This window comes from Manihot esculenta, chromosome 7 (genome assembly GCF_001659605.2).
Source record: "Manihot esculenta cultivar AM560-2 chromosome 7, M.esculenta_v8, whole genome shotgun sequence".
In the NCBI taxonomy this organism is placed as follows: domain Eukaryota; kingdom Viridiplantae; phylum Streptophyta; class Magnoliopsida; order Malpighiales; family Euphorbiaceae; genus Manihot; species Manihot esculenta.
Window position 1 is genome coordinate 29,605,496 of NC_035167.2, and position 144,179 is coordinate 29,749,674.

At 30.5% G+C, this 144,179-nt stretch overlaps 9 protein-coding genes and 1 non-coding gene across 17 annotated transcripts in view; 5 read left to right on the forward strand and 5 right to left on the reverse strand.

The window, feature by feature from the left end:
* The window catches only part of LOC110607401 (E3 ubiquitin-protein ligase RFWD3), a 12,639-nt gene extending 10,579 nt beyond the window's left edge, over positions 1 to 2,060 (forward strand). For all 3 annotated transcript variants that reach the window (XM_021746507.2, XM_043958278.1, XM_021746508.2), the window contains 3 exons: positions 294 to 484; positions 633 to 1,137; positions 1,695 to 2,060. In XM_021746507.2, coding sequence (XP_021602199.1) covers positions 294 to 484; positions 633 to 1,131 — 690 coding nt within the window. In that variant the 3' untranslated portion in view covers positions 1,132 to 1,137; positions 1,695 to 2,060. The remainder of the gene's footprint in view (positions 1 to 293; positions 485 to 632; positions 1,138 to 1,694) is intronic.
* Positions 2,061 to 7,965: 5,905 nt separating this feature from the next.
* On the reverse strand, positions 7,966 to 13,197 carry LOC110607395 (receptor-like protein 15). Its single transcript, XM_021746499.2, has 4 exons — positions 12,806 to 13,197; positions 12,576 to 12,734; positions 10,316 to 10,465; positions 7,966 to 10,229 (listed from the first exon to the last, which is right to left on the reverse strand). The coding sequence occupies exons 1-4, from the start codon at positions 13,158 to 13,160 to the stop codon at positions 8,122 to 8,124; spliced, it is 2,772 nt and encodes a 923-aa protein (XP_021602191.1). The 5' UTR covers positions 13,161 to 13,197; the 3' UTR covers positions 7,966 to 8,121.
* A 12,700-nt stretch (positions 13,198 to 25,897) lies between these two features.
* Positions 25,898 to 25,981, reverse strand: TRNAY-GUA. The gene is given in 2 exon segments: positions 25,898 to 25,933; positions 25,945 to 25,981. It is a non-coding gene; the product is annotated as a tRNA-Tyr (tRNA).
* Positions 25,982 to 28,080: 2,099 nt separating this feature from the next.
* On the forward strand, positions 28,081 to 33,483 carry LOC110607396. 3 transcript variants are annotated; one of them, XM_043957996.1, is made up of 5 exons: positions 28,081 to 28,369; positions 29,535 to 29,668; positions 31,369 to 31,456; positions 32,690 to 32,756; positions 33,226 to 33,483. In XM_043957996.1, the coding sequence occupies exons 2-5, from the start codon at positions 29,623 to 29,625 to the stop codon at positions 33,277 to 33,279; spliced, it is 255 nt and encodes an 84-aa protein (XP_043813931.1). In that variant the 5' UTR covers positions 28,081 to 28,369; positions 29,535 to 29,622; the 3' UTR covers positions 33,280 to 33,483. The 3 variants fall into 3 exon arrangements, with proteins under 3 accessions (XP_043813931.1, XP_043813932.1, XP_021602192.1); XM_043957997.1 differs by having other exon boundaries at positions 29,559 to 29,668; XM_021746500.2 differs by having other exon boundaries at positions 28,082 to 28,368; positions 29,530 to 29,668.
* A 2,630-nt stretch (positions 33,484 to 36,113) lies between these two features.
* On the forward strand, positions 36,114 to 41,016 carry LOC110607400 (serine carboxypeptidase-like). Its single transcript, XM_021746506.2, has 9 exons — positions 36,114 to 36,599; positions 36,908 to 37,076; positions 38,561 to 38,680; positions 38,913 to 39,056; positions 39,135 to 39,285; positions 39,502 to 39,590; positions 40,162 to 40,420; positions 40,506 to 40,639; positions 40,730 to 41,016. Exons 1-9 carry the CDS (start codon positions 36,238 to 36,240, stop codon positions 40,856 to 40,858), a joined length of 1,557 nt encoding a protein of 518 aa, XP_021602198.1. The 5' UTR covers positions 36,114 to 36,237; the 3' UTR covers positions 40,859 to 41,016.
* A 3,434-nt stretch (positions 41,017 to 44,450) lies between these two features.
* Positions 44,451 to 51,934, forward strand: LOC110607397. The gene is made up of 8 exons (XM_021746502.2): positions 44,451 to 44,808; positions 45,537 to 45,610; positions 45,841 to 45,882; positions 49,695 to 49,736; positions 50,437 to 50,520; positions 51,089 to 51,176; positions 51,479 to 51,576; positions 51,660 to 51,934. The coding sequence occupies exons 1-8, from the start codon at positions 44,616 to 44,618 to the stop codon at positions 51,684 to 51,686; spliced, it is 648 nt and encodes a 215-aa protein (XP_021602194.1). The 5' UTR covers positions 44,451 to 44,615; the 3' UTR covers positions 51,687 to 51,934.
* Positions 51,935 to 52,157: 223 nt separating this feature from the next.
* Positions 52,158 to 57,013, reverse strand: LOC110607393 (U11/U12 small nuclear ribonucleoprotein 31 kDa protein). 3 transcript variants are annotated; one of them, XM_021746495.2, is made up of 2 exons: positions 56,101 to 57,013; positions 52,158 to 52,389 (listed from the first exon to the last, which is right to left on the reverse strand). In XM_021746495.2, the coding sequence occupies exon 1, from the start codon at positions 56,856 to 56,858 to the stop codon at positions 56,124 to 56,126; it is 735 nt and encodes a 244-aa protein (XP_021602187.1). In that variant the 5' UTR covers positions 56,859 to 57,013; the 3' UTR covers positions 52,158 to 52,389; positions 56,101 to 56,123. The 3 variants fall into 3 exon arrangements, with proteins under 3 accessions (XP_021602187.1, XP_021602185.1, XP_021602184.1); XM_021746493.2 differs by lacking the exon at positions 52,158 to 52,389 and adding an exon at positions 52,395 to 52,911 and having other exon boundaries at positions 56,101 to 57,012; XM_021746492.2 differs by lacking the exon at positions 52,158 to 52,389 and adding an exon at positions 52,395 to 52,831 and having other exon boundaries at positions 56,101 to 57,001.
* A 560-nt stretch (positions 57,014 to 57,573) lies between these two features.
* Positions 57,574 to 61,539, forward strand: LOC110607394. 2 transcript variants are annotated; one of them, XM_021746497.2, is made up of 3 exons: positions 57,574 to 57,998; positions 60,244 to 60,352; positions 60,526 to 61,539. In XM_021746497.2, exon 3 carries the CDS (start codon positions 60,526 to 60,528, stop codon positions 61,336 to 61,338), a length of 813 nt encoding a protein of 270 aa, XP_021602189.1. In that variant the 5' UTR covers positions 57,574 to 57,998; positions 60,244 to 60,352; the 3' UTR covers positions 61,339 to 61,539. The 2 variants fall into 2 exon arrangements, with proteins under 2 accessions (XP_021602189.1, XP_021602190.1); XM_021746498.2 differs by lacking the exon at positions 60,244 to 60,352.
* Positions 61,540 to 65,368: 3,829 nt separating this feature from the next.
* Positions 65,369 to 70,543, reverse strand: LOC110607391 (glycerol-3-phosphate dehydrogenase SDP6, mitochondrial). The gene is made up of 7 exons (XM_021746491.2): positions 70,049 to 70,543; positions 68,942 to 69,415; positions 67,530 to 67,861; positions 66,915 to 67,075; positions 66,491 to 66,749; positions 65,799 to 66,096; positions 65,369 to 65,706 (listed from the first exon to the last, which is right to left on the reverse strand). The coding sequence occupies exons 1-6, from the start codon at positions 70,419 to 70,421 to the stop codon at positions 65,800 to 65,802; spliced, it is 1,896 nt and encodes a 631-aa protein (XP_021602183.1). The 5' UTR covers positions 70,422 to 70,543; the 3' UTR covers positions 65,369 to 65,706; position 65,799.
* A 12,460-nt stretch (positions 70,544 to 83,003) lies between these two features.
* On the reverse strand, positions 83,004 to 86,996 carry LOC110607399 (U-box domain-containing protein 14). Its single transcript, XM_021746505.2, has 4 exons — positions 86,011 to 86,996; positions 85,274 to 85,390; positions 84,663 to 85,076; positions 83,004 to 84,577 (listed from the first exon to the last, which is right to left on the reverse strand). The coding sequence occupies exons 1-4, from the start codon at positions 86,287 to 86,289 to the stop codon at positions 83,495 to 83,497; spliced, it is 1,893 nt and encodes a 630-aa protein (XP_021602197.1). The 5' UTR covers positions 86,290 to 86,996; the 3' UTR covers positions 83,004 to 83,494.
* Positions 86,997 to 144,179: the final 57,183 nt, after the last annotated feature.

Below are 144,179 nucleotides of genomic sequence, written 5' to 3' on the forward strand. Positions count from 1 at the left end.
GTTGGAGTCACATATATGGCGTCTTTTACCAATTCCATATCTTCCAATAATGTAGGTGGCTATAGTTCCTTTAGAGTATTAACCAATTTAGTTATCAGGGCTTTTTTTAGAGTTGATATTTATGCCCTTGTGTTTTGCCACTGTAAGGAGACTGTGGGCCTTGCCTTCAGTCTATGTTAGCTCAAACTCTCATTGTTTTAGCCCTTTCCCCTTGTTCTTGCAACTCCAAATTTTTGTTTGACTTAGCACATCAATCTCAAAATCTTGATCTCATTTTAATTTTCCTTTTACAGAATGGTACCATTTTGGTGTTTGATACACGTCTCACTAGACATCCTCTGCAATCTATAGGCGGACTAACTGTGCAGTCTATTCATACTATACACTCATTGGTGCATAACCCAACTCTAGGCCACGATGCTCAAAAACTGCTGGCAGCTTCCTCCTTGGGCCCATGCGTTTGGAGTGCTGGGTCTGGAGAAAGGTTAGCTAATTTCAACTTGCGATCACATTTTTAATTTCAATCCCATCAATGGGTCATGCACAGGTTTACATGTTTTGACTACTGCTACAATAATGTTGCTGAGGAACTTCACCTTTGCAAGTAAGCTGAACCTTGCTTTGTGTTGAAGGCCATTTGCAGTTCCTGGATTGGACAATCAAGGCTTTTGCACGTCACTTGCTTATGGTCCCTTGAGCAATAACATTCTTGTTTCTTATCGTCCTAAATTCAGTCCACCTCCACCCATAGCAACAGCTAATTCATCATCCTCAAATCAAGGTTCATCTAGTGTTCCTGGACAAGGAATACTGGGATCTCAAGTTCTTGTCAAGAGAGTGGCTGGTAGCTTTTATAGTAAATTAGGATCAACATCTGCACATTTAAGTGATGTTCAAATGGTAAAGTCTGCTATTATAGAGATGGAGAATTGCTATCCATTATTAGCTTATGCAGATGGAGTTACCAATGGACTGAGGTTGAGGGAATTGCCAAGTTTAACAGTGAACCAGAATCTTAAACCGCATCACTACCCTATCCTTGATGTGAAGTATGCACATAACCAAGGGATTGGCGTACTTGGTTGTGCAAGTGAGGATAAGCTGCAACTTTTTTCAGCAAAAATATCATAAAAAAAGGTATGCTTAGCACGCCAAACCCATTATATTTGCCTCAATTCTTTTTGTTTGACGTTTATGATTCGTATATATAGATTACAACATTGTAAGCCCAGCTTTTTGTTTGGTAGAGCTCTAGATTATCGATATATTTTCAGCTCAGTTATGTTAATAAAGGACGAATATTTTGGTGGCAATTTTTTTAGATGAATTTATGGTTTACATGCCCTAAGCATATTGTGTGATTGATATTACTAACGTTATCTTCGGTAAGGAGAGAGATACTCCGTCTTTTTATGAAAATTTAGAAAACAATCAACAAAATTTTGAATACTGTTAGTAAAATTTGGAGCACAATTAGCAATAAATGAAACTGTTTCCTACTTTTTTAAAAGAAGACATGGTTACTTATGCTTTTTATAATTTTCCTAGTTTCCTCAAGTCCTAGAAATCCAAAATGCCTTAGTTTCAGGACTGTCATTATCTATTGCCCATTAATCAAATGTTTCTTGTGATGAAGATTCCATTTTGAAAATTTTGTTTACTAAGATCCAAACCTTCTTGGAATCCTCTGGCAGGCAGATGAGCTGAAGATCCTCAGGCAGAAGAGCGCTTACGATATTGGCATGCGTTTTTATCATTGAGCCTGACGCATATTTGAGAGAAAAATGCAATGTATTCAAACATCAAGCTATTTAGGTATGTAAATATAGATGAACATGTCAATTACAGAGATTTATAGAATCAAAGCAATAAGACTAATCTGATAAATGCATTTGGTACTTGACAGGCTCTGTAATAGTTTTATTGCATTTCACTCTGTAAAAATTTTCTGGTGTTTTGTACCCAGAGGAGGGGAAAACAAAGGGGCATTTTAGTCCTTTTGTTATCCATTTGACCAAATATTTTTACATAAATATGCACTCTGTTGTTGTTGTTCTTGATTTTTTTTTTTTTTTTTTTTTTTTTTTTTTTTTTGCCTTGATGCTTAGTTTCAAAGTTTAAACTTTTGTTCTAAGATAGCTCAGAACTTTCAATTTGAACAATCGCAAGATGAATGTTCTGAACTTTTTTTTGGTTAATTAAATACTAAAATGAAAAATTATGCTTATTTTTTAATTAAATTAGTAAATTAAAAATTTTAGCTGGAGAATTTTAATTTTTTGTGTAAATTGAGCTTAAATGGAACTTCTAGGGGTAATTTTGGATGAAAAGTTAAGAAGTTGTATGAAATTGAACATTTTCAACAAGCATAAGGATTGAATAATTTTTAAATTAGTTATTATTAAACCTCAGTTTAGAGTTAAAAATGAAAGCTGTGACTCAGCATTCTTTTTTTTTTTTAAAAAAAAAGCTATGACTGCATTATGAAGTCTAAATCAAATTGAATCTATTTGGTTTGGCTTGTTTCGTTTTTTCAGTATATATTTTTCTTTTTTCAGTTAATTTAGTTGAAATTATAAAAAAAAATAGTTAAAATCACGTACATATTTAGCTGAAAAATATAATTTATTTTTGTTTGCACATGCATCTTATTGCCTTTTAATAAAATAAATTACATTTTAATCCTTTTTTTAGATAAAAAAAAGCATTTGAGTCTTTCAACTATTAAAATTTTTATTTTCTACCCAGAAATTCTCCATTCCTTTTTAATGTTTTGAACCAATCAAATATTAAATCTAACTCATATTCATGCAAATTGAGAGCTTAGGTTTCTGAAATAGTGTCAGAATTTTTCTTCTGGTATAAACGTAGACAACTCCGAATTTATTTATAATAAAAGAAAGAACTATTTAAATGATTTTTTTTTTCTGCTGATAAGTACATTTTAATGTTTTTTAATAATAAAAAAATTTATATTTTAATTTTTTTTGGATAAAAAAGCATTTTAGTCCTTCAACTCTTTTACAACACATAACCTAGTCAAACCCACAACTAATCCAAACCCAAGCTCGACCTCAAAGGATCGATGGACTTTCTCAATTCAGTATTCGGTTCAAATAAAAAAAATTGATCGAATTGAATTAATTTGAAAATTCAGTTTGGTTTTTTATTCAATTCGGTTTGATTCGGTTTTTAATTTCAGAAATTTTAGTTATTTTGGTTTAGTTCAGTTTTGATAAAAAAAATTGAAAAAATCGAACCGAACCGATTAGTGATAATAATATGTTATTTTTAATAATATAGAGAAATTAAATCATATTAAAATTAAAATATTTTAATTAAATTTTAAAATACTAAAAATAAAGTGTAAAACCTAAAAAAATTTATTAAAAATCGAAATCGATCAAATCAAATCGAATCAAATCGAATCAGACCGGTTCGGTTTGGTTTCTAATCAAAATCAGTTTGATTTGATTTTTATAAATACTAAAATTTTAATTTTCGATTTATTCGGTTTGATTTAATTTTAAACTGAACCGATCGAATACTCATCCTTACTCCTGGCTACCGACTACGTCTGTATACCAAAACAATTCAGTCTCTAGAAATGACACAAAGAAATAGTAGCATCATAAAGAAAACAACTCAACCTCTTAATTGAATTGATTTAGTGGAGAAATTGATTTATATTAAATCCATTTGATTTAATTTAATTCAAATGTTTGAACTTTTTAATGGCTAATTTTTTTTTTATATATTTTTTACATCTTATTTTTAATATTTTAAAATTCAATTGAAATATATTAATTTTGATTAGGATTTGATTTTCTTATATTATCAAAACGATATAATATTTTTAATTAATCGATTTGATTTGATTTAACTAAATTTTTTTATGAAATTAAATTAAAGTAATAAAAATTTTAAAAAATTAAAAATTAACATAATTTTTTAAATTAATTATTTAATTTCAAACGAATTTTTATTAAGAAAGTGCTCATCAAAACAATAAAAAATAACTAAAAATTAAAACAAATTAAAAAAAAAAACCATAGTATTTAGTGTAATTTTATTTTACAAAATTATATGAAATTTTTAAGTTTCCATTTTTTTATAAAAAATAACTTGTATTTTTCAATGAGATAATTTATTTTTTATTATTTAATTTTAATTTAAAAAATAAAATTTATAAATAAATTTATATATTGAGTTTTTAATAAAAATCTCAAAATATAAAAAATGACTTTCTTTTTTTAAAAAAATTATTTTTCTTAAAATAATTTATTTTTCTTTTAATTAAAAAAATATGAAAATATTTTATAAATAAAATCTTTTTGAAATAAATTTCATTGTTTGATATAGCACAAATTAAAATATAAAATTTAATTGAATTCCATATAATTCACTTTTTATTTTTTTAAATTACCTTTGAAAGTAAATATAAAAAATAACTCTATTAAAAAATTTTATATTTAATTAACAAAAATATAAATTTATTAAAATTATATTAATAAATTTAAAATAAATTTTAATGATTTGGAAATTTATTTTATAAAATAAATAGTATTACTTGTAAAATAAAATACAGTTAGATATATATATATTATAAAATTAAAAAGATATATTATATAATTGTGTAAATATAATTGATGTTACATCACAACCTCACAACCGCATAAGGTAAATTATGAGTTATTATCACGAGATAAGTTTACATGGTAAGAAATAGGTGAGTAGAAAATGTAGTCCATTCCGTAAGAAGGAGGATCTGGACGCCATAACATCCGGTGCGTCGTCAAAACTTGTCATTTCCTTAAACAGGTGAATTTCAGCACAAAATTATAGTTAACAGGCTCAAATTCAACGTATACTCATTCTGTTGCGGCATAAAATTATTTTTGCAATATCAATAATAATAGTAAATAAATAAAAAAAACTAATTTTACAATTTTCCTTTTATAACCAATAAAGTTTGGGAAAAAAATTATTTAGTATGAGCATTTTAATTCAAAAGATATTTGTGTAAATTTTGTGAAATTCGTTCAAATTCCATCAAATGATAGGAATTGATATTAGTTATAATCAATTTTATAAAATTAAATTCTAGAATTAAATTCTAATTTTTATTCAAATTAAATATATAAAATATAAAATTTAATTAAATTCCAAAAAATTTTAAGCATTAAAATTGAACCATAGTCAGGCAAAACACCTAAGCACAGTGACCAAATTGCAATAAACTGAAACTTCGTAGTCATATTGAAAACTAATAGAAAATTGAGTGATTATCAGAATAATTTAATGACATGATTTATAAATTATAATATTTCATACCGTACGTTGAGGTGTTGACACAATTTTTTGAGAAAAACAAGATTAACTGAATGCTGTTGGGAAAAATTAAAATTTATTATTTAAGATTTCATTATAATTAGAATGTTAGAATTCAAAATTAAATTTGATTTTATATAAAAAAATTTGCAAACTGAAACACTAAAAAAAAATCCAAACTAAGAACTAAAATATCGAAAAACTGAACTGATCAAAATCAAAATATCAAAGAACTGAACCTTCATCCCAATAAGAAATAGCATGTTTCTTCCCAGATGTGATATAATTACAGAGGACGATGATTCAAGTAAGAAAAAAAACAGGTAAAAGATTACACCAGATTCTCTATTTTAAAACTCGATTAATATTTTTAATATTTAAGTACATTCTAATTTTATTTAAATTTATCTTAAAATATCAAATTCATTTAAAATTTAATTATTATTATTAACTTATTTAATTTTACATATTTTAATCAATAATCTATATAAAAATATTTTCATTAATCATTTTTATTTTTAAATATTTAATACTCCTATAAAATATGTAAATTCTATTTTTCAATAAAAATAAAATTATTATTATAAAATATATTTTATATTTAATGAATTATTTATATAAAAATTATTAAATAAAAATTTAAAAAATTACGACTAATTTATATTTATATTCAAAATTTTAAATTTACCATAATTATAATAAAAAAATTAAATTAAATTTAAAAAATTTAACAGTAAATTAAAATATAATCTCGAAAATTTTATTTAACTAATAAAATTGTTCTGAATACATATTTTTATTATAATATTATTATTTATTATTAATCTCATTATTTACTTTCTATTTCTATTTTTATATAATATCATAAATTATTAATAAAAACTTAAAATATGAAGAAAAAAATTTATAATTTAAAACATATAATATTTTATTTTATTTAGAATATTACCGATAGAAAGTAGTTTTTCAAATATAAAAAATATGCACATAATTAAAAACTTAAATATTAAAAAATTTACAATTTAAAACATATAATATTTTATTTTATTTAGAATATTACTAATAAAAAAAATAGTTTTCCAAATATAAAAAATATACACATAATTGATAATAATATTGAGTATAAACATTTAATAAAATATTTTAATATATATTATTTATATTTGATATTTTTTATAATAAAATTTTATTTATAATAAATATTTATTTAATATAATATATTTAATATTACATACAATATATAAAGTATATTTAATTTTAATATATAATTTACATTATATATATTTTATTAATAATATAAAATTTTAATTTTATCATTAATTTTTTTAAATACAATTTAATCTTTTGATTATAATGGTAATAAATTGAAATTATAAATATAAATTAAATGTTCGGGTTCAATAACTCTTTATTAAAGATATTCAAAAAATAAATCTGCACTCAACTCGAGTTTATCACCGTACTAATCTATGAGTCATCCAGAGATTTAATTATGGGAGATTTATAATTTAGTCCCTGAATATTGCCATTATTAACAAGTCAGTTCCTGTATTTTTAAAAATCTATTAAAATGTCCTTATCTTTTTTCTCCGTCAACCAAATAGTCATTCTATCTATTTTTGCCGTTAAAAATATAGTAAAAGGCCAAATTACCCTCTCTTTTTTTCCTCCTCCTCCTCTTACTCCTCCTCCTCCTCCTCCTCCTCCTCCTCCTCCTCCTCCTCCTTCCTTTTCTTCTTCTTGCTTCTTCTACTTCTGCTTTTTCTTCTTCTTCTTTTTCTTCTGCTTCTTCTGCTTCTGCTTCTTCTTCTTCTCCTTCTTCTTCTTCTTCTTCTCCTTCTTCTTCTTCTTCTTCTTCTTCTCCTTCTTCTTCTTCTTCTTCTTCTTCTCCTTCTCCTCCTCCTTCTTCTTCTTCTTCTTCTCCTTCTCCTCCTCCTTCTTCTTCTTCTTCTTCTCCTTCTCCTCCTCCTTCTTCTTCTTCTTATCCTTCTCCTCCTCCTTCTTCTTCTTCTTCTTCTTCCTCTTCTCCTTCTCCTTCTTCTTCTTCTTCTTCTTCTTCTCCTTCTTCTTCTTCTTCTTCTTCTTCTTCTTCTTCTTCTTCTCCTCCTCATCATCATCTTCTTCTTTTTGGAGGAGGAGGAGGAGGAGGAGGAGGAGGAGGGACTATTTTGTTGACGGAAAGAAACAATAAGGACATTTTAATAGATGTGAGAAAAGATAAGGACGTTTTAATAGATTTCTGAAAATGTAGGGACTAACTTGTTAATAATGGCAATATCCAAGGACTAAATAAGAGGTTTTATTTGAGGGTAAAATTGGATTTTAAAATTTTTCTCTCTCCTCCTTTATCTAATTCTAACGGAAGAAAGGACGGAAGGACTATTTTATTCACCGAAAGAAAATATAAGGACGTTTTAATAGGTTTCTAAAAATACAGGGACTGACTTGTTAATAATGACAATACTCAGGGACTAAATTGTAAATCTCCCTTTAATTATATATTATCTAAATTTATATAGGGTTTGACTAGATTGAGTGTTCTGAAAATACTCAGACTTCTTGTCATGCTGACTAAGTATATTATGAATAAGCTAATCTCAACAACACTCTGGTGAGAAACACCTTTTCGTCCAATTGAATTAATCATGCAGCCACTACTATTTTCTATTGAATATATGGGATGCTCACATGAAGCGAATATGATACAACATTGCTAGACTTCATCAGTGTTGAGAAGATGAATAATACAAAATACATTAATCTCTTCATTTTCCAAGAAGAAGGTGGCAGCTATTTATTTCTATGATAGAATAGCTTAGGCATGCAAGAGCTAATGCACACTTCAATTAGACAAAACCATGCACGTCGCCATTGAGGGTTTATGTACAGAACTAAGAAGATTCCCAGTAGCACAAAGGTGTAAGAAACTATGAAACTCACATAGAATATGTACATGTCAAGAAAACCATTTTCTTCATCCATTGCTGAAACTCTAGGCAGAGATGATGATTCAGATGCTGAACTGCAATTTTTTGGCAATGGCAATCCACAAAGGTAAGGATTTCCCTCATAGCTATTTGCATCAAATGTTGCAAATTGTTTACTTCTTTCAGGTGTCATGCCAGATAAGTTGTTGTATGCAACGCGAAAAAAGGACAAAAAGTTTAGCTCAAGAAGCTGAAAAGGGATTTTCCCATTCAAGTTGTTGTAGGAAAGGTCTAAGCTCTCAATTTGCTCTAGGTTTGAAAATGTTGAAGGGATTGGACCTGTGAAGCCATTGTGAGAGAGATTTAGTGCACGGGTCATATTCAAATATCCAAGTTCAGAAGGAATTTTGCCTGTCAGTTTATTGCTTGAGAGATCGATTCCAGACATAAGCCATAGAATTTTCCCCTTGTAAGAGTAGGAATGCTTCTTTGTTGTGAAATTTAAAGACCTTTCTGGTTGAAAGATGCTCCAATTGTTAGAAGATTCAGAAAATTGAAGATCAGGCACTGCCGAAGGTTCAGGTGGAAGACAAGGAGGAATGGGACCGGAAAGGTTGTTATGAGAAAGATCCATCAAGCTTAATTCGTAGAATTGATGACACATATCATATGGGATCTCACCATCAAAATTGTTGTTCTTCAGGAGAAGAAATGACAATGCAGGAAGACCACCAATCCAATTTGGAATTCTACCAGTTATGTGGTTATTGCTAAGATCTAACGTTCTTAAGAATCGACTGTTGGAAAGAGCATTTGTCATAGGCCCTTCTAAACCATTATCAGACAAGTGAACGTGTATTAGTGATGAAGGACTAAAGCAAGATGGTAAAATACCAGAGACATTGTTATTTGCAAGGTCAAGAACTTCAAGATACTGGAGTTGGCAAAATTCCAGTGGAATTGGACCTTCAAGATGATTATTTGACATGATCAAGTCCTTCAAATATGATAAATTTCCTATCCACCCTGGGATCCTTCCAGAGAGATGATTATCACCGAGATCCAGAATTGACAAAGAGCTCTTGGACAAGCAATCAGGGATGCTTCCACTGAAGTTATTTCCCTCCAGTTGCAACCACCACAAGTTTGTCAAGTTAAAATGTTCAGAGAATATGTGACCTTGCAAATTGTTGTTTGACAATATAAGGGTATTCAATGAGAAACAACCAATGGCCAAGAGTTCAGGTATGATGCCTGATAACTGATTGTCTGATAAGTCTAAAATCTCCAAGGAGTTGATATTGCCAAAAGAAGAGGGGATGCTACCATCAAAACCATTTTTGGACATATTTAGAATATTCAATTTTGGGAAATATGATCCAATCTCCAGGGGAATGTGGTTGTGGAAGCTATTATTGGAAATATCTAATACCAATAGATTAACATGAGGATGAAATGGAAGCTCCAGATGTCCTGAAAGAGAATTATTTACCAGATAAAGTGCCTTCAACCCTGTGTTGTTAGTTAACAACCAGTTTGGAAAACTCCCTCTCAGTGTAATATTGGAGAGATCAACCCTTTGCAGGTCATGTTGATGATAGAGGAAGTTGGGAAATGTTCCACAATTTCCACAACCAGAAAGAAGAATGGAATTTAACTGGAATCTGGGGAATGAACCCAACTCTGTTTCCCCATATATGTCATTGTTTTGACCATTGATGTGCTTCAGGTTTGAATGGTGAAAAAATGGACCTAATGAGAATGGTATTTGGAAGTGGTTGTTTGAAAGTTGTAGGTTCACAAGAGAAGTGAGATTCTTAAGGGGAGACTGGGAGATATTTCCAGTAAATTGATTGGAAGAGAGATCTAACAGTTGAAGAGACATCAAATTAACCAAACACCAAGGCAAGGTACCCTGGAGATCATTGTTGCTGACATCCAGCACTTGAAGATCCTTCAATTCACAAAGTCCTGCAGATACATAATTTACAGAAGATGCTTATAAATATACACATGCATGCACATGTGTGTGTGAGAGAGAAAGAGATCAACCTTACCTTGTGCATTTGGCAATAAGCCAGTTAGTCCACAACCAGACAGTGATAAAACCTTTAGAGAAGTCATCACTCTAACCGTTTGAAGAAAGCTACTGTTGAGTGTAATCTTGTCCAAGTACAAATCTTCCAAATTCTCAAAATTGGGCAACTCTAGAAATAGTTGACAAGATTATTAGAAGTGAATATATGACCTGGAACATGCAACTTCATTTAATACAAGCAAATATAACAAAACATATAGGATGCTGATTTTCTCATGCCTTCTTTGACTGTAGCCTCTGTTTGTTTCTCAAAAAATATTTTTCAAACATTACATTTTTCATATTTTTTAGCATTTGGGTATTTAAAAAAATTAGTCAATCAAAAATATTTTTCTAATTAAAAGAAAAATAAATTTTTTAAAGAAAATGACTTTTTTTTTTCAAAAGAAAAGCTATTTTCTTTGCTTTAAAAGTCTTGTTAAAACCTCTTTATTTTTTAAATTAAAAATATACTAAGTATAAAAATGATAAAATATCCATAAACTCAATCATAAAAAAAAAAAAAATGAAAAATAGAGGCAGTAACTTAGAAGTTACTTGAATTGGGTTGAGGAACTCACTTTCTTGCGGAAGTAAACCCCATCTACTTCCCGGAAAGTCATGCACTCATGACAACCAATCTATATATGGGTCAGGGTCATAGGCCCCCATATTTTTTAAGTTACATAGGAAGATTTAAGCAAGTAATTTTCCTTTAATTCAAAGAAAAATTATTATTAAATCCTTTAATTTTTAGAAAATTTATTACTTTATCTCTGTTTGAAAATTACCTAATTAAAAAATCTTTATATTTTATAAAATTAAATTCTTTAGTTTTTATATCAAAAAATTCATTAATTTATTTTGAATTTATATTATTTATAATTTCAGATATTCATGCTATTTAGTTCATTTAGCTAAAATTAAAATAAATTAATTAACTATTTATTTTACCGATAGACTATATAATTTAATTTCATAAAATATAAAAATATTTTAATAGAGTGATTTTAATATAGAAACAACTAATAAATTTTTTAAAAATTTAAAAATTTGATAATAATTCTCTCATAAATAAAACTCAATACTCTGAATATTATTTTTATAGCAACTATCCTCAATCATATATTCCTCTCCATTTTTATTTTTTTGCAATCCAAAAAATTTATTTTTAATATTTAAAATTTCAATTCTAAGTATTTTACTTAATTTTTTTTAAAAAATATGTATAAACTAAGTGGTTGGCTTATTATTTAATTTATTTTTATACAACATATTTATTATTAAAAAATACTTTTTTTTCTAATTATTCTAGTTGAACTTAAATATCAATTTAAAAATTTTACTTTTAGTATGCATCTAAATAGAAAATTTTCTGAAATGATCAGAATTAAAAATATTATTTAAGATAAAACTGAACCTCTGACTTAATTTCTACGTCCGTCACAGCAATCAAACAAACTAAAGGTTTTTAATTAGGGAAATTTACTTTTTAGTCCCTGAGATTTAACGTAATTAATACTTCTATCCCTCTATTTTGGCGACCCAACACTTAAGTCCCTCACTTTCTCTTTCGTTCAAATTCGTAGTCCTTCCGTCCATTTAAACCGTTTGGTCAAAGAGTCAAAGGTGAGATATGATAATTTTTTCTAAAAATACCCTTCTTTCAATGTGAAATTCCAGAAGAAGAAGAAGAAGTTGCAGAAAGGGTAAGAAGAAGAAGAAGAAGCTGCAGAAAGAGTAGGAAGAAAAAGAAGAAGACGGTTAATTTTGTCAATTCACGTGTTCCAAACGGCTATTTTGGACGGAAGGACTACGAAGTTGGACAGAAAAGAAAGTGAGGGACTTAAGTGTTGGATCGCCAAAATAGAAGGACAGAAGTGTTAATTACGTTAAATCTCAGGGACTACAAAGTAATTTTTCCTTTTAATTATTTTTCTAACCTTTTAAATGGTTACTGAATCTATAAAATGCGCCGTAACCGTTACCACATTTGTATGGTCTCAAGAAGCTGATTTTGAGGGTGTCATCTAGCTAGGTGGCTTATTCCACAGGTGGTTCACATTGATAGTAGTAGCGCTAGCCTTATCTAGCAAGATCTAACACTCGGAGTGGTGGTCTGTGCTCATCGAATAGGAACATGGCATACACTGTACCTAGGAGGTTTCCTTCAATAAAATAGAAGACCTCATTCTCTAGCATTTTTGCAAACAGGTTGTGGAAGAGGTATGAATGCTTACCTTGAGGTTGAATCGGTGTTGTAAACTGATTATATCCAAGATTTAGAGATTTGAGAGATGAAAATCCAGTCAAAGATGACAATAAGCTTTCATTAAAGAAATTGTAACTCAAGTCAAGAACCTGCAAATTGTTCAATCTCGACGATAATCTCTCAAATCCTGCAGTTGAAACAAATTTGTAAATACAAGCTACAAGGCAAATAAACACAGATTCAAAGCAAAGCTCTTACCTTCATTCTCAACGCAACCCATTATTGAGTTGCCCTTCAAGAAAAGACTAGTCAATTCTTCAAAAGGAAGAAACAGAGAGGCATTAAGAGACCATATCCCAGAAATCCAATAGGCCCTTGTATCGTTCAAAGAGAGTTGGGTCACTCTCCCTGTTGTTCTGCTGCATTCGACCCTTTCCCATTGACAACAGTCAGAGCTCTCCTCTGCGTCTACCCAGTTTTGCAGAGTGAGAGGACTCTGGAAAAAAGATTTGAGCTGTACGAGAGCAATTCTCTCTTGCTCCAAGCAACCATCACACAGCCACATCTCTGCTAAAATTATTGCAACTCCCATCCACACCCACCTTGACGCCATCTTAGCCAACGTTGATTTAACTTCAATGCAGTAATCTATTAATATATATAAGGGAGATTTACATTTTAGTCTATTGTTATTATTAAATCAGTCCTGTATTTTTAGAAATCTATTAAAATATGTTTTCTTTCCGTTAACGAAATAATCATTCCGTCCTCTTTCCCATTAAAATTAGATAACGGAGGAGAAATAAAATTTTTAAAATTTAATTTTACCGTCAAATAAAATCTTTTATTTAGTTCTTAAATATTGTTATTATTAATAAGTTAATACTTATATTTTCAAAAATCTATTAAAATAATTTTATCTTTTTTCATATCTATTCATATTTATTAAAACGTTTTTATCATTTTTTTTATCAATAAAATAGTCCATATCTTTTCTTATATCTATTAAAATATTCTTATCATTTCTTTCCATCAACGAAATAGTTTTTTTTCATCTTTTCTCATCATTTCTTTTCGTCAACGAAATCGTCACTCCCTAATAGAATGACTTTTTTTATCGTTTCTTTCCAATCGACGAAATAGTCTTTTTTCGTCTTTTCTCATCGTTTCTTTTCGTCAATGCAATCATCTAATTTTTTTATTTTAAATTTTTTTTTAATATTTAATAAAATAAAAAATAATTACAATAATCATTTAAAGATTCATATATAATTAAAAAATGATAAAGATATTTTTTAATTAAGCTTAAAATTATACTAATAAACTAATAAAATCTCAAAAAATTCAGAAATCTGAATTCCCGTAGACTTTTTATCTTTTAAATAAAATTGTAAATTATACATTAAACATAAATAAATAATACTTTAACCAAAAAAAAAAAAAGGTAACTACGCGGTTTGACTCGAGTATTACTGGAATTGAATTACCCGCCGAACCTTACTTTCTTTCCCGTGGAATTGACTGGAAAATATTTTATTAGTCCATTATTATCAATTTATGGAGCAATTCTACCCTTCAATCAACGGTATAATTTTTTTTTTCCAAAAAGATTTAAAAAATTATAGAAATAAATGAGCTTTGAATAGTAATGATTGGTACATGACTTAGTGAGGTTGATTTCTTTAAATAGGACTTTTAGACAAGTCGTTGGAATGACTTATCCAACATCCTTTAGAATTATGATATTGTTAAATGATTAAGAAAAAAAAGGTATATTAGCTCTTAATTTTTTTTGTGTAAATAAACTTTTTTTAATTATTAAAATAAGTTAAATAAAATTTTACATTTTTTTAAATAAGTAAAATATATCTTTATGAGACATATAAACCCTTTAAATTTTAGAATGATTGAATAAATTTTTTATTTTAAAAAATAAATTAGATTATAACTATTTATAATTCAAATCTATCAAAACAATATATAATTTTTTTTAATCATACATATATGCAAATTGACTGAATTGAAATTAAATCATATTCGTATTGAATCGGCTCATTAAAAAGTAAAGTATTTCAACGAGTATTTAATCTATCTATAAAAATCAAATTTTCCATTCACTTGAGGGAGAAAACTGTCGATCCATTCATACTAACACCGATTAGTATCATTAATCATAGTTATTAATTTTATTATAATTTAAAGAAATATGATTTTAATTAATCTATTATAAGGTAAGTAGATAATATAATCGTACAGCCATCATTTTTAAGAGATTATTTGATATAATTTTAAAATTTAAAGGTATTAATTGATTTATTTTAATAATTGAAGGATTTTTTTAAATTTAGAAAAAAAATTAAGGACTAATGTCACTATAAACCTATACTTTAAGGATCAAAATACATCTTTTATCAATAATTAATCCTAAGCTTTGCACAAGATTTGAAGAGAGTTGACTAGCTATTATCCAATTAAAAACGAATATGATACTTAATACCTAAGTGGTAACGCTATGTTTGGATAACTTTAATTAGGAGAAAGAAAATAATTAAGATAAAATATATTTCTTTTCTTTTCTTTTTAATTAGTGTTTGAATAAGTAAAGGATGAAAAAAAAATCAAATTATTTTCTTTTATTTTTAATTATTTAGAAAGAGGAGTGAGAAGAAAATAATTATAATTATCATATTTTTTCACTTTATAAATTATAATCACTTTTTTATTTAATAAAAACAAATAAAAAATAAAATAATATATATAATTTCAAACATTTCAAAGTAAAATCTCTCCATTTTTATTTTTTCAAACTGAAAGAATATAAATAGAATAAAATAATTATTATTTTTCTTTCACCCCTTTATGTTCCTTCTCTCCGTTTGGAAACAAAGAAAATTAAAAATATTTTTTTATTTTATACTGCAAGTTTCCCTTAATCCAAATAAGGGATAAGTAAGCTATTTGAGAACAAACAATAAAGGCAAGGGATCTGATGATCTGAGATCCAATAGAATAGGGTTTTACAAGGGTTTGGTATTACAGATTAAGGCCTTAGCTTTTTGAGGAAGGGACTTCCTCTTTTATACATTGTCTTGCTTGCTGGTGACGTGTAAAGGTCTCTCCAGGATTGGGCCACGCGTCTCTGCCATGCGGATTCGGAGGTACTAGGGAATCGGCTGCCTGCTCCATGCGTAACGGCCTCTGATTCTCCTCGTGCGTACGTTCGAGCGGATCTGCCAGGCTGTTTGGTGAATATTTCTCTGATCCTGGGCTGGGCCGAGAGTTGGGCCAGACGCTAAGCCTAAATGGAGAGGGCTAGACTACGGGGCAAAGGAAATTCGTAGTGGTGGCGGTGGAATATTTTTCGAAATGGCCAGAGGCAGAAGCAATAGCCACAATCACAGCCCGCAAAATGATAGATTTCGTATGGGGGCATATCATCTGCAGATTTGGCATACCAAGAGTACTTATCTCAGATAATGGCAGACAATTCGACTGCAGCACTTTCAGAGCCTTCACGACAAACATGGGCATATGGCATAAGTTCTCCTCCGTGGCTCATCCTCAGACTAATGGCCAAACGGAAGTCACTAATAGAGCTATCCTTCAAGGATTAAAGAAACGGCTGAATGGCGCAAAGGAGAATTGGGCAGAAGAGCTCAATAGCACTCTATGGGCACTCCGAACCACTCCCAGAGCGCCCACTCAAGAAACCCCGTTTGCGCTTGCTTACGGCACAGAGGCTGTAGTCCCAGTTGAATTGCATATCTCCACTCATCGAGTTCAATTCGTTAGTGAGAACGCTAATGGGGACAAATTAAGGAGCAACCTAGATGCTCTCGAAGAAGTTAGGGAAGACGCCCAAGTCCGAACTGCTGCTTACCAACAACGAGCAGCAAGATATTACAATCAAAAGGTCAGAGAAAGAAGCTTGAAAGTGGGAGACCTGACTTTAAGAAACCTGGAAGCTACTGGAAAAAGAGCAGCCGCCGGCAAGCTAGCGCCGACCTGGGAAGGTCCATTCAAGGTGACAAAAGTGGTTAAGCCCGGGGTATACCGAATTGAAGATATGCAAGGAAACCCCGAGCCCCACGCTTGGAACATCCAGCACTTAAAAAGGTATTTTCCTTGAAAAATTTGTAAAGAAAAAACATTGTATTTTGACAAAAATGAATAAATAAAATTTGTTTATACAATGTGATTATCTTTGTGAAAAACATTTTTCCATGATAAAGAAAGAACAGGGCTCAGAAAGATCCCTTGCACACAAGACCTCAGTTAGGCATAAAAACCAGCTGAGATGACGAAGCGACAGTAAGGCCAATGAGTCTGAATTTTGCAAAAACTACCGGCGAGGCCCCGAGGTCGTCCCGGAAATTCAAAGAAAAACAGGATCCCGTAAGATCTCCTGGAAACAAAAACTACCGGCGAGGCCCCGAGGTCATCCCGGAAATTCAAAGAAAAACAGGATCCCGTAAGATCTCCTGGAAACAAAAACTACCGGCGAGGCCCCGAGGTCGTCCCGGAAATTCAAAGAAAAACAGGATCCCGTAAGATCTCCTGGAAACAAAAACTACCGGCGAGGCCCCGAGGTCGTCCCGGAAATTCAAAGAAAAACAGGATCCCGTAAGATCTCCTGGAAACAAAAACTACCGGCGAGGCCCCGAGGTCGTCCCGGAAATTCAAAGAAAAACAGGATCCCGTAAGATCTCCTGGAAACAAAAACTACTGGCGAGGCCCCAAGGTCGTCCCGGAAAAAAAAAAAAAAAAAAGGACCCGAGCTGCCAGCTCGACTAGACTTATATTCTTACGACACTCAAGGTCGAGCTCCCAGCTCGGACTGATGATTTGCAAAGGCCCAAAGACCAAGCTCTCCACTCGGGAAGACTTATATCCTTAAAGGATCCAGATACGACGGCCAAAACGAACGGCCGAGCTCCCTCCATAGCAGTACACATACATATCCTTAGAAGGATAAAAAAGGCTATAATCAAAGCCTAAATCAGCTTATCTGAAACAAATATACGAAGTCACAGCGCAGAAAGCAGGACTAAAAGCCAAAAACTGACATGATAGTTGCCATTAAAAAGGTACGAGACTTGATCTCCCAAAACATCAGCTAAGAGCTGAGCTCACACCTTAAGCTTAATTCAGAGTTTCTGAATGAAAATATATAGTTTACATCACAAATACGAAGCGTAGCGATAAAATGTCAAGAAATATGAAAAACAAGAAAGAAACTAATATTGCATTAATAACTATTACATTTTATTTCTCTGGTGAGGAAGGAGGATAAACAGTCCTTAAAGGACTTATATCAGTAAGTACATCCTCGTCTGCATTATCTCTATTTACTGCCACCCCCGAAGGAAGCTCGGTGTCCCTGGGGCCTGAGCTCTCAACATTGTTAGTGGGGGCAACCTCTGGCCTAGGGTGGAGGCCGTCTTTCTCAGAATCAAGATCATCTTCCTCCGACCCTACCTCGGATTCCTCTGATGAAGACTCAGCTGGCCGGTCTATGTTCCTCCGAGAATCTCCTCGGGGCAAAGGACAATCATCCTCCCCATATAGCACTGACTCGCCATCTGAGTCCACTTCGCGCCTACGAAGCTCGGCCAAAGGAACATCAGGAGCCTGTCTAGCTTCTCTTAAACCGCGATTGTAGCCAGTTACATACATGCGGTAGGCCTTATCAAGGATAGCATTTTTCATCTCACCCGAAGCTTTATACTCATCAAGGTGTTCTTCACAAGCCTCAGCCACAAATTCCTTAAACTCAGAAGAGTCTTTATAGTCCTGGAGATGAGCTTCACAGGCCTGATCAATTTTAACCTTCAGCTCATCAGACTCCTGATACTCCGCTATATACTGTTCACGCTTCAGCTGAGCCTTCCCTTCCGCATACTTTACCACCTCAAGCAGGGCTAAACATTTACGTTCCAAAGACCTAACTTCCTGCTTTAGCTGTTGTTGGCGAAGGTTGAACTCTTCAGCCGATGAAGACAGATCTTTGATACGTTCAGAACTTGTGCCCAATTCCTGCTCAAGGACTTCCACCCGGACTAGGGCACTTTCCTTCTGAGCCTTCACCTCACTCAGGTGAGCTTGAAGCCCCTCAAAATCAGCCTTTAAGGCCTCATGTTGGCGCTGGACCTCGGCTCTTTGGCTTACAGCCTCATCTCTCTCCTGAAGGGCCGTCGTCATAGAGGACAGCTGTTTTACAACCTCTACACAACGAGTCTCCACTTCAGCTGCCCTCTCATCAGACTCCTGGAGAACTCTGCGAGTACGAGACAGCTCTGACTCCAGGGATTTGCTATGCTCTGCCGCCTCCATTGCTTTGTCCTCAGCTCTTTTAGAGGCCTCCTGGGCAGAATGCAACTCCACTCGGAGAGACTGGATCTGCTCCCGGGCGGCCGCCAGGTGGCCCCTCGCGTCACTGGTGGCAGTCAGGTTCTCATCACGACGCGCTTCCTCGATCCGACGGTCCACGGACTCCCGGAGAGAGAGATCACGGGCATCCACCTCCATAACCAGGCCTAACACCTAGGACGGAAGAACAATTGTCAAGAAAAGACACCAAGCAAACTCAAAAGAAAAGTAAAAACATAACTTACCATCAGCAACATTTCTCCAATCGTGGATCCGAGCTCCTCACGAGAGCGAGATTGGAAGGCCACCTGCTCTTTGGTAGAACTAGCCAACTGACCAGTCAGGGCCAGCAGACGAGGATCCGAAGCCTCTGTTATCCCGCTGAACATCCGTTCCCGGAGAAGTGCGGCAACGGCGGAGGCCGGAGACTCCGAGGAAATGCTTGACAGGTCCAGAATGTTGTCAGTAGGGGACAACGAAGGAACAGCAGAAACGCCTTTCCCTTTCCCAATGGGAGGAAGAGGTGAGGAAGGACCCACAGCGGTCCGGGATCTTTTCCGAGCAGGAGATGGGACAGGCGTTCCAGAAGAGGTCGGACGCTTGCCCCCAGTCTTTGAGGGGACACCCTCAGATCCCTCAGGCTCAGTCCTCACAGGGACAGGGGCACCTTCACCAGAAACCTCCGGACTCTGATCCTCTAGGAGGATGATCTCCATCCCTGTCCCAGAGGCCTCCTTATCTTCAACAGGGGACTTAAGTTTCCCCCCTAACACCTCCTCAGTAGAATGGACAGCGCCCTGCCCCACTTGTTCAATAGTTTGGGTCCGCTCCATAACAGCTAGGGAAGTTTCCCTCACGACCTCTGAGGTTGAGCTCGACCCACCTTGGCCAGATGTCCGAGCTGATTTAATGATGCGAGAACTCAGCTTGGCAGAACGAGCAGAGGCTTTGACAAGAGGTCGGCTGATCTTCTTGGAAGAAGCGGCCTGAGCCAGCTCTGCAGCAATCTCAGTTACAGAGCGACCATCCCCAAAGGCATCAAAAATTGCATGCATGTTCTCCCGAGACAGGTCAAAATTTTTGGGGAATTTGATGCCCTCCATTCTAACCTCAGAAGCTGCAAACAAAACAAGAAGTTATAAAGAGTCAGCATCCTTCCTGATATCACAAGCAAAGGAAAAACAAAAACAGAATAACCGGACAAAGCACTATACCCGTGTCTTGGATATCCCTAAGGTTTGACGCAAACATACACTTCTCGACATCATACTTCCTCTCAACGGAAGTCAGTCGAAGCAGCCCAACCTGCTCAATAAGACTCAATTCGGGCAGATCGTTGCAGCCCGGAAAGATCTCCCCCCACCTCAGGTCCACATCCTACGATCGGCAGGACCCTAATTTCAACTCTGCCACAAGGAAATTCTCTACCCATCCCTTTATCGAATCCTTGTAGCCCGTAAGAAGAGACAACCCGTTACGGGGGGAAAAGTAATAGAAGTTTTGTTTTGCCCTAACCAGGCGGAAAAAAGTGACAAACAGACAGGCCGAAGGAGCAAAACCCCAACCCAGACAGATAGACTCGAAACAGGACATGAATAAAATGGAATTTGGGGATAACATTCGAGGAGTTACCCCAAAATATTCAAAAACCTCAACAAAGAAAGGGGTAAAAGGAAGCGGTAGACCAAATTCTCTCTGCTTCAGGAAAAACACTATGCTACGAACCTCTTGGGGATCCACTAAACCAGGTGGGCGAGGGTAAGGAAGCACTATCCTCTCATTTGGAAGAGGTGCTCGAATAAGGTACAACGGAGTATCTAAGAGCCTCCGAGAAATGTGATTAGTTATGTTGGAAGGGGTAATATGCGACTCAAGGTCAAAAACATCAGGAAGCTTTAAACTTGCCATGGAAGAACAAGGAAGCGTACCTGAGAACACGATAGGATGAGAAAAGAGACGTAGAAGGAATTGCAGGAAGACTGAGAGCAACCAAGAACTAGTTCTTCAAAAGACAGAAGGAATTATGAGGCAAGGCATTGATACTGAACAGTTTTGTCTTGGAGCGGCACGATCATTAATTGTTCTCGAAGTTTACCCTCTCGACGGTTAGGAAATAACCGGCGAGACGGTAAAGGGGCCAAAGGACGATCGCTGGGCTTCTCTACATCTATCAAGGGCCAAGCATACGATGACAGTCCCTCATTTAAAAGCCCATTCGCCATCCACATAGTACAGGCCCAACTCATCAGTCAGAGCAACTTAGCGTACTACCTTACCATCCCTATGGTAAATGCCGAGGAAACAGAGGGACAAGTCACGAAAAGACTCAACAGTACAAACAAATAGGAGCATGATAAAGGTCAGACTTGCGCATCACTTAAAAAGTTATAAGATTTGATTTACCGAAGGGTGGGAGATCGGAAAGAGGCGCCAAAAGCACCTCGGAATCATACAAAGCTGAGAGCTTAGAGTTCAACTCATCAGAAGCCGAGCTCAGAGGTCGGATTAGTCCAGCCCAGATAGCATGACTTGAGAGCTCGGCCAGCTAAAGGAAACTCAGAGCTTATCTCACTAAGCAAAGACGTAACCCTCAGGTCGACCAGTTCAGCTCGGACAACATGACCTGAGGACCCGTTCGGATAAAGGAGACTCAAAGCTCAATTCATCGAAGTAAAAACCGAGCTCACAGGTCGGTCAGATAGTCCAGTTCGAAAAACTTGAAAGCCCAGTTGACTAAGTGGATCCGGAGTTCAACTCATCAAAGCTCGCAGATAGGTTAGATTAGCTCGGAAAAAAGCAGGACAGAGCTTAGTTGGCTAAAACTATAAGGCGAGCAATCTAAAGTATTTCACGCATAATAAAAGAAGAACAGCTTAAGCATGAGAGCAGAACAAGAACTTCATTAAAAGAAAAGTACATTACAGCACGTTACAAAGGCCTACACTACGGGATGAAAGACTATCCTTAAAGGATTTACATGACCACATACATCTACGATTACATCGTTATCACCTATCCTACTACTCTGGTCTTCAGCCCGGAGAAATTCTCACAGCTCGGAATGTGAGTTTGGCAGAAAAGGCCAAGATCTGTCCCGCTATTATAGGGGAACTGAACAAGTTGATTCCCATAAGCATTTCTCACTGTCCCCCTGGGCAAACGTTCGGTTACCCGAGTGTGATGCACGGTACATTCGAACTAGCTCAGATATTGTATGTCGGTCGTACACCACACATGAAAAACATAAGTCTTCGAGGCTATGGCCCCGAAGAGATCGCGAAGTACACATTCGAAAAAATTGCTGAAGACCTGACTGAGTGCAGCAGATCCCAGTCTCACGTAATACTGGTACTTCACACCAAAGGGAATAATAATACTGGTACTTCACACCAAAAAGAACAACAAGCTGAACGCCGGCGCCACTCCCGTTTATATCAAAAGAGGACAACAGGGACATCGAGGAAATTCCCTGTTTCTCTGTGGAAAAAGGCGAAGTTGGATCGAACCCCTCAACAGTCCAGAACTTCTCTGGAGCCCGGGCAATAAGCGAAAGAGGAGGCCGGCCAGACGACTTGGGTAAAGCAGTTTCAGCAGCTTGCTGGATGGTCCCGCCTTTCGCCTGCCATACCCTAAGGATCTTCGATACACCATCCAGACGCCTTAGAGGTAACATCAAATTTTCAAGAATTTTGAACTGACCCATTTTTATTTCAGGAACTACAAAAAGTTTCAAAACGGTGACAAGTCAGAAACAGTTCTCCCCTAAGATGATAAGAGCAAAATCACAGCAAACCTCTGGGGCACAAGGCAATCTGCTTGAAGAAGGCGTCGAGTAGACCTGCCACAGATAAAACAAGGATTTTTCATTTCAACAGAAGGTTCAAGAATGAAGAAAAGCTGACGCTGATATATACCCGGAGCCTGAGGATTTAGCACGGGGCAGAGCTACATTAGACTCTAAGTTAATGGTGTCAGATTTCTAAAAGATATTCACAGAAAAGGAAAGAAAGGAGATGTCCAGATAATGATGACAAGAAAGTAAAGGCGGCAGAGGACAAGAAGAATAGAGAAAAGACAGAAAGAGGAAAGAGCAGATAGAATTCAGAAACTGTGCAACGACTGAAAGATGAAAGGATGTTATTAAGGTACCTGAACCCGAACAGACGCGATCATAATAGTTCTTGGTATTCACCCCCTCGGCAGTTGGAGCAATAACTGCCGAGAAGGTGAAGGGGCAATTGATGACCACTGGATTCCTTCATCCCGGACTAGGGGCTTGACCAAGGCCCAAGGCCCATGACGTAGAGGCCCACACACCTGATATACAGAACGAGCCTGGCTCATCCGACCCTCAAGGCCGGGCTCGACCCATCTTCCTCACTCAAGCCGGCCTGGCCCACGCGAAGCAGGCCCTCTCCATTTAGGCTTAGCGTCTGGCCCAACTCTCGGCCCAGCCCAGGATCAGAGAAATATTCACCAAACAGCCTGGCAGATCCGCTCGAACGTACGCACGAGGAGAATCAGAGGCCGTTACGCATGGAGCAGGCAGCCGATTCCCTAGTACCTCCGAATCCGCATGGCAGAGACGCGTGGCCCAATCCTGGAGAGACCTTTACACGTCACCAGCAAGCAAGACAATGTATAAAAGAGGAAGTCCCTTCCTCAAAAAGCTAAGGCCTTAATCTGTAATACCAAACCCTTATAAAACCCTATTCTATTGGATCTCAGATCATCAGGATCCATTTACCTATTTCAAGAGTTTGCAGAAAAATTGTCCCTTATTTAGCTAGGATAACTCAAGAATTTTAAATTCTCAAAAATTGCTAAAATTATATTTATTTGGTTATCATTTTTACTTAACTTTCTGAGAAGTTGAGAGCAGTTCTTCTCTTGATGAAAGGGAAATAAGTTACTTCACCTCACTTAGTTAAGTTATTTCATGCAAAACTTCCCAAATAGTAATCAATTTGAACCAAACGAGACCTCATTTATATTTTTTTATAAATTATATATAAATAAATATGGCATTGACTTATGAATCAACTAAAAAAAACATGTTGTGTGAGCAACTTCTCTTTATCGAAGACAAACATAAGCGATGAAAGGAGAGCGAAAGGGAAGAGGAAGCCGTCATCATGAATCTGAAGGGTTTTGTTCTTTTTTGGAGGCATTTGTTTGTGAGTTTTTTTTTTTTTTGTCTCGGTTTACTTATTTTCCTCTGCCTTTGGGTAAAGAAAAGGTTTGTTTTTTTTTAAAATTTTTCAGGTGATGGTTTCCTCACATCATCAGTCTAGCTTCTTTTGATTTTTATTTTATTTATTTTGTTGTCTTGTTTGATTTTTTTTCTTTTTCTCTTCAACTCCAAACTTGCATATTGAGGGATTATGTTGATATATTATTGTGTTGTTGAAGGCTCTAATTGGCTTGAATGCTTTGTTTCGATGATATAGCATTTGGATACTGTACCACTTCGTCTGGTGAGTGCTGCTCGTGAATGACCAATCTATGGATTAACCTCAGGGCAATATATATGGTTTTTTTTTATTTTGTCCTTCTCTTAGAGTCCACATATTGATACTTTATAGAAGAGAGTTGCCTTGCATGTTTGGATATAGGTGTTGTTTAACTCAAATCGAAAGTTTCTCTTGGACGATTTTTTTTTACACGGGTGAATAGTCTTTTTTCTCTAATTTCTTGGTTTTTTTTTTATTATTATTTTTTTGTGTTGGATTTAGATCTTGTAGGAATGGAGGTGTAGATGTCAGTAATGATTCTTAAGGAATAGGCCCTTTAGGGTTTTTAATTCATTGACCCAAGGCCATATCTGAAGTTTTAATCGCTTTTCTTGTTTTTCTCTCTATTTCACTTGCATGTGTGAGGTTGTTGGGCTCTTTTGCTAGTGAAGACAACTATATATTGCTTGATCAGCTAACTTTTATCTATGTGCTTTTGAGTTTTATCAATTTTCAGAGAAATAACATGCTTTCTGTTGCTTTCTTTTAGCTTAACAATCTCTCCAACTGGAATTCTTGTTTTGGTTCAAAACTTTTCATCCGAAGAATGTAAGCTTCAATATATAACAAATCAATGTTTGGATGTGATGATTTTCAGAGAAATAATGTACTTTTCGATTGTTGTTTTTCTTTTGGCTTAACAATCTCTTCAATTGGAATTCTTATTTTGGTTTAAACTTTTCATTTGAAGGATAGTGAGTTTCAATATGGCAAATAGTTGTTTGGATGTCAGTTAGGGTTATGTTACTTTAGGATTAGGATTAGGATCATGGGCATGTTCCTCGTGTTGGTTTTAGTTTTGAGCCTTAAACTTTTATGTTTTTTAGATTTCAATTGTATTTCTTAGACTTTTAGTGTATTCTTATATTAAACTTCAACTTCTTCCAATGAAGTATTATTTTCAACACAAATAAATATAATGATAGTTTATCTTATAACATGGAAAATAAAAAAAATTCTTATGTTTTGTTTGAAACTATTTTTTATAAGAAAAGAATTTAAATATTTTTTTTATAAAATTATATATAATTTTAATTTACTTTTAAGTTAAAAAGATTAAATTTTTAAATTTTATAAAAAAAATTGATAAAAAAAATTAAATTAAGTTCAAATTAAATTTTTTTAAAAAATTTTGATTTCAAATGAAACAAAACATTAGAAAAAGAAAAAGGCAAAACCCTTATAAGAAACAAAAGAAAATTAACAAAAAAAAACTACATAAGAAATTGATAAATGGGATTGTGGAAAGTGGTGGTCTCCACAGTCGGCAACATGAATTCAAAGCCGAAAGCAGAGAGTGAAAGGTGGTATTTGTTTTCTTCTTGCTTTTCCGGTACCACTATTGTAAACGTTGGTATTTAAATCCTACAGCACCGTTAGTAAAATAATAAATCTGACCACTTTAGAGTCTTGAATTATTTCTCCAGCAAACTTTGCAAAAGTACCAAAATTGATTAAAAAAAAAATTTCCGACCTGCCGGATTCGAACCAGCGACCTAAGGATTACAGCCACTACTACAGTCCTCCGCTCTACCAACTGAGCTAAGGTCGGTTTGCAACGATGATCTCATGATTATTATTTTTATTAATTATTTTAAATACTAACTCTAACATTTAGATTATTAAACGTTTAAAATATGTCAATTATCTATTATCGGCTGTATTCAACAGTTAAACTAAATAAATTTTTAGTTTAATTGAATTTTTTATAAGGTAAATTAATATTAAGTCCTTGATTTTTTTTTTAAATTATCTAATATGTCTTTATTTCAAATGTTTTTATATTTTATAAAATCTAACTTTTTATTCTTAAAATTAATTGTTTTAAATTATTTATACTTTGAAGTTTCTATCATTTCAATTATATATATTATTTAGTTGCTACTAATTCAGAAAGACATGATTTGCTAATCTATCATCTTATCGGAGATCTTACCTTCTCTCTTCAGAGATTTTTCTTTATTCATGCCTTGGGTTTGTTTTCATGCGGTGCTGGAGAATTTTCTGCCCGTATAAGCAGTGTGGGTTTGTTTTCATGCTGTGCCGGAGCCCGCATAAGCAGTGTGATAAGGTGAATCGATGGGCTGTTCTTTGAGGTGGTGCAATCCCTTATTGCTGGTGCTCGAGTTTCCTTTGTCATCTCCTTCCTGAGATTTGAGGCTACTCAACATCATTAGTTTGTCTCTCAAAACTTCAATAATTTTTTTATGATTTTGAAGACATTTCAAGACGTTGTAATAATTTTGATAATCTGAAATCCAGAAAATAGAGTTTTAGAAGGGTTCTGTGAACTGAGAAAAAGTTTAGCTTGAGAGGAGAGTGTTCCTCCCTTTTTATTTATTTCCTTCGTCTGTCAGTGACGTGTAACGGTTTTACTGCCATTGGGCTACCTGTCTCTGCCATTCTGATACGGTCGTACGAGAATATCAAATATTATACTTCATGCGTAACGACCATTTAATTCTCCTCTGGCACGCATGCAGAGGGTCCCACTAGATGGACAGACTGGCTACCTTCCTTCTTCTAGGCTGAGCTGAAAGATGATATTAAGGTTGAACTTAGAGAAGATCTGATTATTGGGCAGGAAAAGGCAGGGCCGGCCTAATCAAGAAATCTAAATAGAGTTCGGTCTTAAGACTAAGCGGGCTGGACTTGACTCACGTGAGAGACTTAGAAGTCTTTAGGTTATGGGCTGTCATCGTGGACCTGGCCTTAGACCGGAGTAGTGAAATCCAACGGTCATCAAATTTATTTTACTAGTTTGTAAAAAATAAAGTAAAACGACATCAATGATAATATAAAGCATTTCATATGTGAAATTTGAATTTATTTTTTTTTATAATTGATTGTAAATAAATGAGTAAATTCTTCATCAAAACTTCTCATATTTGTACAAAATTATGAAGTTTTATGAAGATTGAATTATCAATATTCATAATTTTTGTTTTCTTCTTAAGATTTCATACCATTAATATTAAGAGTCTACTCTATTATCTAAAAAATTGAACTAATATTAATTATACATATAGAAATTGAGGGATTATAGTTTAGAAAGAAAGGAATTCCTAAAATTAGAAATGAAATATATATTTAAAAACGATAATAAAGCTATTACTTTAGGATGGAAAAGTTATTCATTACTCAATTTTTTTCTTACTCTTTTAAATAATAATTTTAAAAATAATATTTAATATTTTAAACCACTAAAAAATATTAATATTTAAAAATCGAAGAAATAAATTATAAAAAATTATTTTTCATAATGCTTAACTAACTATGTCAGAACTTTTAATATTACTGATAAATAATTATAATTAATAATTTTCTTCTTATTTTTTATATTTTATTGTGAAAATTTAATATAGGAAATTTTAATTTTATAAAATATAAATTAATTTATTATGTATAATCATAAATTTAATTTGATATTAAATATATTTAAATAAGTTGAGAAATTTCGTATGTTATTAAAAAAAATTAATTTATACTTTAATTTAGAAACTATCACATAAGGTACGTGTCGGTGGAATTGACTGATCAATACGAAATGACCAAAATACCTCCCAAAAATACGTTTCCAAGGAGTAAGTAGAGGGCAATTTTGTCATCCCGCCACAGAGACAATCTAGCTTATCCACTTGAAGCTGCAAAATCACATCTCCACGTCGACTCTGCGCGGAGACTGAGATCGAGAGGAGAAGGAAAAACAAAAAAAACTGAAAACAATATTAAGAAAATTCCGAGAAAATGAAGAAAAATGACTTTTTTCAATGGTGAATTCTTTATTATATAGTATATTTTTTTTGTTCCACTCCATAACATAATTAGCAAAATTATATCATCCTCTTCCTTCTCTCTTCTTTTCCTCTTTGAGACCCTCAAAGGAAACATCTTTAGATTCATTCTAGGACAAATGCTCCCATAAATAATCTTAAACAAGGTATGGTCACCTTTTCTCTCTTCTGTCTTTTTGGGTTTTTAATTTCTGTAATGGATTTGTTTATTTTTGTAACTTTTCTGGTAAATGCAATGTGAAGCTGGGAACAAGTTTCTGTGGGTTCTGAAATTGTTTGGTTGTTTGTAAATGTTGTTGAATAAATATTGGGGTTTTTGATTGTGAGATTACATATTTTATTCAACAAGGAAGAAGAGAAAGATTGTAGGTGAATTTAATGTGTCTAATTGGTGGGCGAAAGAGGATTGGCATTCTGGTTATTGTAAGGATTAGGGTTTTGAATCATTTGGGTATTGAAATTGATTTATGAGGATAGAATGAGGAGTTTGTATATGATCTTGGAGTGTATGTTGAAGAAAGTGTTTAATTTTGTTAGTAGAATTTTTTAATTGATGTGGAAAAGGAAAATCTTGTTATTCAGTTATATTGTAGGAGTTAATGGCGAACGGGTGAAGAAGAGGGATTGTTAAGATGCATGTATGTCCTTGTGTTGTAGGCTCAGATCTACTTAACCTTGATGTGGAATCTGAAATATTCAAATAAACATATGAGAACTCTTAAGACAGTTTATTTCTTTGTTGTATGCCTTCTATAATACTCAACTGAGGTTGTACTCAATTCAAGGAATACCCTTCTTTGAGAACCTTTCGTACTTGCTCTTCTAGATCTGAATTTTAAGTTACTGCCTTTGTGTTATCAAATTATGAAAGACCCTATGTTGAAGATGATTTTACTGATGGTATTTTTGATGCTCAAGAATCTATGATGGTTAGCAAACTAAGTTTTAAACTATTCATTTGGAATCAAGAACTTCGCCAGACTTCAATTTAATTGATTTCTTTTTTAATAATTTTCTTGTTTGGAATGAAAAGATTGAATTCTTTTTAACTTAAAAAGATTTCCATGCTAAACAAAGTGTTTGTGTGATATGGGTCTGAAAAGAAGCTAGTGTTGGAAGGAAAATTTAAGCATGTATATCACTTGGAATAAGTTAACTGCTGCTTATGGATGCAAAAGTTAGGTGTAGTTCAATAATTAATCTTATAAAAAGAATATATATTTTCATTTCCTAAGCATGATATGTTTTCAACTGAAATTCTTATGTGTTCCATTTTTTTTTCTTTTATTTTTCATTTTTATTATCCGACAGAAGATTCTATTTTATGTTGAGCAGTTCCCGTTCCAATTAGAAACAACCTTTAGCGCGTCCAACATCTACCAATACAAGAAATAAGTCCATGGATAAAGAAGTGAACAAGACCACTTCTGTGTATGTCAATCACGGTGGGTTTCTTATTTATTTTTTCTTTTTTTCTTCTTTTTTTTTTTAAACAAAAAACTTGTAGTTTCATTTTCTACATTCCTCCCTTTCGTTAGATGTATCAGAAAATTCATCATTGATTAGCAGTTTTGCAATTCAAAACCTTTTGGATTGGTGTAGCATCCTGACTGCTATCTCTAGCTTTTTAAGAAAAAATGTCTTCTATGTGTGAATTTCTACAACGGCTGCTATTTTTTTCAGTTAGGGGCAGAGTCAAAATTTTTGTTATCAGGCTGGTTATATATAAAATTAATTTTAAAAATTGTTAACTACTCTCAGTATTGTATGTTAAAAAAATACCAATTGAGTGTAATTAAGCTACAATTTTTTTTGAGGGTGATAATGCTATAAAAATTTATTAATTATGTAATAAAAAAAATGTTCCAGTATCATAATAAAACAATATAAACAATATTTGGAGGCGGCCAATAACTAAAAGTAAAATTGCTCTCTCTCTCTCTCTCTCTATATATATATATATATATATATATATATTGTTGTTAGAATCTTACGATTCGAATCTATAGGGTGGATCTTAAACATACCTGAATCCTATGATTCTTTATTTGAATCTTACGATTATCAATTTGATTCTACATCCTAGCGATTCAAATCTATAGGGTATATGAATTGTGACTAAATCAAAAGAATTGATAGTGAATAAGGTGAATCAATATGAATCTGCCGAATTTTCTCCTAATCCAATTAATTATTTATAGAGGTTGTTATATCTTGTTATATTTTCAAAATTTGAGATCTTATTTATTTTTGCTACAAAAAAATGTGGATAAAACATTTCCTTAGCTATTTTTCTTCCACCAACCACTCTTTTCCATTTTCTTTTTAGTTAATTTATTTAATTAATTATAGTTGTCAAGTTATGATAATTTATATTTATAATATTCTAATAAGCTAATTTTTTTACTATTTAATTAATTATTTAGTCAAATTTAAATGAGAGTTTCAATATATATATAATAATAACTATTGTCTATGATTTCAAAGTTCATAATTTATAGCATAAAACTATATAATATAATACATGCATATTATTCTATTATGAAGAATACTTCTAATTAGATAAATGATAATTCTATATTTATCAAAATATGTCATGATATTTTTTTTTCACTTATTTTTAGATTATATATTAGTTTTAATTGATATTTGGAAGTCTTAGCTAATCTTGCGATTCGATTCTCGATTCATGAAATAAAGATTTCCATTCTCGATTTGACAACTATGATAATATACATACACGATAAAATAGGAGGAAGGTAGCAGTCCCACTTTCTCTCTGATCCTGTTTTCAATCCATACAACCTATTCTGCAATCTCAAGTGGCATAGCTGAGGATGAGTATTTGAGAGAAAGGAAAAGGAACATATTATTGCTTGACTCCCTCGAGGATCCAGAATTTCGATATTTTAGTATTAGTGGTCCATCATTTCCTTCTTACCTTCTCATCTGAAGTGCAGTATGATGAATTTGTAGTTTTGAGATTTTCAAAAAAGTAAACACTTCTTTTGGTTATTTATTTAGGCGTATACTATTTCATCTTTATTTACATCCACTCTATTTGCTCTTGTCTGTTCATTTCTGTTTCTTTTAATTCAAGTTTCTTCTTCTTTGAACATAATTTTCGTCAAATGTATTATTGTAGCTGCAAATGCTTGGCTTGAGAATAGAAGAAAATGGATAGGAGATAAATCTAAAAAATCAAAAACATTGGCGAAGGATCCAATCATAAGGTATTATCCTTTACTTTTGTTTCTTCAATAACAGTGAATTTAATTAATTTGTTTATTTGTTTGTTTTTCTATTACATTTAATGGTTTTGTACTTGCATAAGCTTAAAACCACTAACTGCAGATTTCCTATTTCAATTGGCACCCAGTGAAAATCATGTCAATTAGTTGGAGGGGGGAAAAAAGAGTAAAGTTACAATTGGATAAAGAAATTCATGGTTTAAGGAACACGACTATATTGTTTAAAGTAATTTGTCTGCAATCACTATGCTGGATGACTAACAGACTAAAAATTTAGGGTCACAGAAAACAGGAGATTAACCATACTGTCAGGAGTTGATGTCTTTTTTGCCTAGATGTATTGGAATTAAGTTATATTATTTTGTTCCAGCAGTTCTTCTATTATTATTATCATTATTAGTTTTTTTCCCCCTCAAGTTCTGAATTTCAAAACTTAAAATCTTCGAATTTGCTACATAAGCAAAATTTCGTTCATGAATTATGGTATAGCGAGATCAGTACAAGTTCAATTCCAGGATATTTCTATGTGAAAAGAAGAGAGGAAACGAAGGAAAAAGAATTGTAGCTTGGAACCGTTCAATACAACCAACATTATCTCTTATAGGACAGTGAAAAACCCTCAAAAGGCATTTGAGATTATGTAAGTATTTTTATTTCACATTTAAAATGTGGTCCGTATGTGTGTGAGAGCAGCCTAAGAATATCACAAAGATCTTGTAATCAAGTAAGAAGCTAAAGTGTTTGGATGTGTAAAACGGTTTGGACAATGGCCAACATAGCATAGTCATTGCCTCCTGCCAGAGGCCTCCTATCTTAAATAGGTGGATGGTGACCTAGCAAGGTTCAGCAAGTGAGAGAAACTATATGATGGAACTCGCATATCTCTGGCCACTGCATTTATCAAAGGTCGAAGGCATCTGTTCTTCGTGTCAGCGTGGTTTACATGGGCCATTTTTAGTCCCACCAAGACATTAGATTTTCATGTGGATTAATTATCAATCAATATGTACAGAATCTGTGTATGGTATTTCTGACAGTTCACTAGAGTTTGTGGTTGGTTTTTTATTGTTAGGATTGACAAAAATATGCTGATGTTGGATAGAAGAAGACATTGTTGCCTTCCATTTATTTGTGTCTGTCATGGTTTTTGTAATTGTTTTTTGTAGCTATTCTTGTTGATATATGGAGAATAATTGCATAAAATTTCTTTTGCAGCTGGTCAACAACCTATGATGAACTGCTTTCAACAAATGAACCCTTCCCTAAGCCTATCCCTTTACCTGTAAGTTTATTCAAACGTGTAGAATTTTTTGAGTTTTAATTTAGTATTATTTTTAAGATCCGACTAGCTTGTGGGTGTGTACGTACACGCATGCAAAAGAGAAGGAGAGAGTTGAATATTGAAGCTTTAGAGTGCAAGTATAATCAACGACTTACAAAGGACCATGAAGGAAGGGATTGACAATAAACTTATAGATTCTATGCAAGCCAAATTGAAGCAATTCAGTTTGCATAGAGCATTTCAACTAGATAGTAGCCTTAATGGAATTATGATTACGATGTTGTCTTGATAAATTTTTTAAACACTACGGCTGTATTTGTTTTCCATTAACCTATTTTCCTGACCGTCCTAACTTCAGAAAATATAGACAACCTTTTCCTGGAAAAGGTTTTCTGTGTAACAAATAGAGCTTAGTTAATTTTTTTTTTTTTTAAATTAATGTGAATTTGATTGTTGTTGGATTTTGCAGGAGATGGTAGATTTTTTAGTAGATATTTGGCATGATGAAGGCCTCTTTGATTGAATAATCAATGATAACATCATAGTTTAGTATGGCAAGAGATTAATAGAAAGGTAAAGAATTCAAACTGTTCTTGTAGCTAATTCATTGAATTTCAAATTATGCTTGTTACTGTTAGCAATCAATTCTTTTGGGTTTTATTCCCATAGTCAAGTTGTGATGTAATTTGAGAATTGTATCTAAAATTCAAATAATTTTTTATGTAAACCTATATTCAAAGTAAGAGGATTAAAACAAATTAAAAAAAAAGGGTTAAGATGCCTAAATTGGACTCAAAGGTTCTTAAAAACGCTCTTCACAACAAAGCAAGCATTGCTTGAAAGTTGTTTCTAAAGTCTATGAAGCTGAACAACAACAGCCGTTGGGTATGAAATATCTAAAGCTTCTTTCAAACCTCTAATTTAAACGCCTCCAACTGCTTTAAATTCTACAATAAATGCTAAATACAGTTGGCCAATATTTTCAATAATTAATTTTCAATGTCATCACAAACCCTAACTTTTTTTTTTTAAATTAAATTTTATTAAAATATATACATATAAATATTTCAAATTTTTAAGTTTTAGGTTCTGTGTAATCCATCGATATTTTCTAACGTTTAGAACTTTCAAAAAAATTTAATCAACAGAAAATGATAAAAAGAAAAAATAAATCATTTGAAGGAGAATAATTATGTTTTATATTTTGAGGTTTTTATTAAAATATTTATATATAAATATTATTTTTTTATTTCATAATTTTTGTTTATTTTATGTAATTTTTTTTATAAACTTTTCATTAATATTTATCTTTAAGTATAATTAAATATTGAAAGATATTTTAGAAATAAAATAAAATTATAATAATTAGTTTATAGGTTATTATAGTTTAAAAAAAATAGTAAATATTTTGAAATATTTTGAGATAATAAAAAAATGGATTAAAATTATGAAATGAAAAAAAAGTAATAAATTTTATTTTTTAAATTAAAATTAAATAATAAAAATTAAACTAATAAACGAGATTTAATTACGAAGCTACTAAATACAAGTGAATAATTAATTAATCTTCATTTTGATTTGAATTCTCTTTCATTGAATTAGAGGCTTTCCTTCACCTTCTCAATATGAACTCTACAAAGAATACTAATCAAATCCAGGCCTCCTCATACCCATTGGATGGGTTGACAATCAATTTTTTTTTATTAGGGGTTTGATTTCTCATATCTTTGAATATCATTTCATTTTTTTAAATTTATTACTAAATTATTATTAAATTGTTAAATACAGAATTTATCAATATTTTTATTAAAAACTCTGAAGCGTTTTCTCAAGGAATACAATTTTGATTGATAAAGAAAGGGATTCTAATTATAGTTAATAATCAAGTAACTCTATTATTCAGGATCATTTTTTAAAATTTTTATTTTTTTCTTTAAATATACAATAATGGTCGAAGGTAGAATGAGATATTCTATTTATACAATAATTAAATTCAAATATATTAATGTTATTTAAATTATACATTTTATGTTTTAAAATTAAAATTCTTAATCTCCAAGTTTTATTAAGAAATTGTTATCTTATTTATTGATTATACATTATAAATTTATTAATTTTTATTTTAATATTCTAAATTATATTATATTTTAAGAAATTTAAAATTTTTTAATTACATAAATTCTTTAATTAAGTTTAAAATCCAATAATGGTCACCTCACCACCAACCAAACACTTCAAAATATTGATAAAAGTCTAATAGAAAAAACAAGATAAATATTACCAAAGTAGTAAAATATGGTTTTTTTTAAAAATCATTATCCTATGCTTTTCCTCTTAAACTTTAATAAAGAATTTATTTATTAAGTCTCTGTTTTTATATTTTTTAGTATTTAAAACATTAAAAAAATTAATTAACAAAAAATATTTTTTAAAAATAAAATAAAATTATTTTTTACTTATTGAAAATTTTTAATAATATCTCTATATATAAATTTATTAATACATTTTATTTTTTACAATTAAAATTAAATAATAAAAAGTAAATTTTTTTTAAAATTTTTATATAGTTCTTTCATTTTGTCTCTTTAATTTCAAAAGAGAAAGAGATAAGGAAAGTATAAAATTTACTGTTCACTTTAATAAATTTTGGAAAATATAAAATTTGAATACTATTAAATCAGATGGAGTAAATAGTTATTTCTCTAATTAATTTTAACAAAGTAACTGTAATTTACTTAAACAACTCATCCAATCATCGAAACGTCCATCCAATCAACGATCAGCGTTCTCCGACACCCAAAGGAACCCCACATTCCTCAGCAAAAAGCAACCATGATGGGTCCCACGACAGCGCAGCGATTCCTATAAATAGACATCAGATTGCGTGCACACTTTTAACGGTGATCCGCTTCACACGCAATCCGAAAACCTCTTTTGCTTCCTCCTTCTCTTACGAAGACACGTCATCACCATGTCAACTTCAGCATAAAATGTTGGTAAATTATTATTTAATTTTAAAAAATTTATTATTTATCTCCCAATTTTAAAAATTTATGAATGAAAAAATTTATTAATCATTAAATATTTTATTAATTTAAAAACTTATTAATCATTAATTTTAGTTAATTATTTTACTAATTAATATTTATAAACTTTAATTTAAAAAAATTATTAATTAATAACTTAATTTTATAAAATATTTATTAATTAACACCGTATTAAAATATTTGAAATTTTTTATAATAATTAATAGTTAAAATTAATAGTAAAATTAATTAATAAAATTTTTAAAATATTAAAGATTTTTAATGTATATCGATAAATTCTAAAAAATCTTCTCATTCGAGCTCCGGTGTCTTTTATGAAAAATCGCAACTAACACTGCCTTGTAACACCGTAGACGGTTAGTTAGCTTTGGACTGGTAGCAACCTCCCCTTATAAAATGCCGTTTCATTTCTCCCACACTCGCAGCCTCGCAGGATGCAATTTGGAGGGAGGAGATACGAGAAAATGGAGAAACTGACTTTTTGTTTTGTGTTGCTTCTTTCTCTTATCGCGTTATCTCGCGCGAGATTCCCTGACGACCTTCAACTCCCTCTCCCGAGATCGACTTTCCCGTCCGTTCAGGCTGGGAAGCTTATCCGGGAGCTTAACCTCTTCCCGGCGAAGGACGTCAACATCTTACGCGATGCCGATGCTCCTCTTCTTGATGGAAGGAAGAGAATCGTCGAGAAGCGGTTTAGGTTTCCGAATGTCGTTGATGACGAGTATAGCGGAGTTTCTGTGGACGATTTGGGCCACCATGCCGGTTACTATAAGATTGCGAACTCCCACGCAGCGAGGTCTGCTTTTTATTTTTTATTATTTACTTTTTGTGTGGGTGAATTTGGGAAGGATTCGATTTTCATTTTGGCTTGTGTTTTGGGAAGTTATTTAATTATGTTTTAGAGTTGGGAATTTAGCTTCTTAATGATGGCGTTATATATAATTGCTTGATGTCTTAACGCAAGCAAGCTGAATTTTAAGGTTAAGCAGTTTGTTTAGGATATCAGCTATTGATTAAGATGAATTTTAGTTGGTTTTTGGTTCACAAACATTTCTGGTGATTCAATCAGTGTTCTGACCTATACCCATTTGTGGTTTTTTGTAGTATGTTTTATTTCTTCTTTGAATCGCGCAACAGCAGGAAGGACCCTGTTGTTATTTGGTTAACCGGAGGACCAGGGTGCAGCAGTGAGTTGGCTATGTTTTATGAAAATGGTCCTTTTACTATTGCAGACAACATGTCTCTTGTATGGAATCCATATGGTTGGGACAAGGTAATTTAATTCTCCCGCTGAATGAAATTAAGCCAACTTTGGTGCTTAGTACTGAAACATGGTTCGCCTTATTGTAAAGTTAGTGATCATCCTGTTTCCATAAGTTGATGTGCATATTTTACTCTATGTCTAATAGGAAGTAACAATAAATTTATAGTTCTCACCTAGGCTTGCTTCAATGAAGGGGTAGAATGCATTTTTCTATTAGAGTAAAGCTTGTTCGGTAAGGTCATGCCTAAGTGCTACCTGGCCTATGATGCTGAAGCTCAAGGCAAAGAAAAACATGCTTCTATATCTTTTAATAAATTGGACCAGCTAAATCATCTTTCACCAGATAGCAGTTTTTCGTTATCTATATTAAAATTTGTTTTTATTGTCATTTGGGCTCACAGTTGCACTTTGCTTCTACCCCTTGAGCTAATAACCACGTTAATTACCACGTTTAACTTTTTCCCCCTGAAAAATTGGCCTATTTGTGCTGTTAAGTATGCTTTGGCTTATTGTGAATGCTGTAAATATTTCATTCATAATAATTGCGGAGGGGATAAAAAAATAGGTTTGTTCTCTGAGTGAAGAATTTGAATCCTGTTGTTATCAAGCAGACTTGCTAACTTACTAGCAAAGGCATAGTAAATGTCTTGTGACTATCTATTTTATCAGGCAAAATTGCTGAAATTTAAATGGTGGAAATTCTTATAAATATCTACTTTAATGTTAAAGAGCGTCCAAGTGTATTAGGCTTTCTGTACTGTGGACTCTGAGGAGACTCAGATGTAAGTAGCCCATTTTTGCAGTGGAAAGGATTCTTGTGTTTTGAATCACAGTTAAACAACTTTACAATTGCATCAAGACTCACCCTATAAACTTTCATGTGTATTAATAATTTGTTTGGACGATATACATTTAAAGTTTTTGGCCCTTAAAATGTCAATTTGGCTCTTCATTGTAACTTCTAGTATGGCTGTGCAGTCTTCCAAAGATTTTTCCCTTTTATTTTTCTCCCATGTATGTAACTGTAAAGTTGCGTATGACTGTCGCAGATCAGTTTTCTTCTTTCCTTTTATATTTCTTAGGAAATTGCAGTGTACTTCATATAGCATGCTATGCATATATGGTATTAGATGCTGTCGCAGATCAGTTTTCTTCTTTCCTTTTGTATTTCTTAGGAAATTGCTGTGTACTTCATATAGCACGCTATGCATATATAGTATTAGATGCTCGTCATCACTTATGAATTATATGCATGACGTCAATTAGTTGCTTGGTGTTGTGGTTTTATTATGAAGTTGCTTTACTGTCTTAAGATCAAAATAATGAATGAATCATGTGTGTTCTATCACATTGGAATTCTGACACTTTGGAATTCTGCTTCTTCCTCTTTCGTTCAGTATGTTCTTTCGTTGAGGTTAATATGTTTTTAATTATCCTACAAAACTTCCTTGCTTCTTGATAAGAGTTTCTAAATTGCTTTGACAATCTTGCAGGCATCAAATCTTCTGTATGTTGACCAACCTATTGGGACTGGGTTCAGTTATAGTTCTGATATGCGTGATATTCGACACAATGAGCAAGGAGTTAGTAATGACCTGTATGACTTCTTACAGGTTAGTTATCTTTGGATTACTTTTTGTAAAAAGTGAAAATATAGCCTAATGATCTACCAAGCCTTGCACTCATTATAAGGGAAAATTTGTCATAAATCTTTTTACTGGATTTAATGCCATTCCCTGTTTAGAAAAACCTGTTGCACAACGACTCAAAGAGTTGGTGTTTCACTTGTAACATGTAACTGCAACCATATTGGTAGGACTAAAGTAGGTTTGTGGGTGATGTCAGGCCTTCTTTGCAGAACATCCTGAATTTGTCAATAATGACTTCTATATAACTGGAGAATCATATGCTGGACACTATATTCCTGCTTTGGCTGCTCGAGTTCACAAGGGAAACAAAGCTAAAGAAGGGATTCATATAAACCTCAAGGCACGCTTACTTTACCTAATTATACTTGTAACAAATTCTTTTTAGCTTCAATTAATTCCAACTCAAAATGTTGAACAGGGATTTGCCATTGGAAATGGGCTTACAGATCCTGCAATCCAATATGCAGCTTACGCAGATTACGCATTGGATATGGGATTAATTGAAAAATCTGATCACGATCGTATCAATAAGGTGCTTCCAGTGTGTGAAATGGCAATCAAGCTTTGTGGTAATCTCATTGACTTCTCTTATTTACTTTTTGAGAAATCCCGGGCCTGCTTGATCTGTCATAGCTGTAAAGTTGATATTTTGCTGTTCAAAATTGGTTTTGACATTGATCTTCTTACAATTCTCGTACATTGTCACATATTTTGTTTGTTTGTCATTCTTGCTTAATTGCCTATGCAAATGTTGCAATGTCCTTTTTTTCTTTTTTTTTTTTCAGGTACTGATGGCACAGTCTCATGCATGGCCTCTTATTTTGTTTGCAATGGTATATTCAATAGCATCTTGTCACGTGCTGGTGATATAAATGTAAGACCTAATGGATCTTCTTCATGTGATTGAAGTGCATCTAGAAACACTTTTCTTGATTCTTTCTCCTAATCAGAAAACGGGGTGCAGTTGCATTTTGGGCTTTGTTGTCACCTGTTCTGGCAAAAACAAGTTACATGAAATCTGAAGAAAGCCTTTAGGGAAACAAAAAATGGGAAAAGCAAAAATTCTTTAATAATAAAATGGTCAATTTCATAGACGAATTTTTTTAAAGAAATGGTTAATGTTCTAAAGCATACTTGTAAGAGATTTATAATTTAGTGCTCAAATGGATATGAAAATATTGTGCATCCTTAGCCTCTCCCTTCTTCACATTTTCTTTTATTCTTTATCCTCTTATTCCTTCTTCCTTCATTTAAAGCTGCCCTCCCCACCTTTCTCGCCTCAACTTTTTGACCTAGTTTTATGGGCAACTGGGATTGTTAATCTCCTTAAATGTCTCAAACGTCTGTTTGGTTTTGAACTTAGGAATCCATATGCCTGAAATATGCCCATAGTGTAATATGACCATACTTTACAATTGACTATCATTAATTTGTTCTCCCCACAGTACTATGATATCAGAAAGAAATGTGAGGGGAGCCTCTGCTATGACTTCTCGAACTTGGAGAAATTTCTGAACCTGAAACCAGTTAGGGATTCGCTTGGTGTTGGGGACATAAGCTTTGTATCCTGTAGCCCTACAGTTTATCAGGCCATGCTGATGGACTGGATGAGGAATCTTGAAGCTGGCATTCCTGCTCTCCTTGAGGATGGAATCAAGTTGCTTGTGTATGCTGGAGAATATGATCTTATCTGCAACTGGCTCGGTAAGTTCTTGGACGATGTTATGCTTGTCAAATAAAACCATATATGGAGTTTATTCCATATTTATCTGGGCTCTTATTTGTGCAGGGAATTCAAAATGGGTTCATGCTATGGAGTGGTCTGGTCAGAAAAGTTTTGTGGCATCACCTGAACTTCCTTTTGAAGTTGATGGTTCAGAAGCCGGAGTATTGAGAAGCCATGGGCCTCTCGCCTTCCTCAAGGTATCCCTCTCTTCTTCCCTCTCTCACCCTGGACTATGGCACACATTTGTAAAGTGTACTGATATAGTTGCGTGGTGCATGGATCAACAGGTCCATGATGCAGGACACATGGTTCCTATGGACCAGCCCAAGGCTGCATTAGAGATGCTGAAGAGGTGGACCCAAGGAAAACTGTCTCAAGGCGCAGCTGAACCTCAAAAACTGGTTTCTGATATGTGATCCACTGTTAGTTGGCATTTAAGAACTAAATGTATGTGGTTTCCTTGATTTTTCAATGTGGTTGTAAATATTTGCTACTGGTTCAAACAGACTTGTAGATGATGTCTGTTACTGGATAAGAAATACACGCTTGAATCAAAGGGAATTGTTTTTGCCCATTTCTGTTTATGTGCTGAAATCTTGTATCATCTAAATATCTAATCAATGAGTAGGGTGTAATCAATCCAGAGTTGTGTTAATGGTTAATACAGCGTTAAGTTAGAACCCTACTCTAGTTGGTTGAGCTATGATTTTCCTAAAACGAAAACTTGATGAGACAATTGAAATATTTAAACTCGGCTTAATATTTATTGAATAATTTCTTTTCAATTTTGCAAGAAAGGAATTCTGATGAATTCTTATGAAATTTTATATGATTTTTATTCTTTGTAAAATGAAAATGTTTAAATTAAGAAAATAAAATTCTTTCATAGAAGAGATTAATTAAATTAATTTCTTTTGTTCTAAACCGGTCAAGATTCAGAATGCATAAATATGCTCTGTTAAGTAAAGATTAATTATCTAGCCTATTGGGGTTGGGGGTTTATCTGTCTCTCTCGTTTTGGGGGAGTCTTTTTCTCTTCTTTTCTTTCTTCGATGGGAGTTCAATCTCCTCGTTTCTGCCGCACCGTCAGGAGGGGACCTTCCCCATCTCTTCTGCTCCGTCCGAGCAGGAGGGGACCTTCCCCTAACCACCCGAAGAGTGGGTTTTCGTCCGCCTATGGGTGGGTTTTTTTTTTTCTTTTCTGTTTCGTTTTTAATTTCTGTCGTTTTATTTCTTTTTTTTTCGAGGGTTGCAAATCCAAAGGTTTAGAATATGAGTTTTCTTAGATTTGCTTTTCCTTGATCCTTTTCTTCTTTGGTTGGTGTTTTTGTGTAATTGCATGCAGGTGGTTGTTCTTCATCAATTCACGGTAGTTCTCTCTTCCTGCTTGCTTTAGAAGTGAGTGTCCTCTCAAGATTGACTATTTTCTCAGCCTAGAATCAATGATGGACTGTTGGATAGTGGCTCGCGAAACTTGGCGTTGGAAGACGAGATTGAGACGCTAAAGAGCACACCATCCTTACCTTCGTTGGGACGTTTTCAATCTCTTCTCCAGATCTGGGCTTATTAAGATCTCTCAGTGATGAGGAGGACATCGTCGTTCATGAAGCAGTCTCTCTTTTGCACTTTCGCTGGTGTTGTTTTTGATTGGAGAGTGTTATTCATGGCTCTAACGGTAGTAGCTTGACTTGATTGTAGAGGTTGTCATTCTCCCTTTCCATTGAGTTCTAGTCATCATCGTCTACCTCAAATCTGATGATGCATATGCTTGAATGTTGTCTCATCTTCTTCTAGAAGGCTTCAATTCTATTCTTTTTGGCTGCTGGTTAACCCTTTTGTCCATCAGTTGGCTACTGTAATAGGCATCAAAACTTTCCAATCCTCATCACGTGGATAGTAAACGCCAGAGTACTGGAGTTTTTGGGTGAAGAGAAATGACAAGACTCTAAAATTCTTTCGAATCTAGACATCGAGTCATTTGGTTTTCGGTTTAGATTTATACTTTGTTGATTGCTCTATTTTATTGGATCTAAAGCCTTGTACTTGACGATGTAGCATGGATCTTGAACATTCTACATTAGTAAAATCTTTTACCTCTAAGAAAAAAAAAAGATTAATTAATATTTTTGTTTCAATTGTATTTTAGTTAGGCTATTGTCCATGCGCTTAATGGTATATTATGTTTGAAAAAAAAAACAAAATGGTGTAGTATGCCATTGAATGAAAAAATGATTAAATAGATTCTTTGTATTTATGTCGAATTTCTTTAAATTATTTTAGGAAACAGTTGTAACGGTAACTGTAAAAGCATAAACAAAGAATAATAAATATTAAAGAATAAGATGGCAATACTTAAATGCGTATGCATAAATTATATAAGATGAAAATGGTAAGATCTGTGCAGATTGTTTGGTATTATATGGTTGGAGATTGAATTTTATTTTGATTTCTACTAGCTTTGTCTATTGCTCTTGGTTTTGGTTTCTTTGGTTAGGTTTTAATCTTTGCTTAGAAGGGATTATGGATTGGGTTTATGCTTATGGGTTATGGGTTGGTGGCTCTATTCATATATTGACCCGGCTTAGTTTCATTTTGTTCAAGTTTGGTTCACTCACTTAGGGATGTAAACGGGTAGGGTACCCGCGAAATTGAGGGTACCCAAATCCGAACCCGATTATATATAAAATTTCCGAACCCGTTCCAAATCCGTTTAGTATTTTAATTTTACTATCCGTACCCGTTCCAAATCCGTTTAACAATACCCGTACAATAGCCAAATCCGACCGAACCCGATTTTTTAAAATTCAATTCAATGAAAAAAATTTAAAAATTTAGATCTGATAACCCAAATATCAAACCCTGAATTAAAAGGACAACCTGAATATCAACCTCAATTATCTATTCAACGTAAAATTATCCCTAAGATATGCACAACCCAGTAGTAGAAATATGAAATACCCAGCAGTAGAAATATTGGAGAACAATAATCAAATAGCAAATATCCAAATAATCAAATTAATAGTTCATAAATTCTAAAATTCTTTAATAGCAACTAAAAATTCTTTAACAATATGCACATAAAAGATCTTGATTATCAAAAAATTTGATTGCAAACCTGAAGAGAATTCCAGCCAAAGGAGATGTCGCCGACGCCGATTGTGGAGAGGCAAGGGTTATCTCCAGCAGTCATCGGTGAAGTGGGGGAGATGGAAGAGTTGTCTCCGATTGAGAAGTGGGAGATGTGGCCATTGGAGAGAGAGAAGGAGATATCGGGAGAGAGAAGATTTATCGTCGACTGGGGAGAGAAAGGAGACATCGCCAGTGTCGATTGGGCTGCCGGCACTCGTGAGTGAAATGGGGGAGAGAGGCGTTGACTGGAAAATGGGACTGTGAGAGATGTTAGCGACTGGAGAGAGAAGGAGATATTGATGACTGAGGGAGAAGAAGATTTATGGTCACTAGGGAGAGAAAGGAGATGTCGCCGATGCTGACCGGCCTGCGCCGACAGTCATTAGTGAAGTGGAGGAGAGAGGCCGATTGGGAATTATGGGAAGGGAAGCAGGGAGAGAGGCGCGACGGAGAGAAGGAAGTGAAAATGAAAAAAAAAAGGAATTAAGGATTAGGGTTTGGGTTAGTTTTGTTATATACTAATCGGGTTCGGGTAACGGGTATTCGATAGTCTAATTTCGAACCCTACCCGAATTCGAGACGGGTAAAATTTTTCAAATCCGAATCCGTCCAAATCCGTCCTAATAGGGTTTGGGCGGATCGGGTATCCGTGAAAACCCGTCGGCCTGACATCCCAACACTCACTGTACTTTTAAATGCAATCAAGCTTTGCATGTTAAAAAATATATATTATTAAAATAAAATTAAAAAAATTTTAAAACTGCAATAATTTTTCCGGAAAATTATAAATTATAAATTGTAGTTAAAAAGAAAAACAATGGGGAAAAATAGCATAACAAGCTACAATTTACAATTCAATTTCTAAATACGAGTACTTTTTATTATATATACAATTTAAATTTTAAATTCCACATGGCATGTAATGATTCGGAAATGGAAAGATACCAGACACTGGGGCAAAGATAAGCTAAGAACTTTATAACAGCTGCGTGGAGCTGTGGACTATGAACTGCATGAGTTAAAAGAAAACGAAGTAGTACTCTCATGGCTTTCACTCTTGGGTTCTCGACGAATTGTTTTTTGAAATCTTTTGCATTGTTGATTCCTTCTGTTTCATCAAACCTTTTCACAGTTTCAAAACAATCTGCAGTTTTTGCTTCTTTTTCTTCTTCTGTATCAGCGAAGAACGCAACCCATCAATTGAAGCTCAATCATCCGCCAAGAGCATCGGCTGAAGGTGCGCTTACCCTCTTTTCTTCTCAATTGGTACTCAATTCTCTTGTTTTATCTAATTTTATTCTAGAATTGATAACTCAAACATGGGATTGTTTCTGTAATTTCAATATCAGTACTTGTTCTCCTGTTAGACAGATACACAGAGATTGATTGACCAATAAAAAGTATAATCCTTTTTTGCCTGTTATTGTAAGCCGAGGAGTTGAATTCTGCATACTAGCTAAGTATTTTGGCAAAGAAATGGTAAACCTTAATTCCTACTTTCACTTTATTGCAATCTATCTTTCATCCATTTGGTGGATTCAAGTTATCTTGGTGCTTGATTCTTGAAGAAAGGAAACAAGAGCTTGATGATATTGAGCATAATCCATTTTTTTAAATGGAGTATAAGCACATTAAACAGGGGCTTTTATACCAACGGGTTTTGGTTCGATGGTACTAAAGTCATTTCTAAGACTATGAAGTCTCAAATTCGAGCTCCATTGTTAAAAAAAAAAAAAAAGAAGGGAAAAAAGAAGAAGGATTTGTATGCTTGACTCTAATGCTAATGCTAGCTAACAAGTTCTACATTAGAAAATCTTCCCTTTGTCCATTTACAAAAGTACATATATCTTTTGTTGGTATCTTCTGATAAATTTGAAGAGATTTTCTCTGTATTTTTTTAATGTTTTTCCATTTTTTATATGCTTTGAAAGCCAACATCCTTCAACTATAGTACTTATATTGCAGGGATTCCCAATGAGTTAATTGAAGATTCAAAGTTTGTTCCTTTAAATGCTGATGACCCTGTATATGGTCCACCTGTAAGTTGTGGTTAGTTCTACTATGCCAATTAATTTGCTTTTTCTATCAATTTGTCTTAGTTTTGGCATTATTTTCTCCTATTTCATGGCAAAAAGCCTCCCAATTCCTGTTGTTTCTTTGGTGCTCAGGAGAACTGCAGTGTAGTGGGGAGATTAAGTGTAATTATAACGAAATAGTTTGAAATTTAGCATCTAAGTTATGAACTAACATTTAAATTCCTAATTTGCAGGCTTTGTTATTGTTGGGATTTGAATTGGAAGAGGCAGTGAAGGTAATTCTCATTTCATTTTCTTGTCTTTTCAATTTTGAGTTTATTGGGATAATCAAACCTACTTGTCAAGAATTATATGATACCTTGGTGGTTCCATGTCAGCATTTGACGTGAAATGACAAACCAACAGTAAAGCGACATCTAAGTAATTACAGATTTTTGTATTTTTCTACTAAAGCTGCTGGTAGCTAGGAGTAAGACCCAATAACTAGTTAGTTGTTGTTTTGTTAGAGTAGACCCACTTGTTTTAAATCATTTTATCTAATTAGATTGCCATGCTGTATCTCTATGTTTAGCATGATTTATTTTGCAAGAAAATTGTAACGACCCGAAAATTCGGACCGCTACCGGCGCTAGGATCCAGATCGGCATAAAGCCGCCGGGACCCGTAGCAAGCCTACTAAGCATCCTGTACAGTCGGTATAATCCCAAACATGAGCAAACATTTCCATGAAACATTTAAAACTTTACCTTTAACCAGCTTGACCTGTGTATGCACTATGACTGAACTCATAGAACCCCTAGGGTCAGCATACCCTATGTTAAACTCGGTCCAACACATACATCAACATAAAAAGAATAAAACTCATGTACAAAGGGATTATCCAACTCGGGCCAAGCACAATACTATAACTCTGAACATATTACATAATATCATTTTTGCAATACAACTCTTTTACATCATTACATAACTTACATTACATCATGTCCACTACTATTCTATTACACATCAAAACCATAGCCATAGCCTGGTGACTTCTCCGACCCTGCAAACCTGGGGTTAGGGGAGAGGGGTGAGCTATAAAAGCCCAGTGAGCGGAAACCATACAAGAAAAACAGTTCATTTAAAGTATGCTATCATGGAATGCATCACATCACAAACATATCACATCAAGGATGAATTTGTCACCAATAGCCCTCTACATATCATAATATGTCCAACTATACCAGGGGCGATGAGGCCACACCTAGTATTCGCTTACTTAACTCATATCATAACATGTCCAACTACACCAGGGGCAATTAGGCCTCACCTAGTGTTCGCTTACATTTAACATAGTGCCAGGGGCGACCTGGTCTTTCTATCTCATATCATACCATGTCATATCATATCATTTCATATCGTACTGAGGGCTAGAGGATCATTCAAGATTCATCCACATCACTTTCATCGTATTATGCAATGCATCATATTTGTGAATTCTAATGCAAACAACCTATTACATAACATGGTAATCATGATGCATGAACATGCTTAACATTGGATTTATTTTTAAAACATAAGGTTCAGCTCTGGGCCGACTCTAAAACGGCTGACACTGCTAAACACCTCGGCTCCTCGGGTCCGATCCTACACAAGTGGACTCCAGTGAGGTGCCAAACACACTCTAAACAACTCATAAACAACTCCCCAAAAACCCCCTAAAACATCATAGAAACATGCATGAAAAACAATCATGAAAGGGCTGGACAGGGCACTTTCGGCGGCACTTTCGGCGGCCGAAGGTCCCTTTCAGAGACGAAAGTCATGCAGGTTCGGAGGCACCTTCGGCGGCCGAACCCTCTCTCCAGAGATGAAAGTCAGGCACTTTCGGCGGCCGAACATCACCTTCGGCGGCCGAAAGTCTGCTCCAGCTCCGAAGCACAACTTTCGGGGGCAAGGTTTGGCGGCCAATCCATGCATCCATAGGCAGGTTCGGCGGCCGAAACCACCTTCGGCGGCCGAAACCACCTTTGGCGGCCGAACCTGAGTTCGTCCAGAACTCAGCCTCATGTAGGGGTGAGCATTCGGTCGGTTCGGTTCAAAACCGAACCGAACCGAATAAACCGAAAACCGAAATTTTAGTTTTTATGAAAACCGAACCGAACCGATTTTGGTCAGAAACCGAATCGAACCGAACCGGTCTGATTCGATTCGGTTCTGTTCGGTTTGATCGGTTTCGATTTTTAATATTTTTTTAATTTTTTACTTTTTATGTTTAGTATTTTAAAATTTAATTAAAATATTTTAATTTTAATATAATTTAATTTCTCTATATTATTGAAAAAATATATTATTATCCCTAATCGGTTCGGTTCGGTTTTTTCGGTTTTTTTCTGATCAAAACCGAACCGAACCGAAATAACCGGAATTTCTGAAATTTAAAACCGAACCGAACCGAAATGTATAAAAAACCGAACCAAATTTTCAAATCGGTTCGGTTCGGTCGGTTTTTTCGGTTTGAACCGGATTCTGCTCAGCCCTAGCCTCATGCACCAACAGCCTCCCAAACCATTTCAAACACCCCAAAACAAGCACCCAACTTCTCAACACATGCACAAACTCTTAACCATGCACAAAGGAGCTTAACAACTCGATTACACTCCAAAAACAACATCAAAAGCATACATAGATAGCTTATGACCCACATAGGCCAAAACCATCAAAACCACCCATACTCTCACTTGCTCTTTCCCAATCATGCATACACTCTCCCACATGCATAAACTAGCTCAAACCTTCAACACAACATCACATGGACACACATTGGGCACAAAACCCACATAAACCCTAACATGCATATCTACCCATACTCAACCATCAAAACATCATTAAACTTACTTAAAACTTCAGTAAAACACTAGGAAGGCGAGGATCTACACTTACCTCTTGAAGATCGAGGGGTAGTGCGATCCCTAACTCGGAGGTGTGGAGGATCCAAGCTCCAAAACTTCTATTTGGGCTTCAAAACTTCAAAACAATGGTAGATCTCATGAAAAACTTGAGGAATGGGTAGAGAAAACATGAAAACAACCAAAGGAGGACCAAGACTCACCTGAGCTCGAGAATGGGGAAAAAACTCGCCCATTTTCAATCTGAGGGCCCTTTATAGTTGGCCTGCTGAACCACTTTCGGCAGCCTAACGTGCCCCCTAAACTCATGCATGTTCGGCGGCTGAACTTGAGGTTCGGCGGTCGAACCTTGGTTCATTCAAACAAGGCTTTCGGAGGCCAAAGGCACTTTCCCGAAACCTTGCCATGTTCGGCGGCCGAACCTGGCAAAAGCCTCCTTGATCTTTTCCTTTCAAAACTCACTTCTTTTTCATTTAAAACCATGAAATCAGTAAAAACATTTTAGAAATCACATTTTACCCCTCTAGAAGACTCTGGCATCTTCGAAATTCCAAATTCCAACGGAGATTCCGCCGGAAGGTAGGGATTCCGATGCCGGAATCTAGCCGGTATTACATTAATTCAAATGAATTCTTACAAATCATGCATGATATCAACTTCTTTTAAAATGAAAATTCTTTTAAGTTAAAAAGATTTGAATCCTTTCATTCTAAACAAGAAAATTATTAGAAAATAAATAAATTGAATTGAATTTTTGTGAAGTACAGGATTATCTACATGAAATCACAACGATAGATATAAATTTTCTTAATGGTGAAATGTTGCATTTAAGTGTCTTAGTTATATCATGAACAGAGAATCCTTATTGTTTGCAACACAACTTCTTCCCATGTAGCAGTAATGTAGCGTGCTTCTTAAGAGAGAGATCCTTTGCTGAAAGCTAGTTCAGTTTGCATACCAAGTTGCTCCATATTCCAACCTCAACAGTTTCATGTAACTAGTGAATTTAGAGTAGCTGAAACAATCATTGATCTCAGTATTTTGGATCTAGTTGACTGTAGATATGCCCAATTTTTGGAGAAATAAGGATCCCATTATAAACATTTTTACGTCTTGCCTGTTTCTTGAATAGAATCATTGCTTAACTGATATTCCAGAAACTGGGTTCTGATTCTTGCCTGTATAAATCTTTGGCACAGATTAGGCAGCTGCTGAAAGAGTTGGGTGGTGAATTCATGAAGGTAATGCCACACATCATACCTATTTCTTTATTTTCCTTTGACAGAATTGTTAAATCTAGTGTCAGTTGCTTAAAAAATTAGTAGGAACTTGATATGAATTACAACTTCCGATTTTGGTTTCTCTGCACAAATTAATACTATGTTGATAGAAATAATTCTCGATCATCTGATCAGTATTGATCTGAACCTTCCACAACTCTTAAGTAAAAATTTTATAGAAAAGAGAGCCTAGAATTAGCAGAAAATAAACCAAGATGTAGACGACAATATGGATAAATCCAGGAAGATTCAAGTTATTGAACTCCATGTTTAAACACTAATATGGAGCCTTTTCTTTTCTTTTCTTTTCTTTTTTCTTTTTGAGTTTTGCCTTCTGGACAGATTGTCATGCATGTTTTATTTAATTTGACATGGCAGAAAAAGGGAAAAATAAAGATCATTTAAAGAATGCTTCATAATTTTCAGGATCAGGATGCAAGGATTTCACAAGTGTGTCTTAGTGCTTATATTCTTCCATGCTTTCCATTCAAGTAAAAGCATTTTATGGTTACCATCATAATTGCTGTTGTGTTTATGCCATGATAATAAAATAAAATAGGACACAATTAGTATTCTTGTTCAACAAAGACGTGATGAAACGAGTAAATATGGATTTGCATGTCCTTGATCTCTGTTCGTGTTCCGATATTCCTTATCGCAGGTTATTTTTTGTACAGAAGACATGATTACCCAGTCACTTTGGGAAGCAATGCATACAAGTCAACCAAATTTGGAAACTGTGCAGGTTAAGATTTTAAATTTGATATTTATTTTTCTACATCCTGTAGGGATGACCATGCACTTAGGCTCCAAATGTGGCAAGTGTTCTAAGACCACCTTTGCAATAAAAATATCATGTTTTTTCTTATCATATTGTTGTCTGAAACTTTATACAGTTGAGCTCTTGTCTCAGTTTCCTCTGTTACTAGTACACTAAAGACATACACCCATTTCATGGTATTTTTGTTCCAAAATTTTCGGCAGCACTAAAATCTTCTTTGTTCTTATCATGTTTACATTAATATCTTAATAAATTAAATCACTTCAACAATTTGAAAGAAAGTGCTGGAATATGGCTTGTGGAACAAATTCCACTTTAGCAAACCAAATTGCCATTTGAGTGATGGAGAGCTCAGTTTGCCATTTGAGTGATGGAGAGCTCAGTTTGATGATATACACCCTTCGGCCTGTGATTGTTAACAGAAAGAATTGAAATGATAATCCCAGTTCAGGATATCTAAGTTTGTGATGTTTAGACACTGCAAGCTTTCAATGTATGCAGATTGCCTAAATCCGAGTATTCTGTTCTGCAGATAGCGAAGTCTTTGCCACGGATTTGCATCTTATCTGGCCTTACTGGGGAAGACATGATGATGTTCATCGATGCTTTTCCAGGGACTGGTATTCTTATTTCTTTTTCTGAAGTTATCATTGGAAAGCATTCAATGATGATTTGATATCCCATTTAGAATCAAATGATGCCTGGAATAATTCATTTAGCAATATTTGGATTCAATGGGATGCATACACCGTTACATGATTTATATTTGTTTTAAAATAAACCCTTTTAAAGTTGAAAAAAAAATGAATTATTTCATTCGAAATAATAGAATTGATAAAAAAATAAATCAATTGAATCGAATTATTGCTCGCAGAATTCTTGATTTCAACCAAAGGGATTATATTGTTTGGCTTATGTGCAGGTCTAGAAGCAGCTGCATTTGCAGCTTTGGTTCCCAACAGTGCTAATAAACCACTGCAGGAACTAATAGAAGAAATCATGGGAGACCATGAAATGCTGGTGAGCTGTGAGCTAGCTAAGTAGAGAGTTCCTAAAGCAAATACCAATTTTCTATTCTCTTGATATGATTTAATTTTGGGCAGACTGGACAACAGCCGAGCTCATCATAGGCGAAAACAGAACAGAAATCAGAGGCTTGCGATTTCTTGGATTAGCATACGATCATATATGGACTTTACTATTTACTATTCTCAAGGCAATCTGCTAGAACAATATTTTCTTTTTGCATAATGGAGAGAAGCATAGAAGTAGCCTAGAGATTTTCACTTGCAGGAACAAAAACTCCAAATGTTGTTGGAACTGAGATGCCAGCAACTTCTGGAAATTCTAATAGCCATTTTGTACATTTTAGTTTTCATGCTATTGCCCATGGAGAGATATCATGTGAAGTAATTTCATGTGTTTCGATCTCCTGAATTTTATCTAAAAAGTTTTAATTGCATTCTGACTTTTAAAAATGTTTCATCTCGTACATCAACTTTAAGACTTAAAACTAAGTAAATCCTGCAATTAAAAATTGAAGTAATTGAGAATACCGGCAGACTTTTTTAAGCAAAAGTGGGAAATTAATTCTGAACTCTTTACATTATAAGAATTCAGAGACGAGACATCATTTTTAAATTTAAGAGTGTTTATAATGCTCAAAAGTTCATTCATGCATGCTGCCAATTTTATATTGATGCACTGAGAATGGCAATGTAGTTGTATGTTTTCATACAATTTCTATAAAAAATAACATGCCTTGTCTCGTTCCACAATTTCTAATTTGCAGAGATACGCCTATTACAATGTGCAAAAAGCTAGTTGGTTGACCTGTTGAGAGAGAGAAATAATTTATTAGAATTTTTTCTATCAATGAATTACAATATAGTTTAATGTACACTGTAGATTTATAGCTATGCATAAGCTTTGTATCATTGACAATATGCAATGTTTGAACGGCCTTGCTTTATAAAGAAATCCACTATAGCCACACGGTTGATCAAATTGGATATGTTAGTAGCTTATTGTGATGGCCGAAAGTATCACTAGCTTACGCTTTGACTCGAGTAGCATGGGCACATGAAATTCTGTGTGAATCAGCCAGAACCACCTTGCAAGGCTAAATACTCCTAGGGTGATCAATAGCGAAGTAGTACCATGAGGAAAAGGGCCAAAAGAACCGCCATTGGGATCTGCTCAAGGTAAATAACCAACCGAAGCTTTGGTTTGCAAGGGTACAAGGTGTAGAAGCTCAAATGCACATCCAACTAATCTGAAAAAAGGGACAAATTGCTTCAAATTTTGCAGGAGAAAGCATACACTCCAGAAGACGAGATGATGCCTACCACCACACTGTTCAGCAAAAATACCAAGAAAAATTATTTCATTTGATGTACCCTACCCCCCACCAAAGAAAAAAGAAAAAAAGAAAGAAAGAAAGAAAAACAACACTTACAACAGGAAGAAGAACATCAACCTCAGTGCTCAATTCAACTATAATTCTCTATTCCAGACTAGTTGGAGTCAAAAAAATCACATCAATGAGCCTTACAAATATAATCAATGAAGTCTACACAGAGGCTACAGTTTGAACTATATTTAAAGACATTTTTTCATAATCGCATAGCTTCCTATTCTCATTTTCCAGATAAACGAGCACCAATGATTTGTTCTAACTTCAAAGTTAAAATCTGAATAGCCATTGTTTGGATATGTTTCTCAAATGCTTTGGATGGTAAATGATTTAGTTCTTTCACTGATTAGAATGTGAAAAGTAGTAATCCTCAGGCAATACCCAGCAATTTCTGTATTCATATTGGTTTAGCTAGAAGGAAGAATGTTATAAAATTAAGGGTGTATAATGCCCATTGTAAGTCTACTCAAGAATGTTCTCCTACAAGGCAGCCAGAATTATATTGCCTTGAAAGGGTCTACATGCTTTATACAACGAAGTACTCATTCTTGTACAAGTTCCTGCATAATCAAATAGTTTGCTCCTCCAAAAAGTGGGAGAGAAAGGGCCTGTTGCCAATTACAGGGGGAAAACAAAAAGAACAGGGTGACAGCAGAGAAAACTAAACCAACGATGAAAGACTAAATATCATGTTTTTCTTATGACAGATAAAAAATAATGGGGAGAGAATGTTTAAAACAAACTTGCCATTACATTTCATTACAGAGAAAACTGACAAAAGAAGAAGAAGCCTTCTATGCTAAACTTATGAGTTATATGTTAACGATGTGTTGTATGCAATTTCATACTAAAACTAATAGCATACCAAAGTGAGCCTAAGCCTATAAGCACTTGTCCCCTAGATTCCAATACAAAACAAAAACTGACAGAGGCTTATTAGAATGCTAATGAAAATCACACACATAAGCTATCTATACATGGACTATAGAGTTCATTTGCTGCCGGCCTTGCATGGTCCTCAATTCAAGTTTCAACCAAACTCAGTCTAACAGTAACACAAATTAATGCCAGAACAAAGACATTACCCATAATTCAATCAAGGGTAAACTGTAATTTAGTCCCTCTGGTTTAGTGAAATGCAACCTTTCGTCCCTCTGTTTTAAAAAATCTTTAATTTAGTCACTGTGATTTTTAAAAACTATGCCATTAGTCCCTCCCGTTAGATTTTCAGTTAAATCACCGTTAATTTTAGTTAAAAAGACTAAAATACCCATTCTCTCTCCTTCTCCTTCCTCTTCCTTTGGGAAAACCACAGCAAGTGATTCTCATCAACTATCAATTTCCAGGGCCTGTCATAAACTCCACAAGCAACAACAATGTTGTCGTCAATCTTTTCAATAATCTTGTCGAGCCTTTTCTCTTGACATGGTATAATCTTTGGTTTCCTGTTTTGTTTTTTCAGCATAGAATTTGGGATGTTTATATCTTGATTGAATTTTTTGCAGGAGCGGCATCCAACAGAGGAAGAATTCTTGGCAGGAGGGTGTGCTTGGAACCAACTGCCCAATTCCCCCTGGAACTAACCACACTTATCATTTTCAAGTCAAGGACCAAATTGGGAGCTTTCTTTACTACCCAAGCACATCGATTCACAAAGCAAATGGTGCATTTGGTGGCCTTCATATCAACAGTCGTTTGCTCATTCCTGTCCCTTATGATGCTCCTGAGGATGACTTCACTGTTATTGTTAAAATCGGTGAGATTGTGATAGAACCCATTGTCCTCAACATGACTTTTAGAAATTTTGTGGAAATCATCTTTGAGAATCATGAGGAAGCCATGCAATCATGGCATTTAGATGGGTATTCGTTTTTCACAGTCGCGTAAGTATACATATTTCAATTGATGAATGCCCATAATCGACTGGTAAATATAACTAACGAATTCAAATGATCAACAGACTGGAGCCTGGAACATAGGCACCTGAAAAGAGGAAGCACTACAATCTTCTCGACGCAGTTAGCAGGACAACAGTGCAAGTATTTCCAAAATCATGGGCAGCAATCTTCTTGACATTTGGCAACGCTGGAATGTGGAACTTAAGATCTGAATTGTGGGAGAGGACTTAGCTGGGACAACAGCTTTATGAAAGATCGGGAAGAAGAAGATCGGGAAGAAGAAGAAAAAGAAGCAGAAGAAGGAGATCGGGAGGGAGAAGAAGAAGAAGAGGAAGAGGAAGGAGAGAGAATGGGTATTTTAGTCTTTTTAACTAAAATTAACGGTGATTTAACTAAAAATCTAACGGGAGGGGCTAATGGCATAGTTTTTAAAAATCACAGTGACTAAATTAAAGATTTTTTAAAACAGAGGGACGAAAGGTTGCATTTCACTAAACCAGAAGGACTAAATTACAGTTTACCCTTCAATCAAACTCAGTCTACCAGTAACATAAATTAATGCCAGAACAAAGACATTAAACATAATTCAATTAAACTCATTTTTCCAGTAACGCAAATTAACATCAAAACAAAGAAAAACGCAAACCTATCTGTGACTATCATAAGAGAACACCACACAATTATTAGAAATCACATATATTCCACGGTGATTAATCCTTTTAGTGGTTCACATGATTAACCATTAATTAAAAACAAGTCATATATGACATACACTATCAAACATGAAACCTTCAATCTAAACACTATCATTAACCAACATGAAGCATAATAGCAAACCAGAAAAAAACACACCTTAGGTGTGTCACATCTCCAGATCAAATGACAAAACAAGGTCTTCAATTCAAGTTTCAACCAAACTCGGTCTACCAGTAACACAAATTAATGCCAGAACAAAAACATTACCCATTATTGAATCTAACTCATTCTTCCAGTAACACAAGTTAACATCAAAGAAAAACACAAACCTATCTGTGCCTATCATAAGAGAACACCGCACAATTATTAGAAATCACATCATATCTTCCACAGTGATTAATCCTTCTAGTGCTCCATAAGATTAACCATCAAACACAAATTCATATATGATATACACTATCAAACATGAAAACTCCAATCTAAACACTATCATTACAAACATGAAGCATAATAGCAAACCAGAAAACAACACACCTTGGGTGATTTACATCTCCAGATCACTCCTCCTCATCACTTTCATCACTAAAATAGCTTGATTTCTTCACTTTCTTCCTCTCCACCTCTTTGTTCTCTCCTCCACTCAACAATCTCTCATCCGCCCCTCCATCCACCACCGACGCCCAATTCTCCTCCTCAAACACCTCCTCATCCCCCAACTCTTCCTCCCTCCTCCCTGGATCCCCACCTCTCCGAACTCGCTTAGCCACCGGCCTTTCCCTCGGCCCCAGCTGATTCTTCGGACACTCATAAGACAAATGCCCACTCTCCCCACACTCATAACACCGACTTTTATCCTTATAAATTCTTTTCTTAATAAACTCAGTGGCGCGGCCATTATCAGTGGCGATGGAGGCGGAGAGGGTACGGCCGTTGAGGATTTTCTTGTCCATTTGGCGGGCAGCAGAGAGGGCATCGTTTCGAGAGACGAATTGAATAAAAGCGACGCCACGAGACTGGCGGGAGGCCCGGTCTTTGAGGACGGTGACGCGGGCGATCTTTCCGAAGGTGGAGAAGAGAGTATGGAGATCAGAGTTGGTCAGAGAATAATCAAGGTTCGAGACGTAAAGTGTGGATTTTGATGGCGCTAGACCACCTGAGCCGTTGGATTTAGGGTTTGATTTGGATGTATTTGAAGAGGAAGATGGAGGTGGTAGGGCTAAAGACGAGGCTGAGGAGTAGCGGTAGTAGAAAGTTTCGTCTTCGTCGCTGTCACTGTTATGCTTACGACCCATTCTTCTTCTTCTTCTTCTTCTTCTTCTAGTGCTCGGTTACTGTTTGCAGAGTTGCAGAAACAAAGACACTTCCAACTAGGGATGGCAAATTAACCAGGAAAATCACTCTATTTGAATCAAGTAGAATTACTATACAGTCCTATATTTTTTAAAAATTCATTAATTTCCCCCAAATACAAAATTATAAAATCAATGTTTTAGTTTTTTTATTAAAAATTAAATTATTTTAATTTTAATAAAAAATTAAATAATATGTATATTTAAAATTATAAATATTAAATAACATAAATAATTCAAGTAAATTAATAATTTTTTTAATAGAAAAATTAAAGATTATCAATTAAATGATTTTGAAGTATGGATAAATAAAGTAATTTTACATAAATTTAAAGAATAGTAATTTATTTTTAATAAATAAATGTTAAAATTAATTTTAAAATATATGTTTAAATTCATCCTAATCTATATTATTATCCAAATAATATTTAGATTTTATTTATTTAATATCTTTTAAAAAAATATTTTACATAAAAGAATTTTTATTCATAATATGTATTTAAAATTTAATGTTTGATAAAATATTAAATTATATAGTATTTATTAATATTTAATATTTAATTATTAAAAAGTAAAAAAATCGTTATTTTAATATTTTTTTTGACAAAAATGTGCCAATTTGATCTGAACTTTGGGTAAATTAAACGGGAAGCTTAATTTATTTCAAAAAACAAGAAAAAAAAAAATCAGGAAGCTTAATTTCAGAGAAAATTGAATACTGCCCAAATGAGATTTATTCTCCTGAAAATTTGCTCATCGTTTCAGAACTTGTAATTATAAGAAGGGAAAACCTGTCCATAAAAACTTGGAAACAGTATTCATTCTTGTCTCTATCTGCTGGTCGTTGAGCGTGTATCATCATTACTTGCAACACCCAAACACCCAACGGGAGAGATTCTGCAGACCTAGAGATTCTGCACACCTCTGTAGATATACTGGTGCGAAACTCACAAAGCTCCTGTAAAGCTCGAATCTTGTCATATCTACATCTTCCAGGATTCGAAGAAGAAGAAAAGAAAAGAGTTGGCCGATCAAGAGCATAGAGATTCATTCTTCTTCTTGCTCCTTCCTTTAGAGCTTCCTGTAAGTGATCTTCATTTCTTTTATCTTTTTTTTTTCTTAATACAACGGGAAGAATTTATTTCTTTTGTATATGTGCCTATTGATTGAATTGGTTAATTGATTGCACATCCACATTATGGGAACTGGATCTTGTTTAATTCATGATTTGGTTATGAGGGCTTGATTTAAATGATTGATTGAAAAATATCAATGCTCCACGTTATGGGAACTGTGTCTGTTATACTGCGTGATTTTGTTATGTGGGCGTGATTTGAATGATTGATCTTTGGTTTGGTGTAATTTTTCCTTTTCAGTTATGCCTTTGTTCTTTGTATGAGTAATGAGAGCTACTTGATATGAGAATGAGTTTAATGGTTATGTTAAATATTTGCTGTTAAGTTTGTTCTCATAATTGGTCTAACCTACACTAGAATTAGATGCATTTGTTTCAATCTCGGAAACCAACTTACAAATGATTAATATTACCTATTTATTAGAGCAATTTGGTTCTATTGCTTCCATATGATTCTCAAATTACAGTATTTACTGAGTTTGTCTCAAGGAGAATGAATTTTCTTTGTACTATCAATTCAACTTTTTTGTTGTATATGGGTAAGAATTGCTTCTTGATATATATAATTAGTTAGCTTCATTAAAGCATTTGGGAATTAGGATTTCAAAGACTGGGAGGAATGCTCGAGCCTTGAGACTTGACAAGATGCCTAGTGTGATAATAATGAGGAGATTGGTTCTATGAGATATTTAAGTGGATGCAAAATACTTTAAGTTGATATAGAGCAACCATCAGTGCTTTTTGGCAGTTCTTTTTTTTTTTTTTTTCTCATATGCAATGGATATGCAAGTGTAAGGATTGATCTCCGAGCATAAAAAATGAGATCCTTGTGCTGTTTTTCCTCATTTTTGTGGCAAATCAAAAGATAACCATAGATTGTGCCTGCAAAAACTGAAGCCTATACAGTATACACCTAATAAAAGCATCCAGATCATGTGTTAGAGAATATGTTAGATGAGATGGATACCTCTGCCATTAACGACGACTTATATAAGCATTTCAACAAAAGAACTGTTTATCCTGTTGTTTTAAGGCTTGAATATGCTATTAGATGGTGGAGAGATGTAGACAGCAGTTTTGACAAAAGATATGATGTTCTATATTGGCTAAAAATTATTAAAAAAGAAAATTCCCAAAAATTTTCCCAAGGTAGGCTTGAGGTTGATTTTTGTTAAATTTAGTCATGAAAATTTTATTTAAGATGATGATCTCATATGGCTATTGGCTGCCCCCACTGAGAACTCAGTTAATTTGGAAGGTTATCAATCAGGGGACGGATAAATGCTGTTTGTTTGGAAATAGTTAATAGGATAGTACATGAGCAGTGATCGTAGCAAAATTGAAACACTACCCCTACATAATTTCTTAGCATGTTATGCCTTGAAGTTTTTTGTAAAGACAATCATTCCTCAATTATTAAGTGAAACTATCATAATTGAATGGAGAAGAGACAGAAATTATATAATGTAGTTTGTGAATCAAGTAAGCAATGATGATAGCGACACGAGAATGCTTTCTCTATGTAATTCTCTTAGGACGTTAATACTTGATTAATATTTTTCCTAAGGATTGAATCATTCCTCTCTTCTTGAGTGAGCTAATATATCATTTAACAGAGTAGAGATAGAAAGTTTTTTATTATTGTATAAATACATTAGATAATTAAAAAATTGCAGGAGCATTACACCCCGTTATCCAGGTCGGCCATTGTACCCGAAATTCAAGGAGGTTTAGATGAACTGATGCACGAGCTTCAACTGGAGGAAGAGTATTTAAGAAATATGAAATTATTCTTTTGCAAATAAAAAGATGAATCTCAAGTTGTCAATGGTACACCGTTATGCATAAGCAATTAAAACTTCAGATGTATTTAATACATTTCTTTTTTTTTTTTTTAACCTCAAAACTGTGGCATGAATTAACCAGTCTGGTGACAGATAAGGAATTTATGTAGTGTGTTTGATAGTAATATTTTCTATTTGTGATTAGAAGATGGATGTATGATATGCACCAGGTAATGCTTTATAAACATATAAATAAGGTGTTGTGATGTGATGAGTATTCCATTTTCTCTGATTTATGTTTCTATTAAACCATTTCTTCTTAACCTTGAACCAAACAATCACTGTTTTAAAACAATAAGCCATGCATAGCTTGAATACAGAATTGATAGAAGTGAAATTTGCTATGCAGCGCCACATATGGCACTCGATTACAAAGGTGAATAATTGCAAAGGCAGAAACAATCCTTACATTGTACATAGAAACATAATCACAAGGTTTTCAGGTTTTATATGCTAAGGTAATTGCTGTTGTCATTAGTTAGTGATAGCATGCAAATGCGGGGACAAAATATTCATGTGTTGATGGAGATATCCTTTCTTCTGCTTTAACTCTCTTTATTTCTTGTGTTGAAATACACTTGCATTGTAATTTTGACAAAACAATAATGAACTGTCATTTGCCATCAACAAGATGCATGGATTCTCCACTGTTGATGGCTTTTTGGAGATAACTGAGTGCTTGGCAGAGATGATCAACTACGTGGCAAATGAACCGTCTGTAGGGCTTTTCTATGTTCAGCAGCACACACAAAATGCAGTTCCCAATGTAATTAATCTCAAAAATAATATTAAAGAGAAGACACATGAAACAATTTTGCATACTGAAGACTTAGAAGATTCTATCGCCGTGGTGAGGTCAATGAAAGATTGTGGTTTCCCCATTGCTGATGAGATGATTAGAGACATCAGGGCATCTCTAGCTTTGATGTCAGAAAGACAACCAAGAAGAGGATTACTTCATAGCGCAACTTCAGGTTTTCAAATAGGAAGAACTAGGTCATGGGGACCGTCCACTTGGGGTCATAACAGAATCGAGCAGGAAAGCAGAAGAACTAGTAATTATCTTTCATCTGTATTTAAGACTGCAAAAGAAACGGCAAGCAATTTCAAGTGGCCACAGTTTGAGCCGAAAGATTCAATGCCAACTGCAGCTGAGAAACTACAATCTCATAATAATTCATCTGAGTTGGTTGCATCTGCCAGCACTAGTTCATCTTTGCCTGATATGGAATCTGATGAACAAGCAGATTCAATGCCTTTGCCTAGTCAGGCTGCTGATGATCTACAAGCAGAAGATGAACAAGTTGAGATGAACTTGCTGCCTCCCAAAGTAATGTCCCTGTTGGAAAACTATGATGAGTTCAAGGCTGATAAGGAAGCCAAACTGGAGGAGTGGTTGGGGGAGACTGGTGAAATCCAAGATAAATTGCAAGAGGACAAGTGATGGGGATTCGAGGGTGTTTTCTTTAAATTCTTTCTTCTTTATGATTTTTCTTCTTCCTAAAGAAACGATTTAGATGCTGAGGAAGTTTTTCACTTGTAAAATCTGTTGTTTGTAATATACTGATGCCTGGATGATGATTATATGTATTTGATTCATCACAATAAAATTTTCTGATGAGCAGCTTTTGTTGGTTCTGCAGAACATCTCAAGTTTCTGTAGATTGTGTTTGCAACCAAATGAAAATAGAATTCATTTTGTTTTCCACTTGTACATGAATTTACACTAAATTCATCTCTGTTTGATATTTTCATTTTAAATTATAAAGCCATTGTAAAATTTTTTTTTCAATCATACATGAGTTAATAGAATTCAAAACTAGAATGTGAAGGCATTCATTTACTCTGATGTTCCTATGAATGTTATGGGCATGGTAGTGAAGACTGCAACCAGAGCAGGTCATGACCTCACAGGGATTGTGGACAGATCTGTTTTTAAATTTTTATTTTATGCAATTTCTCAATTAAATTTTTAAACTTTACAGTTCAAGTTATTGAATATCTCAAGCCAGAATGCCTCAATATAAAGAAGAAGAAGAAAAAGAAGCAGACATTAGAGGACTGGCTCTTAGCCTCTCCTAGTATGAATCCAGAATCCATAAAAGGAGGTGAACTTATTGTTTCCAAACAATTCTTCAAAAGGGTACATTCATTTTCTTCCATGGAAGCCCATGAAGGGGTTTTCTCTAAAGAAAGAAGAAGATGAGTTTCTCATTGGAAAGTTTGGTGATGATTGATAGAGAGACTCATGATCAAAGCTTTTCTTCAATATTGGATGTTTCTTCAATCACCACAAGGAGGAAGACTAAGAAAAGGGTTAGCTTTAGATTGCCTGAAGAGACTGACGTAATTATATTTTACTCTCCTAAGGATTCAATTATGGTGTGTGACCAAGATTGCTTTACCTAATATGTATAAGCTTATGTGGAGTTAATTTACTGTTTAATCTTTGCATCAACTAATTAATTTGGAAGAAAAAGGGAAAAATCTTGTGTCACTTTTGATATTGTAGTTAATTTACAATCCAAGAAACCATGCGGCACTTAGCCTTCCCTCAAGACTAAGTCAGTCTTACACCGCTTCCAGTAGCTCAATAAGAGAGCTAAACTAATACAACAGTATATCAGAGTAGGGCACAACGGAAGCAACAATGAAAGCCTCATAAATAGAAAGATAGAAGGAAGAATTCAATACGGCAGAGTTGCAATAGAGGAGCTTTTACTTTTATTCACTCAAAACCAACGAGTACATGGATCATACTACAATTGAACACAAGAGTTACTGGACACACTTTTGAGAGAGGGACTCTCGGCTACACTTTGCCGAGTTCACTAGAGAAGACTGTGGAGCAGCAGCTGAATTAGATGTTATTTCTTCCTATTTAGAAACTGTCTCTCATATATAAATAGGTTGTAATATCTATTGTGAGATAATAACAAATATTATATTTTTACAGATATAATAATATCGAAAATAAAATCCTACTCATGAACTCTCTTCTTGGTGTTAATAGAATGCTATTCTATGGTCTTAAGGGTAGAGAAGCAAAAGGAAATTGCTTTTTATTCTACAGATCATCTGACCTCTGCCATGCTTGATGAGGGGGCCTTGTTAGATTAATTGCCTATCTCGTGGACTAGAGAAGCTGAGCTAAGCATTCCTCTAAGCAACATGAGCCGAAATATTCAAGTTTCAAATACAAGTTCAGACCTTCAAGATGAAGAACAGCTTCAAGGAAGATTTCAAATGCTTCTTTCTCTTCTGCACGTAATTTTCCATAGCTGGAATTGCAAACCTCGTAAATTAATCATTGGTTACCTTATAAATAATTTTTATTTTACATTTACTTTTCTGTATCTAAAACAATTTTCAACAATGTATATAAAACCATTCAATCATTCAAGAAAATATTTTTTGCTTCTGCTATTATTTTGTACAGAATTAGTTCCAAGAAAAGCAATGTGATAGATTTCGAATCTGGCAGATACATTAGAGATCCTTCTCTTTTGAATCAATGAATATATGCCACCAAAACCATGGACATACTATAATCCCAAGGTGGAGAGGAGGAATCTACTGCTAGGGTAGAGTGAGTTGTTAAAGCCAATAGATAGAAGAAAATAATGTAGAGTTGTTAAAGCGATCATCCGTTTGGTAAGATTGATTTTGTAAAAAAAGAAATCAAATGAATTGTTATAAGATTATGTATGATTTTATTTATTTTAAAAAAAATAAAAAATTTATAATTTAAAAAATAAATGAAAATTTTCCATTTTAAATAAAAAATTAAATTAAATTAAATTTTTATAAAAAATTTTATTCCAAACAAGGTAATTTCCACTTTGAAGAAAAGGGAGATCAATTGAAGTTGATATATGTTAAGGCTTGGTTCATATAGTAAAATTTTAGTAATTTAAATTGTAATTAGAATAAAAATTTAGTTTAAACTTAATATGTGAAAACATTTACAAATTAAAAATAAATTATAACTTTAATGGTACACATGGTTATGTATTTTCAAAACAAATTATATTATTTTAAAAAGCACATTATATTAAATTATGTACAAAAAAAATGCAATATTTTCATGAAAATCATTAAAAGAGTAATTTTAAAAAATAAAATGTTCTTTAAACAAAAAAAAAATCATAATATAAAAAAAGAATTTATTAGATATATTATTTGTTATAAACTATTTTCTTCTACTTTATATTTAAATAACTATAAATAACATAATATTTATTATGTTATAAGAAAATGATTATTTAAATATAAATAAATAAACTTCATTGCTAAACAAAACTAAATCGATTAAGAGAGTTAAACGATCAATCAAAAATGAAATATTTGTATACGACTTTGATTTATTTTATCCTCGTAATTTCCGTTATGGCAACTTGCATAAGTCTCTTCACAATGGTCAGGAGCTTGCTTTCTCATTGCTTGGAATGAATAGGGTTCAATGGGTTGTGTCCATGTGGACAAGGTTTGATCTCATGGTGGGTTAATAGATTTAGATGGATGGTTAGAAATTAACATAGTTTTGATTCGAGTACCTTTGAGTGGTTTTTTAGAGAAGCTAAAAGTCTATTCGCTCATACGATTGTTTGGTACTTTTTGACTTACATTTTATTATATTGAAGTAATATTGAAGTAAATATATAATGTGATTTATTAATTGCGAGCAGTTAGTTAATAAATAACGATTAGCTCAACCTTGAATCACGATTAGCTCATACCCTAAAATATTGCACATGCAATTATAACCTTTGTGATATTTATGAACTTGATGACCTTGGAGGTCAACTTTTTCTCCTAAAACCCATTAGACTGTACTTGACCCATTCATATCGAGAGATCCTTCAATCACTAAGATCAATAATCTCTCACTAAAGTCAGAGAATCTCTGTATTTAATTTAAAAATCAATAATCTCTATATGTCAACTATCTCAATATTTAATCCCTATATTTAAATTAAATACATATTTAAATACATATTTTGAAGTAATTAATCGATCCATTCCATATATTAGTATACCAAATATTAGTAAAATCAAAAATACTGATTCTCTGATTTTCGTACTTGTAAATTAAACTTTGTACTGTTCGATTAGACCGGAGGAAAGGGTTCACACGACCGTTATTTCTAAATCCCATATCTTTTATAGGCTATCACATCATATAACCAAATGCAAAACTTTTAATCATGCAGATGCTCAAAAATCCCAACTACCAATCCCACTCTTGCTTGCTTTTTTTTTTTTTTTTTTTAACTTTTTTACCATGCAAATTGCACTTATAAGCCTGAAAATCAATCTCGTAGTCTATATGCCTTTTGCCTCTTGCTATATTTTCACAGAAAAAGCTCCAAGTATCGCTTGTGAGTCTCTTATTTGCCAACCAACAAATTATTTTATAATGAAACAACATCAAATGCAAATATTTAAACTCGTATCTAGACAACAGTTCGCTAGGAAAAACAAGGAAACAGCATGTTCTTTGAACACAATGAGATCCAAAAATGCAGAGACCTGTAGATGAAGATTTAACTTATTGTGAACAGCCTACTTGAAGAGACTTCGGGTTGAATTTAATGTACTTGTTTGGAAAAGTCAGAAATTATTGAATCAATCTTGAGAAATAACATTATTTTGGTAGATTTCTGTGGTTCTTAAGATATTAACCAATTCCAATTTCTGCTGAATAAAGCAATCGAAATGTCCTTATTTCAGCATAAGCTATGAATATTTGGGGGAACCTACATGTTGCGAAAAATTTGAGCTCCTCAAAAACCCAGCTCAGTTCAAGACCCTAAAACAAAATGAGAAGTGAACGATAAATATACATATTTGAGAAATATTAACTGAATTAATAAGCATTTCCAATCAAGAGTCAAAACTTACTCTAGTGTTTCCCATCATGGAACTGAGCGTTTTTTGACGACTTGAAAGTTTCCAAAAATCTTTTGGCATTCTCCAACTCTTGCTTCTGTCTTGTCTTATCCCAACTGCGCTCTTTAGCCAGTATCTCAATGATACGTGGCAATGCCCGGCCTGCTGCATCAGTATCCAGGAAAGCAAGCCGTGATCTCCTGGCAATGAAATCAACAGCAGATTCACAGTACTCATTTCGCGCACAGTAGGCAACCTCTGCTTCGAGAAAAGGGTAGCCATGGGCCAGCCGCTTCCCTAAACCTTCATTCTGAATATTAAGGAGGAATCATAATGTAAATTGCCAAAAAGCCACATAGAGAATTTGGTTCAGATACTATGATATTCCAAAATAATCAAAATGGCATGATTAGATGAAAATCCAAATGTAAATCCATAAAACGCCACATTTATCAAGCTTTAGATGGGCCAAACTAAGGTTCAAATAATAGAAGACTTGAAATTGAAAACCAAAAGAAAAAAATGCAAATGTAGATTTTCCAATTGATCCAAAAGACTGAAGTTTGCAATTAAATTTTGAAATATAATAACGTGCATTAAAAATCAACAGAATAGTCATAACTCAAGTTTTGTTGCTTTTCACAGGACAAGGGATAGAGGGCAAGGAGAGAGCATGTAGATAATAAAGGCAGGCCCAAACCAACCTGTGCTATAGCAGCCACTCGTTCTGCCAATGTACCGTATGCATGTGATAAATGCTTGGCAGCAGTTGTGTCCATGACTCCAGGGACGACTTTACCACCATATGTCCTCTTCATGCGTACATATTGCTGAGCAAGAACAGTGAATGATGAAGGCTCCCATCCATCTCCACCAATCAGCCTGAGGTTCTGCGTTAAACATCCATTTGTTGGACTTAGTTTTCCAGACTTTATAGCTGCATCAACAGCATCTTCTGCCATGCTGAAAACCATTTCCAAGAAGCATAGTACTTAGCACAAATAAGGTATGATGCAGTTATTTTAACAAAATAAATGGGAACACTCCCGGCATTGCCAATTCTGACTTGCCAGTTATAGCCCCCTTCTAATAATTACATGAGTATTAAGAATTGCTGCTCAAAATTACCTTCGGTATGTAGTCCATTTTCCACCTGTGATTGTGACCAAACCAGGATAGTCTTCACACACAACATGATCTCTGGAGATGCTCTCAGTGTTCTTTGCTGATGGATCAACAGCCAATGGGCGAATACCACTCCAGGCTGAAAGAACATCTATGCGGCGTACCTAAATTACATAATTTAGTATCAAAACCTAACCAAATTATGAAGAATTGCACGACTAAACCAATTCTAGCATTTCATGTTGAATGTGGACAAAATATAGAGATGCAACATATCACAAATTAACCCATCCCAATTTCCAACTTCTGAAGTCATGCATAAGGTATAGTACACCTATCCTCATCAGTAAAACTTCTGTAAGCCATGGTACTGGACCTAGGCCCAATATTGATATTGCTCAAAAAACAAGCACCTTCAATATACTTCAAATAACTAAGAAAATATTGTTTGTTCTAAAATGTTCTGTTATATTCATGTTTAATCCTCAACAAAAATTAGCAAAAAAATTAAAAATATAAACAACTACTTCTATAACTGTTCTACCATTTGCTTCATGATGCCATAAGAATTTCAAAAATAAGTGTTAAAATTCAACACAAGCAAAATAATTTAGATACCTTAACACTAAGGTAATCTGAGATAGCATCAAGTATAAATTGGATCTCATCCTCATGAGGTTCTGGAAGCAAAGTGATAGTAGTGTTAGAATCTGTAGTTCCAGCAACCGTTCTTCCCAACCATGGCAGCATGAAAACAACACGTCCATCCTTTGTTTTAGGAACAATCAAACCCATTCCCTCAGGAGAATAATAATCAGGGAGAACAATATGTACACCACTGCTAGGACAGATCATAGGTTGTGCATCATTCTTAGCCATTTTCCTTACAGAGTCGCAAAATGGGCCAGCCGCATTGACAACAACTTTTGCATAGGCATCAAACTCTTTGCCTGGTTGAGAACAACATATGATACCAATAAGAATAGGAAATCGGTGTAACCACAAGAAACAAAGGGGTGCAAGCATGAAGGTATAGCATATCCATGCACATTAAGTTTCACATCTATTACAGACTGCAACCTAAACAACTGATCATAATACAAGGAAACAACAAACTTCAGAAAACACAGTTGACCTGCTTCTGTACTACTGATTGCTCTCAAAGGTAAGGGACTGTTTGCTTGTGAAAATTGAGGATTTGTTTTGAAAACATTTTCAGCAGGAAAAGATGCCTTTGAGTTTGCATTTAAATATAATAATTTTTCAAAAAGGAACTTCCAAATTTCCAAATTTATACTAATGTTGAATAGAATTAAACTCATTTTTTAATTTATTTTTTTAAATAATCCTGTAAACTGATTTTTTTACCCTTTTTTTTGTTTTAATCATACAGGTTTTCCATGTATTTAAAAATAGAAACACATAAATATGATCTTTATTTCTTATTTTATACAACCAATACTACCATGGGCACCACCATATTATCACCATAATTGGCAACACCATCAAGACCACTACCGATATTTCCAAAATAACATTATTCAAGTTATAGGCAACAATTCTACCCATTAGATGAATGTTACTGAGTTTACTTTCCTGTATGATTGTTTTCTTTTAAGCAGAAGACTAAGAGCTTCAGAAAGTAAGTTATATTACAGAGTAAAACCATATACAATGAAATACATTTTCTGCTTGAATATTTTCAATTTTCCTTCATAGATATCCAAAATACAAGGAAGATTAATAGAAGTGGCTGGCATACAAGTACTTAGGTAGAATAGAATATTTAACTGGCATACAAGTACTTAGGTAGCACAGAACATTTAACCAGCCACTCTTACAAAAAAATTGTAATGTTGACAAATTTATCAGCTCAAAAACCTATTAACAAAATTCACATACTGCGTTTATAGTGCTCTTCAGTATCATAGTCCAATTATTGACTGAAATATTGACTGAAAGGGAATTAAGCAGTTAAGTGGTAAAGATATTGAGCAAACATTTATGGAATTAACCAATAAACATTATACCTGATATGTTGTCCCGAATACGTGCGCCAATTATCCGCTCATTAGCCTCGTCCTTTAGGAAAGATATCACTTCTGCATGGTTGAGCACTGCTGCACCAGCTAATGCAGCAGTACATGCCAAAGCAACATTAAGCCTCGAGTCATTCATCTGACCATCATAATATACCACTGTGCCCCTCAAGCTTCTATCTTTACCCTTTTTTGCAAGAGTAGGAAACAATTCAAGGGACTCTTGTGCAGAATAATATCTGGATAAATGTAACAAGCGTGATCCTGCGACTAAATCATACATTTTCAAGCCTATCCAATAGTATACTGCCTCAAACCAGTCAAAACAGGGTGTCATACAAGGCAAAGCATGGCACAGATGTGGTGCATTGTCAATAACCTGTTTCCTCTCTTCAAGTGCATGGAAAACTAGCTTCAGTTGACCATAGTCAAGATTAAACACGGCTTTCTCCAAGTAGCGAACTCCTGTAAAAAAAATGACCACAAAAAGAAATTCAAAAATAATAATAATAATAATAAACCGAAGGTTCATAAAAATGCAAAATAATGCAAAATGTAAGGGGAAAATTTTTCTTTTAGTATATACAGGCAAATCTTTAACCATTTTCAATGTCCTTCACATCAGCAATACTCATACAAAGTAGAAACATGAAAAGTGCCAAGAAATTGACTGCCATTTCAATCAAGTTATGTTATGATAAACAATCAACAGAAAAAATAATTTAGCAGGTTCTGTGGCATAATTTTAGAGTTATGAACAGGAATAAGGAAGTCTATGGCTTGTTTTGCCCATCTAATGAGACCAATCTTAGATAGCCACAAGAGAAAATCAGATTCATGAACAAAAGATAAACGAGGGTCCTTTCCTTGAATTTACGAAAATTACACAATTGCACTTTGTACTTTGTACTTTGTAGTACTACTGGACTCCTTATGTCCACATTTGAAGTGATGGAGTCGCCAGAGAATCGAAATCAACAAAAATGCACGACTTCAAAGTTTTTTCAAGCAAGCTTAATTTTGCCATATGATCATGCTCATCCATATTACATTTCTACACATAATTATATGCAGTTAAAAATGTTGAAAGCGACTTGCCTCCATGAATTAGTTTCGTGGACCTTGAAGAGGTACCAGAAGAGAAGTCCTCTCTCTCAACGAGACCAACGCGAAATCCTCTCGTGACAGCATCGAGCGCCACTCCAGAGCCGGTGGCACCACCGCCGATCACGAGAATATCAAGGGGGTTAGCAGGACTTGCGCCAGTCAAAACCGACTCCTGAGATGCACGAGACGGAAGGACAGCGTTGGGATCAGTAATTTTCTGCCTAATGAAGTCGAGAGCAGGCCCACCGCCGCGGTCATTGGTAGCTTGGTTGGGGGAGAAGAGGATGGAGCCTCCGGTCGCTGCGAAAGTAGCAGTAATAATAGCGCCGGCACCGAGACGGCGAAATCTGGTGGCGGAGGACATAATTCCGATATGCGAGTGGAATGTATTAGGCGACAGATGTAAGCATGGACTGGAATACTGTTATGGGAATCCGCGAAGTGCTTCGGGAATCGCTGAATTATAGATTTCCTAAAATGCCATTTCCTTGGAGAGAAAAGAACGTTTTTGCGAAAAGGTTAAAATTGGATATAATTATATATGTCCAATGAATTTTATTTTTCATCTAAATTTGTTCTTTAGATTCATAAATTATTATTTAAAAAGCCCAAATTGAGGAGAGTATATGTTTTTTTTTTTTAAATAGGAGGTGGGGTGTCGAACCTTTGACCTCACAATTCTATAAGAATACACTTACACCAGGCTAAGTCTCGGAGTGCATATGTTACATTTCATCCTCTGCCAAATAAATTGGGAGGGTATAATTTACACTCCATAACAATAATAATTTTATTTAATAGTTTAATAATAATTTATAAAAAAATTAAAAATAAATTTAATATTTAAATCTCAACTATATCATGTAAAAATAAATTTAACTTGCTAAACTTTTCTTATTAGATTGAGTTTAATGTAAATTGACTAATAAATTTTAGATACAATCCACCATCATGTTGACAAAATAATACAAAAAATAAATGATTAAAAAATTTTATTTATATTTACGTTAAAATTATATTTATTTATTTATAACATGTTAATAAGGCCATCTCCAACCCTATGCACCATTTTTTGCACTATTTTGGTGTTTTGCACTAAAATGGTGCAATATTCTCTCCAATCTTCTGCACCAATTTTAACACCAAAAATAATATTTTATTTATATTCTTCTCTTTTTAATATTATATTATTTATTTTACTTTAATTTTATTTATATATTTCATTCAAAAAATTCATATAATTTTATATATTCACTCTAAATATTTATATATTTTATATTTCCATTCAATATTTAAATATTTAATTATTTTATAAATAAATAAAAAAAATATATTAATTATAAAAATGTATTAATTAAATAATAATTATAATATATGTGTCATTTTACTAATTTATTTATATTATTCTATATAATATATTATAAATATTATTTATAATTATGAATATATTAATTTAAATTAAATTTTAATAATTATAAAAATATAAAATAAATTAAAAATATAATAAATTATGAGAGGAAAAAAAATTAAACTTAATTAAAAATATATATAAATTTTAAATTATATTATAATTTAAAAAAATTGAAAAAATATAAATTTTAAATTATATTATAAATTAAAAAAAAAAAGAGAATGACGCTGCTACAGTGTCACGCCATAATCCCGTAGCGGTGCGCCAAAATCCCGTAGCGGTGCGCCAAAATCCCGAATTTTGGCTTGCGTTGGAGGGCCATCTCCAACGCCAAAATAGAAATTGGCGCAGCGTTGGAGATGGCCTAATTATATTATGTTAGAAATTAATTTATTAATTCAATTTCATATATTTATAATATAATTTATTATATGCCACGTGTTTATCGGTAATACATCAATTCATTTTTTATTAGTCAACCCACATGTAAATATTTATTATTTTACAATAGTATTTAAATTTACTTTATTAAAATTTATTTAATTTCTATATTCATATAACAAGTTACATGGTTTTGTAGTTTTTGTTAAAATAATAATTAGTTAAATATTAAAACATTCTTTATTTTTAATATTAAACAATTAAATTTTTTATTTTTATATATTATTAAATTATGCATATTAAAATTAATATATAAACATTATATAATATATTATTTTATAAATATTAAATATATTAAATAAGCAATATTAGTTGCATCAAACCTTCTTAAATTGTATCTATTCCTGTCAAATTATATCTTATCATGTTAATCCAATATCATTTAAATCAATCATGTCATGGCATGTTATTCATGTTAAATCTTGTATCCGTCTCTTCAAATTCTCTAAGATATTCTAATTTGATTAGGTCTCATCTAATTTTTCTAGAAGTGTATTGAATAATTCTATTGCCACTATACACATTATCTTTATTAACTTTTACAAGCTTAGTAAAGTAGTGTTTTTGTTATTTCCTTTCCCTCTTGTAATTATAAATTCCAATTTTGATGTTGTTTTATGCTCTTTGCCTCCTTTATGCACTATCAAACTTAATTATAATATTGTATAGAATTATTATTTCTTACGAACAGTAGCGGAGTCAGGAGCTTCTCTTTGGTAGGGCACCGGCTGCGCCGCTGCGGCACCTTCATCCTCCTTCAAAACATTTTTCGATCGCCGGTACGGCACGTGCCCTCTTGCCGTATCTTCCCTCCGCCACTGCTTACGAACCGTTATTGTTGTAATTATCATAATTAAGTCGATAATATATGGTATTGTGAAGAGAATTTGGTGTTCGTCTACTACTTGCAAAGAAAACTCGTACTCTATTGACAGGATTTAGTGTTGGTCTACTAATTGTGTGAAAAAATAGAGTCAATAAAATTATGGAATGATAAGAGTATTATATTATTGTTAAGTCATTGACCATAAATATAAATTTAAGCAGTAATTTAGTATTTTTAGATATATTACAGTGTATTTGTAATTCATAATATATTATATTGTGAATTCATTTTAATTATATTTTTAAACAGTTTGTTTTTTTAAAGTTAGACGCATCTAAGAAATATAACCACTAAATTCATATTAAAACCAATAATTTTGAAAAAATTCATTTGTGGTATTAAGTGTAAACACACTCATTCACGGCGGATGTAAAATTTAAAAAATCAATCCATGAGACATATTTTCAAAAAGATTTCAACTCAAGTTTCATGTCAGATCACGCACGCACAATTCTCCTCTTGATTTATTGTGTTTTTTTAGTTTATAAAGCGTTTTTTTTATCTATAGACAAATGAACACATACTGCAATCACTCGATTCAAGTTAAAATCATAATAATTTTAATAAAATTTTTAATAGCATAAGTCAACACACATTCATTTATATTTTTAAATTATTGAATGAATATTTTTTAAAATTTATTTTTTTAGTGAAGTTTTACATTATAAATATATATTTAATCAATTTTTAAATAATTAAGCTAAAATAAAAAAGAGAGGAAGATTCAAGTGATCTAACCACTTCGAAGCTTTGTTGGTAATCATATTTAAAACATGACGAGAAGGCGCATGGCTCGTGAGTGGTGACTCGGTGTTGAATGAAAAAAAGGCTCCTGAGTCACCATCCAAATAGTTGGCAAGCAAAGCTCGTGACTCCTCCATACCGAGTCAAATGGAAAGTTCCACGCCAACCACAAACCAATTAAATAATAGGCCGTGTTTGGCTTTATTTAATTTTTTTAATAATAAAATATTAATGTAGTAAGAAGTTAAGCATGCAAAAGTTGGATTCTCTAATCATTTACTTTAATTATTAATATAATATAATACTAAAAGGGAAAGGCAATACTTGGATTATTATGTTAATCAACATTCATTGTCTTAATTAGTGCACTTATCGGTAATTTCATTTTATAAACAAAAGAGTTAAATTTTCTTTTCGAGATTAAAAATGTAAAATTTTATTTTTTAATTTTAATTTATTTTTAAATTAAAACGTAACTAATACTTTGAAATTCTGATAAAATCAAATAGAAAATTTGAGTACTTTCTTCGCTCTATCAAAATTTCAAGTGAAAAAATTTAAATTGAAAATTAAAATTTAATATTTTTAACTTTCGTTTTTGAATAAATTTGAAATTTGAAATTTTTTTATATTTCAAAAATTATAATAAATAATAAATAAAAGATCAACGTATATAAAAAGTGCATGATAATATATTGATAAGAAATATCACCTGCTCATTGATCAATAATTCCATGATTATAAGCATTACAGAAATCTGCCTTCTATCATAATTTTATGTGAAAATTATACATATTCAGTGAAAGGAAATTTTTGATAAAAAATTGAATTTTTATAGTGTCCGAATCTTTTTTTCACGAATAGACCACGTGACTTTATTTTACAGTAACAATTCATAATTTACTTTGGATTATATTTTCAAACTGACTTTTACTTTTAACTATTTTCGTATAACATCACACAAATTTAATAAATTTTTAAATAATTATGTCATATTTAATAATACTAACCATTACTCAGTTAACTTTTTTAATAGTAAATAGATAATATATTCTCTCAACTGCTAAATATTAATATTTTAGTTAAATTTACTTTAAAATTGATTCAGAATAAAACTGTTCAAACAGGAGCGTACAGAGAGAAGAAAAACATTTAAATCTTTATTTCTGTAGAAAAATGAGAATCGTTACAATGTCTGAAAGTTTCGCTTCCTTATATATTCCGACAAGAGCATGTGACCTATACGTGATCACATCTCCCATTGTATATTAATAAAACGTTGCGTACAAGCTAAAACGCAGCAGTGCAGCAGTTCTTTAAACTCAACACCCCCTCCTCAAGTTGAAGCTGGGAGGGGCAAAAGATTCAACTTGTGTGCCAAATAGTTATGACGGCTTGCTGGGAGTCCCTTAGTGAAGATATCTGCCAATTGCTCTTGAGTAGGAGGATATCTAGGAGAAATAAAGCCCTGTTGAAGTTGGTTTCGCACAAGATGGCAGTCAATCTCGATATGCTTCGTGCGCTCATGGAATACTGGATTGGCAGCAATGTACACAGCTGCTTTGCTGTCACAATGTAGAGGTATGGGCAGTTTAATGAGTACCTGCAAGTCCTGCAAAATGTAACTAATCCAAAGAAGTTCACACACAGTGTTAGCCATGGCACGGTATTCAGCTTCAGCGGAAGACTTGGAAACAGTAGTCTGTTTCTTTATTTTCCAGGAGATGAGACAAGGTCCCAAATATATACAATACCCAGATAGAGACTTGCGAGAGTAAGTACTGCCCAGTCAGAATCACAATAGGCACTAAGAGACAGATCATCAGTCACAGGGAAATAAAGACCCTGGTGTAAGGATCCCTTAAGGTAGCGAAGGACATGAAGAGCAGCCTCCCAATGGGGCTTTCGAGGCTTATTCATAAATTGACTTAGATGTTGGACAGCATAGCAAATGTCTGGCCTTGTTAAGTTAATGTAAAGAAGTCTACCAAGTAACCTTCTGTACATGTCAGGCTCAGAAAGAGGCTCCCCTGAGTCAGGGGTCAGATGTAACCCTTGAGGCAAGGGGGAAGATGCAGGTTTCCATTGAAGCATGCCTGCATCTTTGAGTACATCACAAATGAACTTTGTTTGGCTAATAATTGTTGCATGTGAAGATCTTGCAACTTCCAGCCCTATGAAGTATTTCATAGGTCCCAAATCTTTAATGGTAAATTTTGAATGTAAGGCCATCTTGCATTTATTAATAGCATCTACAGAATTCCCAGTTAATATAACATCATCAACATATACCAGCAAGATCACAAACACAATGTCAGTATGCTGTATGAAAAGACAATGGTCATGAGAAGGCTGCACAAAACCCAAAGTCTTAAGGAGGGCAGTAAATTCAATGTTCCACTGCCTAGAAGCCTGTTTAAGGCCATATAAAGACCTTTTAAGCTAACAGACTTGACCAGGTTGGGCCTTGTAATAGCCCTGAGGAGGTACAATGTATACCTCTTCATTCAAATGCCCATGTAAGAAGGCATTATTGATGTCCAACTGAAAAAATGGGCCATTTTTTAACGGTTGCCAAGGCAATAAAAATTCTCACTGTGGTGAGTTTTGCAACGGGTGAGAATCTATCTTTGTAATCCAGCCCCTCAATTTGGTTATATCCTTTAGTAACCAACCGGGCTTTATATCTGTCCACTTCCCCATTAGACTTGAACTTCACTTTATATACCCATTTACAGCCTATAGCCCTTTTATTTTTAGGCAAGCTGGTAAGAGTCCAAGTATTGTTATTTTCTAAGGCTTGAAGCTCTTGCTCCATGGCCTCAACCCATTGAGGATCCTTGGAAGCCTGTGAGTAGGTGCAAGGCTCATGAGCCTTGTTAACATTACAGATGTAAGACCTGTATGAAGGGCAGAAGGACAGAGATGCTATTTGTAAAGGATCTACATAATCCTGCATCCAAATGGGTGGTTGTCTAGTCCTTTGAGTCCTTCTAGGTGAAGAACAGACTTGAAGTTCAGTGTTACTATGGCTTTGGTCATTGGCCCGGGTTCTTGGGCAATCAGGCTCTATTATAGGTAAAGGAAGCACAGGGCCCTCACTGCTATCATTATTGTGTTTGAAGGGGAAAATGTCTTCATGAAAGACAACATCTCTACTGATAAAAAAGCAATTGTCAACAATACTGTATAGTTTATAAGCTTTATGAGTGTTGGGATATCCTACCATAACAGCCTTAATGGCCCTTTCTTGGAATTTGTTCTTTCTATTGCCCACTGTGGTGGCATAGCATAAGCATCCAAATTTTCTGAGATGGTGATAATGGGGTAAGGTTCCATAGAGCCTTTCATAAGGTGTGGTCCAATTGAATTGCTCCATTGGCATTCTATTGATGAGGTAAGTGGCTGTCAGAATGGGATATCCTACCATAACAGCCTTAATGGCCCTTTCTTGGAATTTGTTCTTTCTATTGCCCACTGTGGTGGCATAGCATAGGCATCCAAATTTTCTGAGATGGTGATAATGGGGTAAGGTTCCATAGAGCCTTTCATAAGGTGTGGTCCAATTGAATTGCTCCATTGGCATTCTATTGATGAGGTAAGTGGCTGTCAGAATGCATTCTGACCAGAATTGCACAGGGATATGAGATTGAATTTTTAGGGCTCTAGCAACTTCTAAGATGTGTCTATATTTTCTTTCCACAACCCCGTTTTGTTGGGTGTGTAGGGACATGCCCTTTGGTGTATGATACCTTTATTTGTGAGCAAATCAATGTAATCATGACTCAAAAACTCTTTTCCATTATTTGTTCTGATAATCTTGATGGTTGTGTTGAATTGAGTCTCAACCATACTAATGAAATGTTTAGTTATGCTAAGGGATTGACCCTTCAAATGCATCATGAAGGTCCAAACAGCCCTACTATAATCATCAACAATTGTAAGAAAGAATCTAGCTCCAGTAATGGAGCTAGTCCTATATGGTCCCCATATGTCAATATGGATCAAATCAAAGGGTTTGGAAGCCAAAGTCTGGCTTTTGGGAAAGGGAAGTCTGGCTTGTTTGGCTAAAGGGCAAACAGGACAGCAAATCATAGTGCTATTACTAATATTTATGCCTTTGATATGTAAGATTTTATTAGCAGAGGCATGTCCTAATCTATCATGCATATCAATCATGGTCAAAGCACATTTTTCAAGGTTCTTGCACTTCACAGAATCACCTTTATTAGAATCAATCATAGTATTTACAAGAGTATGAATATTGACATTCTGTTCCATGATTTGATTTAAGCAATATCTAATATCAGTATGAGAGAAACTCATCTGATCCAGCATGAAAAGACCCTTTTGCTTCTTTCCTATTGCCACCACCTTCTTATTCAGTGGGTCCTGTATGATACAGTAGTTATGGCATATCACAAAGCAGTATCCATACTTACTTATTAGTTGACTAACAGATATCAGATTGTAATGGAATTTTGGTACATACAGAACATCCTCCAAAGTTAATTGATCAAAGAGAATCAATTTTCCAGAATAAGACACTTGTGTTGTGTTGCCATCAGAAAAGCATACAGTTATGTGTTTGTGTAAAGGATGTAATGAAGTGAAAGAAAGTCTATCCGAGCACATGTGATTTGTGGCTCCAGTGTCAATGATCCAAGTAACATCAGTATTTAATTGAGCACAACAATTTTCAGAAGTATTGGACTTACCAGCAAAATCCATGAAATGATATTCAGATTCAATTGAGGTGCTTGGAGTTGCTACTCCTTTCCCTTTCACCAGTTGATTAACTTCCTGCTTCAATGAACTTAACATTGAAGTTAGTTCACTGATCTTAGTTGAGGTGTCAAAGTGATATAGAGGGTTGTCCTCTACAGATTTAGCTCCCTTGACTGCAGCCACCATTCTGGTGTCTTTAGAACCCCTAACTGGGTGAGTTCCAGTTTTGTTCTTAGATTTGAACCAATTTGGGTACCCAATGAGTCTGAAACACCCCTCTCGAGTGTGTCCATCCATGTTGCAGTGGGTGCAATGGGCCTTTTTAATGTCTAATTTTCTAGACATGGTTTGACTCTGTGAGTAACTTTTATTTAGAAGCACTAGAGATTCTGAGTTATCATTCATAGCCCCTGGAACCTCCCTTTGTGATTCAAATTTAACAACCATGGAGTATGCCTTATTTACAGTTGGCAAAGGGTCCATTCCCAAGATTTGGTCTCTGACTGACCCAAAGACCTCATTCAGGCCCATTAAAAATTGCATGAGCTTGTTACGATTGGTTATCTCAGCAATGGCTCTGGACGCCCCACACGTACAGGTGGGGAGAGTTTCCATCGAGCCAAGCTCGTCCCAGAGCCTCTTAAGCTTGGTAAAGTAAACTAAGACAGAAGCGTTCTCTTGAGCTATGAGGGAAATTTTTCTGTGTAACTCATAAACCATGGGTCCATTACATTCTCCAAACCTCTCACTGATCTCTAGCCAGAGATCTCTGGCCGAGGCAGTGTAGATAAACCCATCCACCAGTTCTTTGGAGATGGAATTCAAGATCCAAGATGTGACCATGAAATCACATCTCTTCCATTGTTCATAATCTTCAGATTCCTTACTAGGTGCCAAAACTGTTCCTTCGACAAACTCTAACTTCATCTTGGCACCCAGGGCTATCCTAACAGCCCTATTCCAAGATCGGAAGTTAGATCCTACCAGAGGTGCAGAGACTAAAGTCATACCTGGATGATCGGACGATTGGAGACTCAGAGGATCTCCCATTCCTTTGTCTTGGCTTAGCCCCTTTTCGGACCCCCGTACTCTGCTTTTGCTCTTTTCCCCGTTCCGTCATCGCCGGATCTATCGAGGATACTCAGCAGAATTTTCATGCAGAACACAATGCGCCGCCGTGAGCCAACCCTAAGGCTCTGATACCATGTTCAAACAGGAGCGTACAGAGAGAAGAAAAATATTTAAATCTTTATTTCTGTAGAAAAATGAGAATTGTTACAATGTCTGGAAGTTTCGCTTCCTTATATATTCCGACAAGAGCATGTGACCTACACGTGATCACATCTCCTATTGTATATTAATAAAACGTTGCGTACAAGCTAAAACGCAGCAGTGCAGCAGTTCTTTAAACTCAACAAAAACATAGTCTTAAGCTGAAAATGCAAGATTCAAGTCATCAAACCACTTGGAAAGTTTGTTGGTGGTATTATCATGTTTAAAACATGACAAGAGGGTGCATGGCTCGTGAGTGGTGACTCGGTCGTGTTGAATGAAGAAAAGGCTCCTGAGTCACCACAGGAATAGGTGGCAATTTATTTATTATGTTAATCAAACATTCATTGTGAAGATTTAGTTTAGTCCTAATTAGTGATTTATAAGTAATTTTATTTCCTCTTTTCATATTCCAATGAATATAATAAATTAAATAAAAAATCAGCTTTAGATAAAAGTCCTTTTATAATAAATTTAAGAAAAAAAAATATTTTGAAGATTAATTTAGAAGTTGCAGTCATTTGCTACAGCAATTCAAAATCGATAGTTTAACTAATAAATTTTTTCACGTTATAAAAATTAATTAATAATTTTCTTTTTAATTTTTTATAGACAGTTTTTTTTCTTCATTTGAAGAGAGAAAAGAACTATAAAAAAAAAAAAAGGTATAGCAGCCCTTGTCATTTTTCTCATTTTTTTCACCATTTCCTCTCAATTTTCTTCACCATTCACGTGAATCTCTTGGAAAACAAAAGGCGGCAGCAACTTCTTCAAAGGAGGCTCTGTTGGATGGCTTTTTCATCCAATTGAAGATTTCTTCGCCTTATTTATCATTTTTTTTTACTAATTTTATATTTTATTTATTTTATTCCATGATATCTCTTGAAACGTTATGGGTATTGCATTAGTTTTCTAAGATTTCAAATATGGAGAATGTAATACTCTATTCTCAACCATAGATTTAAGCTATTTTTCTATTAATTAAATAGGTATTTAATACTTTATGTTTGACTAACTAAGGCATTGTTTGGATTTGAAAGGTGAAAATGGATATTGAAAAACCAGGATTAGAACCCATCATATTAAACTCTAGAAATAGACTAACAGTATGAGAGAGCCTTTGAATTAATTAAAAAATTTAATGATTTTTTTTAAATTTTAAATTATAAATCACGAAAATAGAAATTAATTTAATTAAAATATAATTTTAATACTGTAAAAGAAAATTAAAATAATTTTAAAATTAATTTTCTTACAATTCTAAAATACCCATTAATTAATAGAAATCGGAGATCCGGATAATTGGAGTGTGAAAATTCAAATCCGTAAAATCGCATTTATTATATCAAATTTGTTTAATTTAATTTAGCCCACTCTCATTAATAAGCTTAAATTTAGCTAAATAGAGCCGATAAGCTATTTATCAATTATAAATTTGGTCTGAGCATTCGATCGATTCGGTTTAAAATCGAACTGAACTGAATAAGTCAAACACTGAAATTTTAGTATTTATAAAAATTAAATCGAACCGATTTTGATCAAAAATCGAATCGAACTGAACCGATCTGATTCGATTCTATTCTGTTCGGTTTGATCAATTTTAATTTTTTATAATTTTTTTATTTTTTACACTTTATTTTTAGTTTTTTAAAATTTAATTAAAATATTTCAATTTTAATATAATTTAATTTCTTTATATTATTAAAAAAATATTATTATCACTAATAGGTTCAGTTCAATTTTTATATTTTTTTCTGATCAAAACCAAACAAAACTAAAATAACCGAAATTTCTAAAATTAAAAATTAAATCGAACCCAATTAAATAAAAAATCAAACCGAATTTTAAAATTACTTCAATTCGATTAATTTTTTAATTTGAACCGAATAGTGCTCACCATATAATTATTTAGATATCCATTAATGATTAATTGTATTATAAAGTTAAATCAAACAACATAAATGACACTCTAAAATTGAGAGATTTTCAATTCGAAACCTCAATAAAAAATTAAAATAAATAATTATTGACCAATAAAATTGAGAATAATTTCTTTTTAATTCACGGGATTATTAATGTAACTTGACAGTTATTTGATTAATAATAAAGTTGATCCATACCTATAAATTGATTTTTTTTTTTATTTTGCTATTATCATTGTTAATTGCAGATGTATGCATAAGTACAGTGCTTTTATATCTTTAATTGTTTTTTAATTAATGTGATTTTATATTTTTAATTAATTTTTAATTAATTATTTGATTGAATTTCGTAACGATTTAAAATAAAACTAAAGTATTTATTTAAGCGAGTTTTTGAGATGAAATAGATTTAATATAAATTTAAATTTTCATAAATGTGTCACATTTTAATATAATTATGAATATAAAAAAATATGTTGAGTCCCATATAGTTTTGAACACTCTTTTTTAAATTAATTTTTTATTAAATTAAGACCGATTTAAATTTAACTTGGTTTAAGGAAAAGTTTATAATTGAATACTAAATTAACCCTTGTAAAATTTTTGTTTGACATAAAACAATTTAAAATTTTTCAAAGTAAATTTCATGTATAAAAATAAAATTATAAATAATTTTATAATAATTTATTTAAATTTTTTTAAAAAAATTTTTAGTTTTTTTATAATTTTGTTAGCTCCATTTCTTTTACGAAAATATTTTTAATTTTTTTCATAATTTTAATATTTATAATATTTAAAAATTAATGAAAAATATTTTTAATAAAAGAAAAATTAAATTATTTTAAAAAATAGCTTTTTTAAATATAAAATTATTTTCTGCATTTTAAAATTTTTATTAATATAACTATAAAATAAATTTTTATTAATAATAATCATAATAGAGGAAATTTTGTTGGGATGGCACATCATTGCTTTGGCAAACCTAACCCAATTATAATTATATAGACTCCGCTTCAATGTGGTCCAAGTCTTGTGTAGGAATTAATGGTTTAAATTTAATAAAGAGGTCAATTTTGATTCTTTATTAGGGAAGGAATTTTTTTTTAATTAGGGTAATATTATTCTTGAACCATTAATTAGACATAATCTCTATATTGTGATGGCAGTTAATTGAATTTTTAAATACAATCAGAGGATAGAACTAACTAACTTGGTTGGTGAAATAGGGTTTTAAAAACATTATTCACATAATTAAAAAAATTTTCACTCATAGAATTCATCACTCTTCAACATGTGAATAAGTGAATTATTCTTAAGAACAAATGCCAAAAAGATAAGAAAAAGAAGGGAGAAAATGTTATCCTTTGAAGCAAAGTTATGAGCAAGTGAGCTTTTTAAAAGGTGGGAAAGGAAGTCCCAGAACCCAAGACTTTTGCTCAAAGCTATGGAGACACTGCTCATGGTATCTGTGATAACAGAAAAGGCTGACATCCCTGAATTAAAATATTTTATTTTTAATAGATCACTCAAAAGCAATTCATAGATTTTTAATGGAGAATAATATAAAACAACATCTTGATCAAAACATCATTCTACAAGAGCCATAAAGACACATAAACAAGTCTCAGCTTGCAATCCATTCTAAAAATACACCCACTTTAATTACAGGAATATATATAGTACACTTACAAGACTTTCTAGTTTAAACACCACCAGGTTCCAACAAAAAGAATTGCTCACCTTCTCTCTGTATGAACTTCAACTTCTATATCAAGTGTACACAAATTGGTGAGATCATGGATGAGATATTGCACCTGAAAGAGACCAAGTCCTACCACAGCCCTAGTGCCTAACCAATTCAGAAGCTCAATGATCATTGATGATTATCACCTAAGCTGCCAATACACCAAGTTGCATCATTCACTCTTTCCAGCTGTGATCTATACATATTTAATAGTAAAGGCATTAATTCACAGGTAACTTAACCAGATAAAGGTTTTTCTTGGGGATCTTCTGATGTATGGCCACAATATTCAGAGACAACTTTGATTAACCACCACATCGGCTCGTTGAATGAGCTCCAATAAACTTACAGCTTTTCTCTTGGCCCTATCAGTGCCACTGTCAGACAGTTCCTTTAGTGCTTCTTCTGCACCACACTCCTTTGCTAACTTCAACTGCTGTGAATCACCAGCACATAGTGACCAGAGGATGGCTGCAGCATTTTCTCGGTTGCGTGGGGAACCAGTCATAATGACCTCTATTAGAACAGGAATTGGCTCAGATTTGCCAATTGCTACCTTCCCTTCTTGATGGCTTGCAAGAATAGCAAGAATTGCCAATGCCTCATCCACCATTCCACCTCCAGCATCCTTAAGCAACTGCATCAGAGGTGGCACAATACCGGCCCTTACAGCTCTTGCCTTGTTTCCCTGATAAATTGAAAGATTAAAAATAGCAGTGGCAGCATCCTTCTTTCCTCGAGGAGTCCCCTCGCGGAGCAAATCTATAAGTGCTGGGATGGCCCCAGCTGCTCCTATTGCCACCTTATTCTCATCTATAACAGATAAACTAAAAAGGGTTGCAGCTGCATTTTCCCTTGCTTCCATACTTCCATTTTTTAACACGTCTACTATATCTGGTATAGCTCCTGCATTAACAATAGTTCCCTTGTTACTATCATTTATGGAAAGGTTTAAAATCGCTGTAACAGCATGCTCCTGTGTACGAGGATCTGTGGAGGACAAAAGCTCCACAAGAAGTGGAATGGCTCCTGCTTCTGCAATACATACTCTGTTATCTGCATTCCTCTTTGCGAGTAAACGAAGCTCTCCAGCAGCTGCTCTTTGTTGCTCAAGATTCCCATTTGCCAGTTTCTCTAATAAGGCAACAATCGCAATTCGATCACAGTCTGAAACACCGCTACCAACTTTTTTGTTTCTACAAGTCCCTTCATGTTTCGGCAGCTCAACACCATTGTTTTCACACCACAAAGCAATCAAACTCTTCAAAACAAAGTTAGGTGTTAGTGCAGTATGTGACAAAGTCTGCTGCGTTTTTGGGCAAGTCTTGTGTCCTGCATCCAGCCATTTCTGGATGCATGATCTTTCATAGGTCTGCAAAATCAAGTAAGACAAATTATGGAGAACAGCAAAACAAAGTTATAAAGTGATGAAATATGAAAGCAACTTGCAGTCAAACCTGTCCAGTAGAGACTATAACTGGATCTTTCATCAGTTCTAGAGATATTGGGCATCGGAAATCATCAGGAATAACTGGAGATCGGTGCTTAATTAGACCATGTTCAGGCTCAGAATTATCAGCTTCAGGGTTTTCCATTTGCACATAATCCTTTAACTTCTTGAGGATGGATGACATCTTCGGGAACCAGTCTCCTGGATCACCACCATTTGAGATAACCAATTCATGGAAAGCATGAGATTCTTTCTTTAGATCACCAATAGTCTTTAGTTCCAGCTTTTCAGAAAGCCTCTTCAATACTGCAGGCTCAGGGTCTTTTTCTCTCTGTGCTAAGGCTAAATCAAGGTCTAGTTGTGAATCCAGGGACTCTGGTTTTTCTTTAGCCCTTCTGAGTTGAGTATGCACAAGTTCAATCTGGAAAAATGACAGCTCCATCATGTCCATTGTCAACACTACAAGCTTACAATACCATACTTTTATCTAATCGCCCATTCTATGGTACAATTCATTGCAAGCTAAAATCTCCTAATGCATGGCAATTAAATTGGAAATGGATATAGTTTCTGTAGTCATCCAAAAGCAAAAAAAAAAAAAGAAGGTTCTAGAAGTACCTGTTCTCGAACTTCCTCTGATAAGTCAAGTTTATCATACGCAATCTCACTTAATGCTGCTTCAATTTTTCCAGTAATTTGGCAAAACTTATGCGCTATCTTGTCCCTTTGTATGGCCTGTGGGATTGAAAAATTTTGAATTATGATTATTGCGAGAAAAAACAAGGTATGCCAAATAACTAATGTTTATTTAATCTTATCACACATCAATACTTAGTAAAAAACCTGGGAATTTCACAGAAGAAGAAGAAGAAGTTCAGGGAAGAAACAGTGTGAAGAGGTAACTGAGATAGGAATTTATTGATAAACTACCAAGAACATAAAAACAAAGCTTCCTCCCTCAAAAACAGTAAACTATTTAATTATCTTCCCTCTAAATTGACCAGATCTAAGCTAATTTCCTGATTTAACACACAGCAATTGCTCAATGTAAATTGCAGTAGTCCATGTACAATGACACAACTTTGAGTTGACAGAACCGATGTACGTTTTCCATTCTTTAAAAGACAACAATAATCCGAACTCTCTTACCATTTTCTCAGGAAACAAACAGAAAAACAAGCCCAAGAAAATGAAACAATCATCATAGACTGCCTACAAAGAACAAGTTATTTTAACAATTCAACCTGGAGCAAATTTAGCGGTATTTTGCTAACCAAAGAAGACCAAAACACAAGATTCAACTTTCAATTTACTTGAATTTCCTAGCAATCAAACAGAACAATAAAAAAGAGTACCTGATACACCTTGCTTCCCTCATTGGTCGATTTGAGAAGCTCCATGGCCGAATCTAAAGAAATTCTCAACAACTCAAAGCCTTTAACTGCTTCTTCGCCTAGGTCTTCATTGCTATCTTTTAACTCCTCAAACAAAGGGCTCAAGAGCTTGATTCTCCGTATCAAATTCCCATGCATCTTCTTACAAACATTTTTACATTCAGGTAATCCACAAATCTCCTTCACTGAGTCAATGAGTCGACCCATCATCTTGGATTTTGAATCCTCTGTTAGTGCCATGTGGGTAAGCCTAATTGAACTACAAACAAAGCCCCCAAAAAAATATTGACTAAATAATACAAAACTCTAAAAAATTCAGCTAGTTTTCCTTTCTCGGCTTTTTTTTCCTCCCTCTATTACAATTTCTCTTCATCCAAGCACTCGCAGTCCACCGCGATCTCCATCTCACTCATTTGGGTTCTTCTCATTTCTCAAGCATATCAATCTTCAACAATAAAAGAACAAAGAACCTCAATTTTCCCCCACGATTTCACCGCAATTTTCCATCAAACCAAACACAGGGGAACTCATAAATTACACCACCACGAAAACCAACTACAAAAAGACGAATAATATCCTCACAGATGTTTGAATTACAATTCAGAATCACAGAGATTTATGTCAATCCCTCAACAAATCTACTACTTTGATGGGTTGAAGGAAAGGGTCAAACCAGATTGTTAAAAGATTGGAAGAAACAGGGAAATGGTAGTTGGTGGGTTAGGTTTTGAAAGAAAAGAGAAAAAAGATATGATTTCCTCCACAAATTGATAGCTTTTTCTCGGTGGATAGAAGATGATGATGATGATGCTGATGATGATGAAGGGTTTTAACAGAAAATTGAAAGAGACAAAGAAGATGAATGAGAAAGTGAAATAATGTCGAGGAGGATTAATAAGTAGAAAGTTGTGAATTCTCTGCTGAAATTGGGGGCAGAGGAGAGAGAGAGACAGAGAGATATTATATATTTTCTTAACAAATTACTTTCTGACTTTTTTTTTTCTTTTTCTTACACTTTTGTCAACAATTTCGGCTTCATACTCTTCGTCTTCCCTTTGGAAAATAGTTCTCAAAAATATTTTTCTACGTAAAGAATTAGGGTGCGCACATTACTTCGAACCCAAATTTCAGACAAACAAAAACCCAAATTAACATGTGTTTTTTAAATCTAAATATTCAATATATAACCACAATTATCATGTGCAAAATGGATTTTCCAACATTTAATATAGAGAGTTCTAAAATAAAATAAAAAAAACAAATATATTTTTTTTATATATACACATTTTTGTCCCAAATTTTATTTTTATTTTTATATACTTTAAAAATATTAATCAATATAATAAAAATAACAAAAAATATGTTGAATAAAAATATATTAAAAATCAATAAATATATAAAAATTTGAAATAAATAAAAAATATATTTTATAAAATAGAGTTTTTTTTATTATATAAAAATTGCTAATGCTTAGAGATTTTGAAAAGGTCTATAAGATATAAGAGACTAAAAATTTATATTTAATTATAATTATAATTAATTGACAAAGCTCTATTTTTTTTATATTTATTACCGTTGCGACTAATATCTTTAAAATAATTTTTTAATATTACATTCGAAAAGTCTAATATTAATATTTAATCACAATTATAGTAGAAATTATTAATTTTTTATTTAATTTTTTTAAATTTATTATAATTTTAATTAATTTTAAATTATATACATATAATATTATATATTATTTATTTATTATTTTTAAATATTAATTAAATGTTCATAAGCAATTCATAGCTTTAATTAATATTAGTAGTAGTTAAAAGCACGTTGTTAATATTTCTTATTATATTTTTTATATAAAATAATTTTTAAATAATTATTGATATTGTAAATAATAAAAAAATTTAATTGATAAAATATAAACATTAACATAAATAAAATAATAAAATTTTTAATTAATTCAAACTTTTTGTCAATTTCTTTTAAATAAATATTTAAATATATCGAATTTAAATATAATAGTTTTATTTTTTATTTTTTATAAAAAATAAGTTACTATAAAATTTATAATAATGAAACAAATATAAAAAATAACAAATATAATATTTATTTTAAAATTAACTAATCTTAATTTTTTAATTGGTTAAATCTATTTTTAAATTACCAATAATAAAATTTAGTAGTTTTATTTTTTAATCAAAATTATAAATTATTGCATTGATTATTATTATTTTTTTATATTAATAATATCATCATTTATAAACAAAATAAAATCATGTTGAAAATAATTAATATTTATAAATTAAAATATTATGTTAAAAATTTTTAAAATGAAGAAATATAAAAAAATAATAAAAATAGTAAATAAACTATCTTGATTATTTTAAAACTTAGTTTAACATATTTTATAAAATATATTTTTTATGACTCTTTTATAACTGCATAAAGAAAATTGTTAGATTTATATATATATAGTTGATAATTGATTCTTAAAATTATTATAATCAGTTTAATTATTATTTTATAATTTTAATTTTATAAATTTAGGCATTATTTAATAATTTAATATTACTATAATTATTTTAATATTTTAATATTCTTAATTAAAAATTAATTTGTTATTTTATATTATCATTTTTTTTGAACAGATATATTATCATTTATTATCTCATAATTTCTAATATCAAAATTTGAATTATTTTACTATTCATATATATCCTAAAATTTACATATTTATTTACTAATTTTAAATTAATTTTGATAATAAAAATTATTTTTACTTTAAAATAAAAAATAATTATTACAATTAAAAAATTTAACACATTATCTAACAATTTTATATTATCAAAACTATTATTTTTATATTTTTTTATAATTAATTAATATTTAATTTCAATTTTTGATATAATTATTAATAATTAAAGGTATCACTTATTATCAAATAATTTAACATTAATAAAATTTTTATTTTATATTATTTTTCATAATTGTTAATATTTAAATGTAAATTTAATAATATGATAATTATTTTAATATTTCTAATTAATATTTAAACTTATTATTTTAATAATTTTATCTAAAAAAATTAATTTAAATATTTCTAAAATTATTAATTTTCAATAATTATTCTATATAATTATCAAATAAAATTAATTAAACTCATAAATAAAAAATTTAAACATATATTAATTTTAAATGATAAATATCTAAAATTATTTTAAAAATTATTTAAATTATAAAATAATTATTCATTTTAAAATTTAAAACCAATTGTAAATAGTGAAATAACATCAGGGTAAAAATGACAATCGCATTATTCTCCCTTTCCACTGTTAATAATTATTATTTTAATTCCTAATTTAAAATATAAAAATATCTAATTTTAGGGATTCATCACAATAAGATTAAAATTATATGACTTAGATATTTTTAAGGCATATAATTATTAAGGATTAAAAAATTATTTATATAAATTTAATTAATATTTTAATAAATAAATAAATAATATATAATTAATTAAAATTATTCAAGAGTTAGTTATTATTGGCCGCGAGCATTCGGTCGGTTCGGTTCAAAACTGAACCGAATCGAATAAATCGAAAATCGAAATTTTAGTGTTTATAAAAATCGAATCGAATCGATTTTGGTCAGAAATCGAATCGAACCGAACCGGTCTGATTCGGTTCGATTCGATTCGGTTTGATCGGTTTCGATTTTTAATTATTTTTTTATTTTTTACACTTTATTTTTAATATTTTAAAATTTAATTAAAATATTTTAATTTTAATATGATTTAATTTCTCTATATTATTGAAAAATATATTATTATCACTAATAAGTTCGGTTCGGTTTTTTCGGTTTTTTTCTGATCAAAATCGAACCGAACCGAAATAACCAAAATTTCTGAAATTAAAAACCGAACCGAAATGTATAAAAAATCGAACTAAATTTTTAAATTAATTCGGTTCGATCAATTTTTTCGGTTTGAACCAAATACTGCTCAGCCCGAATTATTATTGTAACAAATTTAAAGTATTGAGATATAAAATTGAAATTTTTAATTATAATCGTTATTAAATATAAATATTTAAAATTTTATGTCTAATTAAATGAGTTGTTTTAAAAATTAATTATAATTATAATAAGTTAACAGTTGTGGTTTTATGATTTAAAATTAAAAATTTTCGTTAATCAGTTTTGGGCAAATCGAACAACTCTTTCAAAATGGTATTTCCGACTACACGATGTCGTACAGGTGTCAAGCTCCTAGTTGTTTAGAAACACAGCAGCGGCGTGCGTTATTGGACGATTGTTGATTTTGTTCTCCAATGGACTATGAGGACCCACCTTGGCTTTGGCTTCACTCAGCTCGGCTTTTTTTCAAGCACTTGGTCAACCAAAAGCCAATTTGTTGGCATTAAACTGCGCCCGCAACCATACATTGGCTTTGATTTCTCACGTGTTTATTATTGTTGATGCAAAGATCTATACACTATTAATTAAAAACCATTTAATTATATTTTAATTTTAATTTAATCGATTTTATTTTTATATTTTTTATAATTTTAATTAATTTATAAATTTTTAAATTTAATAATTTAAATAGCATGACACAAATATTATTACTATTATTTTTTAATTATAAACTATTAATCAAATGACTGAAAAAATTAAACATTTATATCATTTTATATTTTAATCTTAAAGTTTAAATTTTGGATGAATTGCTTATCATTTATATTTGGTGATTTTAGTCGATTTTTAAAAATTAAAATATAAAAGTTGAAATAGAATGCAAAATGTAATATTTTTTATTTTTTAAATATAAATTAATTATATAAATAAAAATAATATTAACTCATGCTTAATTATAATTAAATAATATATTTAATTTTAATAATAATAATAATTTAACTATTAAATATACCATCCATAATTTCAACACTAGATAAATTTTATTTTATATTGATAATTATAAAAATTTTATAATAAATATATTATTTTTAATTATTTTGTATATATTATTATTTTATATTAAATAATTTTTCTATTATAAAATATTTATAATTATTATTATAAAATAAAACTTTATTACTAACGAATATGAAAACTGCATATTTAACGATTAAATTATTTATTTTTAATTTTAAAATTGATTAAAATTACATCCAAATATAAATATTAAATCAATTTATTTAAAAATTAAATATTTAAATTAAAATATAAAATAATATAAATATTAAATTTTTTTAATAATTAATCTAATAATAATATATGTGGCATATAACTAAACTATCAAATTTAAAAATTCATATATTGATTAAAATTATACTAATTAAGTTAAAATTAAAAATATTAAATTCAAATATAAATATGCACAAACATCAAATTTTTTGAATCAACCGATCAAAAAATAAAAATGCATATTTTTAGTGATTATGAATAAATTATTATAATGAAAAATTGAAAGAACAATATAAAATAAAAATAAATTAAAATATAAAATAAATATACTATTAATGACTAATAGAGTGAATATTTTTTTAAAATGTTCAAGATTACAAGTTATTTTTTTAAATTTATAGTGTGCGAAAAATTTAATTTTTATTAGAGGTATATAAAATTATTTTAAAGAAATCAAATCAAACCGACCAGACCAATCTAAAATCAAAGAAACCAAACCCATCAGCCAACCCTAGAATACCCAAGCACCATATCGCTTGAGAGACCCTTGCCACTGCCCAATACAAAATCAATAAGTCTAAATTTTTCGAGACAGAAACAGCTATCGGTCGAAGAATCTTTTTAGATTTTCTTTAAATTCGATAGTAACTTTTTAGATTGTCTTTAAATTCGAAAGTAACAAGTTAAGGGAGGGACGCGATCGACCGGAACAAGATGCATGTATTTTTCAAACTCTAAACTGGGAAGGAACTAACTCTAGTGGCCCCACCCAGAATTTCAATTTAAGAGCAAATTTTAATACTCTATTTTATAATTATAAATTTATTTTAACTTTTTTATATTATTTTTTAAAGATATAATTTATTTATTAATTTATTAAAATACTAATATTTAAAATGTATTAAAAATAAATTTAATTAATTTTAAAACTATTTAATAATAGAATGGTTTAATTCTAGTATATTGATATAAGCTTATAATATATTATGGAAAGACCAAAATATATTAACTATGTTTTTTTAATAAATACAAAATTTGAATTAATATATTTTTTGGAAAAAATCTTTTTTATAGGAATAAAAAATTTATAGTATAAAAATTAATGAAATTAAAAAATATATATTCTTATTAATTTCTTTAGAGAACTTAACATATTATTTTAATTGTTAATCTTATTAAAAATATTTTTTAATGTATATGACTAAACAATATTATATTTTATCTTTTAATTTAAATTGTGTAATATGCTATTCTATGTAGTATTTTAATAATAATTTAAAAATAAATTTAAATTAAAAAATAAAATTTATCAATTTTGATTCTCATTGCATAGTTTTGACATTTTTGAAATAACTTAATGGGTGTTTGCCGATATACCCAAGAACTGCAAAGGCTGCGCACCTTAAGATATAGTCAAATGAATTTCAAAGATTTCCTTATTTGAATTGAACATTAATTATATAATTTTTACAATGTTAAAATAAATTATCATTATAATACTGCAGATATATTTAAAGATCTATTAAATAAAAAATTCAAACATTTACTATTTTTTATATTTATATTCTGACATTAAAATTTTAAATAATAAAGTAAATTGTTTCACATTTGTGTTCATTTTAACCACTTTATTTAATTAATTTTTACTAAAAAATTTTAATCACGTAAAATTATTCTTTAAAAATTTATTAGATAAAGAAATCAAAATGTTTACCTTAATTTATATTTATATTCAAAATTTTCAATTTTAGATAATAAAATTAAATTTTTTCATTTTATTTCAATTATAATAAAAAGAATTAAATTAATCTAAAAGTTATTGAAAAATAACATAATATAATTTATAAAATTTTATTTAATTAATAAAATAGTTCTTAAAATACATATTTTTATTTTAACAATATTTTTTTGTTAATTTTATTATTTAATTCTCAATCTCATTTTTGTACCCGTATTATAATTAAATAAAAATTTAAACTAAAAAATTATAGTATAAAATATATAATATTTCATTTTATCTAATATTATTAATATAAAATATAGTTATTATTAATATAAAATATAATTTTTTGTTAGATCAGTTAATAAATTAATATATATTAAGTTTATTTATTATATAGTTAACCAAAATAAAAATATTGAATATTTTAAATAATTTAATAGGGACATGGTTAGTATATCTACGGTTTTATAAAACTCATAAAAAAATAATTTTACACACTAAAATATGTAATATTTTATTTTATTTAATATTAGAAAAAATTACTTTTTAGTCTCCGAAATATAGTGTAATTAACGGATTCATCCATCTATTTTTAGAATCCAACACTTTCGTCCCTGAGAGAGGTTACTCCGTCAAAAATGCCGTTAGTGACAAAAAAAATGACCGAACTACTTTTTGTAGAATCCAACACTTTAGTCTCTGAAATTTAATTTCTACAAATTTATAGGTTCATCTCTCAAAGAATTGAAGTAAAAAAATACGTTTTCATCCCTAAAATATCACATAATTAATATATTTGTTCCTCTATTTTTTAAATTCAATACTTTAATCCCTGAAATTTAATTTCGTCAAAATTCAAGAAAGAAAATCTCAAACTCAATCTCCCTACACAAATAAAAATTTTAATAAATTTAAGATTCAAATTCAGTTAAGATAATAAAAATCAAAATATATAAAATTTAAATTATTAAAAATAAAAAGTTAAAACTCAATATAAATTATTTTTGTGATGTCATTCGCTGTGGATCATTGTTCACCATTTAAAAAAATTTATTAAAATATTTCTAACATTTTAAAAAGTCTAATAATTAGTATTTCCATTAATTTTAGTTATTAAGTATTATAAAAAAAAAATTTAAAATACACTTGATATGGAGGGACTAATTAGTAAATTTTTTAATAATTTGAGGGATCAACTAATAATTTTTTTTAAACTATAGGGATTAAATAGTAAAATATTTAGTGATAAAATTAATAGAGGAACTAAATAATAGACTTTTTAAAATTTTATGGATATTTTAATATATTTTTTAAAATTGATGGATTAAATAGCGAGTTTTTTCATATTATAAGAATTAAATAATAATTTCTCATTTTATTATTGATAAAGGTATTTTTTGGATTATATTTATTCTCTTTTCTCTGACTCATTGACTTAACATAATTTTTTGATATAGGAACCTTAAATTTTGACGGAATTAAATATCAAGAATGAAAGTGTTGGTTTTAAAAATAGAGGGATAAATCCGTTAAGTACACTATATCTCAGGGACTAAAAAGTAATTTTTTTTTAATAATATTAATGTAAATATAATTTTTTATATATTAAAATATGTATATAATTTATAATGGTGAGTAAAAATCTTTAATGAAATACTTTAATATAATATTTATATATTTAATATAATATTTATATGTGATATTTGATGGAGTGAAAATTTATTTGTAATAAATATTTATTTAATATTATATATGATAAATATAAAATAAATTGATTTTTAATATAAAATTTAAATTAAAAGATTATATATTTATTAATATAAAATTTTATAGATTATATTATAATTTAATATTAACTATTCAAATTCAATTTAATTCTTTTAATTATAATCGTTATAAATTGTGATAAATTGAAAATCATTCGGTTTTGTTATCTAAAATTTAAAATTTTAGATATAAATTTAAATTAACATAAATATTTAAATTTTTTTATTTAATAATTTTTTTAAAAAATGATTTTATACTGCATAATACATGTATTAAAAATTTTTTAATCAAAATTGATTAAGATAAATGTGATATTTAAAATTTTAAAATTATAATTATATGAAAATGATAAATTTTTGAATTTTCTTTTATCTAATAGTCATATTTAAAAACAAATGTTTCCTTTTTTTCAATATTTTTTTTAAAGAAAAATAATTTGGAATTAGTCCAGACATAAAGAAAAATCTGATTACTACTCTTACCGTTCAATTTTCATAATCAACCTAATCAAAGTTTTAAAACTTTTTTTTTTTTTAAAGAATCTGATAATATTCTATTAATAAATTTAGAAAGAACTTAATATATCATACTTTCAGTTAATTCACGCCAGAAGACCTTCCCAATCACCCAATCAAAGTTCTAAACTCCAGACCTTAAGAATGGCTATTGAAGTTAGGTTGCTGTCTAACCTGCATGAGCTTTGGATCGTCGTTTTTAGATCGTCCCTTATTTGTCAGTCTAATACTAAATTTAATAATTATTTATTTAAATATTTCTATTATATAAAAAATTAATTAAAGCATATATAATAAATATATAAGTTTATATATAAACAGTTTATCCCATTACATAATTTTAATTAAATTTGTATAATTTTATTGTTAATATCAATAGATATTTTTATATAAAATTTATTAATATATTATTATTAATTATTCATATATTATTATTTATTTTTGTTTAAGTATATGATTTATATTAAATTATTTTATATTTATAAAAAATACTATTCATATAATATAAATATAAAATATTACATAAAATAAATATATTAATATAAGTGTAATCAATTTAAATTATATAACTATATATATTATATTCAAATTTTATCAATAAAATTATATTAATTTATACTTAAATTATATAAAAATTTTAATTTATAAAATTAAATGAATAATATTAAGTAGAAAAATAATAATATAAATAATAATAATAATAATAATAGTTTATTAAGAGATTTAATAGTTTAAAAAGAGTGTTTACTTGCCCTCACATGTAAGTGTATCTAATAAATTTAAGAGATTTCATATTCTACTCCCCATCTCTAATTTTTAATTTTAAGAAAAAAGTGTTTACTTAGAAAAATATATATTAAAAAATAAATTAATAATATAATTAATAATTAAGGGATAGAGATATATAAATTAATAATATATATGATAAATAGATTAAATGACTAAAAAAATATGTAATTAATTTATCTAAAATAGGGGTGTAATTGAATTGAGTCGAGCTTATTAATGAACCGGTTCGTGAGCTTCTTAACGAGTTAGTTTGCGAATCTTAATAAGTTGAATACTACTGAATTCAAATTTAATTTGTTTAATAAATAAATCTAAAAATTAAGTTTGAATTCAGCTCATTTAGAAATCAAATTGAGGTCGATCGAGTTTTTATCGAGTTAAATATTAAATAGAGTATAAATAATTTGATTCGTTTACTGCTCTAGGTAAACCATATATCCTAAAATTTGTAATGTTAATTAAGGGAAAAAAATCTCAGAAATAAGAGATTCATCGTTGGTGATGACAAATGAAGGCTTCTAATGTTCCTTACTAATTTCTTCTCAACACAAGATAGGGAGAAAATGCTTGAAGTTGGTGTTGATTGGCTATTAGTTTTATAGTGTGAAAACAATGGGAACCAAACTGATTTGTGAAGATTTTTCTTCAGTTGTTTTTTTTTTTTTTTTAAAGAATAATAATTTCTCTATTATGTCTTTGAAGATTTCTTTCTCTTGACTTTGTAGTTCGTAATATGTTGAAAGGCCGGCATTTCTCCGATTTGTGTTGGACTTGCTATTTTGCTTTGAATTGATATACCATCTTTGATTTTTCTTTATTAAACTATCATTCTCCAATTTTGTAGATTTTTATTTAGCTATAATCTAATGTTAGCATGACGCTGCAAGATTATTGTTTTTTCTAAACACGAGCGCTATTTAATTTAAATTAAAAAAATTAATTAAATTAAATTAATTTAAAAATGTAATTCGATTTTTTTATTCAATTCAATTCGATTTAATTTTTAATTTTAAAAGTTTTAATTATTTTGATTCGGTTTAATTTTAATTGAAAAAATTAAAAAAATCGAACCGAACTGAACCGTGATAATATTATATTATTTTTAATAATATAAAAAAATTAGATAATATTAAAATTAAAATATTTTAATTAAATTTTAAAATATTAAAGATAGAGTGTAAAAAATAAAAAATTTATTAAAAATTAAAACTGATCAAATTGATTTAAATCGAATTAAATCAGATCGATTCGATTTAATTTAATTTCTGATCAAAATTGATTCGATTTTTATAAATACTAAAATTTCAATTTTTAATTTATTTAATTCAATTTAATTTTAAACTGAACTGATCAAATGATCATGTCTAATTTTTTCTATAATGTAATAGTTAAATGAGATTAATTTAATTTTTTATTAATTAAATTTTTATACTTTTATTAAGAATTAAATAAATTTTGATTTAATATAATATTATTTTTTAATAATAAAATACTATTTTTTATAATTTAAAATATTAAAAATTTAATATTTTAGTTAATATAAAAATTTTGAAAAATATAAAAAAATGGTATATTTTTAAAATTAAAACATGAAATTTTACGTGAAATTTCTGAGGATAGTTTTCCTTAACTCACGTGGCAGTAGCTTCTCCACAAAAAAAATATATATATATATAAATGAAAAAGAAAAAGAAAGGAAAGTGAAAAACCTGACCTATCTTCTTCTACTTTCCTCTTTTCTTGCCGAAGGAAGAGATACTTCCTCCATCTTCCATTTTGCTTACAATAAAAATTCTCCATTGCTACCCAAAAGTTAAATCTTCACTACACCCAAACTATTTTTTTGATAGATAAATAAGAAAAGAATAGAAATTGAAGAGAGATTTTAAAGTTGGAGAAAGACGAAATAGTGATCGGTATAAGAATTTTAAAGGTATGTTGGAGATTTTAATTTATAAGTATTTATTATTGTATTTATAAGAATTATTAAGAGAGAAATTATATTTATTTTTTTATGATTCATGAAAATTAAATTGAGAAGAATTTGGGAAATTTGAAAGGAAAAGAAAGGGGAACTTTGAAAGGAAAAAGAAGGGAAGAAATTGTGGAGATTTTGAAGAAAAAGATTTGTCCTCAATTTTTCTTAAATAATACTCAATTTTTCAATTATATTTAATTTGAATTTTTGTTATATTAGAGAAATTGAATCAAATAAATAGTACTTGAATTATAGTGAATATTTGAAGTTAGAACAAATGAAGAAAATGATAAAATGAAAATCTTAGTATCAATATGTAATTTGATCAAAATTCAAGAAAAGATTTAATTATAAAACTTATAGAAATTATTTGGACTTAAAACTTTACATGTTAAAATAGTAATTTGGATTAAAATAAAGATATTAAAATTCTTTTAGATTAAGATGAAAATTCTGAAGGAAAGAAGAGGAGTTAGCTAAAATTGTCAAGGAAATGAAGTATGTTTGAGAAATTGATATATTTTATTTAATGTTAAATGTTAAAGAAAAGTATTAAAGTGGAATTTTAAGAAAAAAAAAAAAGAAAGGGTAAAAGAGAAGTAAAGCTAAAATTTTAAGGAGAATTTAAAAATTACGAGTTAAAAGTATTATAAATATATTAAATAAATAGTTTTATAAATAAGAATGACGAAAAAAATAAAGAAGTTTTTGAGTTAAATAGAAATTTTTACAAAGTTATAAAGGATAAAAATTATGAATTATAAAAATTAAGTTAAAGTAATTGAGTTATAAATTGAATGAGATGTTGAATGAGAATTTGAGAAAGTTTTTAGATTAGAAGAGAAATTTAAATAAAATTATAAGGATTAATCCAAATTTAAAAGTAAAATGAGATTTAACTCATTATATTAAATGTGGTATGACAATTTAATAAATATATATGATGAAAAATAATATTTAATGTAAATTTTAAGTGTTAAATTGTAAATCGGTTAAAATTATAAAAGGGTAAAGGTAAATTTGTGAAATTAAAATAATTTGTAAATTTAAGTGTGAATATCTTATTGTTAAATTTCTGAAAGTCGTCCGTCTCGATTTTTTTTTTTAAAGATTATTTTAGGCCTTCAACAGACCTCGTAAAAAGAAGTTAAATCCGGTTCAAGTATTTTATAAAATTCAAAACTAATTGCTCCGCATTACTTTTATTTAAATTTATCCTTTTTAGATCTTGTATTTGTAACAAAAAAATATACAGCTAAAGATTTTTAAATGTTTATAGGTCGACATTCGTCCAAAAAGTATTTCATAAGAGGTTTTTCGATACAAAATAAAGTTTGGCAATCTCTTTATGATATAAGTAGTTGTTAATATACTTTCTGTCCAAAAATATTTTGACAGTTTAGATTCAAACATTATAGCCTTTGTCACTTGTAATAAATGTTTATATTTTTTCTCCCCGATATCATTTTGTTGTGGAGTGTATGAACATATTTTTTGATATAAAATTCCTTTTGTTTTAAAAAGGGTTTCACATTATTTATTTATGAATTTTATTCCATTATCCGACTTTATTACTTTGATTCCTTTTATGAAATTGAATTTGTATCATACTAATAAAATTATGAAGGATGTTATGCACATTAAATTTATCATGCTAAAAGTATGTCCAAGTAACTTTTGAAAAATCATCTATTATAATCAAAATATATTTTATATTTGAGATTGAATGAGTTAAATACGGACCCTATAAATCAATATGAATAAGTTAAAAAAATAGTTTCAATTGTTATTTTATTTTTTTGAAAACTTTACCTTTGTTATTTTAAAAGTGAACATACTTCACACACTTGATTTTCTTTATTTTTCTGGTTGAATGGCTAAAATACGAGTTAATTTTGCATATAATGTATGACCAAGTCTTGAATGCCATAATTCATAGGGATTTTGATAAGAGTATTAATGAAAAACTTTATTTTTTTAATGTATGGGTTTTAGCTCGGTAGTTAAAATACAAGCAGTGTTAAAGTCACAAACTATACTACAGCTAGTAAGAGATTTATTTACTAGAATGTAGAGTTCCTTTTGCTATTTTCCTTCAGCCAGCACCTCTTCAGTCACTCGGTCTTATATAAAGCATGTTTTAGAAGAAAATTTTGCTATTAGTTTAGAGAATTTAGGAAGGCTATTGACTAAAAATAAGTTGTGTTTAAAATGAGGAACATATAAAGTGTTGTATAGAATTATTTTAGGTGAAAGTCCAATGGTTCCAAAATCTAAACATACTTGGATATTCCATCGAGTATAGTTATAGTGCTTTTATTTGGTATTGTGGAAATGGTATGAAATAGAGATAGGTCACTACACATATGAATTGATGCACTTGAATTTATTATTCATACATAATTTTTTCTATGTCTGCTAGTAGGGCAGTTTAGTATTCTTACCTGCAAATCCTAAGAAATTGACATAGCTTGCCTTATTTGTGACTAGATTTTGATTATATATATATATATATATTTTGCCACCTCCTACTATATTAGATTTATCCAATTCACTTGACTACCTTTTTGTTTGTCATTGTTTTTATCATCAGCATCCATCGTGTTTCCTGCACACTTGCAGCAATCACTCCTTTTCCTTTCATCTTCTTTTGTTTTAACTCGGTGAACCATTATGGATACCCATGAAACTTAAAATATGCTTCCCTTGTGTGATCATTGCTTTTATAGTAACCACAAGTTCTATTCTCCTTTCTGCCCATTCCTTTTTCTTATTTTGAATTTTCTCAACCTGTGGTTGGTTTCTAATCATCATAATTGAGTTGGAGTCTCCCACTGTGTCACTATATAGTTCTCTCTATTTTTCCACTCTAACCAGTATTGAGTAAGTTTTATTAATATCTAGGGAGGGAATCCAGAAGCAAGATCTGATTCCTAACATGATCATATTTATCATTTAAGCCCATTAAGAATTGAATCAATTTATTCTCATTGCAAATTTCATCCAACAGTTTGGATACACAACATTCACATACGATCTTTTCATTTTAGTAAAATAAATCATGACAAAGGTATTAGTCTGAGTGAGAGAACTTATCTTCTGTTTGATTTAATAGATGAGAGGTCTATTACTCTGTCCGAATTCTGCCTTAAAAAGTATTTGAGAAAATAGTGCATATACAAATGCATCAATCAGTTCCTTTGACAGTAAGCTTAATATCTAGGTAGTGACCATGTTGTCCACCTTTCTCCATTTCTCTAAATTTAGAGACCCGATAGGTAACATTTCAAAAGTGCCATCAATAAAACCAAGTTTATCCTTGATCCTCAGAGCAATCATCATAGACCTGCTCCATGACAGATAATTTTTCCCAATAAGAGGAGCACTAACTAGTTGCATTCATGGATTATCTAAATTTTGAAGCCTATGGAAATTACTCTCATTCTCTTTTTCATTTTTATTTTGATTCACGATTTATGAGGTTGTTTTTCTAAGTAAATCCTCAGCCATTAGAGTGATAGGATTAGAAAAGAGATATAGTACAGGTATACTCTGATACCATCCATGTAACAAAAAGGACTTAGTCGGAATATAAAGGCTAAGGCAATGCTCCCTCTCACTTTTTTTTTTAATTTGAGAAGAATATGTTTATATACAACTTTATCGACTATTCTGAAAAGGTACACATTATAATATATAGCTATTATTACAACAGAAAATATGTCAGTCAGGAAAGAAAAGATTTTTCTGTTATTTTGTATAGCTAGCATGAAGATGGAAAAACAGTCTTGTAAAATGTCCTTCCGATCTTATCTTCTGGAATAGTCGTCTAATTCAGTCACTTGGAGTAGCCATCCGACCTGCTCTATTGGAATGGTATTCGACCTATGAAGTTGTTCGACCGGGTCTATTGGAGTAGTGTCCGACCTGTGGTGTCCGACTTGAGAAGTCATCCAATCTAGTCTGCTGAAGTGGTCGTCTGACGACCTATTGTCTGATTTGCACCATTTTGCTATCTGCTAAATAATATCACATAATAAATTGGGTGATGTAAAATTTTTATATATAATCGTAAATTAAATGTGTTTAGAGAATTTTATTTAATGTAAATATATGATTATTGGTATGAGATTTTTGTGCGGGGATTAATGGGAGGATATATAAAGTATTTGATTTAAGTTGAAATTTGTGTTGGTTATTGAAAAAAGTTCGAGAGATAAAGTTGGAACTTATAGAAGTTTAATTTTAAGTAAAATTAGGTCCATATTAAAGGGGAGATTCTGCTGATAAAAAAAATTATAAATCATAAATGATATGATATTAATTAAAGAAAAAATAAGAGAATTATCATAAAATATAATATTTTTAACTTGGTTAATTAAATATTTAAATAGAAGGTGTTACACATTTATTTTTTTATAGTTATACCATTAATTTACGATTCCATATCAAACGATAGACGTACTGTATAATTTTTTGTGTAGAATTATTTGGGATTTAGAATATTTTTCTGAGTATTTTATTAATAAAAATCAATCTTGCTTATAGAAAGAAAATGTACTTTAACGTATATAATTTTTTTAAGCAAACCAGTAAATTAAATTCCATTCATTTAAATTAAATATAAAAACAGCTATCAGAATTAACACATGAGCTTACTATTTCACTAATTTAAAAAAAAAAAAAAGAGATATGAACTTGATGAAACTCTTTCAAGAGAGCTTTTACCTAAGCAATTAAGCAACCTAATCAAAACTAGGAAACTGATTTAACCTGAAGGTGAGATCAAAGCTCCTGCCATTTGTGGTGAAACAACAGCTGATTAATTTCGGAAAAAATTATTTTTTTTTATCTCTAAGTTAAATGAAAATTAGAATATATATTTTTATATTTTTAAAACATAACAATTTAGTCTATATATTTTGAATGCATCAAATTACAGATTTTTCAATCTAATTTTCAGATTATTTTATGAGAAATTACAAAATATACAAACTAAGTTTATGAGTTTTAAAATAGGAAGATATATCTGTTAATTTTGATATAATTTAAAATAAAATATAATTTATTTTTAATTAAATTTATTATATATGAAAATATTAAATATATTATTCATATATCTTATTTGGGCTGGGCTCAATATGCCTACAACCCACTTAAGATAGAATACGTAAAGCTATATCCATCTAAAATCTAATTTCCTTAGATTTTTTGAATTGCATCACTTTTTTTTTTTTCGGCTGCCATCACATTTTATCTTTCAATCTTGTCGACCTCAAATATTGTTTCTGAATTTTCACTTGTCAAATTATGAGATTACATGAGATCGTTGTGGGCTCAAATTCAGTAAATAATAATAATAATAATAATAATAATAATAAATCATTATCACCTTAATTCATATCTAAATCCATTTATTTCATATAAAATATCTAAGAATATAGAGTATTTAAAAAATTAATTAATAAAAAATATTTTTTTATCAAAAAAATTTAAAATAATATTTTCTATCTATGTAACACCAGAAGAGTTTTGGATATATAATAGCTAAATATAATGTAATAGTTCACTTCTCTTTTAATAAGTAATATTAGATTTGAATCGAAATATTACGTATAAAATATTTTTAAAACTGGATAAGGAATAGGAATACTTTCCTCTTTTAATGATCTACGTGATGTGAATTTCAAACCCTTATCCTCCAGGCATCTAATGATTTGAAAAATAAAAATAAAACACATGCCATAGACATAGGCTTTTGTTTCCATTTATGATGACACACTGCAGTCTTGGCTCAAAGGAAGCCTACACAATGTTAGACAGTAGGGTTCTTCAAGGCAAAAGTAGGATATATGACTCATAATCCTTTAAAGCACATTTTAGTATGTACATTTTGAATTAAATTTTTTTTTTATATAAGTTTTAATGTTCTAAAATTCAGAGAATATGATTCTTGTGTGTCCATGCTCCCAGAGATACTCCTTTTCTTTTATTCTTTTCTTTTTGCTTGTCAGTGGCGTCTAACGGCCTCTCTGCTACAGTGACGTCTGTCTCTATTATGCGGGTCCGTACCATCAGTTGTCATATCTATGTCAGGCGACCATTTAATTTTCTTCAATGCGCATGCGAATAGAGTTGCGAAAGGACGGGATTGCTCATTTCTCCTCATGTCTCCTTCTTGGGCCGGCCTCTTTCTTACTAGACTTGGGTTCGCAGACGATCCGGCCTATCTTTCATGCTAGATCCTGGGTCGAAGCCACTGGACAGGCCTGTCTAGGGGCGTTCTGAAATCAAGACCTGGTCTGCTTTTGTGGTTCCTAATTCAGTTCAATGGGGTGTGAGGCCCGACGATTATAAGTTCAATTAGACTCTAATATTTTTATTTAAAGGTTAAATAAATTTAATTTAAAATTTTGGACCAATTAAAATTTTATATTATTATTCAAGGCTCAAATAAGACATCATTTAATATAATATTATTTTTTAATAATAAAAATATTTTTTATATGATAAAATTTTATTTTTATAATTTTAAAAATTATTTTTTATATTTATATATTTTTAAAATTTTTTATGATAATTAAAATACTAAATCTTTAATATTTTAAATTATAAAAAACAATATTTTATTATTAAAAATAATATTATATTAAATGAGAGTTTATTTAACTCTTGTTAATCGGTACAGAAACTTAATTGGTTCAAAATTTTAAATTAAATTTATTTAGTCAAAAGATTTTAATTGAATTTATTTCTATTTTTTAAAGTTATTTTAGATGTTATTTAAAAGATTAATTGAAATAGAATTATGATATTATTTTATTATTTTTATAATAAAAAAATACAACTAATATAAAAATATATCATATAATTTTAATTATTTTTTATTTTAAAATTTATAAATAAATTTATATTAAAATAATATCTCATATTTAATTTATCATTAACAAATAAAAATAATTTTTAAATGTAGTTTAAAAGTTTTAACATAAAAATCATATGAAAAATTACTGTTTTAATATAAATTAAATTAAAAAATTTAAAGTAAAAATAAGTAAAATTATAAAATATATTTTTATTTAAAAATATAAAAAAATATTAAGTAATAATTATATTTTATTTATCATATTAATATTTCTTAATTATATATTTATAAATTGATATTATTTATTAACAGTGAGATAGAAAATAAAATCAAATAAACACTTGATGTTGAGAAGACTAGCCAACAACCTAGGGGACAAACCCACATGAAGAATTGGCTATAATTGAGGTCCAATGTGGAAAGGGTGGTTAATCCTTAAGCAAAATGGAATTGGTTGTTTTTTTCTCTCCAAGTTTGACAACATTATTTCAATCTTGTCAAACCAAATCTTTCTAACTGTAGATGCTGTTGTCCCAACAAACTTTTGGACAAAACATTATTTATCAGTCTTAGGTTCCACTCATAATTGATTTTTTCATGCGGTTTCTTCAGCTACAAAAAAATATTTTTCTTATAATTTCTGGGTAAGGTAAGTTCAGGTGTGTGTATAATAATCTTCTTGTTATCAACATGAAACAATATGATTTTCTTTTTTTTACAAATTAAATCATAGAACCACTTGATTTTTTAATAATTTCTCCTTAAAAAATATTTATCAATGCTTAATTTCATATAATTAATCATTATTTAATATTTTTTTATTTATAAAATATAAAAAATATGTAAAATCTCGAGTCTCGACACCCTCTTGCTTATAGGAGTAAATATTTAATCGGTTCAATTTGATTTAGAACAGAATAAAATAAAAATAAAAATTTTAATATTTATTAAAATAAAATCGAATTGATTTTGATAAAAAATCGAATCGAATTGGATTGATCTGATTCGATTCGATTTAATTTGGTTTGATCGGTTTAAATTTTTGATAAATTTTTTATTTTTTTAAAATTTATTTTTAATATTTTAAAATTTAATTAAAATATTTTAATTTTAATACGATCTAACCTTTCTATATTATTAAAAATAATATATAATTAATCGATTTGGTTTGATTTTTAAAATTTTTTTTATTAAAATTAAATTGAATTAAATTAAAATAATTAAAATTTTAAAATTAAAAATTAAATTAAATTAAAATAAATAAAAAATTTAATTAAAATTTTAAATTAATTCGATTCAATTGATATTTTTAATTTAAATTAAATACTGACTCCCAATTATTCTTGTCCTATAGCTCTAAGTTACCCATATAATAGCAACAAATTTGAGTAGATACCTATCATGTCAATTGCCACATCCATTTTCTTGTGTTTTTGTTTTTTGTTTATTTTGACTAAATATCTCGCTTTTGTTACTTTAGATATTTTTTTTTGGACCACTTAACAAATTTTTAGTGCATTCCCCAATTGTATTAGTGAGTTGATCTTGACAATAATGACATTACATTCGACCACTATCCATTATTTATTATGCTAATTGTTTTCCAACAAATATTCTAATTTATAGAAGATATTTTGCAGTCCTTTCAAATAATTAATTTATAAAATATAAAAAGTGTTGAAAAAGTTGTCTTTTATTATGTAATTTCATTTCAAATTATATATATTTTTATTATAATAAATTAAAAAAATTATTTAATCCTTATAATATAAAAAAATTTATTAATTAATCTTTTAATTTTAAAAGTATATTCTTTTCGTTAAGTTTACCGTTAAATATTTTATTATTTATTACACATTTGTTATGAATTTTTTATTCAATTTATTAAAATATAAAATATTTTTTTTTTTTAGGTAATCTATTTTAAAATTTACAGAAAAATAAATAAATTCTAACCGCTATAGATATAACCAAATTAATAAATTATTATTATTTTTTTTTCGTATTTATTTTTAAATTATGTGATTAATTTTTAAATGAAAACATATAAAAAATTTAAAAATATTATTATAAAATATATTTTTTATATAAAATTAATTATTTATATAAATATATTAAAGATAAACATTCTATATATAAAACTTGAATCCGTCACGAATATCATTTTTTAAATTCGAATCCATTTTAAAACCAATTATAATTATTCAAATCTATCCTTTAAAGTTCGGTCGGATCAACAATCCAAATTGCCATCCCTATAATCACAGTTGTAAAAGTTGATAATTTTCACGTTCCCCAACTTTAATATGACTTTCAGAAAGATTATTCAAATTTTTTAAAAACCTCTCTGAACTTCAATTTTTACCTCATAAAATTCCTTATGCTCGTTTTTCGTTCATTGCTCCAGTGATGTATTTAATAAATAAAGAACAGTTTTCTCTCTTCTCCATACATAACTTTGAGATTTGAAAAACTCTTTTTTTAAGTCAAAATTTTTTTTCTCCTTAGCCCTTTGAACAATTTATCGAAGCTTTCTACCCTTTAAGCTAATTTTCTATTTGAATTCTAACCCCACTGTCATTTGCTTCATTCTTAAAGAACAATTCTCAAAAGGTAAACTTTGTTTTCTTTTTGTTATTTAATTGAAAGTTTCAGTCATTAACAAAGTTAATGAGTGTTTGGGACCACTGTTATACTTTTTTTAGTAATAAAAAACTATTATTATTTTAATCTAATAAAAACTCTAACTACAAAAAAATAGTAAAAACAAAATTTATAGTCTATAATTGTACAAAATTTACAAAATTAAAATTAGTCACTATCTCTGAAAAAAATTATAATATATAAAAGTTATTTTAACTTTTGTATTTTATTTTTTAAATTTATGTACAATTAAAATTAAAGTTATAATTTTTATTTTTGAAGTTAATTTTTTTATATTTAATGTAGTTTGTAAAACTTAAAAAGGGTTTAATTTATAAAATTAATTATATTTTTTATTATTTGAAATACAATACTAAATGTAATTATTTTATTTTCATTTAATTTTTTATAATGCTTTTCAATTTATAATTTCCGATTGTCTTTTTATTATTTTAACAAGGTAAATGATTTATAGTTGAGATACTGAAATTAATTAGGTAAAATTTATTTTAATAGTTTATATGGTCTAAGAAAATTAAATAATTTATAATTATAATTGATAAATGAAATAATAAAAAATATATTTGTAATTTTTTGTGGATGCAAATTATAATTTGATGCTGCATCTTAGAAAATTCTACAAACATTTGGTTAATAGATTTAGTAATTTTATTTATTTATATTGAAACTCTTAATTTTTAAATGAGTAATAATTTTCTTAATTTTCTAAAAAATTTTGTTGAAAATTTAAGAATAAATTTTTTATCAAAATTTAATATTAAAATATATAAAGAATTCAATACTTTATGAAATCTCATTTAGTTTATCCCTATAATTATTATTATAAATTATTATAAATTATTATCTTAAAACATTAATTATTTTTAAAAAATTTCACACTTAAATTTTGGTTTTTCTTAGACAATTTAACTCTTTAACTCCCAAACCTAAATGAAACTCTCTAAAATCAAACTCTTAAGCAATGGCTAAAAAATATTGCGATAAATTTGATTAAGAAACATATATTACGTGTTAATTAAGCTTTTATAGCTAGTTATTTAAAATTAATAAAAGAATATATTTCTAAAAAAAATATTGTTTAATAAAAGTGTAATTTTATTAATTATTAATAATTATTATAAAATTTCAGCCCTTTTGTGTCTGCCCTTCAAATTTGATCCCTCCATCTCGTTCTCTCCTTCATCCCCATGAATGGAATTACCTTCTCTTCCTCCTTGTCATGTATGTATACGATGACGTTGAATCTTATAAATCAAGCCCAAAAATTGTATGATAAAATGAAATAACTCTAAAAATCAATAATAAATTCTCTTCTATGACATCACATGTAAGAAATAATAAGAATACCCATAATTAAAAATTAGAGAAACAAAACAAATGTCACAATTGAATTGATAAGTTTATTTTGATTTTTAATATAATTGGAAAAATGTAATCTCACTCTCAAAATAACAAAAAGCACACAAATAAAATGAATAATTTTAAATTTTGATTAAAAGTTTCCTATGCAAAGGACAACTAGAGTTTATATAGAGAAAACTAAACCTAATTTTAAAAAACTAAACATAAACTAAACCCTAAAGTGCTAAATAAGGCTGGCCGAATTAAAAACCCATAATAAAAAGGGCAGCACACTAAGGGCTAATTCAGACTCCAAAATAACTAACTAGCAATACTAAAACAAATAAGATAATATAAGTTTAACCCAAATAAATGGGCTTACAAAATATATCATTAAGGCCAAATAGCATGTATAACACATCTCCTAAGGCTGCCCATAAATTGTGCTTAAATTACATATGCATTGTACATATTTCTTCAAATCTGTTTAGTTGGTTTGATGGACTTATACATCCTTTAATTAGGCCCAAAGGACTTTAATCTTCAGAAAAACCTTTTTTGATTTTTACTTTACGCTTTCCTTTTGTAGTTTTGCCCCATAGACTTAATTATACTCCGTAAACCCATAATTGCACGTATTGCACCAAATCTGTCCTATATGAATTGATGCACGCTCCAAATGTATTTGATCCATATGAATATGATTTTAAACTCCTTTTAGATCCATTTAAATGATATAAGGTTGCTCCACACCATTGTTGCAAATTTCCCTATTGGATTCATATCATTCCCTCATTCTTTAGAAAAGATTCGTTCTTGAATCTTACTCATATGTTGAAAATAGAAACTTTATGAACCAATACATCTTCAAAGACCTCCACTTGAATAGATGGAAATAACATGAAACTCTCTTCATAAATATTCTCATCAACAACCTGCTCATCAAGAATAAAAGAACTAAGCATAACAATGTTCATCATAGAAAGATCATGTGAATGTGACCCATTTTCCTCTACAACTTTCAATACAGCTCCATTCACATCCTCCACCTTATCAATCATGTCTTCCCCATGTTCATCATCAATCACAACCTCTTCTGTAATGACCCGGGAACCGGACCGCTACCGGCGCTAGGATTCAGGTCGACTTAAGGTCGCTGGGACCCGTAGCAAGCCCACTATACTGTCTGTGTACCTGTAAAATCCCATACATGATCATACATAATTTTTTGATATAGGAACCTTAAATTTTGACGGAATTAAATATCAAGAATGAAAGTGTTGGTTTTAAAAATAGAGGGATAAATCCGTTAAGTACACTATATCTCAGGGACTAAAAAGTAATTTTTTTTTAATAATATTAATGTAAATATAATTTTTTATATATTAAAATATGTATATAATTTATAATGGTGAGTAAAAATCTTTAATGAAATACTTTAATATAATATTTATATATTTAATATAATATTTATATGTGATATTTGATGGAGTGAAAATTTATTTGTAATAAATATTTATTTAATATTATATATGATAAATATAAAATAAATTGATTTTTAATATAAAATTTAAATTAAAAGATTATATATTTATTAATATAAAATTTTATAGATTATATTATAATTTAATATTAACTATTCAAATTCAATTTAATTCTCTTAATTATAATCGTGATAAATTGTGATAAATTGAAAATCATTCGGTTTTGTTATCTAAAATTTAAAATTTTAGATATAAATTTAAATTAACATAAATATTTAAATTTCTTTATTTAATAATTTTTTTAAAAAATGATTTTATACTGCATAATACATGTATTAAAAATTTTTTAATCAAAATTGATTAAGATAAATGTGATATTTAAAATTTTAAAATTATAATTATATGAAAATGATAAATTTTTGAATTTTCTTTTATCTAATAGTCATATTTAAAAACAAATGTTTCCTTTTTTTCAATATTTTTTTTAAAGAAAAATAATTTGGAATTAGTCCAGACATAAAGAAAAATCTGATTACTACTCTTACCGTTCAATTTTCATAATCAACCTAATCAAAGTTTTAAAACTTTTTTTTTTTTTAAAAGAATCTGATAATATTCTATTAATAAATTTAGAAAGAACTTAATATATCATACTTTGAGTTAATTCACACCAGAAGACCTTCCCAATCACCCAATCAAAGTTCTAAACTCCAGACCTTAAGAATGGCTATTGAAGTTAGGTTGCTGTCTAACCTGCATGAGTTTTGGATCGTCGTCAATTTAATCGTATTGAACGCCTTCAACCAGTGTTCGATGATTGGATCGAGCAAGAGGTTGACCTGAGATCAGTGGCGGAGCCAGACCCTTTCCTTTAGTAGGGTACCACTGCGCACTACTGCGGCACCTTCATCCCCTTCAAAGCATTTTTCAGTCGCCGGTACGGCACGTACTTCTTATCGTACCCTCCTTTCGCCCCTGCCAGAGATCCTATATTAGGCCATTCTTCTGTCAACTTTATACTGCTGGTCCTTGCATGGTGGCGACCAGGTTTGAGCCTTATTCCTTCCTTTGTTTCTCCAACTATTAATGATACCTTATTATTCCCTCTCACAGACGAGGAAGTGTGTATCGCCGTTTTTTTTAGATCGTCTCTTATTTGTCAGTCTAATACTAAATTTAATAATTAATTATTTAAATATTTCTATTATATAAAAAATTAATTAAAGCATATATAATAAATATATAAGTTTATATATAAACAGTTTATCCAATTACATAATTTTAATTAAATTTATATAAGTTTATTGTTAATATCAATAGATATTTTTATATAAAATTTATTAATATATTATTATTAATTATTCATATATCATTATTTATTTATTTTTAAATATATGATTTATATTAAATTATTTTATATTTATAAAAAATACTATTCATATAATATAAATATAAAATATTACATAAAATAAATATATTAATATAAGTGTAATCAATTTAAATTATATAACTATATATATTATATTCAAATTTTATCAATAAAATTGTATTAATTTATATTTAAATTATATAAAAATTTTAATTTATAAAATTAATCGACTAATATTAAGTAGAAAAATAATAATATAAATAATAATAATAATAATAATAATAATTTATTAAGAGATTTAATAGTTTAAAAATAGTATTTACTTGCTTTCACAGGTAAGTGTATTTGAATAAATCTAAGAGATTTCATATTCTATTCTCCGATTTCTAATTCCCAGTTCAAAGAAAAAAGTGTTTACTTAGAAAAATATATAATAAAAAATAAATTAATAATTAAGGGATAGAGATATATAAATTAATAATATATATGATAAATAGATTAAGTGACTAAAAAAATATGTAATTAATTTATCTAAAATAGGGGTGTAATTGAATCGAGTCGAGCTTATTAATGAACCAGTTCGTAAGCTCCTTAACGAGTTAGTTTGCGAATCTTAATAAGTTGAATACTACTGAATTTAAATTTAATTCGTTTAATAAATGAATCTAAAAATTAAGTTTGAATTCAGCTCATTTAGAAATCAAATTGAGGTCGATCGAGTTTTTATCGAGTTAAATATTAAATAGAGTATAAATAATTTGATTCGTTTACTGCTCTAGGTAAACCATATATCCTAAAATTTGTAATGTTAATTAAGGGAAAAAAATCTCAAGAAATAAGAGATTCATCGTTGGTGATGACAAATGAAGGCTTCTAATGTTCCTTACTAATTTCTTCTCAACACAAGATAGGGAGAAAATGCTTGAAGTTGGTGTTGATTGGCTATTAGTTTTATAGTGTGAAAACAATGGGAACCAAACTGATTTGTGAAGATTTTTCTTCAGTTGTTTTTTTTTTTTTTTTAAAGAATAATAATTTCTCTATTATGTCTTTGAAGATTTCTTTCTCTTGACTTTGTAGTTCGTAATATGTTGAAAGGCCGGCATTTCTCCGATTTGTGTTGGACTTGCTATTTTGCTTTGAATTGATATACCATCTTTGATTTTTCTTTATTAAACTATCATTCTCCAATTTTGTAGATTTTTATTTAGCTATAATCTAATGTTAGCATGACGCTGCAAGATTATTGTTTTTTCTAAACACGAGCGCTATTTAATTTAAATTAAAAAAATTAATTGAATTAAATTAATTTAAAAATGTAATTTAATTTTTTTATTCAATTCAATTCGATTTAATTTTTAATTTTAAAAATTTTAATTATTTTGATTCGGTTTAATTTTAATTGAAAAAATTAAAAAAATCGAACCGAACTGAACCGTGATAATATTATATTATTTTTAATAATATAAAAAAATTAGATAATATTAAAATTAAAATATTTTAATTAAATTTTAAAATATTAAAGATAGAATGTAAAAAATAAAAAATTTATTAAAAATTAAAACTGATCAAATTGATTTAAATCGAATTAAATCAGATCGATTCGATTTAATTTAATTTCTGATTAAAATTAATTCAATTTTTATAAATACTAAAATTTTAATTTTTAATTTATTTAATTCGATTTAATTTTAAACTGAACTTATCAAATGCTCATGTCTAATTTTTTCTATAATGTAATAGTTAAATGAGATTAATTTAATTTTTTATTAATTAAATTTTTATACTTTTATTAAGAATTAAATAAATTTTGATTTAATATAATATTATTTTTTAATAATAAAATACTATTTTTTATAATTTAAAATATTAAAAATTTAATATTTTAGTTAATATAAAAATTTTGAAAAATATAAAAAAATGGTATATTTTTAAAATTAAAACATGAAATTTTACGTGAAATTTCTGAGGATAGTTTTCCTTAACTCACGTGGCAGTAGCTTCTCCACAAAAAAATATATATATATATAAATGAAAAAGAAAAAGAAAGGAAAGTGAAAAACCTGACCTATCTTCTTCTACTTTCCTCTTTTCTTGCCGAAGGAAGAGATACTTCCTCCATCTTCCATTTTGCTTACAATAAAAATTCTCCATTGCTACCCAAAAGTTAAATCTTCACTACACCCAAACTATTTTTTTGATAGATAAATAAGAAAAGAATAGAAATTGAAGAGAGATTTTAAAGTTGGAGAAAGACGAAATAGTGATCGGTATAAGAATTTTAAAGGTATGTTGGAGATTTTAATTTATAAGTATTTATTATTGTATTTATAAGAATTATTAAGAGAGAAATTATATTTATTTTTTTATGATTCATGAAAATTAAATTGAGAAGAATTTGGGAAATTTGAAAGGAAAAGAAAGGGGAACTTTGAAAGGAAAAAGAAGGGAAGAAATTGTGGAGATTTTGAAGAAAAAGATTTGTCCTCAATTTTTCTTAAATAATACTCAATTTTTCAATTATATTTAATTTGAATTTTTGTTATATTAGAGAAATTGAATCAAATAAATAGTACTTGAATTATAGTGAATATTTGAAGTTAGAACAAATGAAGAAAATGATAAAATGAAAATCTTAGTATCAATATGTAATTTGATCAAAATTCAAGTTTTAGATAAGATTTAATTATAAAACTTATAGAAATTATTTGGACTTAAAACTTTACATGTTAAAATAGTAATTTGGATTAAAATAAAGATATTAAAATTCTTTTAGATTAAGATGAAAATTCTGAAGGAAAGAAGAGGAGTTAGCTAAAATTGTCAAGGAAATGAAGTATGTTTGAGAAATTGATATATTTTATTTAATGTTAAATGTTAAAGAAAAGTATTAAAGTGGAATTTTAAGAAAAAAAAAAAAGAAAGGGTAAAAGAGAAGTAAAGCTAAAATTTTAAGGAGAATTTAAAAATTACGAGTTAAAAGTATTATAAATATATTAAATAAATAGTTTTATAAATAAGAATGACGAAAAAAATAAAGAAGTTTTTGAGTTAAATAGAAATTTTTACAAAGTTATAAAGGATAAAAATTATGAATTATAAAAATTAAGTTAAAGTAATTGAGTTATAAATTGAATGAGATGTTGAATGAGAATTTGAGAAAGTTTTTAGATTAGAAGAGAAATTTAAATAAAATTATAAGGATTAATCCAAATTTAAAAGTAAAATGAGATTTAACTCATTATATTAAATGTGGTATGACAATTTAATAAATATATATGATGAAAAATAATATTTAATGTAAATTTTAAGTGTTAAATTGTAAATCGGTTAAAATTATAAAAGGGTAAAGGTAAATTTGTGAAATTAAAATAATTTATAAATTTAAGTGTAAATACCTTATTGTTAAATTTCTGAAAGTCGTCCATCTCGATATTTTTTTTTTAAAGATTCTTTTAGGCCTTCAACAGACCTCGTAAAAAACAGTTAAATTCGGTTCAAGTATTTTATGAAATTTAAAATTAATTGCTCCGCATTACTTTTATTTAAATTTATCCTTTTTAGACCTTGTATTTGTAACAAAAAAAATATACAGTTAAAGATTTTTAAATGTTTATAGGTCGACATTCGTCCAAAAAGTATTTCATAAGAGGTTTTTCAATACAAAATAAAGCTTGGCAATCTGTTTATGATATAAGTAGTTGTTAATATACTTTTTGTCCAAAAATATTTTGACAGTTTAGATTCAAACATTATAGCCTTTGTTACTTGTAATAAATGTTTATATTTTTTCTCCACGATATCATTTCGTTGTGGAGTGTATGAATATATTTTTTGATATAAAATTCCTTTTGTTTTAAAAAGAGTTTCACATTATTTATTTATGAATTTTATTCCATTATCCGATTTTATTACTTTGATTCTTTTTATGAAATTGAATTTGTATCATACTGATAAAATTATGAAGGATGTTATGCACATTAAATTTATCATGCTAAAAGTATGTCTAAGTGACTCTTGGAAAATCATCCACTATAGTCAAAATGTATTTTATATTTGAGATTGAATGAGTTAAATACGGATCCTATAAATAAATATGAATTAGTTAAAAAAATAATTTCAATTGTTATTTTATTTTTCTGAAAACTTTACCTTTGTTATTTTAAAAGTGAACATACTTCACACACTTAATTTTCCTTATTTTTCTGGTTGAATGGCTAAGATACAAGTTAATTTTGTATGTGATGTATGACCAAGTCTTGAATGCCATAATTCATAGGAATTTTGATAAGAGTATTAATGAAAAACTTTATTTTTTTAATGTATGGGGTTTAGCTCGGTAGTTAAAATACAAGCAGTGTTAAAGTCACAAACTATATTACAGCTAGTAAGAGATTTATTTATTAGAATATAGAGTTCTTTTTGCTATTTTCCTTCAGCCAGCACCTCTTCAGTCACTCGGTCTTATATAAAGCATGTTTCAGAAGAAAATTTTGCTATTAGTTTAGAGAATTTAGGAAGGCTATTGACTAAAAATAAGTTGTGTTTAAAATGAGGAACATATAAAGTGTTGTATAAAATTATTTTAGGTGAAAGTCCAATGGTTCAAAAATCGTAAACATACTTGGATATTCCATCGAGTATAGTTATAGTGCTTTTATTTGGTATTGTGGAAATGGTATGAAATAGAGATAGGTCACTACACATATGAGTTGATGCACTTGATTATATTATTCATACATAATTTTTTCTATGTCTGCTAGTAGGGCAGTTCCTAGTATTCTTACCTGCAAATCCTAAGAAATTGACATAGCTTGCCTTATTTGTGACTAGATTTTAATTATATATATATATTGCCACCTCCTACTAGATTAGATTTATCCAATTCACTTGACTACCTTTTTGTTTGTCATTGTTTTTATCATCAGCATCCATCGTGTTTCCTACACACTTGCAACAATCAGTCATTTTTCTTTCATCTTCTTTTGTTTTAACTCGGTGAACCATTATGGATACCCATGAAACTTAAAATATGTTTCCCCTGTGTGATCATTGCTTTTACAGTAACCACAAGTTCTATTCTCCTTTCTGCCCATTCCTTTTTCTTATTTTGAATTTTCTCAACCTGTGGTTGGTTTCTAATCATCATAACTGAGTTGGAGTCTCCCACTGTGTCACTATATATTTCTCTCTATTTTTCCACTCTAACCAGTATTGAGTAAGTTTTATTAATAGATGGGAGGGAATCCAGAAGCAAGATCTGATTCCTAACATGATCATATTTGTCATTTAAGCCCATTAAGAATTGAATCAACTTATTCTCATTGCAAATTTCATCCAACAGTTTGGATACACAACATTCACATACAATCTTTTCATTTTAGTAAAATAAATCATGACAAAGGTATTAGTCTGAGTGAGAGAACTTATCTTCTGTTTGATTTGATAGATGAGAGGTCTATTACTCTATCTGAATTTTTCCTTAATTTCTTCCCAAAGTATTTGAGAAAATGGTGCATATACAAATGCATCAATCAGTTCCTTTGACAGTGAGCTTAATATCTAAGTGGTGACCATGCTGTCCACCTTTCTCCATTTCTCTAAGTTTAGAGACTCGATAAGTAACATTTCAAAAGTGCCATCCATAAAACCAAGTTTATCCTTGATCCTCAGAGCAATCATCATAGACCTGCTCCATGACAGATAATTTTTTCCAATAAGAAGAGCACTAACTAGTTGCATTCATGGATTATCTAAATTTTGAAGCCTGTGGAAATCACTCTCATTCTCTTTTTTATTTTTGTTTTGATTCACGATTTATGAGGTTGTTTTTCTAAGTAAATCCTCTGCCATTAGAGTTTTCAAGAGAATGAGATATAGCACAGGTGTGCTCTGATACCATCCATATAACAAAAAGGACTTAGTCGGAATATAAAGGCTAAGGCAATACTCTCTCTCACTTTTTTTTTTTTAAATTTGAGAAGAATGTGTTTATATACAACTTTATCGACTATTCTGAAAAGGTACACATAATAATATACAGCTATTATTACAACAGAAAATATGTCAGTCAGGAGAGAGAAAAGATTTTTCTGTTATTTTGTGTAGTTAGCACGAAGATGGAAAAACAGTCTTGTAGAATGTCCTTCCGATCTTATCTTCTGAAATAGTCATCTAACTCCATCACTTGGAGTAGCCATCCGACCTGCTCTATTGGAGTGGTATCTGATCTATGAAATTGTTCGACCTGGTCTATTGGAGTGGTGTCCGACCTGTGGTGTCCGACTTGAGAAGTCATCCAATCTAGTCTGCTGAAGTGGTCGTCCGACGACCTGTTGTCTGATCTGCACTATTTTGCTATCTGCTAAATAATATCACATAATAAATTGGGTGATGTAAAATTTTTATATGTAATCGTAAATTAAATGTGTTTAGAGAATTTTATTTGATATAAATATATGATTATTGGTATGAGATTTTTGTGTTGAGATTAATGGGAGAATATATAAAGTGTTTGATTTAAGTTGAAATTTGTGTTGGTTATTGAAAAAAGTTCGAGAGATAAAGTTGGAATTTACTAATTTTAATTTTAAGTAACATATTACAGGAGAGATTTTGCTGATAAAAAAAAATCATAAATGATATGATATTAATTAAAAAAAAAAAGAGAATTATCATAAAATATAACATTTTTAACTTGGTTAATTAAATATCTAAATAGAAGGAGATACACATTTATTTATAGTTATACCATTAATTTACGATTTTATATCAAACGATAGACGTACTGTATAATTTTTTGTGTAGAATTATTTGGGATTTAGAATATTTTTCTGAGTATTTTATTAATAAAAATCAATCTTGCTTATAGAAAGAAAATGTACTTTAACGTATATAATTTTTTTAAGCAAACCAGTAAATTAAATTCCATTCATTTAAATTAAATATAAAAACAGCTATCAGAATTAACACATGAGCTTACTATTTCACTAATTTAAAAAAAAAAAAAAGAGATATGAACTTGATGAAACTCTTTCAAGAGAGCTTTTACCTAAGCAATTAAGCAACCTAATCAAAACTAGGAAACTGATTTAACCTGAAGGTGAGATCAAAGCTCCTGCCATTTGTGGTGAAACAACAGCTGATTAATTTCGGAAAAAATTATTTTTTTTTATCTCTAAGTTAAATGAAAATTAGAATATATATTTTTATATTTTTAAAACATAACAATTTAGTCTATATATTTTGAATGCATCAAATTACAGATTTTTCAATCTAATTTTCAGATTATTTTATGAGAAATTACAAAATATACAAACTAAGTTTATGAGTTTTAAAATAGGAAGATATATCTGTTAATTTTGATATAATTTAAAATAAAATATAATTTATTTTTAATTAAATTTATTATATATGAAAATATTAAATATATTATTCATATATCTTATTTGGGCTGGGCTCAATATGCCTACAACCCACTTAAGATAGAATACGTAAAGCTATATCCATCTAAAATCTAATTTCCTTAGATTTTTTGATTTTTTTTTTTTTTTTTTTTACGGCTGCCATCACATTTTACCTTTACGTTCAATCTTGTCGACCTCAAATATTGTTTCTGAATTTTCACTTGTCAAATTATGAGATTACATGAGATCGTTGTGGGCTCAAATTCAGTAAATAATAATAATAATAATAATAATAATAATAAATCATTATCACCTTAATTCATATCTAAATCCATTTATTTCATATAAAATATCTAAGAATATAGAGTATTTAAAAAATTAATTAATAAAAAATATTTTTTTATCAAAAAAATTTAAAATAATATTTTCTATCTATGTAACACCAGAAGAGTTTTGGATATATAATAGCTAAATATAATGTAATAGTTCACTTCTCTTTTAATAAGTAATATTAGATTTGAATCGAAATATTACGTATAAAATATTTTTAAAACTGGATAAGGAATAGGAATACTTTCCTCTTTTAATGATCTACGTGATGTGAATTTCAAACCCTTATCCTCCAGGCATCTAATGATTTGAAAAATAAAAATAAAACACATGCCATAGACATAGGCTTTTGTTTCCATTTATGATGACACACTGCAGTCTTGGCTCAAAGGAAGCCTACACAATGTTAGACAGTAGGGTTCTTCAAGGCAAAAGTAGGATATATGACTCATAATCCTTTAAAGCACATTTTAGTATGTACATTTTGAATTAAATTTTTTTTTTTATATAAGTTTTAATGTTCTAAAATTAAGAGGATATGATTCTTGTGTGTGTCCATGCTCCCAGAGATACTCCTTTTCTTTTATTCTTTTCTTTTTGCTTGCCAGTGGCGTCTAACGGCCTCTCTGCTACAGTGACGTCTGTCTCTATTATGCGGGTCCGTACCATCAGTTGTCATACCTATGTCAGGCGACCATTTAATTTTCTTCAATGCGTATGCGAATAGAACTGCGAAAGGACGGGATTGCTCATTTCTCCTCATGTCTCCTTCTTGGGCCGGCCTCTTTCTTACTAGACTTGGGTTCGCAGACGATCCGGCCTATCTTTCATGCTAGATCCTAGGTCGAAGCCACTGGACAGGCCTGTCTAGGGGCGTTCTGAAATCAAGACCTGGTCTGCTTTTGTGGTTCCTAATTCAGTTCAATGGGGTGTGAGGCCCGACGATTATAAGTTCAATTAGACTCTAATATTTTTATTTAAAGGTTAAATAAATTTAATTTAAAATTTTGGACCAATTAAAATTTTATATTATTATTCAAGGCTCAAATAAGACATCATTTAATATAATATTATTTTTTAATAATAAAAATATTTTTTATATGATAAAATTTTATTTTTATAATTTTAAAAATTATTTTTTATATTTATATATTTTTAAAATTTTTTATGATAATTAAAATACTAAATCTTTAATATTTTAAATTATAAAAAACAATATTTTATTATTAAAAATAATATTATATTAAATGAGAGTTTATTTAACTCTTGTTAATCGGTACAGAAACTTAATTGGTTCAAAATTTTAAATTAAATTTATTTAGTCAAAAGATTTTAATTGAATTTATTTCTATTTTTTAAAGTTATTTTAGATGTTATTTAAAAGATTAATTGAAATAGAATTATGATATTATTTTATTATTTTTATAATAAAAAAATACAACTAATATAAAAATATATCATATAATTTTAATTATTTTTTATTTTAAAATTTATAAATAAATTTATATTAAAATAATATCTCATATTTAATTTATCATTAACAAATAAAAATAATTTTTAAATGTAGTTTAAAAGTTTTAACATAAAAATCATATGAAAAATTACTGTTTTAATATAAATTAAATTAAAAAATTTAAAGTAAAAATAAGTAAAATTATAAAATATATTTTTATTTAAAAATATAAAAAAATATTAAGTAATAATTATATTTTATTTATCATATTAATATTTCTTAATTATATATTTATAAATTGATATTATTTATTAACAGTGAGATAGAAAATAAAATCAAATAAACACTTGATGTTGAGAAGACTAGCCAACAACCTAGGGGACAAACCCACATGAAGAATTGGCTATAATTGAGGTCCAATGTGGAAAGGGTGGTTAATCCTTAAGCAAAATGGAATTGGTTGTTTTTTTCTCTCCAAGTTTGACAACATTATTTCAATCTTGTCAAACCAAATCTTTCTAACTGTAGATGCTGTTGTCCCAACAAACTTTTGGACAAAACATTATTTATCAGTCTTAGGTTCCACTCATAATTGATTTTTTCATGCGGTTTCTTCAGCTACAAAAAAATATTTTTCTTATAATTTCTGGGTAAGGTAAGTTCAGGTGTGTGTATAATAATCTTCTTGTTATCAACATGAAACAATATGATTTTCTTTTTTTTACAAATTAAATCATAGAACCACTTGATTTTTTAATAATTTCTCCTTAAAAAATATTTATCAATGCTTAATTTCATATAATTAATCATTATTTAATATTTTTTTATTTATAAAATATAAAAAATATGTAAAATCTCGAGTCTCGACACCCTCTTGCTTATAGGAGTAAATATTTAATCGGTTCAATTTGATTTAGAACAGAATAAAATAAAAATAAAAATTTTAATATTTATTAAAATAAAATCGAATTGATTTTGATAAAAAATCGAATCGAATTGGATTGATCTGATTCGATTCGATTTAATTTGGTTTGATCGGTTTAAATTTTTGATAAATTTTTTATTTTTTTAAAATTTATTTTTAATATTTTAAAATTTAATTAAAATATTTTAATTTTAATACGATCTAACCTTTCTATATTATTAAAAATAATATATAATTAATCGATTTGGTTTGATTTTTAAAATTTTTTTTATTAAAATTAAATTGAATTAAATTAAAATAATTAAAATTTTAAAATTAAAAATTAAATTAAATTAAAATAAATAAAAAATTTAATTAAAATTTTAAATTAATTCGATTCAATTGATATTTTTAATTTAAATTAAATACTGACTCCCAATTATTCTTGTCCTATAGCTCTAAGTTACCCATATAATAGCAACAAATTTGAGTAGATACCTATCATGTCAATTGCCACATCCATTTTCTTGTGTTTTTGTTTTTTGTTTATTTTGACTAAATATCTCGCTTTTGTTACTTTAGATATTTTTTTTTGGACCACTTAACAAATTTTTAGTGCATTCCCCAATTGTATTAGTGAGTTGATCTTGACAATAATGACATTACATTCGACCACTATCCATTATTTATTATGCTAATTGTTTTCCAACAAATATTCTAATTTATAGAAGATATTTTGCAGTCCTTTCAAATAATTAATTTATAAAATATAAAAAGTGTTGAAAAAGTTGTCTTTTATTATGTAATTTCATTTCAAATTATATATATTTTTATTATAATAAATTAAAAAAATTATTTAATCCTTATAATATAAAAAAATTTATTAATTAATCTTTTAATTTTAAAAGTATATTCTTTTCGTTAAGTTTACCGTTAAATATTTTATTATTTATTACACATTTGTTATGAATTTTTTATTCAATTTATTAAAATATAAAATATTTTTTTTTTTTAGGTAATCTATTTTAAAATTTACAGAAAAATAAATAAATTCTAACCGCTATAGATATAACCAAATTAATAAATTATTATTATTTTTTTTTCGTATTTATTTTTAAATTATGTGATTAATTTTTAAATGAAAACATATAAAAAATTTAAAAATATTATTATAAAATATATTTTTTATATAAAATTAATTATTTATATAAATATATTAAAGATAAACATTCTATATATAAAACTTGAATCCGTCACGAATATCATTTTTTAAATTCGAATCCATTTTAAAACCAATTATAATTATTCAAATCTATCCTTTAAAGTTCGGTCGGATCAACAATCCAAATTGCCATCCCTATAATCACAGTTGTAAAAGTTGATAATTTTCACGTTCCCCAACTTTAATATGACTTTCAGAAAGATTATTCAAATTTTTTAAAAACCTCTCTGAACTTCAATTTTTACCTCATAAAATTCCTTATGCTCGTTTTTCGTTCATTGCTCCAGTGATGTATTTAATAAATAAAGAACAGTTTTCTCTCTTCTCCATACATAACTTTGAGATTTGAAAAACTCTTTTTTTAAGTCAAAATTTTTTTTCTCCTTAGCCCTTTGAACAATTTATCGAAGCTTTCTACCCTTTAAGCTAATTTTCTATTTGAATTCTAACCCCACTGTCATTTGCTTCATTCTTAAAGAACAATTCTCAAAAGGTAAACTTTGTTTTCTTTTTGTTATTTAATTGAAAGTTTCAGTCATTAACAAAGTTAATGAGTGTTTGGGACCACTGTTATACTTTTTTTAGTAATAAAAAACTATTATTATTTTAATCTAATAAAAACTCTAACTACAAAAAAATAGTAAAAACAAAATTTATAGTCTATAATTGTACAAAATTTACAAAATTAAAATTAGTCACTATCTCTGAAAAAAATTATAATATATAAAAGTTATTTTAACTTTTGTATTTTATTTTTTAAATTTATGTACAATTAAAATTAAAGTTATAATTTTTATTTTTGAAGTTAATTTTTTTATATTTAATGTAGTTTGTAAAACTTAAAAAGGGTTTAATTTATAAAATTAATTATATTTTTTATTATTTGAAATACAATACTAAATGTAATTATTTTATTTTCATTTAATTTTTTATAATGCTTTTCAATTTATAATTTCCGATTGTCTTTTTATTATTTTAACAAGGTAAATGATTTATAGTTGAGATACTGAAATTAATTAGGTAAAATTTATTTTAATAGTTTATATGGTCTAAGAAAATTAAATAATTTATAATTATAATTGATAAATGAAATAATAAAAAATATATTTGTAATTTTTTGTGGATGCAAATTATAATTTGATGCTGCATCTTAGAAAATTCTACAAACATTTGGTTAATAGATTTAGTAATTTTATTTATTTATATTGAAACTCTTAATTTTTAAATGAGTAATAATTTTCTTAATTTTCTAAAAAATTTTGTTGAAAATTTAAGAATAAATTTTTTATCAAAATTTAATATTAAAATATATAAAGAATTCAATACTTTATGAAATCTCATTTAGTTTATCCCTATAATTATTATTATAAATTATTATAAATTATTATCTTAAAACATTAATTATTTTTAAAAAATTTCACACTTAAATTTTGGTTTTTCTTAGACAATTTAACTCTTTAACTCCCAAACCTAAATGAAACTCTCTAAAATCAAACTCTTAAGCAATGGCTAAAAAATATTGCGATAAATTTGATTAAGAAACATATATTACGTGTTAATTAAGCTTTTATAGCTAGTTATTTAAAATTAATAAAAGAATATATTTCTAAAAAAAATATTGTTTAATAAAAGTGTAATTTTATTAATTATTAATAATTATTATAAAATTTCAGCCCTTTTGTGTCTGCCCTTCAAATTTGATCCCTCCATCTCGTTCTCTCCTTCATCCCCATGAATGGAATTACCTTCTCTTCCTCCTTGTCATGTATGTATACGATGACGTTGAATCTTATAAATCAAGCTCAAAAATTGTATGATAAAATGAAATAACTCTAAAAATCAATAATAAATTCTCTTCTATGACATCACATGTAAGAAATAGTAAGAATACCCATAATTAAAAATTAGAGAAACAAAACAAATGTCACAATTGAATTGATAAGTTTATTTTGATTTTTAATATAATTGGAAAAATGTAATCTCACTCTCACAATAACAAAAGCACACAAATAACATGAATAATTCTAAATTTTGATTAAAAATTTCCTATGCAAAGAACGACTAGAGTTTATATAGAGAAAACTAAACCTAATATTAAAAAACTAAAAATAAACTAAACCCTAAGGTGCTAAATAAGGCTGGCCGAATTAAAAACCCATAGTAAAAAGGGCAGCACATTAAGGGCCAATTCAGACTCCAAAATAACTAACTAGCAATACTAAAACAAATAAGATACTATAAGTTTAACCCAAATAAATGGGCTTACAAAATATATCATTAAGGCCAAATAGCATGTATAACACATCTCCTAAGACTGCCCATAAATTGTGCTTAAATTATATATGCATTGCACATATTTCTTCAAATCTGTTCAGTTGGTTTGATGGACTTATACATCTTTTAATTAGGCCTAATGGACTTTAATCTTCAGAAAAACCTTCTTTGAATTTTACTTTAGGCTTTCCTTTTGTAGTTTTGCCCCATAGACTTGATTATACTCCTTAAACCCATAATTGCACGTGTTGCACCAAATCTGTCCTATATGAATTGATGCACGCTCCAAATGTATTTGATCCATATGAATATGATTTTGAACTCCTTTTAGATCCATTTAAATGATATAAGGTTGCTCTACACCATTATTGCAAATTTCCCTATTGGATTCATATCATTCACTCGTTCTTTAGAAAAGATTCGTTCTTGAATCTTACTCATGTGTCGAAAATGGAAACTTTATGAATCAATACATCTTCAAAGACCTCCACTTGAATAGATGGAAATAACATGAAGCTCTCTTCATAAATATTCTCATCAACAACCTGCACATCAAGAATAAAAGTACTAAGCATAACAATGTTCGTCATAGAAATATCATGTGAATGTGACCCATTTTCCTCTATAACTTTTAATACAGCTCCGTTCGCATCCTCCACCTTATCAATCATGTCCTTCCCATGTTCATCATCAATCACAACCTCATCTTTTAGCTTACTGATGAAATTTTCAACAACAACTTTACTAACTTCATGCATTATAACTTGCTCTTCAATTTTAATCTTTATGGAAATTGGAATTGAAACTTTAGCTTCTTTTTTCTCCTTTTCTTTCTCCATCCTCCTCTTTCTTATCTCTTCTCTTTTCTTAGCAACAACCTCTTCATCTCCAACTTTGCTTCACATAAATTCTCTTCATAACATTGAAGCTCCTCAAGTAACAACAAAACTTCTCTAAAGCTATAGGTAACTTCCTTATCCATCCATTTTCTACAATGTTGAATTCAATCTTTAAAGCTAGTTATTGAAAAATCAAGCATAAAATAGGAAACATTCTCCTTAATCTCCATCTCAAGTTCCTCTCTATCATCTTTATACTTATCCAAACTCATGGTTAAGAACAACAATAGAAATCACAAGAAAAAAATAGAGTTAATATCAAGCACTCCCTCACATGTTTACACTCTTTACCACTCTTTGTAATTTTTCCAATTGAACTTTAGAACTTAGGCCAACCCAGCGACTCAAAAGAACGCTTAGAAACAAAGATTAGAACCCTAACAAAAAAAAAAAGCTCAAATGCATTAGAAAGTAGACACAAGAAAAAATAGATGGTAGCACAAAAATAAAAGTATGTACTACTTGATTATATCAATTTAGAGTGTAATCATAATCAAATAATACTCTAATAGTGTAAAGGAAACAAAGATGACAAGATCCAAAAAAAATACCAGCAAACAAAAATTGAGAACTAGACAATTTAACCAAAATATAATAATTTGAATTACTGTAAAGAAAATCTAATATGGAACTTAAAATATTTCTACCCAATAAAGTAAGAAAAAAAAATACTTAAACTAAATCAAAATTCTCATATATAATTAATTTTTGGAGCCAAATTAATAATTTTGTGCCAAAAAAATTTATTTGAAACTCTAAACATGCACAAGTATGTGGGTGATCAAATATGACATCAAATTGATTAAAATAAGAGAAAGTCAATCCACACAGCATATAAAATAATAGCAAAAGAAGCAATTTTTTTTCCTTTTTAGGCACAAAAGACCTCAAGTCTTACTTCAGTAAGAACAAGTAAAGCAATTCCTTAACAAGATACGTCAAGTATTCTCTTCCTTCTTCTTCCTTTGTTTTTGCTTTTGATTTTTTTCTTCTTCTTCTTTTAATTTTCTGTATTTATTTTACCAAATTGATCAAGAATGAATTTTCAAAAATTAAAAAAAAAATTAAAACTCTAAACTAAGATAAATCATAATTTATCTTAACATTTAGCTCTGATACCAATTGACATGAAATATATGGATCAAGTCTAAGAACCCTATGACAAGATGGAATAACTTCAAAGATCAACAATAAACTCTCCTCTATGGCACCCAATGCAAAGGACAGGTAAAACACCAATAATTGAGGATTAGAGAAACAAGACAAACGTCACAATTGAATTGATAAGTTTATCTTGATTCTTAATACAATTGAAAGAATGCAATCTCACACTCTCACAATAACAAAGGCACGCAAATAGCATCGATAATTCTGAATTTTGATTAAAATTTCCCCACGTAAAGGATGACCGGAGTTTATACAGAGAAAGCTAAACTTAATCCTAAAAGACCAAGAATAAACTAAACCCTAAACTATCAACAAGGTTGGTTAAATTAAAAGCCCATGGTAAAGGGGGCGGCACACTAAGGCCCAATTCAGGGCTCAAAACAACTAAACTAGTAATACTAAAGAAAATAAGATAGCATAAGGTTAACAAAAATGAGCAGGCTTACAAAATACATCATTAAGGCCTAAATAATATGTATAACACGTCTCACAAAGCTGCCCATAGGTTATGCAAATGCCTTGCACATACTCCTTAAGTTGCACATGCATTGCACATATTTTTTGAAATTTACCCACTTAGTTTGATGACACAAATGAACGGGCTTACAAAATACATCATTAAGACTTAATAATATGTATAGCACGTCTCATAAGACTACCCATAGGTTGTGCAAATGCCTTGTACATACTCTTTAAATTGCACATGCATTACACATATTTCTTCAAATTTGCCCACTTAGTTTGATGGGCTTGCACACCTTCTAATTAGGTCCAATGGACTTAAAATTTCACAAAAGTCTCACTTTAGGCTTCCCTTTATGTAGTTTTGACCCATAGGCTTGATTATGCTCCTTAAGCCCATAATTGTATGTATTACACTAAACTTGCCCTATATGAATTGATGCATGCCCAAGTGTATTGGGTTCATATGAATATAATTTTGAACTCTTTTTAGGCCCATCTGAATGATATAAGATTGCTTTATACCATTATTGTAAATCTGCTCTATTGAATCCATATTAATACGTATGTATGTATATATAAAGAAAATTTGCATAAAGTTGATTATTATATATTTAAAATATAAATAAGTAGATTTCTCACATGAAAATTAAATAAGATTCACTTATTTGTATCTTGAACTCATAAGGATTAAATATAGATAAAGAATTGTTTATGCATGTATATATAATCACACAACCTATCAATGACAGAGCAGACATGGATGAGATCATTCTTCTCCTAGTTATTGTTGAATCTGCTTGGATTAAGAGCATAAATGTGTTAAGAATTGAACAATCACACAATCAAAGAATAAGCAGAAAAAGTAAATATCACAAAGATTTAACGTGGTTCATCAATTTGGCTATGTCCACAACGGCTAGAGTTTTCTTATATTCATGTGAGCTTTCCAATAAGATACGCTAGGAGAATATTATATATTTACATGCTCAGGAAAAAAAAAAAAGATAAAATAGTTGATAGAGCATAAATTCAACATATATTCTTCTTCTTTTTTATTAACTATCTAAATGATTTTCTATTAATTCTGTACCTTTTGTCATGTTTTTGTAGAAAAGCAAATGATAGAAAAGATAAGCCAAAATAACGAGAAAAGAAGTTGAGTATGTGCAGTGGTTGAATAGATTTGACCGAAGATTTGTCCAAGTCTCTGGGCAAACCTCCGAACTGCAGCAAGGCAGACCTGACGCAAAAAAATAAATAAAATCATATCTCTTCATTTAAAGCCACACGGTCTCATGCATTTCAGTGTAGATATCACTCCTTTAAATGTGGCATGATCTCTCCAAAATCAAAGAAATAAATTAAAAGGAGATCTCTCATTAAAGTAATTCAAATAAAATCTTTAAGAAAATTTGGCAAGGGTTCTGCTAGAGTTCAGCATCTATTTAATCTAGTTTTTGTGGACAGCTGCACATCATCTTATCACCATCTCTTCCAGCCGAATTTCTTTTCTTCTCTTTTGTATTTTCTTTCAAGGCATGAGTAGCTAAACTCTTTATTTTTAGTTGGAGTTAGGTTAAAATTTTAATTTCTTCATAAATTGTGAAATCTACACATCATTATTCATATTTTATTCCTTCAATATTTATACAATTTCACTCATTTTTATTTCAGAATCTATTGCTTAATTTATATTAAATTAGTATCTAGTGATATAATTTTCGTATCAATATTCTTGACAGTGTCTATAACTTACCGCTATTTGATAACGGTGCGATTTCACAAACATGATATAAATTGAATGATAGATTTTAAAATGAAAAATTAATAAAAATACAGAATACTTTTTATACTTTTTATTTTATATTATTACTTAATTTTAAATATTAAAAATATAAGAGTATTTTAGTTCATTCACCCCTTTATTTAGAGTTGTATATAGATTATAGAATTATGGATAGATTATAGATGTTGTTATTGTTATTATTATCTTATCTGGTATCTATAATACTTGTATAATTATATATATTATATTAGATAAATAAAAAAAGAATTAATTATTTTTTAATAAGATTACCTAACTATAGTCTTATAATAGTTCCAAGTTCCAATTCAACAATATTCAAAATCGAGTTTAGTTTAGTTTGGACTAATTTTAAATAGAAAAAGCCAATTAATAGATAAAAAATTATTAGGCTTTCAAACAATAAAAATTAAATTATATATTTTGACAAATATTAGAAGATTTTTTTTATATAAAATAAATAAATAAAAAGACATGTTAATGCTCAAGGGATCGTGTTGCAATAACAACCATTGCCTTTAAAACGTTTTCATCCTTTAAAATTTTATCCAAGATGCCCTAAATAATGTGATATGACCATAGTCATTTCAACAAGATAAATGACAAGAAATCTATTTTCATAAATTTTAGAATTTGAATTTGTTATGATGATAAATTATAATGAGTTTCATGTAATGATTGTATTAAATAATTTTTTATTTTTATGTACATAATTTTCAAAAAGTCCTAAAAGACCTTGCCATTATTTTGGGATATTGGATTCTATGATCAATTATTAATATATTTTTAATACAAAAAAATTAACTATTATAATTTTATTTTATTTTATTTTCAATAAAATTTCACATTAATTATTTTTTATGAAATCAAATTGTATTATTATTACTATTATTATTATTATTATTATTATTATTATTTTAATAAAAATTAATATTATTCTCTTATACTAACAATAAATATAAATATAATTAAAAAATTAATAAAAAAAATTATTTTTTAACTAAAATAATTATATTTTTTATAATAAAATATCACTATAAAAATTTAATAAAATATAAACAAATCGATAAACTAATATAAATCTGTTTGTTTTTTTTTTTTAAAACAAAACTATTATATTAATAAAATTTCATTAAATAAATAGTGATATCATCTCAAAAAAGAAAGATGATTATGTCCGATAAATTCTCGAGCTAAAATGTGCAGCTAGAGTAATATTATGACGAATCCATTTAACAGAAATATCAGTTCTAGAGTCTAATAAAAATTTACAATCATTCAAAATTAAAATGCTGCTCAAATACCTGTCTAAACTCCCGCATAAGATAATTTGACAAAAATATTCTTATTCTTTCTCATCTCTCGAGTATAAATTATTAAAGTCTCCCGAATAAAGTTACGGAAGAGAGCTTCTATGAGATAAAGCTCGAATAAGCTTCCAAGACTGATGTCGCCATAATAACTAGTAAACCTCCATTGAATATTACCTTTCGAAATAACTGAATCAATAAAATTTGAAGAAAAGCCAACCACAGAAACAAACCCATAACTCTTCCATATTAACGAAAGGTCTCGTTCCAATCTTTATCTATTGACCGAGAAGCAACCATCAAAATGTAAAAAATTATGAAAAAATTACATACAATAACTAAAAATTTTTATTTCCATAAAAAATAAAATGTCCAGCTTGTAACTAGAAATCAAATCATTTAATATAATAACTGTTCAAGGATTGCTGCCATAAATCTGCCAAAGAGGTCAGTATATTCTAAAAATTGATTGGATTGTATATGAGAAATATCCCCATACAAAAATCACAAGTGACGATCAGAATATCTCTAGAACTCTTAATAGGGATAACAACATTTTTTTCTTTATTGATAGTCAATTGACACAGATTGTTTTTAATAGGGAAGCAGAAAGAAGAAATTAGATTTAAGGAAGAGGAAAAGACGAGAGTATTGAGCAACAAAGGGATCACAAAAGGAAACTTATAAACCTATTTGTTATTACAACGGTTTATTCTAATGGAAAAAAATTTTCTTTTATAAATTTTCTTTTATATTATTTTTAAATTTATTTATATTTATTTAATTTTATAAATAAATTAATATTATTTTGTGAATTTATTTTATTTATTTAATTTTATATATATTTTATATTCATTTAATTTTATAAATAAATTACATATTTACCTGTAAATATTTTTATATCAATTTAATTTTATAAATAGATTATATATCTATTTTAAAAATTGTACCGTATATTTAATTTTATAAACAGATTACACATTTATTTAAGAATTTATTTATATTTATTTAATTTTATTAATAAATTTTTTATTTATTTATAAATTCATTTGTACCATTTAATTTTATAAATAAATTATATATTTATTTTTAAATTTGTTTATATTTATTTAGTTTTAGTCTCATCGTTAAATTATAAAATTTAAAAATATCTTTTTCTCTGTAGAGAGGTAGGCCCCTCTTCTCTTAAATATCAGTATATAATTTTATCATAGAAGCTTTGTAAGGAGCTCACGAGAAAGTTTTAAGATTTTAATTTCAAAATATTTTTTATTTAATATTATTTTTAAATTATTTTTACACTCTAATTAATAATTAAATTTAAATACATGCCGAACTCAAATTAAATTCAAATTTATTAAATATTTCACAAATCAACGTATCAAACTTAAATTTATAATTTTTTTTAATAAATAAACTTACAATTTAAAAATATTGATTCCATTCGATTATAATACTAACCATTTAAATTATAAATAAATTTATAAATAAATTAATTGTTTGTATCATTAATAAATTTATAAAATAAATTTATAAATAGATCGTTTGTTTATATATGTAATTTTTCATGTAAATAAAATAAAAAATATAAATAAATACTAAATCTGTTGTAAATTATTTTATAAAAAATTATAAATAAAATTTATATAAATGACAAAAGATCGATTTATATTTTATTTATAAATTAAATTATTATAAATAAAATTTCACTATTTACAAACAGAAAATATATTTCGAAATTCAATTATTTTTTTGAATATTTTAATTCAATAATTATTATCAAGTTAACAATTTCATGTATTAATAACATAAAAACTAAAAGATTTATTATAAAATAATAAAGTCCTCACGAACTGTTGCATAATGTAATACCAATAATTACTGTTCAATTCTAAATTTCAACTGAAAATTTTAAATTTAATTTTTTTATTTAAATTAATATAAAAATCATTGAAATTCAATTTAACTTAGAAATCATAAAATCAAGAAATTACGCTTCTTCATTTTTAACTAAATTGACAAGGGATTTTAATATATATAGCACCTAATTAGATATAGAAAAATTTATTAATTAATTTTTTATTATGAACAATATATAAATTTTTTAAAAAATTTTAAAAAATTTATTAATTATTTTTTATATTTATTTTATTTAATCATGTGATATGAAATCTACTGATTAATCTCTCTATATTAAAAATATTTTAAAATTTTTTATAATATTTAATTATCAAAAAAGAAATTAATTAATAAAATTTTTAAAATATCATAAAAATTTTAATATATTTTTAAAATGAATATTAATTAATGAGCTTTTATACATTATAGAACTAATTAATTTTTAGTTTTATATTAAAACAATTTAATTTTTAGTTATAATATAAAAAATATAAAATTTTAGTATAATTTATAAAAAATTTATTACTATATACATTTTATTTTATTTATTATTTATTTATTAATTAAATATATTTTTTTTGAAATAGGGGTTAGAAATCGAAGAATAGAATCGGAGAACTCAAATTTATTAAGATTTATTTACCATTAAATTAAGTTGATAATTTATATATAAAAATTTAAAGGTGTTAATACGATTTTTAAAATTTAAAACCAAGAGAAAGTGTTTTTCTTCAAAAATGAGTTTTTTTTTTCTTAAAATAAGAAAAGTGTTTTTTATTGACAATTTTCTTAACTATTTTAAATATTAAAAAAATTAAAATTATTTACCTGTAAAATATTTAAACAGATAGAGTGTAAGTGTAAGTTTTGAAATGGGTACAGCTTATTAAATTCCACATAAAATAATAATTAAATTTTACATATATATGTCATATAAAATCATAATTAATTAGTAAAATTCCATATTTAAAAAAAAACAGTAATAAATTGATGATATGAAATCTAGATAATAGGATTTTACAAGAGTTCCGTAAAACTGGAAAAAAGCTTAAACTCAGAGGAGAGTATTTTCCCTTTTTATCTGTTTCCTTTTGTCTGCTAGTGACGTATAACGATATTGCTGCCATTGGAACACGTGCCTCTGCTGCGCTGATACGGGCGTACGAGGATATCAGATTCCTGACCCATGCGTTACTGCCATTGATTCCTTTTGAAACGCATGCGGTGGGTCCCTCCAAGTGAAGGGGCTGACTGCTCTTTCCCTTCGGGGCTGAATGCTCTTTCCCTTCCGGGCTGGGCCGGACGACGAGATTAAAGCCGAAGCTCAAGGAAGATCTGATCTCTAGGCCGCTTAGAGCTGGACCGGCTTGACAGGAGATCTTAATAGGAGTCCGGTCTGGAGAAAGATGGGCTAGACCAAGTTTATAGGGGAAGCCTGGAAGCCCCCACACGATGGGCTTTTGACATGGACCTTGCCCCAGTCCGAGGTGGAGAAATCCAGCGGTCATCAATTGCCCCTTTACCTTCTTATCAATTATTGCCCAACTGATGAGGGGATAAATATCGAGAGTCATAATGACCGCGCAGCCTAAAGGACAGGTCTACTCAGAACATCTTGTCGTCTCATCACTATTTCAAATTTCAAATTCTCTCTGTCTTCTCAAAACCTTTGCTCTCTTCTGTCTTCGGCGCGATTTGCCTACATCGTCCTTCTGCCCCAACCATTTTCAAGGTACGCTCTTCTCTTTGTCCTTCCATGGATAGCCTAAAACTTCCCAATGTTCTTAGAGTACAGTCTAGTATCACTCTGTCCGTCCTGAAAAATTTATTCTCTAGGGAGTATTTAGATACCCCTCTCTTTCGTATCCGGGCCTCCTACCCGAATGAGAGGATTGTTCTTCCTGATCCTCCTCCCGCCGACCTAATCGACCCCTAAAAGGATCTTAGCCTGGTCTTTTTTGCTAAACAAAGGGAGTATGGCTTAACCTTCCCCTTTTCTCCTTTCTTTACCGAGGTCTTCCGTTACTTCAGGATAACCCCTCGGATGCTAGTTCCCAATTCCGTTCTGTTCATGTCTTCTTTTGAATCTGTATGTCTGAGCTGGGGGTTCACACCCATGGTGCATTTGTTTATCTCCTTCTTTCGATTAGTCAGAGCAATCCAGGGTTTTTATTATTTTTCCCCTCGCGGGGGGCTTTCAATTTTTTTCAGGTCATAAGGACTCAATAAAGGGCTGGATGGAGGGCTTTGCAGTAGTGGAGCTCAATAAGGAGTCCGGGCTCATCTGGGACCTAGAACTCTCCTAGGAGGATGGTTCACTGAACTGCAATGACCTGCCCCAGCTGAGCCTTACCGAGCAGGTCGGGTTTATTCGACTAACTTCTGTTGAAAAGAAGTATGATGTCGAGAAGTGTATGTTTGTGTCTAATCTTCGTGATATTAGAGATGCGGGTACTTTATTCCACTTAGCTGTGTCGTTTTGCCTTTGTAATCTGTGTGGCAGGTTGTCTTACGTTGTATTGATTTTGGACTTTTGCAGCTTCTAATGCGAAGATGGACCAGATCAAACCCCCGAAGAACCTTATACTGTCTCGCGAGAGCATGAACACGGCTCTGGACGCCCTCCGGGCTGGGCGATCGGTGAAAGAGGCTACCCAGGAGGTGGCCAGGACTATTTCTACCAGGACAGTGGGTAAGCCTCTTGCTCCACCCTCCTCCCGAGCTCCCAAACCGAGTACCCGGGGAACCAGATCTGCTAGGTCCCACAGCAGTGGGCCGAGCTCGGCTATTCAGCCCCCTCGAGCTTCCCAGTCCCAACGAACTTCCGCTGAAGGAGCGAAGAAAGCTCCAAAAGACACAGCTGGGTCATCTGTGGGCGCCGAGCTGGAGAGAGCGGACTCAACTTTGCCTTCCGGGGAGGCCCCTGAGGGGAGAATCGAGACTCCCATAACTGAAGAGACGGCTCCTGGAGATGAAGCGAGGGTCATCCTTGTGGATGAGGATGTAAGAGAAGCTGCTGGTGAGGATGCTCTAGTTATTAGGGATATCCTCGTGAAGGCTACCGAGACTAGAACGGCTGAGGATGCTCTTCCCCAAAAGGAGTCCTCAGATGTTCCTGAAGAAGTTTTTGGGAGGATGGCGAGCAAGCGTCCTCTCCACTCTGACGCTCCTGCCCCAGCTCCTAAGAAGTTTCGAGCTCCCAGACGCTCAGACCCTGCTTTGCCTCCACTCGAGAAGAAGAAGACCTCGGTGGTGCCCCTGTTGTCCGCTTCTAACAATGACATCTTGGATGCGGAGGACATCACCCACCAGTCCCCGGCGAGTGCGGTCGCTGAGATAATCCGGGAACGGATGTTTGGTTGGATCACGGCGGCTTCAGATCCTCACCTGCTGGCTCTCTCTGGCCTCCTGGCCAGCTCTACACAAGAGCAAGCAGCCTTCCGAGCTCGGTCCAGAGAGGACCTTGGGAATACTGCTAGGGAGCTGCTCTTGATGGTGAGTCATGCTTGTTCCTTTTCTGTTTCTAATTTGTTTCTGCCTTTCCTTATCTCCTGGCTTTATTTGTCTTCCCTTTTACTAGGTCACGGGTATATTCATGGAGATGGATGCCCGGGATCGCGCTCTTAGGGAATCTGTGGACCGTCGTATCGAAGAGGCGCGCCTTGAGGAGAACTTATCCGCGACCAGCGATGCCCGGGGCAATCTCGCTGCTGTCCGGGAAGACTACAGGTCCCTCCAGATTGATTTGCGCATGGCCTTGGAGGCCCGTAAGAAGGCTGAGGGGGAGACAGCTGAGGCGCAAAAGCATGCCCAGTCCCTGAAAGCGGAGTTGTCTCACGCCCGAAGGGTTCTCAAGGAATCTGACGAGAGGGCAACTGCAGCAGAAGTTCATTGTGAGGAAGTTCTAAGGCAGCTGTCCTCCACGGTGGATGCTCTTCGTGAGAAGGACGAGGCCGTGAGCTAGAAGGAAGAGGTCCAGCACCAGAATGAGCAGTTAAAGGCAGATTTTGATGCCGCGTTGGCTCAAAGGAATGAAGCTCTAGCTCGGGTCGTGGTTCTAGAGCAAGAACTGAGCAAGCAAACTGACAACATTAAGGGCTTGACTTTGGCAGCAGAGGAGTCTCAACTTCAGAATCAACAGCTCTGCCAACAAGTCGAATCCCTGGAGAAGAAGTGCTCGGCCCTGCTCGAAGAGGCCAAGCTGGCTGAAGATAGGGTCCAGCTGGAGTGTGAGGAGCGCTTGAGGGAGTACAAGGAGTCCCCTGAGCTGAAGGACGAGATCAAGCAGGCCTGTGAAGTTCGTCTCTAGGATTATAAGGACTCTTCTGAGTTCAAAGCCGAGATGGCTGAGGCCTGCGAGAGACGACTTGCGGAATATAAGGCTTCTGACGAGATGAAGACAACAATATGGAATAAGGGCTTCTGTATGTTCGTCTCGGGTTTCAATCGAGGCTTGAGGGAGGCCAGACATAATCCGTCCATCCCCTTGGCTAAACTCCGAGCTAGAGAGGAGGATTCCGATGGTGAGGACGTGATTTATGGGGAGGACGACAGACCTTTGCCAAAAGGAGCTTCTCGTGCCGCGGTTGGGGCTTCTGAGGCCGACACCGAGCTGGATGGGGAAGATGTGGAGGTCCTCGAACCTGAGGGGGGCGACTCCGGTCCTCAAGAGGAAGATGTAGGGCTAGGAGAGGAGGGTGCTGGGCCTCAGGGGTAGGAGATGGTACTTTATGTGGGTGATGGGAGATCTGAGCAAGAGGGCGCCAGACCTCCCACAAGCAGTAATGCAGATGCTAGTGTAGAGAATAGCAATGTAGATAGTGATAGCAATGTAAATAGTGAAAAGCCTAGAAATGTAAGTCCTTTGAGGACAATCTTCCCTCCAATAATCTTAGATGATTAGATTGTAAATTTCCTTTCATTTTTAATGAAATTTTATTTTTGTTTATCATTTATACTTGAGCTATTCTTACCTCTACTTGTCAAAAATGAAACACTTAAACTATGTGCTTCATAATTTTTCTAAGGAATCCACTGTACTATTTTTCCTTTTTGCCTTCAAGCCCATCAGAACTGAAATTCTATTAATTGACTGAACTTTTGACTTATAAATTTATCTATTTCGCTAAGGCATTCTTATCCGTAAGCTATTTTCGAGCTGGACTAGCTGTACTCGTGAGCTCTATTTTTAACAGTGGGCTGAACTCTCGACCTACGAGTTTTTATGATTCTTGTAAGGACATCCCTATTTATCTCTTATTACTTCGTTACTATGAGCTCAGGCATACAATCTTTGTTTAATAACAATAAGTCAGATCATGTACCTTTAAAGGTGATGAGCAGGGCTGGCCTTTTTTCTTTTAATTCTGATTTGATAAGAACTGAAGCTGGGGTCTCATCTGTTCATGCCCTTGGATTTCTCCTCGGGTTGCCCCTTTACCTCCTCAGCATTTATTACATGAGTGGTGAGGGGGTAAATCCCTAGACTTTATTTGTAACTGCGCGGCTCCATTTTAGACCATTTTACCTCTCTTTCTGGTTATGAGCTCGGATATCTGGTCCTTCCGGAAGTGATCCTTTGTCAGTAGGTGCGGTCTGGGCTGTATGCTCCACTAGGATGGGGAGTTCAGCTCTTCTTCTTCTCTTTTTTTTTTTCAGGGTCATTTTTGTTAAGTGTTTGTTTACTGTGAGTTAATTCGAGCTGTGAGCAGGGTCTCTTGCTTTTGTCGTGAGTCCGTCCATTCAGCGGATTAAGGAGCTCGGATTTTTGTTCTTTGTTTAGGCTTTTGCGCTATCTGTGTGACGGGCTCAGGAGTTCGGAATTTCGTCTTCCTCACTGTGAAGTCAATACTTAATTTCTTGCTTTCTTGTCGAGCCTTATACGGGCTGTGTTTTTGCTCCAAGAGATCTTACGGGATCCTGGCCATCTTTTGCTCCGGGGAGATCTTGGAGATCCCGCCGGCCGTTTTTGCTCCAGGAGATCTTACGGGATCCTGGCCATTTTTGCTTCCGGGAGATCTTGGTGATCCTGCCAGCCATTTTTGCTCCAGGAGATCTTACGGGATCCTGGCCGTTTTTACTCCGGAGAGATCTTGGTGATCTCGCCGGCCGTTTTTGCTCCAGGAGATCTTACGGGATCCTGGCCGTTTTTGCTCCGGGGAGATCTTGGTGATCCCGCCGGCCGTTTTTGCTCCAGGAGATCTTACGGGATCCTGGCTGTTTTTGCTCCGGGGAGATCTTGGTGATCCCGCCTGCCGTTTTTGCTCCAGGAGGTCTTTATGTCTCAAGGAGGTCTTCTGATATCTGTTCTTTTCTTTTTCTGAGAGAGTTAATACTCACAATAATAGAGATAATCATTGCATTGTTATAAGTTGGTGTTATTCATGTTTTCATAGTACAAGAATTTCTTTTCACAAATATTCTAAGGAAAGTACCTCCCCTACTTCACCAGCTCATTCAACCTTTTGTTCCTCCAACGATCATGTTGATGGTTCCACTGGACCCATCATTCACTGGCCCTGCTCCCATTCTCCTGAGTGTCTGCGCTGCTGGGTTCGGCTGAGGCCTTTGTCCGTCTGGTTTCTTTATAAAGTTCTTGAGGTGTCTCCTCTTTATCAGCCTCTCGATCTCTGTGATCAATTGGAAGCAGTTATTAGTTTCGTGGCCATGCGTACGATGGTACTGATAATATTTGTCAGGATCTCGCTGGTTTGTGTCCGTTTTCATAGGCCTGGACCATTGGAGGAACTCCTTGTCCTGGACGGCCATGAGCACTTCGGCTCTAGAGGCATTGAGTGAGGTCGGCTTCTCTGGAACCCACGGAGGGGGTGGTCTCTGTTTTGAGACCCGAGGTGGGAGAGGTCTTTGGTCCCTTCGTTCCCAGGGTTGTCCGTAAGGCTCAGGCCTCTTGCCATGCTTTTTCTCGTGCCTCTCCGGCCTTATTTTCTCTGGTGCTTTCCCCTTATCTGTCACTCCCCTAGCGAACCTGCTTGTCACCAAAGCATCATCCTGCCTTATGTATTTTTTAGCCCGCTTCATCAGCTCGGCCAGTGAGGTCGGAGGCTTCCTGCTCAATGAGCCAAAGAACTCGGCCGAGGTCGTCCCCTTCTGCATGGCTTCCACCGCCCTTTCCTCATTGAGCTCGGGAATTTGCAAGGCCTCCGTATTGAAACAGGCGACGTACTCCCTGAGCGATTCATCTCTCTTCTGCCTGATCATCTCCAGGTAGCTCATCTTTCTATCTGTGGGCACCCCGGCGATAAATCGGCTGATGAAGCGAGTGGCCAGATCTCCAAAGCTGCTGATACTTCCGGCCTCAAGGCTGTTGAACCACGCCCGTGCTGGCCCCGAGAGCGTCGTAGGGAATACCTTGCACATCAAGGCATCTGAAAGAGTTTGCAGCTCCATGAAAGTCTTATAGTTCAAGACGTGCTCCCGAGGGTTCCCAGCTCCGTCGTACGTGGCCATAGGCGGCATCATAAACTTCTTGGGAACAGTCTCCTACTGCACCCACTTCGAGAAGGGTGAAGAGGCGGGCAGGAGAGTTTGGTTCTGGTCTTTCGTTCCCAGCTCGGCCAAGAGCTGCTCTCTCATCTTTTGCAGCTTTTGGTTTATGCTCTCCTCCTCCTGCTTGGGTTTCTTCTCCTGGCGGTATTCCTCATCCCATGTCTCGCTCCCCATTCTTCTGACTGTTCCAGCGGAATAACTGTTGACTTCATCATTCTCAATCAACTCCCTCGCCCTCCTTCCGTGAACCCTTGCTTCTGGTTCTACTTCTCCGCCAGCTCTCCTGCTTCTCTCTCCTGTTTCTCGGCTGGTTGTTTGAGGAGGATTGAGGGTAGGTTGGCGAGGTTCATCGGTTCTAGGTTCTTCTACCACTGGTAACACATTTACCGGGGTGTTAAGGCCTCTTTGTTGCATTATCTGTCCCAACCAGTGAGCGGTATTTTATAGTTGGAGGGCCATGATTTGAAGATCCTGGTTGGATAGAGCGGCTCCGGGCGCGCTCCCTGCTAAGGGGGGTTGAAGGGGATTGGTGTTTGGTTGTATGGTGTTGTGGGATTGAAAAAAGAGAACTGTTGTCCCTCCTGAGCGGAGCTCAGGTCATTAGGGGTATTGACAAGATTGTTTTCGTTGTGGTTAGCCATCGTGGATCTCAGTGGGTATTATAAGAGTGGAACTCCGGTGATGAAAAGATATCTTTTGTTCCCACAGACGGCGCCAATTAATGATCTGAGATCTAGAGAATAGGGTTTTACAAGGGTTCTGTGAAACTGGAAAAAAGCTTAGACTAAGAGGAAAGTATTTCCTTTTTTATCTGTTTCCTTTTGTCTGCTAGTAACGTATAACGATATTGCTGCCATTGGAACACGTACCCCTACTGTGCTGATACGGGCGTACGAGGATATCAGATTCCTGACCCATGCGTTACTGCCATCGATTCCTTCTGAAATGCATGCGGTGGGTCCCTTCAAGTGAAGGGGCTGACTGCTCTTTTCCTTCCGAGTTGGACCGGACGACGAGATTAAAGCCGGAGTTCAAGGAAGATCTGATCTCTGGGCCGCTTAGAGCTGGGCCGGCTTGACAGGAGATCTTAATAAGAGTCCGGTCTGGAGGAAGACGGGCTAGACCAGATTTATAAGAGAAGCCTGAAAGCCCCCACACGATGGGCTTTTGACATGGGCCTGGCTCCAGTCCGAGGTGGAGAAATCCAGCGATCATCAGAAATAATATTCATCCAACAATTTTTCTAAAAAAATTATAATTATTTACTTATAAAAAAAAAAGTTTTAATGTAGATTGTTTTGTTGTCTTTCACTAATAGCAATTTGGATTAATTTTAAATAGGAAAATTCACTTAATTAAAACATAGAGATACAGTTATTGTTGAATTTCACATCAACTCTTAACTAACTTTTAAGATAATGTATCCAAATTTAACATAATATTATAATCTCTCATTCGATATTAGATTTCTTATAAATATGTTACACACCAATAAAATTTTGGGATAATATACCTTTATATGAGCTATAAACACTCATTTACTTGAATTAATTTTTGAATAAATTAAATCTGACTCAAATTTAATAATTATTATTAGATTTTTATCAATAAAAATTAAATTATATATTTTGACAAATATAAAATCAATTATTAGAAGATTTTTTATATAAAATAATAATAATAAAAAAAAAAAGAAGAAAAACATGTTAATGTTGAAAGGGATCGTGTTGCAATGGCAACCATTGCCTTTACGAGGTTTTAATCCTTCAAATAAGATTCCCTAAATAATGTGACATGACCATAGTCATCTCAACATGATACATGATAAGAAATCTCATTTTTTATTATGGTGATTAACGAATTTCATATAAGTTTTATAATAATTAATATTTTTTACATTTACAGTCCTTAAAATATTTTTAATTAATCACTCAATTTTAATTTTACTATCATAAAAATCCTTTGTTAATTTTTGTTACATATTATTGTCACTTTCCAGATTTAAAAAAATAAAATAAAAAATTTCTCTAATAATCTTTTTTCAAAAAAAAATATATTAATAATTTTAACACCAAAAAATTTTAAATTTTAAACTAAATATATTATTATTATTATTTTATTTTTATTATAGAGGGAGATTTATTCATACTGACCATTTCAGTTATTATTTAATTATACTGCCAATATTCCAACATATTTGAATAAGTGAAATTTTTAAAATTATGTTAATTTTTAACATTTTATAAAATATGTAAATAAAATAAAAGGTAAAAAAATATTTAAATTACTTTTAATGATGGTAACTTATAATAATTATAATATTAAAATAGTAATAATATTTAATATTTAATAAAATAAAATAAAATTGAAATCAAAATCAATAATAGTTTTGTAATATTAAAAATTTATGAATTACTACAATTTAGTTAATATTTGAATACTTATTTATTATTTAATTTCATAACAAAATGAATAAATAAAAAAGTAAAAAATTGATCTTATTTAAAAGAATTAAAAATATATATATTTAATAATTAAAAATAATAAAACTATTTTTTATTTTTTTATTTATAAAAAATTAAAATAAATTAAAAATAATCAAAATTTTTAAAAATAAAAATAAAAATAAAAATAAAAATTAAATTAATTGGATTAATTTTTTTTTTGTTAGAATCGGGTAACTGCGCTTACCCGATTATTAATTAATGACTATATTCACTTAATTAACAACTCACATCAAATCCCAATCAATCAACTTTCTTAATTAATCACCTTCAAGCTTTTTCCTTTTTATATTTTGAAAAAAATCTTCAAAAGCAAGAAAGTTTCTTCAGACTAATTTAAAATTTAATTATATATAAAATTTATTATTATATAAAAATATTCACAAATTTAAGTTGATGTAAATATAGATATTTTAAATTCTGTTATCTCAATTTTTAATCTTTATTTGAAAAAATATGAAAAGTAATTACTTTAATTAATTATTGTTCCAACGTGTCAAGTCACAGTACGAGGAACATATGGCCGACAATGTCCTACTATATAAGCAGGAAAAGCAGATGAATATAATATCCTTCTTAGCCTTCACTAAATTATATATCATAAATAATTTTAATCTAATTTAAAAAACCTTAAGAAGTAACAAAATTAATCAAAATTCCAAACAAAATGATACAAAAAATCATTAGTTAATTAATTAATAAAAAATTACTATTTAATTCTTATAATATAATAAAATTTAATAATTTATTTCTTTATTTTAAAAAATAAATTAAACTTTTTAGATATTTTTAAAAAATTTACTAATTAGTTTATTTTTTAATTTTAACCATTAAATATTTTATTATTTACTTTTATAATTTTAAAAAAATTATTAATTAATCTCTTATATTTTTAAAATATTTACTAATTAGTCCTTCCATATTAATGGTATTTTAAACTTTTTATAATATTTAATAACTAAAATTACTAAGTAGTAAATTTTTTAAAAGGACTAAATAATTAATTTTTCTTAATTATTTAATTCTATCATTTTTCCATAAAATGGGTTTTCTCTTTTTTCCCATTTAAACAAAAGAAAACAAAATTACAAGAATCCCACCAAGAAAAATGAATTAATAATCTACACCCTTCTCTTCTCCAGAGGAAGTAAAATGGGAAAGAAAAAAATAATTAAGCTGGAAAAATAAAATTAAAAAAAAATCTATTGCTCTCTCAATTTCATCAATGATAGTATATTTGGCATGATTAAGGAAGAAAACAATTATATATTTAAAGTTCACTATACTTATGCCAACAAATTAGCATAACAA

Bases quoted from the DNA above. Each gene is read 5' to 3' on its own strand.
- LOC110607393 (XM_021746495.2), bottom strand. From the start codon at position 56,858: ATGGGTCGTAAGCATAACAGTGACAGCGACGAAGACGAAACTTTCTAC.
- LOC110607396 (XM_043957996.1), top strand. From the start codon at position 29,623: ATGGATAAAGAAGTGAACAAGACCACTTCTGTGTATGTCAATCACG. The intron at 29,669-31,368 runs GTGGGTTTCTTA...GTATTATTGTAG, and splicing joins TTCTGTGTATGTCAATCACG to CTGCAAATGCTTGGCTTGAG. The intron at 32,757-33,225 runs GTAAGTTTATTC...TGGATTTTGCAG, and splicing joins CTAAGCCTATCCCTTTACCT to GAGATGGTAGATTTTTTAGT.
- LOC110607395 (XM_021746499.2), bottom strand. From the start codon at position 13,160: ATGGCGTCAAGGTGGGTGTGGATGGGAGTTGCAATAATTTTAGCAGAG. The intron at 12,735-12,805 runs GTAAGAGCTTTG...TTTCAACTGCAG, and splicing joins GGGTTGCGTTGAGAATGAAG to GATTTGAGAGATTATCGTCG. The intron at 10,230-10,315 runs GTAAGGTTGATC...ATGTATCTGCAG, and splicing joins CTTATTGCCAAATGCACAAG to GACTTTGTGAATTGAAGGAT.
- LOC110607399 (XM_021746505.2), bottom strand. From the start codon at position 86,289: ATGGCACTAACAGAGGATTCAAAATCCAAGATGATGGGTCGACTCATT. The intron at 85,077-85,273 runs GTACTTCTAGAA...TCATTTTTCCAG, and splicing joins CAGAGGAAGTTCGAGAACAG to ATTGAACTTGTGCATACTCA. The intron at 84,578-84,662 runs GTTTGACTGCAA...TTGATTTTGCAG, and splicing joins TTATAGTCTCTACTGGACAG to ACCTATGAAAGATCATGCAT.
- LOC110607400 (XM_021746506.2), top strand. From the start codon at position 36,238: ATGCAATTTGGAGGGAGGAGATACGAGAAAATGGAGAAACTGACTTTT. The intron at 39,286-39,501 runs GTAATCTCATTG...TTTTTTTTTCAG, and splicing joins AATGGCAATCAAGCTTTGTG to GTACTGATGGCACAGTCTCA. The intron at 39,591-40,161 runs GTAAGACCTAAT...TTCTCCCCACAG, and splicing joins CACGTGCTGGTGATATAAAT to TACTATGATATCAGAAAGAA.
- LOC110607391 (XM_021746491.2), bottom strand. From the start codon at position 70,421: ATGTCCTCCGCCACCAGATTTCGCCGTCTCGGTGCCGGCGCTATTATT. The intron at 67,862-68,941 runs GTATAATGTTTA...GTTCTCAACCAG, and splicing joins TATTCGGGACAACATATCAG to GCAAAGAGTTTGATGCCTAT. The intron at 66,750-66,914 runs GTAATTTTGAGC...AATGGTTTTCAG, and splicing joins AAATGGACTACATACCGAAG to CATGGCAGAAGATGCTGTTG.
- LOC110607394 (XM_021746497.2), top strand. From the start codon at position 60,526: ATGCATGGATTCTCCACTGTTGATGGCTTTTTGGAGATAACTGAGTGC.
- LOC110607397 (XM_021746502.2), top strand. From the start codon at position 44,616: ATGGCTTTCACTCTTGGGTTCTCGACGAATTGTTTTTTGAAATCTTTT. The intron at 51,177-51,478 runs GTATTCTTATTT...GCTTATGTGCAG, and splicing joins CGATGCTTTTCCAGGGACTG to GTCTAGAAGCAGCTGCATTT. The intron at 51,577-51,659 runs GTGAGCTGTGAG...AATTTTGGGCAG, and splicing joins TGGGAGACCATGAAATGCTG to ACTGGACAACAGCCGAGCTC.